The sequence below is a fragment of the Nuphar pumila genome, chromosome 12 (assembly GCF_984573655.1).
Source record: "Nuphar pumila chromosome 12, dmNupPumi1.hap1.1, whole genome shotgun sequence".
NCBI classification, from domain to species: domain Eukaryota; kingdom Viridiplantae; phylum Streptophyta; class Magnoliopsida; order Nymphaeales; family Nymphaeaceae; genus Nuphar; species Nuphar pumila.
Genome location: NC_143260.1, coordinates 16,604,373 through 16,725,859, shown reverse-complemented (window position 1 = coordinate 16,725,859; position 121,487 = coordinate 16,604,373). Strand labels below are relative to the sequence as shown.

Here is a 121,487-nt window from a genome sequence, read left to right as displayed (position 1 = left end):
TACACAAATTTTTTTTGGAAGTGAATGACGTCAAGACTAATCTATGGTCTTGTTCCAACCGTACCAAGCACTAGATGGCCCGCCTGAGCATAAGCGCGAATATGTCTTAGCCTTCTAGTACCAAGTCCAGTACTGAACTACCAAAGACGAGAACCCTTTGTCAAAAACAAGAATGTAATTTTTTTATTAAATGTAAAAATTATCCCACAGATCTAAGGTCTATCACAAATTAACATCTATCACACCAACCATACATTTCAAACCATAACTTTAAATAAAATGGTTCTAACCCATAATCAAACTTAACAAACTTTAAGTTCACAAGTTAAAAATTCAATCAATCTTAAACGTTTAAAACCTAGTCACTAATTCATAAACATCATCACTCCCAACATGCTAGTTCTACCATCACGCCGCTTGGCTAAACTTAAGCCTCATTATCTAAAAAATATTAAATATAGCGGGTGAGAACTCATAGTTCTTGTACGAAATCTCACATTACCCAACAGTAAAGGGTAAAACAAAAATCATCCAACATGTATTTCAGAAAACAGTTATGCATACATAACAATTCAGATATGACATAACAATCTAGATATGCTTACATATAAATACATTCAACATACTTGTATAAACACATGTTACAGAAATCAATGCATGTATCAAGGCATATGCGGGGTATGAACCAATGCATAACAGTTCCAGTACAATAGCAGCCTCACATGATACAAAACTCATACATATCAATTCAAATATGCATGTCACCTTAATATATACACCTATGCATACATGATACAAAAACCAATTTCACAGATACAACATGAACCAATGCATAATGCATACAATAACTTTTATCTCTGTTATTGACACTCATTTTTGCACGCATGAACATGTTACTCGCAATTTATTTAGATTTCCTCCTGACCCCACCGTGGGTACTGTCATAGTAAAATCTTGAAGAATAAGACATATCTTAATCACACATAATTGCAATTTATTAATTTGGTCCTACAAATATCTCTTGTCCAATGTCGAGCATCATCACCCTAGCCCAAACATCGAGCATTGTCACCTAATGTCGGTTACAACACGAGCATTGTCACCTCATGTAGGGACAACTTTGGGCATCATCATCCTAGGTCAACTCTTCTCTTGGTATACCAATACGCTATCAGCTGAAGCCAACCCTTATCGTCCCCAAGCCAAAATGATGAAAACATCCCCTACTACCGTGGTTAAGTACATGAACATCAATATCAGGTTCTTGGGAAAACAATATCATAGAGTTTAGTACCATGTTGTCCCCCACAACAACACCCATCTAAGGATCCTATGACACACTTAGGGCAACCCTGAAGAAATTAAGTATATTGTTTAGGCATTTTTACCTCTTAAATATTCACTATTCTCGTCACCTAGAACAAATCTAGATCCATAGTATTCTTAGCACATCAACATGCTACATGAGCTCTATATCGGCTCAAGCATGCATATCGTCATGCATCATTCGATTGGGCAATCTCCGCTCAATCGCAATAGAGTATCATCGTGTGCCAACAAGTATAATTAATCATATGCATCATAACACAACATAAACAATGCATTCACATGATTAATACATTCATACACACTAGCACACAACCATCAATAGGCCCATATGTAGCTTACTCACAAGTCACAGTACAATTTGTTTCATCTTTCGAACCGTCTCATGCATTCAAGTAAGCATTACCCATTAGACATATAATACTCATAAGTCATATACTATGGTTACATGTTGTACATGATTAACATAAACATTCATACAACATCATGTTGCATATACATGGTTCACATCTGGATCAATTATATTCCTGTAATTCAACATATCCCATACAGAGCAATCACATGCAAACACGCAACAAAAATTTACAAGAAAAACTATAAAAAAATATTTTTTATTATTAGTATAAATTTTATCATGCATCACAGTGAATGAAATAAATCCTAAAATTTTTATTGTAGATGCACATACGTGTTAGCTATTTACAGCCAAAACCTAGGTCCAATCTCATCCTAGATCGGAAAGAAATAAATCTTTTAATGGAATTGGTTTTCTGGTCACAGAACAGACATGTCCGGTTTGGTTTTACCGAAGAAGCATTAGTCAACGAATTTTCAGAATAAAATCAATAATTTTTATTGTAGTTAGCTTGATGTGCTTGACACAAGCTCTAAAAGAAATCAGGTCTAAACGTCATTCCAAATGATAATGAAAATTCATGCACTACAGTCTGTTTTGTTCTTAGACTATGTTCTAAAATTTTTAGGTTTTGGAATAAACTTTCATGATTTTTAATTCTCAAACCACAATGAATCAATGTGCAAGATTTTTATCGTCGGTTCTTTAATAAATAAACACATAAAATTTTTGACCATAAATATTGAGTAATTTGGAAAAAATAAAATCAAGAAAATTGTGCAGCCATTATAGAATTTCTGTCAAGATATAAATTATGTGCTGACTTGCATAGGTTGTATCTCCTCATTCGGACCTCAAACAAACCCAAATTGTTTTTTTGATACTGCTCATATATGTCTGAAACATCTCTATAAAATTTAAAGATTTTTGGATTAACTATTTTGGACAACCATAAATTTCTTTAAAACTAGTTGAAATAAAAATATAAGCCAAAACGTAGTTTTCAAGAAACACATCAAAAAATTCATGATTTCATAAAGAAATACCAAGAACATGTATCCAATGGTTTTGCATTCATCATAAGCACATCATACACATGCATATAAACATCTCAACATGATGTAAACATAGAAACAATATAATATCAACACAAGATCTGATGTTTTTATGCAAGAAAATATGTTTTTCTCAAAAATGATTCTCGAAAAAAGATATCGGGTTTATAAAATCTCCTAATAAATTATAATACATCAAACTATATTAAATCTATGCATGGTCATATCTAACATGCTACAAACATCAAATCTAACATGAATTTAAACATTAATCTACATCGTTCTTGCATCAAAAAATGGATTAAATGAAGCCTACGATAAAAAAGGAATATATAAAATTGAAACTAGGGTTTTAAAATTTAATATAACTTAAATTGAACTATAGGAACAGAGTTCCATGCTTGATCAACCTATACTAAACCCTAAACATGTTAAATAATAAGAAACTTTATACTTTTGATGTGTAAACGAAAGAAAATCATAATGAACACATGGACGGTTATCGAACCGTGACGAAAACACTTGAAACATAGTAGAAACCTGAAAAGAGACCATAGATCTCTCTCTCAACTCAAGTGATTGTTGTCCAAGGTCATGATACAGACCTTGTATCAAATCCTACACTCAAAACAAAAAAGAAAAGGGTGATTGGGTCCTATGGCCGGTCACCAAAAAAATAATGGAGCTCATCTAAGGTTTTGGGTCAGTCTTCTTCTTCTTAACTCTCCTTATCTCCCAAAACGTGTTTAGGGCTTCTCTCCTTTTTCTTTTTCTCTATCTCTCTAAAACAAGAAAAAACATGAATAGGGAAGAGGGTTAGGAGATTTACATGGAGGGAGAGTTGGGATGGGTTTCCTAACTAGGAAACCTAACTTACACCTACTAGGAAGTTCCTCTAGGAGACAAGGTGACCTTCCAAGATCCCTTCAGACAGAAAGACTTAACTGAACTCGATGTTTAAATAGTTGACTCGATAATTGTATAAACATATATCATCGTGATGTTCTTCAATTTAATCGTACAAACTTAGATCGGTCAAAAAAATATTTGATGCCGAAAAATATTGATTTCTAACCTACAATTAGGTATGAACTTCAACCAATGATAAAATGCTCAAATTACTACCAATTCAAGCGTGTAGATAATCGATCTTGATGCCCTCGAGAATAGGAACGTCAAGGTCAAATATGATTTAATCGATGATTCACCAATCGATCAGATTTTTTGTCAAAACAGTAATGATGTTGTTTAGGGCATCCCACCTTGGTTTTCTAATTGGGCGCCCTGATCCACTCGTGATACCCTACTCCATTTAATTAATTAAATACTATTAATTTATTATTTATTAAATAAATTAATATTAAAATTACCATTAATTAAATTCTAAAATTATCAAAAAATGCTAACCATTACAGGGAAAACATACCCATGCATACCAAATCCAAAAATGTTGGAGGGGGTCTTCTTGCTACTTTTTGAATGAGAAAAAATTTAAAAATAAAAATGGAGTGAAACTTATGTGTGAGAGTGAACTGAGTTGGAAGTGTGGGCTATACTTGAGAGTGATATTGAGAGGGACTGCGAGTAAAGAAGAGTGAAGGACGACCTTCATCTTCAACATCCCTGCATTAAACGTCAAATCAGTTGTGATTGATGTTTTGGAGCTGCTGGAACTACAACCAGTTGTTGTACATCAACGAGTGGAGCTGCCGTGCGTCCACTTCAGTTCATGATTTCGTCATTCTTGGAACTGGCGAACTGAACCATTCGGGCGTGTGTTGAGTCATTTGGGCATGAGCTGTATCGATCTTTATACTATGAGTCTAGAATCTGCTGAGCATACCTCGGAGCTGAACCAAAACACGTTGGTGTGGACAGAACTATCACGAGAGTTCAGCTGGGTGTTGGTTTCCTTCAATTGAATTTATGAATTGTGTTGAACTTGATATTTTTACGTGTCATTCTTAATCATTAAAACCTGAATTTTTCTGAGTAGCATTTCGTGAAGTTGTTGCAACGTGTTTGCTGAAATTATTTTCTGTTCTAAGTGTGGAGAATGAGATCTGATTGAACATGATTTGATGAAGTCTATGCTAGTAATTTGATAAAACTGTTTTTTAGCTTGTGTTTGTAAAATCTGTTGGATTGAAAGCCAAACAGTTGTTATTGTTCTCGAATTTAAACTCCATAGAGCCAACATCGATTGAGTGATTAAATCAGACTTATTTGCATCTGATTCAGTTCTGATTTATTTTCATGGTATTTTCTCGTTCAGTTGCATTGAATACTTATTGACGATATTTTGTTGCTCCCTGTTAATTTCTGTTTTCAGAAATCGGCTTGAGTTTGAACAGACTCATTGTCTGATTAATATTAGATCTGATTCTAATGTTGCTTGAACTTTCCTGCTGAAATCTAACTTGAAAATTGGTCTAGAGAAGTTGTTTACCTGTTTTGAAATCTTATGCGGTGTTAGAGAACTCGTTCTTTGTTTGATGTTGCATTATCTGATTATTCGAATCCCTGGTTGTCATTGATCATAACGGCATGGATGTTGCGAGAGAAAGTTAAATCAATGAAGTTCTATTCATGATGAGCCTAACTTGCGTTGAAGCAAGTTTGCCGGAAATAATTTTTTTCCTTGCACTAAATCTCGTCTGCGTTGAACTATATTTTCCTAAAATCTGGGATGAAAATATCTGTATTTTATTCCCCTGTTCGTGCTTGAATTACAGTTTGAACGAGGTTCAACCAACATTCTTTAGATGCATTTTCTGTTCTAATTTTATCCCTATTATTACCTGTCGCAATATGCTGATTCTAAATTATTTGATTACCTAAATTGAAGGTACCAACTTTTGGTCCCAGTTTTTTCTGACGATAAAAAAATCAATGGCTATGAAGGTACCAGTTTTTCCCAGTTCATAAAAACATTTTTCATTGAAAAAACATGATCCGAAAGTATTCTCATTAAATCAAGCATGCTAAAGACATCCAACAGTTCAGATCTATCATAAAACACTTTAAAACTATGGGGCAGAATGAGAAATGGGACCCAATATGTTCACTTCTTATATATATATATATACGAGTTCTTTTTTTCAGAAACCATTAAATCTGATTTTTCTTGCATATTGAATAAAAAATTGAAGTCATAATTGCTTCCGCATTCAAATTTTACATTAGAAGCACGTTCAGGAACCGATCCCCGTAATCAGTTGCACCACTTTCACAACAACCAACACAAAACTCTTGACGAAATTCGCAAGAGATTTTCACAATGTTGCAATATTCATACTATTGTGTGAAATTCATGGTTTCTGCAAAAAAAAAATATCATGCAAATTTCGTTTTTAGTGATCTAACCAGACAGGAGAGCGTTGCACCATAACACACAACAATCCAGAGAAATTCGCACATACTGAAGGTAAAAATATCCTAAAAAAGTATAAAATTTCAAAATTTATGGGACATTTGAGAAAACACATCAAATTTGTCTGTAAGAAATTTCAGCAGGTCTTGGGCAGAAGTTTAAAACCCGAGCCCAATTCATACTGGGCCTTTGGGCATTTGGTGGACCAAATGTTTATCGGGCTTATGGAGTGCTAACGGGTTGCAAATCGGGCTGGCCCAATGTCCACCCATTAGGGGCGACCTTAGTCATCCAGCTATGATATTCGATCCCTATTGTTGCCATATTTACAAACAAAATAATGAAAGAACGGAAATAGAAAGCATACCAATGTTGGAACTGTCATACAAATACCACATGATAGTCATCATTCCCCTTACTAAGATATTCAAAATTTATTACAATTGACCAGCTTTTAAACTGCAATTATAGTCAAAATAAAATAAACAAGCAAGAGATGATCGTTCAGGCTCTCCGAGTATGGACCCTACTACGAAGGATTTGCTCAATTTGTTTAGATAATCTTAAATGTTCTTTTCTTCTAAGGTGCGTTTAAATCCTTCGGATCTCAAATCTGAGGGAGATCCACGGTTTTCAAATCCGAAGACCTGAGAACCGATGCCTCCCCATCCCCTTCTCAGATACATATCCCCTCTTTTACATCCGGGATCTCAAATCCTTGACTTGAGATCTGTTTACAATGTCTCAGATCCCACATCAGCATGCCCTTGCCACTTCAGAACCTTAGACCTGAGATCCGTGGCTTTCAAACACAGCCCTAGTGAGATATTCAATGGATCACATCCAAAGTTCAAACTTTTCAACGTTAATAATACATTTCCTGCCTCGTAGAAATGAAATGGTAGGAAAGTCCGGTTGAAGGCACCATATTCATCTTCACATCATGTACACAATTAAAATTCAGAACTACGTTAAAGAAAGCTTGCATTTTTTCACCTATGCTGGAACCCAGCACCTTCTGCAGAATCGTTTCTTACTTTCCAGAGCAGATTCACTTACCAATTTGTCTAATGAAAAGATGTAAAGAGACTATTAAGAAAGAAAAAGAGATTATTCAAGCTAATAAAAATAATTTGCTCAAAATCAAAGACAGTGACACCAAAAACGTACAGCCACATTATCAAGTCAGCAGCATTTCCTACACTTTACATTCAACCAATGCGCATCCAAGACAGTAGCAAGTACCATCTGCCAGTTACATTTTTCTCTCTGCCCAAACAAATTAGACTTAGAACATGCTATAGCACTTCAACAAATGCAATTTGACAAAAAACGAAAAAGAAAAACATGATAATAATATGGGTGCATGCTTGTGTTTGTGGCTGTGTGCGCATGCACAGATTGATTACAGTTTGTCAACAAGGATATTATTAAAGAAAGGAGCATTTCTATAAAATTTATAATACCTGGTGTTAAAAATCATGGAAGAGCATGAGAGAGTCATCAATCTTAAGAAGAGAGGCTTCCATCACAAGCATGAGACGCTTTATTTTGCTCAGTTTCTTATCTTGTGCTGCCTTTGCCATATTGTTTCTAACAAGCATCATGGTCTGCATCATTTCCATCTTTAACATCAGATTAGAAGAAAAAGGTTTCTAGAATTAAAAAATCAAGATGGATTTTTATTATCATTGTTACAATCACTAAAGGAATTAAGAATGATAAAGTGATCAAATGTACTCATCCTCAAGTTTGAAAGGCAGTTTCTTTGTTTCCAACAAACAATACATACAAACAGTTGTAAAACAAGAAGCATTTAGTATCATTCAGACTTTTCACAAGAATAATCAAGTACAGCCCCTCGAGTTTTCAACTATTAAATGTGGGCTGTCACTATGGAGAACCATCTTAAGGGTGAATAATGGGGGTAGGTGAGTGGTACTACATGTGAACCACAACTCATACCCACCAAAAAATATGGTGATAAAATCAAAGCTCTTAGTGAAGAGAGAAAGCACTTAAAAAATATCACATCAAGTTGAAAGATTGAGCTGAAAATGCCCAAATCCTCTTTTGGTTCCTTAATAGCATGAAACTCAAGATTGCGGCAAACACTGTAAAACTCAAGAAGGCATGTGAGACTTGGATTTTTTTCAAGAATATGTTCGTGCAAAAAGATTTGGCACGATAATATTTTCGTCAAGAGAAAATTCGGATCACTAAACAAGAAGATAAGAGTGTGAGAGATTACTATGGTACTATCTCACATCTTTGAGATGAGTTGGAGTTGCTTGAACCTAAGTGAGAAGGTCTCACCATTGAAATGAGGCAAAAGCAATTTGAGAAGGAACAATTGTTCACATTCCTATTCGGGTTGAGACCCGAGTTTGAGCAAGATCCACCACCTTACATAAGACCGTCACCACCTCTCTTAATGATGCCCTTGCCAAGGTGTACCAAGGCAAAACCCAACTTAGAATGACTTAAGGAACTAAGAAAGTCCTTGTTGTGTCAAGGCCCGGTAACAATATTAAAGCATATAATCCTCTTCATTTTGGGAGGAACAACAATAGTGGAGGAAGGAGGGTGATATACCATTTTTGCAATGAACCAGGACATATCAAACCGGAATGTCAAACTCAAAAATAAGGTAGCAACCATTGAAGAGTCATCTAAAAAGGGTCAAGAAGCAATCAAGAATGAAGGATATCTTATAAACACAATCAAACAACTAACAAAAGCATTACAACAATTAATTAAGACATCCTCCACACATACCTATGGTGTCACCGTTTCCACCTCCTCTTATGCATGTACACTTTCTTGGATACTTGATTCCGGTGCCTCATTTCATATTCCTTAAGAATCCCTCTTATCCGAATGCACTAAACCCTTTTCTAGTACATGTTTTTCTACGGCCGATGGAACTAATTTGAAAATCAAAAGTATTGAAACTTTTAAAAATACTTCAAAGAATTTTCAAATTCTCAAAGTTAGAGTTGTCAAAAAACTCAATTTAAACATATTTTCAGTTTCGTAAATTTCAGTTTGTGGGTATGAGGTCTCCTCATCTAAGAAATGTTGGGTGCAGAATCGCGAGTCAGAAAAGCTGAATGGGGAAGGCCATAGGAAGGGAGATCTCTTCTACATGAATTTTCTTCATATTTTCAAAGAATCATTTTATAATTTTGTTAAGAAAAAAAATATTGATTTATGGCACCAAAGATTAGGCCACCCCAATGCATCTAAGTTACTCTTTTTACATTTTTGAAAGATTTATATTGAAAAAGAGTTCATATTCTTGAGAAAGTGAAATCTATTTCATTTGGCTGTAGAACCTTTGTTTCTTCAAAACCTTTTGAACTTGTGCATTTGGATGTATGGGGATCGACTTTCGTCATATCAAAAGAAAGGCTCTCTTATTATGTTGTATTTATTGATGATTACACTAGGTATACTTGGATTTATTTCCTTAGGCAAAAATCCGAAGTGTTCTCTTGTTTTAAAGAATTTCACAAACTTGTACAAAACCAATTTCAAACCAACATTGTTATTTTTTTATCTAGCTTAGGGAAAAAATATTTATCTAATGATTTCAAACACTACTTAAAAGAAAATGATATTTCACACCAAAGATTTTGTTCAAATATCCCTCAACAAAATGGTTTAGCCGAAAGAAAACATCATCATATCATTAAGACAACAAGAACTTTGCTTATTTAAAAAAATGTTCCAAAGAATTTTTGAGCTAAAGGTGCTCTAACTATTACATATCTTATCAACCGGATGCCCTTATCCTCTTTGCAAAACATATCTCCAATCGAAAATCTTTAACAAACTACTCTCGATTTAAGTAGATTAAGAGTTTTTGGTTGTAAATATTTTGTACTTATTGAAAAAAGAGATAAATTATCCCCTAAAGCTATCGAATATGTGTTTCTTGGTTATGCAAAAAACCAAAAAGGGTATAGATGCTATGATTTGAAAAAAGATAAGTTATATATTTCAATAAATGTGAATTTCTTTAAAAATGAAAAAGGTTTTAATATGGATAAGCCTAAGGATGACTTCGAGCATTCCTTTGTATTTGATTTGTTACCTAAGAAAGATTATGTTAGTGAAGAAAATGAGCATGATGAAATTATGCATGTTGATGATTCTAGTGTTTCCTTTGAGGATACTCAGAATCATAATGTTCAAACCTATTCTAGAAGAACGGTTGAAAATCCTCTATGTGCACTTGATAGGTATTCTCATAATCAAATTTGTGAAGACACTAGTGTTAGGAAGTCCAATAGGACCTCTAAGCCTCCTTATAGGTTTGTGTCCTATTGAGTCTTTTTCACCTAGATATAGAGTTTGTCTTATGTCCATCCACTCATTCCATGAACTTTCAACCTACAATGAATCCAAAGTCATTCTCGAATGGGTAGATGCCATGAATCTAGAATTAGGAGCCCTTGAAAAAGCCAAGACTTGGAAAATTCAATCTTTACCCATAAGGAAAAAGACTATAGGATGCAGGTAGATTTATAAAATCAAGACAAAGGGAGATGGAACCTTAGAAAGATATAAGGACAGATTAGCGGCCAAAGGTTATTCCTAAAAATACGAAATTGACTATAAAGAGACCTTTGCTCCAGTAACCCGTATAACGGGTGTGAGGGCATTCATGTCTTAGCGTCCATTAGGAAACGACATATCTACCAACTTGATGTCAAAAATGTTTTTTTTTGAATGGTGACCTAAATGAGAAAGTTTACATGGATCCTCCTAGTCGTGATATCAAGAGATAAAAAATTCTTCATTTGAGAAAAGCTTTATATGGGCTTAAGCAAGCCCTCAAAGCTTTGTATGATAGATTCAGCGAAGTAATGCTAAGTTTGGATTATAGATTGTGCTACACTGACATTGTTTTTGTGTCAAAGATACATATACTAACATTGTTATTCTTCCATTATACGTGGATGATATGATTATTACAAGAAGTGACAATAAGGGAGTGGGTGAAATTAAAACTATTCTTAAGAATCATTTTGACATGTTTGACTTTGGTTTTCTAAGGTATTTTCTAGGTATAGAAGTGGTTTACACACCTAGAGGATATATATGTCAACAATGAAGCTAGCTGCAAATATCATCACCAAATTAGGGATCTCTGATGATAAGAATGTTGACACGCCTGAGGTTGTTAATGCAAAACCAGAGTTACCAGTCGAGGAAGCGGGAGCGGGAAGCGATACGGGAAGCGGGAGCGGGAAGCGAGGCACTTTCAAAAATTTAGGAAGCGGGGAAGCGTGGGACCACTTAAAAGAAAATTCTGAACCGTCTCGGAAACGACCTAGGAAGCGAACCGTAAGCGAGGGGGAAGCGAAAAAAATGAAAAAAATGGTGAAGCGAGGGGGAAGCGTGGGGGAAGCGCGCTTCCCATTTATGGGAAGCGCATTTCCCATAAAAGGGGGACGTGCTTCCCATAAAAGGGAAGCGCGTTTCCCAAAAAAGGGGGACGCTTCCCCTCACGCTTCGGAAGCGCGACGTTTCGCGCTTCCGAAGCGCGCTTCCCCTTTTGCCTAGGCGCTTCCGGTAACTCTGTGCAAAACTCATATTGAAAGATGAAACTCTTCTTCAAGATCCAATTCTATACCAGAAACTGATTGGATCGCTGACCTGTTAAAATGTATTGTATATATATGTGTGTGTGTGTGTGTAAACTGAAATACCCATCAGGGGTATTTCAATAATTTCATCTTGTAACAGATGTCAGTCCACTAGTGATTGACAACCTCATGTTTTTTTATTTCTTTTTTTTTAATGGCAGTTGTACCTGCATTGGGTGCTGGTTCAACTAGCTGTTGAACCAGCAACAATGACTAGAAATCTAGTTGTTGAGGCTGGCCCAATAGCTAGTTGGGTCAGCCCCTTGTTGCATGGAGTGCTATTTAAAGGCACTCATTTCCCTTGTATATGTTATGTGTGTTGCCAAGCATATTTCAATAAAGACTCCTATTATTTTTAAGTGTTGCTCTCTTTTGAGAGATTGTGTGTTGGCCCTTAGTGTCTCTTTGTATTTGGCCCATTAGAGGCTTCTGTACTTGTGAGTGTGCACCATTGTAGCCACCTTGTGACATCGTATTTCTGCACTTGTTGTTTCATTACATGGTATGAGAGCCTTTGGTGCTCTTGGACAAAAGCTTGAAGAGGAGATTCGTGGAATTGGTGAAAAATGGGTTTGTTGCCTAGGGAAGCACACCATCAAACTTCTTCAACACTTCCTCATTGTTCTTTTCTCCTCTTTTTTCTCTTCATTCTTATCTCTACTATTTTCTCTACTATGATAGATAAAGAACTTGTAACAGTTGTTTCCATCAAATTTGATGGAAAAAACTACGTGTGGCCTACGACGGTGAAAAGAATCCTCATGAGTAAAGATTTGTGGCATTTTGTTGATGGATCTGCATTGGAATCACAACCAATTCTCACAAAATTGGTTATTGGAGTCAATGATGGATCCAAAGAAAAAAGCCTTGGGATTGAAAAGAAAAAGGCTATGATTGATTACTAAAAAGCCTATAAAGAGTGAGAAGTAGGCCATGCCAAGATTTTTTTCACTTTTTATGTGTAGAATGCATGAGCAGCCTTGCTCCGATATTCTTGAATTTAAAAGAGCCGATGAGGATCGGGAATATGTTAGACAAACCCAAAAAGATGTGACACACAAATGGGAGCTCAAAGACAAGGTACATAATTGCAAACAAGGTGAGAAAACCGTGAGGGAATACTATAGTACTCTCAAGAGACTTTGGAATCAATTGGTTAAACTTGAGCCTAGATGGGAGACTCCAAATGATGCTCAAGAATGAAAGAAATACAAGCATGAGAAACAACTGTTTCAATTTTTTAGAGGACTTAGACCCGAATTTGAATAAGTTCGGGTCAATATTATTCATAGAAAAAAATCCTCTTCCCTTATATGAAGTCTTGACTCAAGTACGCACGGAGAAGACAAGACTAAAATCTATGTCTTATTTTAAGGAGAAAGGATAATGTGTTGTCTGTCTCAAGACCAGGTGCCAATATAAATGTTTACAAGCCACCCTATTTTTCAAAGCCTTACAATGGAAAACCTAGAAATGATGACAAAAAAAAATAACTATGTTGACTTGTCATAATTGTGGAGAATCGGGTCATATTAGGCTATTTTGCCCTAAGTTCAAAGGAAGAAAAGACAAAAAGGTGGCATATGTGGGAGTGTCTCGCGAAGAAAGAAGTGGAACCAATAAATATTCTAAATCTATTGAAATCATGTCCTCTCAAATCATGTAATCCCTTCATCCACTAATCAAAAACTCCTCTCTCTGATGTCACGGTCTCTACATCATCACCTCTCGATAACGTTTCGTGGCTTTTGGATTCTAGAACCTCATTTCATATGACTCTATATTCCACTTTACTTTATGAATATTGCACTAATTCAACACGAAAAAATGATTTTACAACCGACGGATCCTCTCTTAGCATAAAAGACATTAAAATTTTTGAAAACGCTTCGAAATTCTTTATTTCAAAAGTTAGACTTGTCCTAAAACTAAATTTAAATCTTTTGTCTGGTTCACAAATTACCGAGCATGGGTGTAGTGTTTTCTTCTCATCCAAAAAGAGTTTTGTGCATGATCTCCAATTTGGGAAGCAAATTGAGAACAAACAATCAATTTGACACATGTACGCCTAGCCCATGCATGCTGTGTAGCATGACTTGATCGTTTTGGTCCACTTTAGTCTTATATTTGCTTTTATACTTGCTTATGTACTCTTTGGATCAGATCCATGTAGATAGAGGATACATCTCACCTGATCCAAGCCTCACCATGGCCATAAATAGGTGAACGCTCTTGTAACTCTCATAGTTCCTACTTCCAAATTGCTGCAATTTAAATTGAGAGTTCCCCTAAAGAGAGCTCGTGGGAGGATCCCTTCCTCTAATTAGGGAGAAATTGGCTCTTGATCCCTAGTTTCCCATCACTAGAGATTAGGAGAATAATCTTGAATTAGTCTCCACTCCATCTCCATTAACCATCCTAGCTAGCCGACTCCCATTTGCCACCATTTATCATCAAATAACATCCCAAATCTCATTGTCCAAGATCCTAGCAACTTTTTGAAGATGAAGCTCCAATTGAACATTTCACTCCATTATTCGTTCCGCTTGGTCACTCTTCCGTTTGAACAATAGACAACTCTTTTGAAGTGGCCGATTACTCTTTCTACTATGTCTTCATGACACCAACACCAGTACCTTAAGTGCCCAATATGTTACTCTAGGGCTGATCTTCAAAGATCTCACAAATCATACTCCTCAAACTAGGGCTACTTCCAACCCACTCTCACCTAAAAGAGTTATCAAACAAGAGCACCATGGAGAGCCTTTAGTCTCTTCAAATTCCCACACACTCTTGTGGCCTAACACTACCAACTTCAACCCTCATTTTAAGTCTTAAGCTTCTCATAGCATCATTGACACAACATACTCCCAATATGGGTGATGATAGTAAAAGGTTTGCAAAAATCAAAACACACACTTTCACCAAGAAGGCTAAAAAAACAAAAATCTACCAAAAACCTTCTTAACAGCAAACATGGCCAACCTAAAAATCATCTTACATTGGCCAGGCACGAGATACCACCATCACGTCAGCAAACTGTAAACTCCATCCTCTTTAATCTTCATCCCAGGCACTATGATGCTCTGATACCATCTTTTAAACTGAGCTTTTCACATTGTTCTTAGCCTGCAAGGGTAGTTGCAGCAAAAAATTAGGAGTATAGTGCATCGAGCAAGGAGAAGAGAAGAAGTTTGGGGGAAGGAGAAGATGAAATATGAAAGGGAAGTCTGATGAAACCTTGGCCCAACACCTCCATTTCACTATTAGGTTAGTAGGTTATTTTATAAAGGTGGACCAAAAGACACCTTAACTCTCATATTATGTACATTTATTAAAAGCCAAGGAGAGATACAAGGTAAAACTTAGGAGGACAAAAATGTCCCTCTAGGAACAGTAATGAATCCTAAAATCCCAACTTTTGCAAGGGTTTTAAAGAATTCCAGAATTTGATCCATCTAATTTGCAGAGAAAGATGATTATGGATGGCTATCATAAAACACTTGAATCCAGCTATTTCCAACAGGGTTGTCAAAGGGATGTATCAGGGTTAGGTGGGGGTCGACCCTAGTCGGCCAATATATTCAGTAAGCAGATCTGCGTTCATTCAGGTATTTGTTGGGACAGATATGAGACCTTGCACATCCAGCAATAAATTCTTTATGTAACCCGACATATATTTAGTATAAAAAATAATTTCAGGTAATATAACCAGATATTAACAAGTGCATGCTGCCAAAAAAATGCCTATGATGCTCTCATGCATTTGATTCGAGTTCAATTCATTACTGCTACCTTTTTCACATAAAACACATAATCATGTTGGTCACCTAATGCGACAATACCCTAAGCATCCCATACTTGAGCCCTTATTTGATCAAGAAAAACAACACATTCTCAAGCCTGGACACATGGACACTTCACTTAGCACGTGTGCCCTGTTTTGATCATGATATTTACATTACATTTCAAATTTTAACTTATATTTATTGTCAAAAAGTTCTTAACCATAATGATTTAGAATTGTTATTCAGAACACTTAAGATGACATATATGTTTTATTTACTTAGATTAGAATTTCTGAATTTATATGTATATGTATGTGTCTGTGTCATGTCCCTATCCATGCCCATGACTATGTGACATAGCAGGTCTTCCAAATACACATATACAGAATTGTGTCACACGATTATTGGATACTGGCAGTAACACATGCTCTCTCTCTCTCTCTCTCTCTCTCTCTCTCTCTCTCTCTCTCTCTCTCTCTCTCTCTCTCTCTCTCTCTCTCTCTCTCCTGTTTAATTCTTCATGAGTATGGCTGCTGAAAATAGATGTGGCAACATGAACAATTTTTCCGACTGCCTTCCAGAACTTTTTTACTTTCTGCTGCTTTTGAAATCAACAGCAAACCATTGTAAATTTCATTGGTTAGCATCAAGCATGGAATTCGATCATGCTGGCTTGCCTAGTTTTTGTGACCAAGGAAAAGAAGAAAAGGATTAAAAAATGAAATATTTTGAACACAATATGGTTCATAGTTTTGATGATTTTGTTTGTGAAAAGGGCCCATTTCCATTTGTTCAAACTTGATCTTTAAACAACACCCAACTCAATTCGTGGGTGCTAATTTTAATGGTTTATGATTTGTAAATTGGTTACATTTTAATTCACAGTCCCAGCTCTTCTTATGTGCTAAAATTATAACTAGAAAATAGTAAGTTTTTCACATATAACCCTCCAAAATCGTATAATTGTTATGGTATTAGGATCTAATGGATTAGCTATTCTGGAATTTCGAAGGTTGCAGCAAAAAAAACAACAGGGATTCTAAGGATCATCTTAAAGCTGCTTCTGCAATCACATGGGCTGAAAGGGATATCAGAAATGGTATACCTCACGCTCTTGTTCAAGCTCGTAAGCAAGCCGCTGGCTCAAATTTAAAGCAGCATGGTACATATCATTAAGAATGTGCTCCCAGACGATACTTTTGTTCACTTTCCACAAACATATCCACGGTGAAGATTGTGATTGAGGATGCTTAAGTGACTGCAAAATAAACAGAAAAAGGGGAGAAAACCATGATGATGCCCCGATAAGAGTGGTTTGACAATTTCATCAGGTAACATAAATGATTATAAGAATCTTTGAAAAGCATCTCTACTAGTCACACTTAAAAGGTAAATTATTGGGTTGAATATGATAGCCGAACATGTACACATGGGTCTCACAGAGAATTCCACTGTGCTATTCACCATCTTGTCTATAGATAAAGGGGAAAAGGGACATCACCAAATGATCCTTTGACTTTTGTTCAATCTTAAAAGCCCGTCACCATTTCTCTAAACAGTAGGAAGTAAACATACCTTTATACAATTCAAAAATTCTAAGTTACAGCAAAGACAGAAAAAAGGCATGACACACAATAGCTTTCTACATATAAAAATGCATATGATAACATTTCAAAGATGCCATGGCATAATTGAGAACAATAGATCTGCCAGCAAAAACTACTAGCCAAAAAATTATTTTAGGAGAATATTTCAAAAGAGGAAACTTTGTAGTCAACCAGAGAAATGCTTACTGTGACCAAAATCCTGCAAAAGACATGTATGTTCAACACTCTTCAATAACTAAAATCAGGTTCAATGTCACCCAAGGCAATTCTAATTTAATTAGTACCTACAGTCTTCACATCTTTGAATTCAATTATCTAAATATTATGCACAATTCCAATCATTGATTAACGGTACCACATAAACATGCAATAGTTTTTTATGGTCAGTTCAACATGAAGCATGTAATAGAACAAATTTAACAAAAAAGATCTGACAATGCTGCACAGTGCAGAGAACTTTTGAGATTTCCCGAATGATCTATTATAGCAAACAGCATAAACTTCTGAACTCATTCAAGGAAAAGATTGCAACACTCTCTTTCTGTTACTGTTGAAAAATGTGCACTATTTCACTCTAAGGTACCGTTTGAATGCTACTGAAAACCAGATTTATAACCTGGTTTTCAGTCAAAACCATGCTTTTGGGCCAACACTTAGCTTTTGTGTTTGGGTGACAACACCAGGTTTGTGAAATCAACCCACCCCAGTTTTTTCACTTGCCCAAGTTAGCAAAACTTGGTTTATCAGGGAGAGGGGTGGGGTCTCCAACCCACCACCGCCCCCTCTCTCCATAACCTTCCACCATTTCCGGCCGGCAGATGGTTGGACTGGAACTGCCCTCACTGGGCAGCACCATTCGGACCATCTTCCGACTGGTTATGGTCCGGACATGACCGGAATCTGGCCTGTCTTCTTTTAAAAACTTTGATGGTCGGCCATTTTCTGGCCACCATACAGTTGGAAAATGATTGGGATGGTTCCGTGGGTGAGACCATGGCCAGAAATGTTGTAATGTTTTTTTTAAAGAACTTTTATCCCAACCGTTTTTTGGCTACCCACCGGTCGAAAAATGTCCCAAATAGTTTTTTTTCTTTTTTTTGTATTTTTTAATTATTGAAAACATAAAACCTGAAAAACCAGTTTTTTTGTTCGCCAAACACCTTAATAATCAGGTTTGGCAAACTAGGTTTGCCAAAAACCTGGCTGAGGCAAAACCAGGTTTCTGGTTTTGCCCCCTGCTAGTTGTCAAAAGAGCTTGTCGGCAAGCCTAGGCGGACTATCCCAAAAAAGAATAGTCAGGGCCTAGGTGGGAACAAGAAAACAAAATATCAAGAAAAGCATAAACATTACAATAAATAGTTAATTTTAGTAAAAAAGTTTTTTTTAAAGAACTTTTATCCCAACCGTTTTTTGGCTACCCACCGGTCGAAAAATGTCCAAAATAGTTTTTTTTCTTTTTTTTGTATTTTTTAATTATTGAAAACATAAAACCTGAAAAACCAGTTTTTTTGTTCGCCAAACACCTTAATAATCAGGTTTGGCAAACTAGGTTTGCCAAAAACCTGGCTGAGGCAAAACCAGGTTTCTGGTTTTGCCCCCTGCTAGTTGTCAAAAGAGCTTGTCGGCAAGCCTAGGCGGACTATCCCAAAAAAGAATAGTCAGGGCCTAGGTGGGAACAAGAAAACAAAATATCAAGAAAAGCATAAACATTACAATAAATAGTTAATTTTAGTAAAAAAGTATGATTATAATTATGCATTAAGCATATCTGTGTAATTCAATGTAAAATATTGTAAAATTGCATAGCATTGAACATAAAGCATATATATATATATATATATATATATATATGTGTGTGTGTGTGTGTGTGTGTGTGTGTGTGAAAAACATGGGCACGCATGTAAAGAACAAAAATAAAACAGAAGGGAAAAAGGAAGAAAAGAAAGAAAAAAAAGAGTGAAGGGGCAAGAGGAGGAAGAAGAAAAAAAAAAGAAATTTCAAAAGAGAAAAAAGAAGGAAAAAAGGAAAAAGTGAAAGGGGAAAAGGGAAGAAAAAGACAAAGAAGATGAAGAATAGGAAGAGGAGGAGAAAGAGAAGGTGGAGTGGCAAAAAGAGGGAAAAAAAGTTAAAAAGAAAAAAAAAGTAAAAAGGAAAAAAGAAAGAAAAAAAAAAGAAAGAAAGAACAAGAAGAAAAAGAGAAAAGAAAAAAGAAAGGGTTTGGAGCAGGAGGAAGAGAAGGAAAAAAAAATAAAAAGAACAAAAAGATAATGACAAACATGTCCCCATAGCCTAGGTGGGAAAACAAGGCCTTACCGCCTAAACCATAAGCATGGGCCTGCCTTGTGCCCAACACGCCTAGCCGGCGCCTAGGCACACTTTTGACTACTAAGGCCCCCTTTCATCTAAACAGGAGCTAAGATTGTAATCCCTCTATACAGTAACCAAGAGACATGTCTTGCACTGCTTCTATTGTTTATTGGAACTACCACCCCAATTTCTGCACCATGGTTTGGTATCTAATAGAATGGTATTTTAGTAATTATGTGCAAAAGCAAAAATTATTAGCACAGACATGGGCAAGGAGAACCTTTCCCAAAAAAGCATTGATTGTACAGAACTAAAAATTCCTAGGTCATGCTAATAATGCAAAAGCTAGTAATGGATATGAAAGGTAAAACAATATAATTGTATCATCTAACAGCAGTGGATAGTAAGAAGTTTACCAAACTCTTACTTCCAACAAATCACAAAACATCGCGGTGGTTCCATATATAGGCATTATCAATTTCTTCAAGGGGGGCCTTCATTGTGGTGACAAAAAACAATGAGGAGTTTTTTCCTCCAAAATTGGGTGGAGCCCACAAATGCATTAAACACGAGATAACATCCCCTCGATTTTGAGAGGGGTTTTATCACAAAATGTAGGGTGGAAAATTTTTCAAGAGCACTAGTTTGCTTTTCATTCCCTCGTCTAGTATATCTCAAAATAGGAGGTTCAACATTATGGTTAGCATCATCGCTACCATCTTGGACATCATTTTGAGATTCCATATAAAAATATTTTCATCACAACCAATCAAACCAACTTGATTATGAACCATATCACCAACATTAGACAATGAGTCAAAAGAAAAGAATATTCAAAACTTTTATTAGGCATGTGAGAGTCAAAGGAGCTTTATTTTTCAATAAAAGATACATTTCTTGGTAGATAAAGTTTGTCATTTTTGGGATTTTAACATCTATCTCCTCTCCTCCTAGTATGTGTTCTTAGCTTTAAGATTTGGGAGCATCTTTTCATATAACCCCAAATATGGATCTTCTTGCCGATTGTTGCACCAATTCATATGATTCCATTGTTTCCATAGCCAATGGTACCTCTCTTAATATAAAAAGCACCAAATATGGAAGCTTTGAAAATTCTTTTTTTTTGTTCCAAAAGTTAAGCATATTCTAAAAGTTAATTTAAATATTCTTTCGATTTCTCAAATCTTCGACCATGGGTGTGATGTTTCCTTCTTATCTAATAGGTTGTTCGGTGTAAGATCACCAATTGGAAAGCTGATTAGGAAAGGCCATGAGAATGAAGCCTCTACATGGATTTTTTGGAACTTTTGCAATATTGCAAAACATAGTGGTGTTGATTTATGGCACAAAAGATTAGGTCATCCTAGTGCATCCAAATTAGCTTTTTTCTGAGTTTGAAAATTTTTTGTAATGATGATGACTTATATTGATTGCATAAAAATACAATTATTATCTTTTGGAAAAGTAATGTTGCTTCCTCTAGAGTCTTTGAATTGATGCACTCGGATTTTTTGGGTCCCGCTCCAATTGTCTCCAAAGGAGACTTCTATTATTATTGTAATGAAATATGCAGATATACAAACATAGGCCTCTAAGGACTTATATGATCATAAACACAAAGTGCACATGCACATGCACATACACAAGTCCAACTAAGGGACAATACAAGAGCACTAAGGCACTACACAACCACTAAGTGCATTTGAGACACTAAATTAAAAAGAACACAAGAATATAAAAAATATACATTTTATTGAGCATGAATACTTAAGAGAAACATTAGATAATTAAGGGGGACAAAGCCCCTATTTATACACAAGAGGTAGTCTCAATAGAGTTGTTAAACTGTTTCAACAACTATATTGACTAGTCAAACTTTAATGTTGACTAGTCAAAAAAGAACCCAATAACTTTATTTGGTATTTGACCAAATAGTCCTTAAAAAACTGAAAAGGAGAAAAAGAAAAGAATAAAGTAAAAGTACTATTGTGCCCCTAATGAGCACTTCCTATTACAATACTTCTGAAATGATGAAAATACCCCTAGAGAGAATTTCCTATTACATTATTATAAATAGAAGATATATATATGTACAGAGAAATGGGTATGTGTTAAATGAAATGTGCTAAATGAAATGTGCTAAATGGGTTTTTCTGCTCTTTCGGAGTTTTTTTGTAGTTCTGAAACATAAATGCGTTGAGCATGGTCGATTTACGAGGAATCCACATCTGGATCATGTATTTTCAATGAAAAAAATGAAATTTGGAGAGTTGAAAATTTAGAAAGATTTTAGACCGTTGATTTTTCGAAATTATAAAAGCCCACCCATGTGTCGGAATCGTACACTTCAAGAGCTGATCCCTATAAAATCAAGTACATAGATCACATTTGTACGGTCAGAATTTAAAAATAAAACAAAAAAAACCTTGAAAAACTCATTTAGCACATACCCATATATATATATATATATATATATATATATATATATATATATATATATATATATATATATATATATATATATATATATATATATATAAAACTTAACACTCCCCCTCAAAGTTACGATGTGATATACCGAACGTTTGAAAATAAAAAAAAAAAGAATCAATGGAAAAGATCCAAGTCTTCAAGTGTCTTCAATAGAAATCTCCATCTTTATAACGCACAAGAGAATTTTGCAAATACACATCTTCATTGGTGATCATCCCCAAACGCCTTCAGCAGTTATCTTCATCTTCATGGTACAATGCATTGAAGATATTCCTTTATCAATCTATCGCATCTTCAAGAACCTGTAGAGAGAACAAAACAAAGGTTCCAGCTATACAAAAGAATATACTATAACCAAGTAGTTATAAGGTTTTAAACAAGAATAACATACAATTAGAATTTTAAAACAAAGTAGCAATAATATTAAGATTTTTAGGAACATAGCAAAGTGCACACAACTCACTCATAGAACCAAAGATTAAACATTTGTTAATCAGAGTCAAAACAAGCGCCAATACTACACTCATAATCTAACGACCCCAACTCATACCCATTAAAAAGGATTTTTTTTTTACATAACAATTGTGGAAACATTCCCGGAGACCCGAGGCCTTTACAATCATAATCAATCCACAAACACAAGAGATCTTACACTACCATCATCTAAACTAAACCAACTTTATTAATCAAAATCATAGAGTCTGAGAACAAGATACAAATGAATAAAAAAGTAGAGTCACGATGTCCCTAAGCAAAGTTGTTAAGCAGTCGTGTAACCCTCGTAGCTTCTCGGTGTAGCAGGTCCCCTCACTAGGTCTCAGAGGCAGTGAAAAATATAAGAGTAAGTGTGTCAGAATCAAAGATCCTACGTATGAGTCTCTCTAATGAATCAAATAAGTAAAAAGAATATAAATAAGAATCATGCAATATTTTAAAATGATGCAAATATAACAAATTCATAATTCAATTAATCATTCATGCAATAAGGAATAATTATTAAGCAAGAGGGAATCATTATTAAACAATATGAATCATTATTAAGTAATAGGAAAATTTTATTATGCATTAGAGAGTAAATACCATGCAATCATTAATTTACTACGAGTAGGAAAACAAGTAAATATGCATGATCTAATGCATAACAGGAATATGCATGATTTCAATGCACATGCATCAATAACTTATTACTTTATATCAAAGTTTTCGTTTATATTCGTATCCTTATTTAATGCACACAAACTTTAGTTTCTCTTTTTATTATGATTGCCCACGGATACTCAAAACGGATAAACAATTCCTGATGCCAAGTTAGGTTCTCAATTGTAGCTTAGCATACAATTTATATTTTATTACTAGGTTTCATACTTAGCCCTCGACTGATATCAGGAATCAACACCATCCATCGGAATATTAGAAATCAACATCTAATGTCGGGACATTATAAAAATCAACATTCACTAATGTCACTTCTTGGTATACCAAAAAATAACAGTTGTGTCTACACACCGCCCCCAGACAAAGTGGCGAAAAACTCTTAAAACCGTGGCCAGGAGGTGAACCACCTACTTGGGTTCAGGGGCACAACAACGCACACAGAGTTTTAGTATCCTCACAGTCCTCCAAAACCGCAAGTCTATGATTTTCACACTAAAGAAGGGACATCCAGGAAGAATGAATTACACTGTTCTCTTCTTTTATCTTTTTATTATTTCAATTTCTTTATTTTGTAAATCCAACAACATATGTTTCGCAAATCAACATGTGAAACTCATCACGGGATCACAGCCCGTGGCAACATGTAACAGTGCAATTAGTTCAATAAATATTAAGTTGATTTTTATGATGCATAAGAAAAACTAAACAAGGAGCAATACATGCTTAAGGCTCAAACGACCTATGATAATCCACTTTTGATCATCGATGCATCCAAAGCAAAAATCATAAAGAACATGCCACTTATGCATTCATTTTACATGCTTTTCAATGCACATTCATATATGTTAATCAAGGATGTGCATGAATAACAATTCTCATATACGTGTTCACATAATCATGCTAAATGCATGCTTCCACTCATAAATCATCTTAAACTAAAACATGTGAACACTCATGCAATTATGTACCTGCCCAAACACATAAATTTTTCAAGTTTACACATTCACATGTAAGTAATTTTGTATGAAGACATTGATCAAGCATAAACAATCAATTCTAAGCATGTGAAAATCTCATTCTTAACATGCATAAAGCCAAATCTATTACAATAAGCAAATCTGAAAATTTGCATACCAAACTCGAATTTTTTTTTTCAGATTCTAATAAGCACAACTGAAAATTAACATATACAAGTCTGACCCTCATTTATGCACAAACTGAGCATGCAATGTAATTCACCGCATGTATGAATCACATATGAAATTTGGGTGTCTTTCACACAAGCATATCATGCATTAATTTTTTTTCTTTTCTATATAATTCATCCTTGAACACATGATAATGCATATCACAAGTTATTAAAAAAATTTGTTTCCAGCAGAAACATATAAACTGGGGCTGCCAGGCCTGCACCTGCCCAGCCGACTGGTTGGGGCTGACAAGGTGCTGGGCCTGCCCAGCCGAGCACCCATTGATTCCCTTTTTTTTTTTGTTCAAGTTCAGTTCTGGGCAAAATTGAACCTTATTTTTTTTTAAGTTACACAGAAAGCTTGCCCAGCCGACCCAGTCAGCTGGGCCTGGCAAGGCCTGCAGCTGCCCAGCTGAACCCAGTTCGGCTGGGCTGCCAGGCAATAGAGTTAAAAAAAAAGAAAACTTTTTTTTTGTGACACATGCCAACAAAAGAATTTTTCTTTTTCTTTTTGACAAAAAATGCCAGCCCCAGTCGACTGAATCTGCTGGATCTCACTATATATATATATATATATATATATATAAAGTTTTTTTTTTATGAACAGCAGTCCAGTCCAACACTGGACAGTTGTCTGGGACTGGATACTTGCCCGTTCTGTCCCGGGCCAAAAAACATAAGTACAATTTTTTCCCTTTAACTGAATATGCATATATTTCTTATTCCATGGATTAGGTTCGTTTTCAAGAACCACCGTCCTATGTCCATCTTATCCGGATGTACATACCTGTCTAACAGACAGAATGGACAAGGACTCAGATCTGCCCATCATCACGATGGCCAGATCTGTCTGCTAAACACATGGGACAGATCTATCCAAAGTGTCCATGGAGACACACACACACACACACACACACACACACACACACACATATATATATATATATATATATATATATATATATATATATATATATATATATATATATATATATATATACATGTTTCCTTCATGCATGCAGAAATAGCGTAGGAAATCAATCTCACATATTTTAGCCCTACCTACATCGATTTCCATAGATTAAATAGTGAAAAATCAAGATAGAATCCATGGCTCCCTTAAAAAACATTGCTTAAAGCCTATTTAGGCTCTTTTTCTCATCCGAGACAAGAGAGAACACCCGTATCTTTTGACGTTAGAAAAGAGAAATGGATGAAACGTCGGATGGTTGGAGAGGAAGAGGATCTCCTCTTCTTTCTCCTTCTCTTTCTTTTCCTTCTTCCCTTCTCTCTTTTTCTCTCTTTTCCTCTCTCTTTCTTTTTCTTTCTTTTTCTTTCTTCCTTTTTTTTGACTTTTTATAGCACCTTCTAATGTGGGCTGAAGAGAGAACTTTCCATTTGGGAGTCCTCCTCCACCCTACTTTCCAATTTTTTTGAACTATTATTATGTTGACATTTCCACTCCTTTCCTAATTCATGTAATCTTTCTTTTTTTTCTAGATTTCTCTACCTTTCTCAAACTAGTAAGGACTCTTCTAAGGTGTCCTAATTAGTTGGCAAATTCTGAAATTTGTAATCAATTATATTTTAATAATTAAATATCCAGAAACTTTCATAGGGTACCTTATCCCTCTGGGAGTCTTTTTTTTTAACTCTAATTAACTTTAATTCAAGCATAATTATCGAATTTAAAGTTGTATTTTCGTTGGACTGGATTCAGATCCGGATCCAAAATCCAATCGGATCCCAAGCTGGATCAGTTCCAATTTATTATGGGTCTTGGATTGAGCCCAGATCCATATTAATTTGGATCATGCACATTGGATCCAGTCTGATCCAAATCCGAACATGACCCGTTGAGGCAGTCCTTTTTTTAAAAATTGTGATTTTCGGGTCAACCGTAGCCCGAATTCAAAAAAGTAAAATACCGTTGAACTCATAATTTCAAGACGCATCTAATGATATATAACTCGAATTTCGCCTCTGAAATTCGCCTGAATTTCGCTTCAATTTAAAGGTTAAAAATAAAACTTTTTCTCACCTTTTCGTTGGCTCATTTAGGCCTTGTTGATGAGACCTGGGCCAAACCTAGACTCAAAGGATATATGCCTATCAAGGTTTTACCGATTTATTTTCTATACTTAGCCAAATTTTCGAAATCTCGAATTTGACTATGAAAATACACGTGATATTACACATAACTTGGCAATTTAAACTGACAAAAGAAACAAAGTGCGCACAACTCACCCCAACAAACATCACTCGCTCCACAACAGCGAGGTGTACACAGCTCACCTCAAAAAAGCCGAACAAAAAAATGGAAGCATCGAATAAAGAAAATGATTGGCTAAGCCAAAACAAATGACAATAGGTAAACCTTTATCAAATCAAGTCAAATAATAAGAGTTTGAATCCTTAAATAAGTTTAGTAAATCCATGCAATAAATGCAATCATATGACAATACAAGCAAATGTCCACCAAAGAATCCAAAGTAGACAAGCACAAAGGAGGGCCTTCGAATACAAACAAGAATGTCCACCAATAAATACAAAATGGACCAACACATAAGAGAGCCACAAAGGGCACACACAAGAGAGCTCTCACAATAAAATAAATATTTTTAATAATCTTTAAAAAACACATTGAAATGCACTCATAAACCTCACAAATTCCACAAGGATGAGTGCACAATTCCCATAAGGAACATGTCATGCATGAAGAAAACATGCTTAAAACCTTATATATGTAATGAAACAAGCAAAAATACAATAGAAAACCCACCAAGGGCTAACAAGAATACAATAAAGAGTGCACAAAGATCATATATCAATAGAGAAAAATCATGTATACAAACTCAAATTTACAAAAAAATAACAAGATACTTATGATCACTAAGAACCAACCACATATAATCTTAATATTTCTCAAATACATAAAGTATCTAGGTTTCCCATAAGAGCATGTCAAAAAAAAATTCAAGAACAAGTTAAGCAAGATCTCATAAGATCATGCTTGTGAATAACACACAAAATCATTATACAAAATTAAAAAAGACATTTCAAATCATTTTGAACTAAACAACACCAATATGAGTTCAACTAAGTCCAAGAACACAATAAATTTTGGAAAAACAAGAAAACATAAAGACATTCCAAAGAGCTCAATCATGTGCTTATGATCAACCAAAAAACAAAGAATATTTCAAAAAGATTTCAAAGGAACAACAAACAAACAATTCTTAATAAATTTATTTTAAAAACCATAAAAAAATGCTTTCTCATACAAAATGCATGAGATAGGAAACAAACGTAAAAAATAAACAAAGATTTTAAAATACTTACCAGAATAAGATTCCCTTATCTCTACGACCAAAGAATCTTGAATTCATCATTAAAAGTCAAATACCAAGATGGTCATTCTTGGCTCTGATACCATGTAATGAAAGCAAGAGGAATACAAAAGAACAATCAAAGGCATACAATTACCAACAGAGAGGGCACAAGCACAAGTACACAAAGGGACAATACACAAGCCAATCAATGACAAATACATAAGATCACAAGAGCCACCAATGGGTATACACAAAAGAACACAAAACATAAAAATAATAGATCTTTATTGAGTTTGAATGCTTAGAAAAGTATTAACAAAAATAGGGACAAGATGTCCCTTTATATACATCTCAAAAGGGGCCAAGGGAGCCCCAAATAGTCGTTAGGATAGGAGCTCCCAACGGCTTTAATGGTCATTTGACCATAAAGCCCTTACATTAAAAGGGAGTTACAAAAAAAGGAAAAAATAAAGAAAATACAAAAAAGACTGATGCACCCCTAATGGGCACAGCCTATTACATAAATGTGAAATGACAAAAATACCCCTAATGGGTATTACCTATTACAACCATTTAAAATATATATACATATTTATATGTATATATATGTATGTACATACACATATATAAGTATACATAGCTAAACATATATACTTATATCTACAACTTAACACATGCACCCTTCTACACGTCACCACAATAAACCCATGCAAGTGCAGCCAATTAGCTAGACCTGATGTGGCTTCAATTCCAATGAATGATTTCAGTCCACATCCTTGTGAAGGGTGCCTTGTGATTAGAGTGGGACTAGGTGCTGGAGTCTAGTAATCTCTAGTGATACCAGCCCAGCATCTACACCCCTGGGCTCTCCATTATGGAATCCCCAAAATATGAATTTTATTTTATGAAATAGGAAAAAAACTAGCACACATGATTCATGATGCTAGACAGCATGGTTGTCGTAAGCTATGTTTAGTCCAAGAGAGTTCAGTTTTCATCATTAAATCTTAAGTGCATTTTCGAATAAAACAATGAGACAGTTTAAAAGGACAAAGATGTATTAAACGAAAAGAACCACCTACATTATCAACTTAAGGTCCACTAACTCGGACTAAAGCAAGCATCAACATGCCAGAAGTGTAGCGATAATGGCAGCAACAGTAGAGGGTGTCTGATAAAGCTCATGCTTACAAGTGAAATTTTCATACTAAGACAATAATCTTTCCAGAGCTTATGAAGAAGTTTTGCTGCTTCATCACTTACTTCCATGTGGAGATAATCATCTTTACAGAGTTTATGAAGAAGTTTCACTGCTTCCTTTGTTTCCACAAGTGTATAGTCGGACACCTATAAAAAGCAAATGATCATGAAAAACACCATATTAATAATTGATCTGCATCTCATTCCAAATTATACTTTCCAGATAAACTGCAACAATACATCCTGATAGAGAGGTTTACACACTAGAATAAAGAAATCTTCTAAATATAAGAAACTGTATTTTTAAACAATGGGGCATCTTTCATTTAAAACGATGTCAAGCTTTTGCAAAGTGTTACATTGCCTTAAAAAGAGCTCTTTGACAGTAAATAAGTTCACATCAGATCCTTGAGGAAGACAAGAAAAAAACTTCTATGGTGTATGATCCAAGTATGATCACATCTCTTCGGGCACGTTTGGAAGAGAGAAAGATGTAGGAAAAGTGAAGGTAGGAAGGAAAATGTACGGATTTTCCGACCGTTCAAAACGACAGCAAATACATCTTGACTTTTGTTAGCTGGGCTAAATATATTTAGGCTAGTAAAAAATGAGGATCAAACTTACAGTTGTAAAGATCATGTCAGATAAGCTGATGTCTACCAATGTGAGCCACTTTTGCAAGTTAATTGGTTCAATTTAAAAACTAAAGTGGTTGCATGTGTATATAGACTCTTGTTAAGATACATGTATTTCAGGTATGTATACCGATGAATACTTAGGTGTACTCGGTATAACTTTTGTACTTCCTTCCATATATCCCTTCTCTTTTACTAATTTTGTATTTCTTTTTGTATTCTGAGTATATCTTTGGTGTACCTATTGGGTGTTTAGTCATTAGACTAGGTGTTTTATAGATTGAGTATACTTAATGTATACTGTTAGGGGGTAGAATAGGAATTTTAATTTGTTTATTTCTTAGTCATTATTTAAATGACTATTTTTTTGCATTGTCCTCTTTATTTTTATCTTTGTCTTGGTCAATTTATGTTGACCACAACTAGCCATTGGACTAGACCCAACGGCTAGTTGGAAGAGGTCCAACTAGCCCTTGGGCTAGTCCTCTTTCTCCTCTCATATATATTGGTGGGTGTCGGCATTTGTAAAGTGAGAGAGTGATGGGTATTAGGTGTGTGTGTGTGTATGACTGTGATTACGGTGAAGTTGTCTTGTAATTATTGTGTATATTTTTTATCAACATATTTAATAAATAGAATGACTTCTTCGGTTTTGCAAAATACATCTCCATTTGAAAAATTATTCAAAATGCCACCCGATTTCAAAAGATTACGTATTTTTTGTTGTAAATGCTTTGTACTTTCCCACGAGTGATAAATTGTCTCCAAAAGCAATTAAATATGTTTATGAGATATGGAGAAACGCAAAAAGGAAATAGATGTTTTGATTCTAAGAATAACAAACTTTATTTGTCCAAGGATGTTACTTTCTTAAAAAAAAGAAAATGGTTTTGATAAATAAAGTAACAAAGAAGAAGTAAAATATGCTTTCTTGTTTGATTTCTTGCCAAGAAATAAAATTGATTCTCATGAATCAAATGATTGTGAATTAAGTCAAATTATCTCTTTGAATGATAATGATACTTTGTATGATAAAAAACCCGATAGTGGTAATTTGGAATTATTCCACAATGATGATAATTTAGTTGAGAACCCCTCGCAAAATATTCAAGTTTATACCTAGTGTAGTCAAGAAAAACAAACAAATGCTTATGAGAGATACTCTCAAGACCTTTCGTTAAATGAAACCCCTAGTCAAGATTTGCCAAATAGAGACACCACTCTTTCGTTGCTTTTTGTACCTTCACGATATGAGAGAATCTCCTAAAAATACACAAAAAACAGTAGTTTAGATTTTGTAATTAAGATTACCTCCCCCAATCAGCATCAATTGTAAAACCCGGTCAAAATAAAAAAAAAATTATTTTAATTTCAGATCCAGGTAATACATATACATATACATGATATATGTATATGTATCTACTCTATTATATATATAAAATATATATCTTCTATTATTAGCCGTAGGGGTAGTTTAGTCAATTCACTAATTTACACATATTCATTTTCTTGAATATGTTTTGTATTTTCTTTTTGTAAATTCTTTTTTCTTTTCTTAATTTATTTTTTGTATTTAATGCATTGTACTTTGCCTTGGGGGTCAACACTAGTCATTGGACCCCTCCAATGGTCACATTTGTGACCGTTGGAGGGGCTCCAACGACTAGGTGTGGAGCCCCACCAAGGCCCATTCAATGCCCTATAAATATGGGCTGCTCCTCTTGTATTTGTTAAGGGTTTTGGGACTATAGTCCAACCTTTTTTTTATGCTTATGAATCTTATGAGTGCAAATGCACATTTGTGAGTTTGTGTATTGTGCATAAGTGTTTCAAGTGTTCTTGTTGTGCGTATGTGCACGTATTCGTTTCCAAGAATAGTGTACTTTTGATTGTAGTATCTTGTTGAAGATACTTTCACATGGTATCAGAGCCTCTCTCTCTTTGTTCTTCTTCTTCCCTATGTTTCTTGAACAATTGGGTATGTTAATCAGAAAATTACTTTGGTCTTGTTAATTAATTAATTAATCATATACATATATATATATATATATTGATGGAGCATAGGATCATGGGAAACTTTTATTGGAGTTTTTGGTTTTTTTAGTTTTGTTTCTCATATGATTATTCATGTATATCACCAGTAACTTAAACCTTGTAAATTTTATTGCACTTTCAATTTGTAAAAGTGCATTAACTCTAATGCTTAATAATTCCAGTTGTTGATATTTTATTAGTTGTTACTTCACAATTCACACATTCATTTCTTTATGTTGTATTAATATTAATTGTCCCTTGTTCCTCATTTAAATAATCACTTCTTTGTTAGATCAATTAAATTATTGCGTTGTAGTCATTGCTTGGAATTTGTTTTATAATTTAGTTTAGATTCTCCACTTAATATCCAATTATTCATTAATAGTACATAAATGATGCATCTTTATTTATTTATTTTTTGGCCAATTTTTTAATATTTTTGTGAAGCTTATGCCTCGCTTCATGAGAGTGTCTTACGCCTCGCTACGCCTCAACGTTATTCACAACATTGCATGCAATGAAAGAAATAAGCAAAAAATATAAAAGAAAGAAGAAAAACGTACTTAAGATATAGAAAACAAGTAAAAAGTAAAAATTAATTAATAATAATGTAATCTTATCGTGATATATATAAATTTCTGACATTTTCAAAATATCATGATATTTTGCCTTTAATAGCATTTTATGAATTTATAGTGATATTATCACTGTATTTTCAAACTATTGCCTATATCTGCGACTATGATTGACAGAGACCTTTCCTGAGAGACAAGATCAACACACTTGCACTTTTTTGCCTTCTAATGAAAACACACTTTATTGAATTAGCATAGGGTTTATCATGACTTGGACCAAGTAAATGAATAATACACATCCAAAAAACTTTGAGTGGTATAAGAAAGGTAGTAGTTTAAGGATCTCATAAGCAAAGGGAAGACTTTCCACCAAGAGCATCAAAAAAGGTTCTATGATCAAATAAGTTATAAATAGAAATATTTTTTATGCAAAAAATCTTCAGCACATTCCTTCCAAGCAACAAGGAACATATTATTGCTAAAAGATCCTACCTTTCTTATCTACTACTACATTTTGTTTTGGAGTATTTGGGCATGAAACTTGTGATCATATCATCATACCATGCTCATGAATGTACTTTTTGCACACCATAAGGGATGTTCTCTAACCCATTATCAAAGTGTAGCATTTCAATGAAAACATATGTCGAGTTTTCATTAACTTGTGGCAAATAAAAATATAGACTTCATTTAATCATTTGATTTGATCAGATAAAGTGCAATCGTGTGGGAAAATTCGTTAATAAAAGAGAGTATTTGAATACCATAATAGAGAAGACGAGAGGGCTCCATACAACTGAATGAAAGGAAAAGGCAATCTACAATGTTTGATCTATAATCTCTGGATAATCCATATCCATTTTGACAAAAGAATACAGCTTAGCCTAAGGTGTTGCAATAGGATAAACTCTTACTAGACATGCTTGCCTAATGGATGACATATTTACATCAGAACCTCCCAAGATATATAGCCCATGTTCTTTCCAAGCAAGTCTTATCCTTCCAATCCTCAAGTCCTGAAAAATACCATGATATAGGAAGACACTTATACCGTAACTATGATATTTGCTCAATGAACTAACAGTAACATAATGACTAGTAATCTAGGCATATGCAAAAGAGTCATGATAACCACTCTTTTACCTATGAAAATTCACAGAGCTATAAATGTTAATTTTCTATTTTTTCTATAGATAATTGTAATTACGTCATAAGAGGTCAAAAGCGTGGGTATTTTTCTTATTTTATCCATTGTAACACTAATAAAGAATATTCTCATGTATTTTTTCCATCACGAACATTAATGCTACAAGGAGACCCAATAGTTTTGGTCTCAACTCTTCCTCTCTCTAATATCATTTCACTTGAGATGGTACTAGAGTCATGAAGAAGATAGGGAAAAATTGGATTTGAGTTAGAAGGGCCAAAATGTGAGTATGGAAAGGGTCTATCACTAGCAAATTGACTTGAATGGAGATACCCTACATTGCTTGACCTTTTGACATGTATCATAGTGCAAGACCTCACAGATATCATTTTTCTTCGAGTCAAGATACAAAACTTGTACCCAAGACCAGTTTAACTGAAGAACTACATTCTAACATACAAAGCATAATATCGGAGCATCTTTCTTCATTAAATATAGGCAATTTATAGATGCATCTATAGATTCTATACCTACATAACTGACCTATCACCCATCTATCACAAAATCCACAGTTTTGCCAGTCCAAAACATAAAAGGACTGTTCTTGATGCATCTTGATGAATCTAGAATGTACCATTTCAATGCAGGTTATATCAGTCGATTCATGTTATCTCTAACAAGGCTAACCTCATCTGCTCAGTCTCCTTAAGGACATAGAATCTATAAATATCTCAAAACTTGAATTCAAATGAACATCTTCGACACAAAAAATATGAAAAATTCATCTGCATGAAAACTACACAATTCTCAAGCAAAGAAAATGTTCAAATGCCAACTTCCACTAGCATGTTTTGCCCTCCTGTGTGCATGCAAATGGAACACATGATCATATTTGCTGTACAAGTTCTGACCTCTTTTGCATCGCAGGAGCAGCCTTTCATAGATAACAATCGGAAAATCCTATAGCCATCTCTTCCATATCTTTTCAACACAATTGATTCAACCTGGCATATGAACAAAATTGAAACCATCCAGCTGGAGGCATAACCATTATGTGAACAATAAGTCACAGGAAAGGAAACAGTTGATCAATTCACACTACCTCATCATTTTGAGCAACTTCAATAATTTCCCTAGAGTCTATAACATAGTCAAGAGAAATATCCAATAAAGCAAACAATGATATTTGAAATTAATAATTTAAATAAACAATTCCAAGGCATGAACTGCTGGATACTAATGCTATAGGACTCTTCTATCCCTCCACTGCAAGAAACAGACCCAATTTGGTCAAGGGAAGCTCTAACGTTCTCACGCGTCATTGCAAGACCTTCTGGATGTTCCCTGACAGCTTGTAAAATGGCATCTATTGACAATGGAGCTGTGAATACGAGATACAACAAAAAGAAATCATTAAAAACTGGAATAGAAAACAAAGATGTAACTGAAAGCAACAAGAGAAAAAAAAAAGTTACAAAGTATCACCACCACAAGAGACGGAATTGAACATCCACAATGGTACATGATTTAAACAAATCATGAAGTCCAATGAGGTATCAAAATAGTTAAACAAATACATAGATTTGCCACAAATTAAAGTGACAGATCAAGCAATGGTACATGTGAAAAATACAACACCCCAGAACAAACAAGCATGGCCGATGATTTTTCATCCAATACCTGAATGAAGTGTTTAAAATGCATACAGCATACTAATACCATAAAGAAAGAACAGAGAAATGAATGGAATGGAACTCATAACTTAAGCTTCATACACAAAAACCTTAGAAATCCTCTACTTTGCTCCAAGTGGTTCACAATGTATTGTTCTTAGGCACCACTACTATATAAAAAAATTACTAAAATAAATTATATGGCGCTAGTCGGTCAAAGTGATCTGCAGAGACCCAGGACGACTCAAACCTAAGCTGCAAATCTTATACTTGTTAAGTTTGATGTAATATATGTATTACTATTTTGTGTGCTACCCCTCTTCAATGTATATGTACATTTCATTCTTTTCAGGGGTATTCTTGTATTCTTCATAGTGCTAATGTAGAGACAACTGTTTTTGTCTTCTAGTGAGGTAGAGGAGATGTCTCCCCTGTATTGTTGTATCTCTCTCATTTTAGAGCTAATGAAGTTTCCTTTATGCTTTTGCCTCTCACTTGTTTTCTTCTTCTTCTTTCCAAAATGGTATCAAAGTCATATTTGAGCTAAGAGCGAGTAGGGCTGTCATTTGGAAGGGAAGGAAGGAAACTCCATTCTCTGGCCTGTCTCAAGTTCGTGCCGAGCTGCTGATGTCAGCATTGTCAGTATGCATGAATGAGGCTGCTTTGGGTAAGGTAAGAATATGATAGTTCTTGATTTTAGGAGTCCACCAAATCAAGAATCGTGTCAGAGTTAAATTGGAATTTCAATGATTTTTTGAAGATTTTCTGAAAATCATGGTGAATAGTGACCAGATTTGGGAATTTTGTTTATTTCGTCCAAATCGGTGGGTTTCAATGGCAAATAATGCTTGGGTTTAGGTCATTTTTGAATTTTGAGTAAGGAAGACATTATTAGTGATTTGAGTGTTGATTTTGGTGTTTTGGGTGAGTTTTGATGAAGTCTTGAGGTTTCTGTTACGAGTGGTGATAGCATTTTTGAGATTTCAACCTAGTTGGTTTGTGATACTAGGCTCAACAGTGTGGTATCTTACTGTTTGTGACTGTATTGCATCAGTTTGAGACACCTATGGTTGTGTTTATCCTAATTTGAGATTTTTTGGTGTGTTGAGGCTCATAATGGTTTTGGTTAGTTGTCTTTGTGTTGTGCATAGCATATTGGCCTGATATAATCCGTTGAACTATTTTCGTATATAGTTCTTTTGGTGGTGTTCTGCTGTGATATTGTCTTTTGCAGCCTTGAAATTGTAGTTTGGGGCTTCGGTGTAATATGGAAGAGAGACCATTCAGGTTATTCAAGTCAAGCTTGATGGGACTAACTTTACATGTTTGCCTGAATGTATGAAGACGGCGGGATTTGGTTATGAAGGATACTTGGATGACATTAAAGTGAAACCAAAGAAGGGTGCTCCTAATTATGACATCAATGTAGAAGAATGGGAAAAGGAAAATGCGAAGATGAAATCATAGCTTTTAGGCTCTGTTGAGCAAAATATTGCCATGAATATTTGAAGTATGAAGCTGCTAAGGATGGATGGGTCCATTTGAAGCAAGTCTTTGAATAGTCAAATTGGGCTCAACAATATCACCTTTGTGAGGATTGTATGGCTTCAGACAGTTGGATGGACTGATGCACCTCGAGAAAGAAGTTTTGATGGGTTCAAGAGAGATATGAATCTTATTGATACATTTGCAAAAGGCTTAGTCACATGAAGAAATCATCTCCTACTCTGAAGAAAAAGAAGTATGGGGCCTTCATAGTTAAATGTGTTGGAGAGACTGGAAAGTCTAAAGATATTTTGCAGTGTGTATTGTATTCCATCTGCAGGAAGCTCTTCAGGTTCTTTGCCTACTGCCAAGTCAGATAGTTTTAAGCAAATTCAACAGCTTTCTATTAGTTCAGTTTCTTTTTCTTCCTCTTCTTCGTTGTGCATCTCCTTTGGTACTGTTTTTATTGGTTCTTTGAGTGCTTTCTCAGGTTGGCTAATAGATTCCATGTAATATGAGACTTACATTCTTCAACATCTTACTCCCACATCTTCTCTTTTGAGTAACTTGAATATCTCTCAAGTGTTTCATGTTCCTTCTTTAGCTATAAATCTTATTTCTATTGGTCAAATTACTAAACATAATTGTAATGTAATCTTTTGTGATGTGGATTGTATTGTGTAGGATCAACTTTCAGGTAGGAGGATTGGGATTGGCCAGGAGAGGGGACTGGTATTACTTGGATTCAATAGACTTAAGTTGACAGAGGAGACGGGGAGGTGGTTTAAGAGCAGTAGTTTTAGATGTCTATGTTGTGGCATCAACGACTTGGTCATATTTCTAATTTTAGACTGCAACATCTTGTATTTTTGGATAGTTTAGGTGGATCTAAAATTTCTGTGTCAAATCATGTAAAGGAATGTGAGAGTTACAGGCTAGCAAAGAGTCACGCCTTACCTTTTAGATCTAGGGAGATAAGGTCAAATAAAACTTTTGATCTTATTCACTCAGATGTCGGGGGTGCTTCACCAGTTTTATCAAAAGGTGGTTCTAGCTATTTTGTTAGTTTTATTGATGATTATACAAGATTTACTTGAATATACTTTATGAAGAACAAAAATGAGCTGTTTGAAAATCTTTAGGAAGTTTTGTGCTATGATTAAAACTCAGTTTTATGCTAAGATTAGAACTCTTCGCTCGGATTCAAGGGCAAAATATATTAATTATGTGCTTTAGAGTTTCCTGCAACTTTCCTCGCGAGTTGTAAAATGTTATTTTTTGGGTTTTCCTAGTGGACAAAGGGTCATAAATGTTATGATCCATCTGGAAAGTTTTGGATCTCTAGACATGTCTTTCATAGGCATACACCGTATTTTTCTCAGCTTAAGGATGAGAAGGAGAGTGGGGTTTACTTTTCATTTTTTATGTCATTTCCAGTAGATGAAAATGCTAACAGAAACACTAATGTTCAACTCGAGTCACAAATCCCATATAATAAGTTTGGCCAAACATATGACAAGAGACAGGAGGGTATCCCAGTATACCTTTTATGTATAAGATTGAGCAAAGGGAGACAGATTTTAGAGGCCATTTCTGATTCTCTTCTAGTTATTTTTTGAAACCATGGTGTTTCGAAAGTTTGTAAAATTTAATATTTTTGCCTTGATTTGTAGATCTTTTTCTTATCTTCTTGATGACATTAGTTTGATTTTATTACAAGCACTCTTCACTTCGTTGGTTTCTCCATTCATATCTCTTATTTGGGTGTTATTTTTGTTAGATAAGAGATTTTTATTTATCAGTTTTACAAACATGGTTGTGGTGAGTTATATGCATCCGTTGTAGTTGATAATATTGTTTGCAGTTTTACAATCATTTGTGAGGTGAGTTATGTGCACCTCTTATGATTGTAGCAGGTTTGTATTGCCCGGGAGCTTGTATTGCCTGTACATGGTCACTGGAATAATTATTGATGACATTTGTGTTTGATCTTGTATTGTCAGGGAGCCTGTATTGCATGTGCATGATCACAAGAATGATTATTGTTGACATTTGTGTTTGATCATATATTGACAGGGAGCCTGTATTGCATGTGCATGATCACAAGAATGATTATTGTTGACATTTGTGTTTGATCATATATTGACAGGGAGCCTGTATTGCATGTGCATGGTCATGGTCATGGTCATGGAAATGATTATTGCTGACTTAATCTCGTCCTATCCACTGATACACTTGAATTTTTGAGGTTTTTTAGGTTGAAGTGGTTGCTTGTGATAAGCAAATTGGTGTTCAGATTTGCATATATCATTCATTATGTTGTGGGATTTTTAAATCTCTCCATAAAAATTTTAAACTTTTACTACTCATTTTCCCTTGTATGGGAAATGGTTATTGAAATATTTTTATGCATTTTGCATTAAATATTCCTTAATTGCATGATTAAGGATATTTTAAATTTGTTCCATGTTGGTTATCTTGTGTGTTTCGCATAAATTTAATTAATGCTTTTCTAAGCATTTGTTAATGAAAGATCTCTTATATTTTTTACTTGTGACTCTCTTTGTGAGTTGTTGGTGTGTATCCCCATTGTGAGAGTTCTTGGTCTAAGCATTTCTTGATATTTGTGGGATTTTAAATCGCTTCATATTTTTTTAAAGTTGTTTTCCCTTGAAAGGTTTTCTTGTATTTGGTCCATAAGTGACTTTTTCATTGATTCTAAACTATAGCATGATTCATTTATATATGCATTAGTTGTATGGTTAATATTGCTTCTAAAATGTAATAGTTGATTGATCCATGGTTGTCATATTTGTCTTTTTTAATCTTTATTGAATGATTTGAATCATTTCTAGTATCTTCCGTTTTTAATCTTTATTGAATGATTTGAATCATTTTTAGTATCTTCCGCTCGATAAAAATGATTTGTTTTTACAAGAAAATCTATCTATGAGTAATTTACTCCCCTTTGTGAGATTTTATGATTTAAACTCATTTATGAGTTATTTATTCATGGTATTGATGTTGTTTGAAAATCTATATGTCATGCCTTTTATGCATTAATGTGCTTTTTGTGAAATGGGTATTGACTTTGAATAATGCATGTTTTCATAAATGTTTAAAGTAATTAATGATTTATGAGCTTATCTTTGAGATATTTTATAAATGCATCTTTCATTTTGATAATATGCAATTATGTTCTCTTATGAATTAAGAACTATGAGTTCTTAAAAATTATCTATTGAGGTGAATCTCGCTCTATGACTATTGTGTTTGAAAATTTAATGATTTTTCAAAAATTAATGTTGAAAATTTTTTCTTACTTTAAATGATTTTGAAAAATGTTAAATTATCTTATTAAATATTTTCCATATATTGTATTTTTGGCATGCTTGACCATCCTCTCTCCATAATATATATATATATATATAAGTATAGTTATTTAATTTTTTTTTATGTACAGTTGGATTGCTCTTTTAGCTCTATTTACAGGTTCTCAAAGTATTGACATTATTGAAGATTTTAGAGACCTTTTGTGTAATAGAGCATATCAAGGAAGATCTAGAAGCCCCTTAAAGAATTTGTATTATGGAAGAATACAATGATATCTTGTGTAATGGGATTCTTTTTGTAATTGCAAACTGAGGGGGTATTTTTATATATATATATTTATATTTATATATATATATATAATTTATTTATATATAATTTATTTATATTTATATTTTTATATATAATATTGTATATGTATATACGTATATATATGTATACATATTATATATTGTTTATATATGTGTATGTATATACATATGTTTAAGTCAACCTTGGTTGACTTGGACTATCTGCTAATACAATGGCTAGTATGGTCTCCTTTTTCCTTCTCTAATCTCTCCTTTCATCCCTCTTCTCCTATAAATATGTGAGTGTACGTGCATAGTGAAAGTACGAGAGTGATGGGTAGATTTAGGTTCTTTGTGAGTGTTATGAGTGTTTTGTAGTGAGGTTCTTTGTATTTTGAATTTCTTTTTTGTATTTTTTAATTTCATTGTTAATGAAACTATTCATTCATAATACTTGTGTTCCATTTTTATTTCTTATGGTGAGCTTGTATTCAAATACATTATATTACAGTTTTTTGTATTCATTTTGGAGTGCATCAGTATCCTTGCCATTTCGTGACATTTGTATCATCTTCTTCTTGAGGAAAGTGTATATCGCTTATATGTGTTGATGATATGACCATTAGGGGTGATAATCTGCATAAGGTAGATGATACCAAGAAGAGGTGGCCAACATTTTTGAAATGAAAGAACTAGAAAATCTTAAATATTTCCTTGGTTTGGAAATTACATACTCAAAGAGAGAATTTTACTTATCTTATCATAATGTATGCAATTGATCTTGTTGTAATGGCGAGAATAATAGATGATTCTAAAAAGGCTAGTTCTCCTATGGAAGCAAATGTAAAATTGGAAGCTTCAGATGGAGTGGATCTAGAAGATCCAGTGGTATATAGGCAGTTAGTTGGGAGCTTGACATACTTGACTATATTTAGATCAAATATTACTTATGTTGTCCATGTCCTGGACTGAACTTTCAGAATAGGGCAGTTGCAGTGCGCAGCTCTACTGAGTGGAAAATGCATCGACTGTAGGAATACACGGTGTGTGTTGGCTTGATCGGTGACGTGCGATTGTAGCATGGCACGTGATAGGCAACGATATCGTCATTAGTGCATCGTTGTATGGCAGCACAGATATGAAGCATTGTTTAGTTAAGCAGTGCCAGCGGATCAGAGGATGTTGCTTTTGGAGATTTGGTTAAGGACTTCTCGGTTTTCAAGAAGTTTCATGCGTAGCGGTTGGACGCACGGGGGTGCGCGTGGGTTAAGGCTAATTTTCCCAGAAATAACCTTAGGTGATTCCAACCGAGTATGGTGACTCGGGGCTAGCCGAGAGAATGCCTAGGCACCGGCGAATGAGTCTGGGTGGTGCTCTTCGCTATGGTGTTCAATCATCAATTGGTCTTCGGCTAGAGAGTTGCAAGGTCTTGTTCCTTCAATGATGAGGTTTTGTTGTGGCGTGTGCATGGAGTTGCAATACACTCCTTGGCACGCAAGGCTAAGACAAAGTTTGTGCCCTTTTCGGAAGTGATAGCTGGTATGGGACGGCTATGCACTAAGTGGCATGGACTAGATGAAATTCGTATTTAAAAATGCGCTTGATCAGCTTCCGCTAGGCAGCTGTGCAGGAGGTGGTGGACAAGGCTAATGAAAACGATTCAGCATATGAAAAAGTGTTGGTGCGCGGCCTTTGGCTATTAGGCTGGCCAGATTGGACAGTTTGGCGCGGCGCGGGTTTGCGAAGCATTCTATGCCCGTGACAAATTAGTTGCAAGTGAGCGACTGGAAGGCTTGTGGCAGTAAGGAAGGGCCGTCGCACCGCACTGGCTTATTGAAAAAGTAAGCCCGTGATAGTCCATATGGTTAGGCAATTTATGAGTTCCCCCAATTTGGTTTATCTTATTATGTTACTTCGGATCATTTGATATGTGAGACACTACGGGTTATGGGATATTCTTCTCTTCATCCTCCTCCACATATCTTAGAAGCTTTTGTGATGCCAACTTTAGAGGCTCTACCCGGAACCATCTCTATGCTACTGAATTTTGTATTTTTTATGGGAGATCCCTAATCTCATGGAAGAGTAAGAAATAGCATAGAGTCGCATTATCCGTCATTGAAGTAGAACGCAGGGCTATGACACAGATTACAGTGGCATTATCCTCTCAATGAAGTAGTTGTTGAAATTTGCTAAGAAGAAGCTCATCTTGACATGACTAGAGAGAAGAAATACTCGTATCAAGACCCAAAACTAATGTGAAAACTTATCGACCACCTCATTTTGAAAGACAACCTCCAAGTAGGTTTCTTTTTAATGAATCATTCTTACCTAGCTATAAAGCTTATCTCATATCAATACACTCTTTTCACAAACAACTCATAAAGAAGCTAAAGACATTCCTGAATGGGTAGAAGTCATTAACCTAAAACTAATGGATCTCCACAAAGCCAAAACTTGTAATATTAGTCTATTACTTATAGGAAAAAAGACCATAAGATGTAGTTGGGTTTTTAAGGTCAAGACCAAGGAAGGTGGAACTCTAGAAAGAGATGAAGTCATATTAGTAGCTGAAGGATATTTTCAAGAATATGAAATAGATTATGAAGAAAACTTTACCCCTGTAGCACATATAACCAGTGTTAGGACACTCGTTGCCATAACATTTTATTAAAAAAAGATCTATCTACCAATTAGATGTCAAGAATGTTTTTTTAAACTATGACCTAAATGAAAAAGTGTACATGGATTCTCCTCCTAGTCTTGAGATAAAGAAGAAGAAAGTTCTTTGACTACAAAAGGTTCTTTATGGTCTCAAACAAGCACTCAAACCATGGTATGATAGATTTAGTAAAGTAATGGTAGACTTGGGATATAAGTCATGTTATTCTGACATTGCTCTCTTTGTTAAGTACACAAGTGTTGATGTTGTTTTATTAGTCTATATAGATGATATGATCATTACCGATAGTGACAAAAAGGGAGTAAAGGAAATTAAAATCGTTTTTATATGGTTGACCTTGGATATTTGAGACATTTTTTAGAAATTGAGATGGCTTTTTCTCCGAGAGGATATCTTCTATCTCAAATGAAACTTATTGCTGAGATGATAGCCCGGTCAGGAATTTCTGATGATTAGCATGTAGATACTCCAAAAGTTGTAATGCAAAGATGACGAATTTCAGATGATTAGCATGTAGATACTCCAGAAGTTGTAACACGGATATGAGGTTGGAAGATGAGACTTCATTGGAAGATCCAACATGTCATAGACAACTGATTGGTTGCCCAGATTATTTGTCAATTACTCAACCCGATATTGCTTATATAGTGCACACGACAAGCCAATTTTAACATGCCCCCATAACTATTAATAAGAATGTTGTGTTAAGAATTGTTAGATACATTAAAAGCACTATTTCTAAAGGGCTCTTCTTAACTTCTTCTTCTTTAGATTTGCTCTTTTTTCATATTTTACCAAGGATAACCTCGTTTTGGATTCGAGAAAATGTCGCCATCTTGGCGGCGTATAATGTCAAGGTTAGCACCCTCAACCCCGGGGCCTATGTTGGGCTTCGGCTTATGAAAGGGGGAAGCACCCAGGGGAGTTGAACCCTGACGGACCATCTGATAGTCGAGGATCATTTCAACTATGCTAGCCATTTTCAGGTTTCTTCTTTAGATTTAATTATTTATACTGATTTTAATTGGGGAGAGAATCATAATTATAGAATCTCAACTACTAGGTATTGTGTGTTTTGAGGGGATTCCCTCATTTCATATAGGTCCAAGAAGCAAAAAGTCTCATTATCATCAATGGAAGCTAAATATTGTTTCAAGGCAACAACTACTAAAATTGTGTGGCTAAGTGTAATGCCCTAAAATCCTGAACTTTTAAACCTTTTGGTAAAAATTTAAATAGCTTTGCACTCAATCATTTTTCAGAGTTTAAAATGGTAGTTCAACGAAAAATGGTGTTTGAAATAACAAGTCAACGAACCTTGGGCGCATTACAGGCGAACTTTCCTTTACACAATAGATTTGTATCTCCATATAAGCATTAAAACCACAGATTCAAAACTAGGTTTTTGATAATTAAAATCTATACAAAACAGGAATTTCAAAAGAAACCCTTATGCAAAAATTCAAAACGTACTCAGGAGTGAAACATCAGAGAAAGAGTGGGATCTTGATATCATCACGTCATCACGCCATCATCTATCATACCAACATAATTATCACTTGTACCTCATAAAACGGTCAAACTTATAAAAATCTGGTAGGTGCATAGATATCAAAATTCAGAACAAGACTAACATATTCATTGTTCCTTTCGTGATGTCCAATTCTGTAACGACCCCAACTCCTACCTTTGAAAAATGCGGAATATTTTTTTTTTCTAAGAGTCGCGGAACACTTCCCAGAGACCTGGGGTCCCTACAGTTCCAATTTCAGTTGGATAACCACACACCACAAAGCAACTTACATTTATCAATCATAACTAATCCACTGAACTCTTTTATTAATGAATCAATAAGAGTAATATGTTCCATGTCAAAAGTGAAATATCAAATTGCAGGAAATCAGAAGAACTAAAAGAAAATAACAGTAGAGCCACTCTGTCCGTAAGTGAAGCCGTCTGAAACAAATGTGACCCTCGTATCTCTCAGAAGCTAGTCGACTTCACTGATTACTTGTGCCTGGGAAAAACCAATAAAATAAGAGGGTCAGAAATCCGAAGAATTCTGCGTACAGGTTTCCCTAATGAATCAAATAAGAAAAAGAGCATAAATAAGATCCATGTAATATTTTGAGGAATACGATTATAATCAATTACTAAGTCAATTAACCATTCATGCACAATTAAACATTTAACAGGAGGGAACACGAAATATGCAACATTGATCACAACTTAATCAATAAGGCAATTAAATGTAAAATAGATCAACATCATACAATGATCAACATAAACAACTAAGTGAACAGGTAAACATGCATGAACTAATGCAGAGCAAGAATATGCATGATTTATGTACAATGCATGAACCATTTATTATCTTCCATTTAAGTTTTTCTCTTTCCATATGCATGTCATATTAAATGCACACAATCCTTAAGTTCCTCTTTTTAATTTATCATTGCCCGCGGATACACCAAACGGATACAATCCCCGAGGTCAAGTAGGGTTCCCGGGATAGCTTCACACACAATTTGTATTTTCTTACCGGGTTCCAAACTTAGCCCTCGACCGATATCAGGAAACAGCACCATCCATCGGAACCTTGGAAAACAACATCTAAAGTCGGGGACACCAGGGAAAACAGCATCCACTGGCGCCACTTTCTTGGTATACCAAAACAAACTCGCAGCTGTGACTAACACACCACTCCCGGGTAAAGTGGCGGATTCTCCCTAAAAGCGTGGCCAGGAGAAGAACCTCAATATCGGGTTCAGGGGCAACAAAACGCACACGGAGTTTTTGTATCCTCACGGTTTCTCCTAAACCGCAATATCCAAGATTCCCACGCTAAAGCAGGGACGTCAAGGAGAAAGTGAATTACACTGTTCTTTATTTAATTTTATTTGGTTATTAATCAATTTCTTCTACATTTGCAAATTTACCTGCAGAACTAATAACATAAGCTTGCACATCAGCATGCTAAGCTTTTCACGGGACCACAGCCCGTGACAACATAGAACAGTGTGGTAAAACAACAATATCACATTTGATTTGTTGCAATGCATCAAAAACAATTAAAACGGAGAACAACTAGTCCTCGCGGCTCATCCAGCCACAAATGATCCAATTTGATCATTACCACATGCATAAGCAAAAATCATAAAGAGTATGCCACTTATGCATTCTTTTCACATGTTTTTCAATGCGCATTCATTTAGGACAATTTAAAGGTGTACATGAAACAATAACATACATATACATATGCATGAGTTCACAATTTCAATTTAAATTTCATGCTTTCATTCCATACACATGCTCATATCCCATGTATGATTTTATTTAGCCTGTCAATGTATGCTTTAACATACATGTTCATGTCACATATACACTTTGATGAAATTACACACTTAAATCAGCATGTGAACCTTCAAGTGGTGGTGCACGTGTCAATACATCAAGTTAGTGTACAATATGCATAAGATGTAGCTTTGCAGCAAATACTTTGATTTTGGCTTAATGTGTGCAATGCAGAAAAACAAAACATATCATGCTCTTACACCCATAGGTCTGAATATTAGGTAAACATAAATATGAAAATTTCAAGAAGAATTGAACCTTACACAAGCTAATTTAACTCAGCCTATAATATTTAGTTTAAGCCATGGAAAACAGCATGTACGATTACATGTTTAGCTAAATTATGAGAACATCCATGATGTTTGTGTCATACAGATTACATGGGTGTATGCCTAACAATCTTTACACGTCCATATGCCTCTTAATCACCTTGTAAATAGGTATGACAGAATGCATGACATAGATCAATCATACTACTAAGCAAACAAGCAATTGACCACTTACACATGAGTATATACAAATTTTATAACCATGCAAAGCTGGACTAACACAGGTATAATGTAGTCTTATTTGAGAAGCAATGACCCAGCCAATATATTGAAACCAAATTAACCACATAATCAACACGTAACTAAATTTGTATATTAAACATAAACTAAATCATTGCATGTATAGAAACATAGGCAACTTATGAATAATCAGATCACTAGAGAAATCAGATAACCAAAATCTTCATACGACATTAATTGAAATCCTGAATATATATAGATATATATATATACACTGCTTGTGATCTACCCATCCTAATGTAAAACAGGATTGAGGACAGGGCAGTAGACTCATTCAGGAGCCCCCTTCCACAGACCAACCCGAAATCCAAACCCATTTTCCTTTGAATTTCAGTCGTACCCTTGGTTCCGACATACCCAACAAGAGCTCGGTTCACACCGACTCTTGTGCTCAGCTGGACATGTACCATAAACAGATTTAGTAAGAGAACTTTAAATCGGTACAGATACAGAAACTACATAAGGGATTCTTTAAATCCATGTCCAACATGCTAAACCCAAAGAATTCAAGGTCTTTTATACTTAAATATGCTAAAAAGGAAATCTGCACATGTAAATAGGTCTGAGTTCGTTCACTAATTTAACCACCTAAATCTTTTAACATGCTGTCCACCATATCAGCAGCAACTGTACAGGCCATCAAATCTGGATTTCGTGGGGTTCTGTTTATGCCTCCAACAAAAATTCTACGTTTCTTAACAAGAGCACCACACAGTTTTACCTTTCTTTTACCATGATTCAAGACTGTGGCAGTTTCACCCAAACATAACTACCCACATACACCAGACCGTGTGACATATCAATTTGTAAATACCTACCGACTGATTTAGCAACAATCAACATAGGCTAATTTTTCAGGGCTGCTGGACCTGTCATCTACACACACACCCACACACATGACAATCCATATTTTTCATAGATAAAAGTTTTGTTTTACTACAAGAATGCATCCATACCTACAATGTTTCAAATAACCAAATAAAAAGACCATGAAACACATGGATTTCATCCACGGATTGTAGAGTAAATGCTTAGATTTACTCACCCACATGGTTCTACACTAAAATACTCCATGGAAATCGAATCCATGTTCGTTTTCCTCACTTAACCCAAAAGAAAAACCCGTACCTTTACAATCCGATGTTTTGGGGGTTGCGGCTGACGTGAGGAGGCGAGCTATTCCACCGGCCTCGACTGCTCCGGTGTCGTGATGGTCGCACGCAAGGGAAGAGACAACAAAAGGGGCTGTCGTGGCCTGCGGTGGCTGCAGCCTTCCGGCGATCTTCCACCTCCCCAATGCTCGCCCACACGAGAGAGAGAGAGAGAGAGAAAAAGAGACGGGGGAAGAGAGAAACGAGGGAGACGAGGGAAGAGGGTGAGACCCCCTCTTCCGCCTCCCTTTTATCGCTGAAACCCCCCCCTTCTTGCCGAGATGGGTGGGGTTTCGGTTACGCCTGCGTAACCCCCCCCCTTCTTGCCCCTTTCTGCTTCTGTTTAAAACCTATCGGGCAACCCTTATAGGGTTGCCCCTTTACTTTCTTTAAAAGGGCTGCTACAGGGTCACGGGTGGGGCTCGGGTCCGGACCCGAGACCCGTGACCCGACTCCAATCTGTATGGATCCACAAGTTGGATCCAAATGGATCCAACTGTGGATCCTCGGATAAGTTTTAAAATTTAAAATTTTATTTAATTTGCATTTCATAAAATTTTAACACCCAACAATATGGATCCGCAAGTTGGATCCAAGTGGATCCAACTGTGGATCCTCGAGTTTGCTATATATATATATATATACATATATATATATATATATATGTATATTTCTATTTTATTAATAATATTAATATTATTTATTTATGAGTATACACACATATATATATATATTTAGATATATATAAATATATACATATGTATATGGATCCCATACCCATCTACGCATCCCTATTGAATGATTATTCTCCGAATTATTAAATAAATTAAAAATTATTGTACTTATACGTATATATCAAATTTACGAGGTAAATGTATGCGGAAAACCCCTTTATGGGTTCTGGATCTGAAATTTGGATCCAGGCCCAATTTGCAAAATTTTATAAAATTTTCGGGTTTTACAAATTCAGAATAAGTAAAATGAGCATGATAATCTTATTTCGATAATTAACTGTCCTGAGGGTACGCACAGAAAAAACGTAGAAACTGTTAAATTATGTTGTTTTGATATGCATATGTATATATGTATACATATACATATACTGTAAACCGAAATACCCATCAAGGGTGTTTCGGTACTTTCACTGTAATAGGCGTCAGCCCAATAGGGGCTGACAACCCTTTTTTATCCACTTTTTATTTTCTTTCATTCTTTTTTGTATTTTTTAAAGTTACTTTTTGGGTCATTGGGAGCAACTCCAATATGACTGTTGGAGCTGCTCCCAACAGTCAGAATTTTGACCGTTGGAATTCTGACTGTTGGGAGCAGCCCAACAGTCACATTGGGCTGCCCCAACAGCCCCCTCTTCTGATAGTCGAGGATCATTTCAACTATGCTAGCCATTTTCAGGTTTCTTCTTTAGATTTAATTATATATACTAATTTTAATTGGGGAGAGAATCCTAATTATAGAATCTCAACTACTAGGTATTGTGTGTTTTGAGGGGATTCCCTCATTTCATATAGGTCCAAGAAGCAACAAGTCTCATTATCATCAACGGAAGCTAAATATTGTTTCAAGTTGTGTCACATGGGTGCGGGTGCGGGGATTCGGCACTTCCAAAAAACCCGGGTGCAGGGGTGCGGCAGGGGCAAAAATGTAAAATATATATATATAAAGGAGGTCGGGGGAACACGCAGGTTTTTTCAAATTTCGCAGCTGTCAGCATAATTTCTTTTTAAAAAAAATTGGCAGCCCATTTGGGCAAATTTTTAAAAAAAAAATCCAAAAAAATGGACCTAAATGATCTTGGGTGCGGTCAACGCACCCAAGATCGGGTTGACCGCACCCGGTGCCGCACCCGCGTCGACGCGGGTGCGGCACCCTGCTAGCCGAATCCCTGTGACATAGGTTTCAAGGCAACAACTACTAAAATTGTGTGGCTAAGTGTAATGCCCCAAAATCCTGAACTTGTAAACCTTTTGGAAAAACTTTAAATAGCTTTCACTCAATCATTTTTCAGAGTTTAAAATGGTAGTTCAACGAAAAATGGTGTTTGAAATAACAAGTCAACGAACCTTGGGCACATTACAGGCGAACTTTCCTTTACACAATAGATTTGTATCTCCATATAAGCATTAAAACCACAGATTCAAAACTATAGGTTTTTGATAATTAAAATTTATACAAAACAGGAATTTCAAAAGAAACCCTTATGCAAAAATTCAAAACGTACTCAGGAGTGAAACATCAGAGAAAGAGTGGGATCTTGATATCATCACGTCATCACGCCATCATCTATCATACCAACCTAATTAACACTTGTACCTCATAAAACGGTCAAACTTATAAAAATCTGATAGGTGCATAGATATCAAAATTCAGAACAAGACTAACATATTCATTGTTTCTTTCGTGATGTGCAATTCAGAATAAGTAAAATGAGCATGATAATCTTATTTCGATAATTAACTGTCTTGAGGGTACGCATAGAAAAAACGTAGAAACTGTTAAATTATGTTGTTTTGATATGCATATGTATATATGTATACATATACATATACATATACTGTAAACCGAAATACCCATCAAGGGTGTTTCAGTACTTTCACTATAATAGGCGTCAGCCCAATAGGGGCTGACAACCCTTTTTTATCCCCTTTTTTATTTTCTTTCATTCTTTTTTGTATTTTTTAAAGTTACTTTTTGGGTCATTGGGAGCAACTCCAATATGACTGTTGGAGCTGCTCCCAACAATCAGAATTTTGACATTTGGAATTCTGATTGTTGGGAGCAACCCAACAGTCACATTGGGTTGCCCCAACAGCCCCCCCTCTTGTTCTATAAATTGGCCTTGAAGGCCTTGTATTTTTGTATCACTCTTTTGAGAGATTATATGCAATATTAATTTTGCTAGACCCTTGTGTGGGTGGTTCGGTGATTCAATCAAGCATTCCACTTGATTGAAAGTGTGTTCTTACATGTGTATCGGATTCAATCCACTTCATTACATGGTATCAGAGCTTTGGTGTTCCAAAAGACGCTTGTTAGAAAGAAGGTTGTGATCTAAAGGAGGATCTTGGAATTGGGAAAATTTCGAGAGTCATATCGAGAAGCGGACCATCTCCAAAAAGGCCTTGTATCACTTTCTTCTTCTCTCTTCCACTCTTCCCCATCTTCTCTTGTTTTTTTATTCTCGCTTGTTGTATATGGAGAATGAAAGGGAAGTGATTGTCTCTGTTCCCATATGCCTAAATGACACCAACTATGTGATGTGAGCATCCATAGTTAAACACAAGATATGGGAAAAAGGGCTTTGGGGGTTAGTAGACGGCACCAACAAGGAGCCTAAACTCATCCTTACAAAGTTAGAGAATGGAAAAGAAATTGTGCTTCAAGGAGAGGAAATGGTTTCCGAATATGAGAAAAAATGGAAATAATGGAGGATGGGTCACTCCAAAATTATTGGATGGATCATCAATAGTGTGGACATTCACAAATGTTCTAGTTTGGCGAAGTTTGACTTCGCTAGTGATGCTTGGAAATACCTTAAAGACATGTATAGTCTTAAGGATATTGCGCATATATGTAATGTCCAAAATAAAGTAAGAACCATGATTAAAGGAGAGATGAGTATAAGAGAGTACTACAATGTTCTCTCTCTCCTTTGGGATGAATTGGCTCTTCTTGAGCCAAAGTGGCATTGCCCACAAGATGTTGATCTCCGTGAAAATCAAATCAAAGCAGAGCATTTTTATCAATTCATAAATGAGCTTAGGCCCGAATTTGAAGGAACTAAGTCCGCTCTTCTTCATAGAGGAGGGGTCCCTTCCATAGTTGAGACACTTGAAGAATTAACTATGGAAGAGAATTGGTTGAAAAGGCCATCCACTTTTAAGGATGAAGAATCTGTACTTGTTATGTCAAAGCCCGAAAACCATACGAAGAGTTATAAACCACCTCATTTTGTAAGAAATGATAATGGAAGAAACCCCAGCAACTATGAAAAGAGGGGTGATCATGAGTCAAAAAAAGGTGAAAAAATTATTTGCTATCATTGTTATGAACCGGGACACATCAAACCTTTTTGTCCCAAAAGAAAGAAGGAGGATTATAAAGAAGACAAAAGAGTGGAAAGGAGTGAAGTAGACGACTCTAAATGCATCGGTTCGCTATCCTTGGCTTAATTGATGGAAGCATTGCAACCTATGTTTAAAGCTCAATCTCCCTCTTATTCGGGAGAGGCCATATTGACAAGTGACAACCATGGTAAGACTTCTTGGATCTTAGATTCCGGTGTTTCATTTCATATGACCCCTAATGAGTCTATATTATCTTAATGCAAGTTTAACTCAAATGATTCTTGTGTTTCTACTGCCGATGGCACCTCTTTAAAAATCAAAAGTTTTGGCATTTATCAAAAAACACTTATATTTCACATACCAAATATTAGAGTAGTACCAAAATTAAATTTAAACCTCTTATCAGCTTCTCAAATTGTGGACTATGGTTGCAAAATTGTTTTCTCATCTAATGATTGCCTAATACAGGATCTCCAGTCCGGGAAGCCGATTGGGCAAGGCCATAGAAGAGGAGATCTCTATGTTATGGACAATCTTGAATTGTCAAAACAATCTTTTTGTAATTTTGTGGAAAAGAAAGATGTAGGAATTTGGCACAAAAGACTAAGACATCCTAGTGTGACCAAATTACAATTATTTTCATTTCTTTCAAATTGTAAAAGGGAAAATTTTGTATGTGAAGATTGCATTCTTGGCAAAATGAAGTCTTTACCTTTTGGAACAAGACATCTTATAACTAAGAATCCATTTGAACTTGTGTATTCGGATGTACGGGGACCTGCACCAGTCATATCCAAAGGAGGTGTTTCTTACTATGTTGTGTTTGTGGACGATTTTAGCAGACACTCTTGGATATTCTTTTTAAAACACAAATCAGAAGTATTTGATTATTTTAAAAAAATTCATAGTTATATACAAAATCAATTTAAAACCAATATCTAAATTTTTAGAACTGATTCTGGGAAAGAATTTGTGTCAAAAGAATTTAAAAATTATCTTGACACAAATGGGATTGTTCATCAAAAATCATGTCCTTATACCCCTCAACAAAATGGTCTTGCCGAAAGAAAGCATAGACAAAACTCTTCTAGTATCTAGAAATGTTTCAAAAAATTTTTGGGCTGAAGCTGTCCTTACGGTAGTCTACTTGATAAATAGAATGCCTTCAAAAAATATTGAAAATATTTCTCTTATTGAAAAACTTTGTAAAATGTCTCCCGATTATAAAAGATTGAAGGTTTTCGAGAGCAAATGCTTTGTTCTTAACAACAAAAATGATAAACTTTCTCTAAAATTCATCCCTTGTGTGTTTTAGGGCTATGCCAAAAACCAAAAAGGATATAGATGTTATGACATTGAAAGAAACAAATTATATGTTTCTAAAAATGTTACGGTTCTTGAAAATGAAAGCGGGTTTACCAAAGATAATATCCAAGAGAGTTGTGATTATTCGTTCTTATTTGACCTAGTCAATGACAAGAGTGAATGTATTCATGAGAGTCAAAACATTTATGAGGCAAATGAGAATATGAGTAGGAGTCTTGACAATGTGGACCCACCTCACGATAATTTACAAACCTATGCTCAGCGTACTGAAGATCACCCACAAAGTGCTTTAGAAAGATACTCCCAATGCCAAAAAGAAGATTCTTTCAACCTTAAAAAATCCATAAGAATTTCTAAAGCTCCTAGTAGATTTGTATCATATGATTCCTTTGAACCTAAGTTTAGATCTTGCCTAATGAACATTCACTCGTATTCTGAACCTCAATCATATCATGAAGCTAAACACTGGCATGAATGGATTAAGGTCATGAATGACGAGTTGGAAGCATTAGAAAAGGCAAAAACTTGGGAGATCCAAACATTACCCAAAGGAAGAAAACCTATAGGATGCCGATGGGTTTACAAGGTAAAAACCAAGTACGACGGAACATTAGAAAGATATAAGGCAAGGTTAGTAGCCAAGGGATATAGTCAAGAATATGGGATTGACTATGATGAGACATTTGCCCCAGTTGCTCGCATGACTATTGTTAGAACTCTCATTGCTATAGCATCAATTAAGAAATGACCCATATTTCAAATAGACGTTAAGAATGTTTTTTTAAATGGCAAATTAGATGAAGAAGTATACATGGATCCTCCTCCTGGTTTGTCTTTAGCACATGGAAAAACTCTCCGATTACGTAAGGCCTTGTATGGTCTAAAGCAAGCTCCAAAGGCTTGGTATGATAGGTTCAGTGATGTGATGACACAACTTCATTTTAAATCTTGTTTTACTAATATTTCATTGTTTGTTAAGTCTTCTAATGTAGGAAAGGTGATTCTACTACTGTGCGTAGACGATATGATAATCACTGGAAATGATAAGCAGGGAGTTAATCATATCAAAGATGTGCTTAAAGCCAACTTTGATATGACAGATCTTGGGTTTTTACGATATTTTCTTGGAATAGAAGTTGCTTACTCAAATCGTGGTTACTTTTTGTCAGAAACCAAATATGCAGCGGAGATCATTGAAAGATCAGGACTCTCGAATGAAAAATTGGTTGATACTCTGAAAGTCATAAATGTCAAAATGAAGATAGATGATGGAGAGCCCTTGCAAGATCCAACGCCTTACAGACAAATGATTGGGGTTTTGTCTTATATTTCCATTACCCATCCTGATATATCTCATGATATTCATTCTGCTAGTCAATTTCAGCATACTCCCACTACAGTACATATGAATGCTGTAATGAGAATTGTTAGATATATTAAAAATTTATTAACCTTGGCTTGTTTTTATCATCCGCTTCCTCAGTAGAAGTCATTGCATATTCTGACTCTGATTGGAGAGGGATGTCAATGATAGACGCTCAACCACTAGTCTGTGTTTTTGTAGGTGATTCTCTAATCTCATGGCGATGCAAAAAACAACAAAAGGTGTTGCTCTCCTCGACTGAAGCTGAGTATAGGGCCATGGCAACCACTACGTCGGAGTTAGTTTGGCTTAGACAACTTCTCAAAGATTTGGGGGTTTATAATGCAGAACCTTTAAAATTATTTTGTGACAACAAGAGCGTTGTTTACATTGCAAGCAATCATACATTTCATGAAAGAACGAAACACATTGAGATGGATTGTCACTACGTTCATGAAGAGTTCCTGCGAAAGATTATCACACTACCTTATGTTCCATCACAATTCCAACTCGCAGACTTCTTCACCAAAGCGCTACCATCTCCCAGATTCCACTTCCTACTTGGCAAACTCTTTGTGGTTGTACCATGAGTTTAAGGGGGGGTGTTAAATTATGTTGTTTTGATATGCATATGTATATATGTATACATATACTGTAAACCAAAATACTCATCAAGGGTATTTTGGTACTTTCAATGTAACATGTGTCAGCCCAATAGGGGCCGACAACCCTTTTTTATCCCCTTTTTATTTTCTTTCATTCTTTTTTTTTTAAAGTTACTTTTTGAGTCATTGGGAGCAGCTCCAATATGACTGTTGGAGCTGCTCCCAACAATCAGAATTCTGACCGTTGGAATTCTGACTGTTGGGAGCACCCAACAATCACATTGGGCTGCCCCCAACAGTCCTCTCTTGTTCTATAAATTGGCCTTGTATTTTTGTATCACTCTCTTGAGAGATTATATGCAATATTAATTTTGCTAGACCCTTGTATGGGTAGTTCGGTGATTCAATCAAGCATTCCACTTGATTGAAAGTGTGTTCTTACCTGTTCATGCATGTGTATCGGATTAAATCCACTTCATTACAGAAACAACTGAGACGGCCCAGGGGTTTGTTATTCTATGTATTTTGATACCTCGAACAACTAGCTGAGTCCGCTCCTAAGGAGACGGCTTGTGACCGAGAGAGAATTCCCCAGAAGCATAAATGGCAATGGATGCATCTGAACTTCTGTAGAAGCCAATGAGATCTACCACAGGATAATTTTTGGTAGCTCAGTCTCCTAACTCTGATGGTTGGGGACACCGAGTCATTGCTACTCGAGGAGCGTAGTTGTTAACAACTTGTCCATCGGAGTTTTTGTATCATCCCATTCTCTCTCTTGACTGAACCAAAGAGACAAATGGATATGTCAGGTTTTATTTTAACTGATGACCCATTCTATATGCTCTGATCTTTTAAACCAATTTGAGCATCTTATTTGTGAAGGCGATCATCACCATTTATGTGATTTTCTTTTAAATCATCGTGCATTTTCACACTACGAGGTTACTATAAACCTTCAAAACAATCATCGTAGTACTAACATGCCATGCATGTCTTATAGTACCACTAAGATGAGAAAGATATCAGTTTCTCAGAAAGAAACCCCAGCATTTATTTAGAAATTTCAATGTTCCGTGCTTTAGACCGAAGAATATCCAAGTAATTTTGGATACCGAAAAAAGAGGACTGAACGTACGTACCACCTAGGGCTACATAGTCGAAGCCTTTCTGTTATGCAGGTTTGAGGGGAAAATCTCAGTTACAAATATGAAAATGCCAAATACTTGTTTTGGTTTTCGAGATAGCGAACAATACGAGCTTGAAATCTTGCATCTGAAATCCTTTTAAAAATAGAGACTCGGTGAGGATGCGCAAATCTGTGTCTTTAAATACATGCACGTGTAATCCAAAGTAGGCAGAAGTACGCAAAATTGCATATTTTATAAAGTTATATATGTATATAGAATACATATATACTAAGGCATAAGCTTGTGCACATTAAAACGCGGTGGCAAAGTAAATGACATAAAAGCAAGGCCCGATGTGTGAAACCACACATCGAGCTAAATAAAAAATGTAAGTGATGCACGATATATGAAACCGTATATCAACTAAATAAATTGTGTAAGCAATGTACAGCGTAGGAAACCATACATTGACTAAATAAACTACGTAAGCGATGCACGATGTACAAAATCGTACATCGGCTAAATAAATTGCGTAAGCAGGAGCATGTGCACATTACAGTGCAGCGGCAAAGTAAATGACATAATTTAAATGGACAAAAATACGCAAAACTGCATCCTTTAGTTAAAAGCATATATATATATATATATATATATATATACACGTATAAGTTAGAAGTATTTCGTTATTTGTTCTCATATGCAACTTTTTCCTACCTCGGAGATGGTCCAAATCTATGACGATTCCAAGTGTAGGTTCTTTAAGGCGCGTCTTGTCCATTGCGTCGAAGTGGTACACTGCAAATGTTTTTTATTGTACTGTGTTAAGTTCTTAGATTTTAACAAAAACGGCAGCGATCGAACTTGAACCCAGTTCGAACGAACCGAATTGAGCAGGGCTTGGAGGAACCAAGTCAAACTTAGCACACCCGAGCTGGCTCGAGTGAGCAGGATCAAATCAGGCTAATCCAATATGGCTTGACTCAAGACGGCAGCAGCAGTGCTTGTTGTTGCTCGGGTACGGCAATGGGACAAGAGGTGGGATCGATGGTCAAGTCGAGCCCGACTTGGTCCCAACTTCGTGACAAGACCGAGAAAGAGGGGGGGGGGGGAGCTGACAGCCCCGCTAGCCTGGTAGGAGCAGCTAGCGCACGCTACCATGTGTGGCTGGCTATTGTCGTAGGTTGTGGCCAGCCCACAGCCTAACCAAGCTACAGTCGAGACAGGCTCAGTTGGAACCGAACCGAGCCAGGCTTGGTTCCTGTGTAAGTGAGGAAATAGGGCAGGTGCGGGGGAAAAGGGGCGACAGGGGAGTGACCTTAGCCACCCCGTGTCGGATGTCCCACCAAAGCAGCAACAACAACCTATGGATGCTACTGGAAACGAGAAGGAAGAGGGTGTTGGGCACCCTCTTTCCTGACGAGCCAGAGAGGAGAAACGAGAGGATGCTTGACACTCTCTCTCCTGGTTGGGTTGCCGATGAGAAAAGAACAGTAGGGGGGGTGGGCTGCCAAAGCCACCAGCAGTGGTGGCTCTGGTCTGCCGGCAGCAAATAGTGAAGAGAGGAGAGGAGAGGGTGCTCGGCACCCTCCCTCCTGACAATCCAGAGCCACCAGCAGTGGTGGCTCTGGTCTACCGGCGACAGATAAAGAAGAAGAGGGAGGAGAGGGTGGTCGGCACCCTCCCTCCTGGCGAGGTCTGGTCTGCCAGCAACGGACAGGGGAAAAGAGGGAGAGGGTGGTCGACACCCTCCCTCCCGAAGATGTCTAGTCTGGGGCGATAGACAGGGAAGAAGAGGGGGGAGACACAGATATTGAGAGAGGGGGGATCGTACCTGCTCCGGCGAGGGAGATGATGTCGGGATCGAGTGCGCCAGCGAGAGGAAGAGGAAAACAAAGAGGCGAGAGGTGTTGGGGGCTCGGAGGTGAGCAAAGGCTCCGGCAAGGGGTGTCGGGCTTCAGTGTGGTTCAGGGAAAGAGTCAGGGGTGACGCTGGTTTCGTAAAAAGAACCGGGGGGGGGGGGTTAAATAGACTACGAGAGGGGGTGGTTGCGACCCAAATCCGGGTTGGATCCGATCGGATCCAACCTAGATCCAAAACATTTTTTTAAGACACAAGTCTTACACTAAGGGGATTATTGAAGGACATGGAAGTCAACACTTCGAATCCATCAAAATCATATTGCGATAACAAAATTGTCATCTATATAACAAGCACTTATACCTTCCATGAGCGCATAAAGCACATAAAGATGGACTATCACTATGTCAGAGAGGAGTATCTAAAAGGGACTATAGAGTTGCCTTGTGTCTTCAAAATAACAACTTCTAAAAATTTTTACTAAAGTGTTGTCTTCACCTCATTTTTCCTTTCTCCTTAGCAAACTTTTGGTTATTACACCGTAAGTTTGAGGGGAAGTGTTAATATATATATATATATATATATATATATATATATATATATAATATTTTAGGAATATATGTAATCTTTCTTTTTAATTTTTATATATTTGTTCTTCCCTAAAAGAGCATTTAAATCTTTTGGATAGCTAGTCAATAGACTAGCCTAACAACTAGTTAACTAGCTGTTAGAGTAGACTAGTCGACCGACTAGCTGGACTAGCCGTTAGGACTAGTGTAACGGCTAGTCCTCCCTCAATTTTGTATATATTTTGGCATTGAACCACCTTCCTTGCATGCTTCTTCTTGAGCATTCATTATTAATAAAAATCTTATTTTTTATGCTCTTATTTTTGCCCTTAGTGGCTTGTGAGTGTGGAGAGAGGATCCAGAGAGCGGCTAAGTGTCGTGGCTATTTGACACAGCCAATCACACGACAGCATTTCATGTGGGACCTGCACTCTGTAGTTGTGGGCCCATGCAATGCTGTCACGTTATTGGCTAGTGTCACATAGCCATGGCACTTAGCCGCTCCTTTGATCTCAACTCTGTGAGTGCACTTTGTGCTATTGTATTTGTCTTTGGTGACTTGTGTGATTTTCCCTTAGCATTTTTGCATTTATCCTCTCTTGGAGACCACTTAATTACATCTTTAACATCAATATTAAACCCAAGCCAAATGTATCATGTTTTCTTGGTGCTATATTGTTTCCTTGATCGATGTCATGTTTGGGTTTATTTAATCTAATTTTATCTTATTTGTTCTGTTACGTCTGCCCTATATATTCAAATCTATCATAGATCTGTCGCCGGTTCTCTCTTGTTTGTCAATCTATTATTCATGTCACATCATACCCATACCATTATAAAAGTATATGGGTTGACAACTGAATATTGGAGTTCAAGTTTGATAGTGCATCTCGTGTTTGCTTCAAGTATAATATAGATCTGTGATAAGCAAAAAAAAAATAATAATAAATAAAGATCAATATCAATATTTGGTGGTGTTATTTTCATTGTGTTGATGGCATGGTTAAAGAATAATTCTTTCCACTCTTATTCTATTCTCGTGTCCTTTTATTCTCCTTTATTTTTAGATTCCAATACCCAACCATCTCCTCCACCTTTTTTGCCTCAACTAGTTTATGAAAAAATTAACTCAAATTTTTTAACTTGGAAGAGGTAGATAACTCCTTTTATTAGGAGTCAAGATCTCTGTGGCATCTTGATGGGTCCATCATCCCTCATTCAGGATAAATTGTGAAAGAAGAAAAATATGACAAAGGGGTTGTGAAAGCTTCTCTTCCTGTCAAGAATCCAAATTTTATTACCTAGATGAAGAGAGACCGGGCTTTGGTGGCATATATCACTTCCATATTGTCACAAGAGGTTCTCATTGGAATCCCAATGATTATATCGCGATGGAACTCTGGATTAAGCTATTCCAAACATATTTTCGAATATCGAGGTCCAAGGTTATGTTTCTAAAGAAGGAATTTCAAAACCTCATGAAAGAGTCAATGCCAATTATGGAGTATCTCAACAAGATGAAGGCAATCACATGCCAACTTGCCATGGTGGGTTATGAGGTGCCAGAAAAGGATCAGGTTCAACAGGCCCTTAATGGCCTCGACCCTGAGTATCATGTTCTCTCTACCACTCTGCAATGCCTTCTTGTGCTGCCTTCATTTGAGCAGTTGAGGGAAAATTTATTGCATTATGAGATGACGCCTAGTGGTTTTACTGTAAATAGTGATTCCTCCAATGATACTCAAGAAGTCTTGTTTACTAATACGTATCGTGGAAAAGGAAGAGGATCGTTCTCAGGTGGTAATGGATATATTCTTCCCATACCAAACACTCCTCCCAAAGTTGGTAATCAATGTCGATGTCCCATTTCTACTTGTTATATTTGCAAGAAACCAAGTCATGCTAAGGCTAACTGTTAGTTGAAGGATGACTTGATATAATTTGAGGGCAACCTTAGTTGTCAAAGGCGGCACCTAGGTGCTGCCCCACTGCCTAGGTGACCAGGTCTGGGTGGTGGGGCCCCTAGGCTTTTTTTAAATTTTTTTTTTTTGAAGTTTTTTTTTTTGTTTTGAAGAGATATCATTTGTTTTCTTCTTCGAGGAGAATAAGAAGGAAAAGAAAGAGAAGACATTTATTTGTCTATTGCTAGTATTATGCCTATTGTTGAGAAGAAGACATTATTTGTCTATTGCTTGTATTATGTCTATTGCTTGTATTATGTCTATTGTTGAGAAGAAGAAGAAGACATTATTTGTCTATTGTTTGTATTATGTCTATTGTTGTTATTTTTTTATACATGATTTTATTTTTTGTTCATTGTTCATTTACAATGTTAGTTGTATGGTTTGTTTATTCAATTGTTAATTTATCCTGAATTTTTTTTAGCAGGTTAAGGTTATGTAATATAATTGTTTTACAGTGTTCAATGACATATTATTTGTTTATTGCTTATTATTGATTGATTTTATGTTGTATACACGTTTCTTATTATGTTTTTTATAATTTTGGGTACCGACTAGGCCGCCTAGGCCCTGCCTAGGCCTTTTTAGGGGCTCACCACCTAGGCTCCGCCTAGTACCCATGACAACTAAGGGGGCAACCAATAACAAAAATCTAGGTGTGTCTCAGGCTAGTGGATACAGCAATGGCAAAAGGCAGTTGCCTGTAGACAAGCAATTGTTGTTGGCAGAACTTGCAAGGCTCAACATAAAGCAAAATGAACAAGAATCATGGTAATGTCAACTCTAGGGCTGCTTCTCATATCACTAGTGATGAATGTAATCTTCTAAAAGTGATCCCATATAATGGTAAAGATAGTGTTATTACTTGAGATGGTACCCACTGTTCCATCATCCATACCGAAAATGTGTCCATTCCTTTGTCCAAATCTAGTTCTATTGGTTTGTCTGGTGTTTTTCTTGTTCCCAATATTAAAAAGAATCTAGTGCTCGTCTCTAAGCTTGATGATGATACAAACTCATACATTTTTTTTACTTGCTTCTCTGTTTATGTCAAGGATCTTCGTACAAAGAAAATGTTTGTTGAGGGAAAGCGATTGGGTAATATGTACGTTTTTAAAGAGAATCCTTCCTCCAAAGTTGAAGGTTCTGTTTCGAAGCCTAAAGTTGACATGTCGAGTTAATGGCTTTTAAGTAGGTCGGAGTCAAATAAGCCAAGTGTTTGGCACAATCACCTTGCTCATTGTAATCATCAATTTGTCGACAGATTAGTATCTAGTAGTTTGATTCCTTGGTCTAGTTATATCATGAGTCTGATAGTATCTGTCCAAGTTGTCAATTGTCTAAAAGTCATGTACTTCGCTTTATTTCATAGAATAAGACCTTTGGGACATTTTGAGTTTATTCATTCTGATGTATAAGGACCAGCACCCATTTTCTCTTCTTCTGGAAGTCGTCATTATGTTCATTTATTGATGGTTATTCTCGTTACACTTGGATTTATTTTATGAAAAATAAACACGAAGTGTTTAGTATCTTCAAAAATTTCATGCTTGAGGCAAAATCAATTTTCTGTTTTTATCATAAATTTCCAGCATGACGCAACATGTATAGTTAATAACACAAATTGATCTACAAGTTGCAAATAAAAAGCGCCCACTACAAATCCAAGAATACTTAAAGCAAACATCAAATGGACACTAGTTTGGTTCTACAAAGTCAATAAAAAGTTTCTCTACGCCAAGAAAACATACAAACACATTCACAGATGAAACAGATAAGCAAGTGAAAAACAGAAGATAACTTGCTCACTAAAAGGCTGTAATGGAAGTCGCAAAAATCTCCTTCCAAGAAATTACTAAATCTTACCGGTCCTCCCAATTTTGAGATTTTCTTCTGAAAGACTTGTTGCCTCCAGGATGGCTTGAAAGACGGTGCTAGCACCAATATCCAACCTTCGTCTTACATTTCCAACACAAAACTGAAATTGAATGCAGAAATTTTTCATGGTTAGCTGCAGTTAATAACAAAGAAGCATGTATAACGAAAAGAAGAAAAATATGGAAAAAGATTATCATATTGAAGATGCAAAATAAAATGTTGAAACAAAATATTTAGCATTTTCTTGTCTATTGTTAATGGATAATTAGCTCATAGGATGCGGACTGTTGAGTTACGATAAAATCCTGGTTTACCAGATTCTAGGTGAATGGGGCCAACACAGAGTTACCGGAAGCGCATAGGGAAGCGCGCTTCCTTGAAGTGCGTTTCGGAAGCCCAAAACGTCGCGCTTCCGAAACGTGCAGGGAAGCGTGTTTTCCTTTTATGGGAAACGTGCTTCCCATTTATGGGAAGCACGCTTCCCCATTTTTTCATTTTTTTCATTTTTTTCATTTTTTTCATTTTTTATTTTTTTCGCTTCCCCCTCGCTTCCGATTCGCTTCCTAGGTCGCTTCCGAGACAGTTCGTAATTTTCTTCTAAGTCATCCCACGCTTCCCACTTCCTAAATTTTTTAAAGTGCCTCGCTTCCCGCTCCCCCGACTGGTAACTCTGGGCCAACACCTAATTTTACAAGGCATATTCTCACAAAGCTATGTTACAGGAACATGTAGTTTGTTAGCATGTCTCTTGTAAAAACCAAAAAAAAAATGATTCGGGCCGGACCCGACCCAAGGTCACCGCCTCTCGCTGTATTTAAGAGATAGCAAGGCAGGAGAAGGGTTACGAAACCCCTTCCCCCTCTCCTGCTCTCTCGTTCTCTATGCACTCTTCCCTCACCGCCTCTCACCCTCCGAGCGAGCACCGACGACCAAAGCCGCCAGCCACCACCTTCTCTGTCTCTCGCTCTCTCAGCCTCCCCCGACTCTCTCTCTCGTCGGCTCGCTGGAGACCCCCGCCGCTGCCAACGACTGCCTTTGTTCCCTCTGACGCCGCCGCCGTCGACTTCCATGTACGCTCCTTCTCTCTTCTTCTTCGTAAGGGGGTCGACAGACAGGGGGGCAGAGCCCCCTGTTGTCGCCTCTCATCGGCAGGGGGTTACCCTCTGCCTTTCTCTTGGGATCGACCGACAGGGGGGGGGGGGGCATGGGGGGGAGCCTCTATCGTCACTTCTCGTCGGCAGGGGGTTACCCCCCTTGCCTTCCTTTTGGAGTCGACCGACAGGGAGGCTGAGCCCCCTGTCATCGCCTCTCGTCGGCAGGGGGACTCCCCCCCCCCCCTGCCTCTCTCTTTGGGTCGACCGACAGAGGGGCGGAGCCCCCTGTCGATGCCTCTTATCGACAGGGGGACTCCCCCCCCTTGCCTCTCTCTCTGGGTCTACCAGGAGGGTGGTGCCGAGCACCCCTCCTCATCGTCGCCCTCTCTTTTTCTCGATTGGGTGGGCAGTGGTCGAGCCCCTGCATGTCGTATCTGGCGGGGGAGGGGTCGCTCCCCCTCCCTGCGTCTCCCTTTTGGCAAGGGGAGGGGCCGAGCCCTCCCTGTGCTCCCTGCGGTCAAATGAGGGGTTGAACCCCCTCCCTGCACCACCTTTAGCAGGGGAGGGGCCCAACCCCTCCCTGCTTCTTTTCCCGGCAGGGGAGGGGGATCGAGCTCCCCTCCCTGCTCCTTGCCTTCATAGTATGCAGGAGGGGCCGAGCTCCTCCCTACTCTCTTTTACGGTAGGGGGAGGGGGTCGAGCCCCTCCCTGCTCCCTATTACGGCAAGGGAGGGGGTTAAGCCCCTCCCTGCTACCCTTTTTTCGACAGGGGGGGGGGGGGGGTCGAGCCCCCTCCATGTTCCCTCTTCTCGAGTGTCAGGCAGGGGCGAAGCCCCTTGCCTCCCCCTTTTGATCGACCGGCAGGGGCCTCGCCCTTGCCTCCTTACATGCTCGACAGATAGGGGCGAAGCCCCCTGCCTCCCCTTCGTTGTTGACAGGCATGGGCTTGCCCCTGCCTCTCTTCTACTTTGTCAGGCAGGGGCGCAGCCCTACCTGTCCACGCTTTCTGAGGACAGGGGTGCAACCCCTTGCCTCCTCGTAGCTTTCTGACAGCAGGACAGTATAGGATCGCAGCCCCTGCCCCTTCTTCTTGCGTTGATAGCAGGTGCGCAAGGGCACAATGCCCCTGCCTCTGCTTCCTTCACGTCAAAACGATGGCAGTGCCCCTAACTTTCGATTTTTTGTGTTAGCTTGCTAAGATCGTCACATTTGCAGCTCGTATGACGGATCCCGCTCGCGCTCCGCAGCCCGAGCTGTCAATCGTTTACACTCGCAGACGCCAGAAACCTTGCAACTCTCCAAGGTAGGGGATGATTGCACAGAGGACTTGGATAATTGAATTGAGTTCAATAAACTAAAAAGGAGATTAAAATAAATATATATACAAATATATAATTATACGAGTACACATTTAACTCAAGGACGCAGTTTCGCGATCATTTTCCTTTACTTCTGTCATGTCTTTCCTTTGTCGTCCCGCTTTTCGCCCAGGCTCTTGCTTTTGCAAATGTTTTGTTACTGCCTTGTTGTTGCAGATAACGCTCAGGTTTTCGCTCATTCACGTGCTATAAAGGCATCCTCGTGGAGGGTGCAAAGGCATTTACCGCTCTCTCTCTCTCTTGCGACAAGAGTTGAGTCGAGAGCTTGGCGATACATCATCGTCTAAGGAGAGGGATACCTCACAAGGATCCTGGCTCTTCGAGTACATAGTCCTGCAAAGTAGACTTGAGATTTTAGCGAGTTGCGCAAAAGCATCAAAGATTGCCCAAATTGAAGTATTTGAAAGAACGTGTTTTGGCTGGTTATCTTCGTCTATTCGGCATATCTCGGGTAACCCCGAATTGGGGCTTGATCAAACTTCTTAATGGGGATTCTGCTGAGAAACTCATATCCCGTCTATCGAGGCCGGTATCGAGTCATGCGAGGCATGTAAATACCTCGATAGCGGATGAGATTCGAGAAAATCACATGTCAGATGTTGGCACAAGTTGTTGGTTGTTTCAAAAGATAAAGAATGTCAAAAATAAAGTTTGAGAAACATTATATCTTTGTGAAACACTTTTGTTGAGGTTCCTATTGAGGAACTAAACCCCCCTTTCATCCTAGAGTACTTGTAGTCGTACACTACACGCTAGTACTGCGATGATCGGATGAGATGATCGTGCGACCTCGAATAGTGCTAAATGCACAATGCTGTAATCACATAAAGTGGTGATTGATTCACCTTCACAGGCAAGATGCTCGAGTGGTTGAAAGACCACAACATAGAATGGGTCGTTAGTTAAGCAACCCCTAACACACTCATTCGCTTCTTGTTGTCTATCAAGGGAGAGAACAGAGCGGTACAAAACTCCAATGGACATGTTGTTAACAACCACCCCACGGACAAAGATCTGGCCTCCCCAGTCATCGGAGGTAGGGGAAGGGACTACCATACATAATCCTTGGTGGTAGGTCCTATGAACTTCTGCAGAAGTTGGATGCATCTGTGGCACTGCCTACCTTACCTTTGGGGAATTCTCTCTCGACTGAAAGTCGTCCCCCCTTAGGAACGGACTCAACTAGCTATTCGGGTTATTAAAAATATATAGAATAACAGATGCCCGAACTAGTCTCATTTGTTTCTAGGTTTTGGCTGCGCGTACCCGCAGGCCAGTAATTATCGAAACATAAAGTCTGTTCACACTAGTTGATGGGTCATAAGACTTGCTTATTGCGTAGTAGTTCACAGCTTACGATCAAATGAATCGTCATGTTGTGTTTGACAGTTTCACTGCTTACTTGCTTGAACGGCTTACCTGTTTGCACTGCTTACCTGTGTTGCATTATTTACTTGCTTGAACTGCTTACCTGTTTTGCACGGCTACCTGTTTAACTGCATATCTACTTTAAACTGCTTAGCATACTGAATTAAATGTACTTAATTCAGTTTCTTGTAGTCTCTCTTGTGCACCTACTAGTTTTTCACGAAACTAACCCATTTTATGGGTACAGGTGATGATTAGGTACACTACAGGCGATGGTGTGATTGCAAGATGGCTTCAAGACTTCTTCTTCCTGCTCTTAACTCGCATCCTGGATGTTTTTGGGTTTTATCACGGATTTTCTTTTGGATATCCGAATTTTGTGAGTTTTGGTTCTTTTAGCTAACGTGCCTTTCTGAATTTAACAAAAGAATAGTCTTCCGCTGATTTCATAAACAAACTCTGAAGGAAAGAGATTTTTTTAGTCTCTTGCCTGTTTTCTGAAAGGTTCGCAAGTTCGAAATTTTGGGGCGTTACATCTCTAGTGACAACACCCAACATGCTACACATGTTAACACATCATGCCACGTGTAAGATATTGAAAATGTATTTTCTAGTTTTTGTTACCGTATTTTCTAAATGTTTTTCTCTGTTTTCATAGTGATATATGGACCTTAATTTGTATGTGTATACTTGAGGAATTTGAGTCTTACCTAGTCATAGACATAGTTAACACATAAGAAGGCCTTATTGGCAGACAAGAGACCCTACAATCAGCTTTTTAAAATTGAGTGGAAGTGTTAAAGGTTGCCCAATATGGATGTTAATTTGTATGTTTATACTTGATGAGTTTTATGTCTCACCTAATCATAGATCAATGGATTATCAATTATGTAGGAAAGAATGCCCAAACAAAAGTAAGAAAAAGAAAGAATAAAGAAGAGATAAGGGGATGAATTTAAAGAACTTAGTAAGTAGGGAGATAAAGAAGATAAGATGGCAGAAATCTAACGTACTCCACTTCTCATACCACTGCATTGCTCATACCATGTGAAAAATGAGGAACTTCAAGATAGAGATGAAACATAGATTCAGACAGCAATAGGATGCAATGTTTTACCTTACATATTAAATAATGAATAGGGATCAGGCAACCTAGTATTGACTGTACAGTAATGTTTACATTAAGGAAAATAATGGGAAGAAAAGCCTATGCTAATGAATTTGCCATGTATCACAGAAATAGCCTAGCATTGACATGCAATTCTATTCAAAAGGAACATGACATGACAGCATAAAATTCCAGAATCTCCACATATGCATGCATGATATATCATGTGCCTAGAACATGATCAAAACTATCAATTCAAGAGTCATACAAATCCAGCAAAGAAAATCCAACATATTTGAGTGATAGCCTAATAATATTAAATTAGTTTATTTCCTTTCTTTGGAAGGAATTTTAAAAAAAGGAAAAAAGAAAAACCTTATTTCTAAGACATCGGACGAATTCTTCAAAGTTTGCACGCCAAAGAACTTCCTTCTCACAAACAGAAGCCAGAGTTTCTGCATCCATCTCAAATGCTCCATGTTTTCGCTATAAAAATAATAATGAAGCATTCAAGTCAGCATTTGAATCTCACAATAAACTTGTCATTCCTAAATTACCTATCACTCAATTGGAAACCAGATTGCAGTAACACCTAACTTGATAATTCAAGCGTCATGCTAGTTTCATGTAACCACTCTATTCTAACAAACGTTTCCACATGTTCCATAAATGAAACTGCCAATAAATAAAATACTTCATGTCTGCAATCATGAACTGGAATGTAAATTGACATATTTTTAAGCCACCTCTCATTAGGGTTGGTGTTGCTTCTCACAAGGTAAGACATTGCTTGCTCCCACAGTGTCATCTTATTGAGGAAGAAGGGAGAATTCAAGTTATTGGTTGTTTATGTCTGCATAGAAGCTGTTCTTGGGATGGGGTTAAAATGTTTTTCTTTTACTTCTCATGCTAATCCCCATTGATAAATTAACTTGTGAATCTGCCATACCATAAAAGGCATTTGATATCAAAAATGTATTACCTATTACTCACAAGAAGGATCCAAATGGAAGGACTGCTATTCTCCAGTTGCGTTCCAATAAAATGTAAGAATATGATAAAACTTACTGAGTCATGAGTGACCAACTTCTGATGAATCTTTTTCTTCTAATTAAATTCTCAAACACACAAATAAATATTGAAACGCAATGCACGTTCTCCAGAGAAAATTTTCATGAAATCATTGGAAGATAAATCATATTTTCCTGTCAAATACGATTAAATTATCTTAAAACAAGTGTAACAAGATGATAATCACAAGTGCACACATTGAAACCCCCATCCAGAAAACAAAAGCTAAAACATAATAATATGAACTGGCCAAAATGCAAAGGCATCCCTCATGATAACCAAAATAAAATATATGCTATTCATTAAATGGACCTGACCTACAACCGGAGACAAAATGATATGGACCTAGACCCAATTAACAACAAGATCCACAATAATAATAGCAATCAACTAGTCCAACACTAGGTGTGGATCCAATTATCCAACCAACACCAAGCCACTCGTAGATCAGATAATACTAGAGGAAGGATGTGCATAGCTCATAGTCCCTATCAATCCAAATTTCATCTTCGATTGATTCAACAGGGTCCAAGGACTTACCAAGAGAGAAGCTTAGTTCAATAGATCTTATTCAAATATCTAAGAACCAACATCAGAGACTTAGTTGATGCACAAAATTCCTCTTTTTAATAGTTCTTACTACAAAAATGTTTTTTTCATGAAGGGATTAAAATTAATACTTTGCTGCATAGATTAAAGTAGTATCAACATATCCCTTGATTATGTTCTCTCAAGGATTCTACACTTTATGTTTTGGCGTGTTATTCATTACACAGTTGTAAGTTAATTTATAAGAAGCAAATTAACTTGAACTCTCTAGGCCATTTTATGTTTCACTCATGCAAATACAGAGGAACATGCCTCTCTTAGATGGTGAGAATAAAATATAATAGAAACTACGCTGACAATTTTAAATAGAAGGTGCCTAAAGTTGTAGAGAGAGGCATGGTTTGTCCAATTATGAGGAAATCATGCTGCTAGACGCATGTAAGCAAAAGGTCTGAAAATATTATGAATGAATGAAATACTAAAGTTCAAAGAAATAGTACATTACCATTGAGATCTTCTATAAGTTTAGACTACAGCAACACTTCTTTCCTTCTCCAAGTGTAGCCTTTAGACACATCTACTAATCTAACAGATAATATGATAAATGCTCACAAAATTATTACATCCATAACATGCTGAATTTATGACTACATTTAGAAATAATAAACACTTTAATCAAGTCACCTAACCAGGTAGATTCTCCTTTTGTCAAAAACAACTTTTCATCATACACAGATTTCCAAAATTTCAAGACATCTTTTGCAGTATAAAGGATAACATAGAAGCAAGTTCAAAAGAAAAGGATGAGAAAGATCAGATGATGGAGATGTGGAGGCCCCAAAGGGAATGAAGAATTTCTTAGGGTTGAGTTGAAAGAACAATCTTTGAAGGAACCACTAAACCAGTTCGCTAATTGCTGAATATTAGTGGTTCACTAACCTTTTCCCCAACTATTGCACTTGGCAGCTGGCCTTCAGTCACTTCTTCTAATGCACTAACGGCTTGAATGGGGAAATAAAACCGTTGAGCATCTGGACAAGAAGCTGCTTCAACAGCCAACTGTTCATCAGCCACGATCTCCTTAGTAGCCTGGTGAAAACAGTTATGATTACAGAGACCATATCAAATTAAGCAACATAATAGTGTCTTCGAATTCCATTTTACTCAAAAGAAGATCACTGCACCATACCATCACCTAGTAGAAAAACAACACAACTGAGAAATGAAAAATCATTTGAATCATCATCAAAATGGCTCACCCTTAGAAGTCAATGAAGTCATACTAATGCAAGGACAGATTGAAAAAGTGTTAAGAATGAATGGACATTGCCAAAATTCAAACTGGGACTGATACATGTAATGGAATCACAAGAGAAAGTGCATAATCACAAGGACACTAATGGGCTAAACAAAAGATCCACTATGGGCAAATATAAGAGCACAAGAGTGTACACAAACACAAGCCACTAAGGGTTAAGAACTCAATATAAAAATATTAATTTACTAGAGCTCAAATGCTCAAGAAAAGCATAAGGAACAATAGGAAAAAACCCCTATATATACAAGAGAGAGGTGAGAGAATATGCAAGAAGAGAGAGAGAGAGAGAGAGCTGTTAGCTAGCTCTAACAGCTAGCTAACTAGTCATTGGCAAGGTCCAAAGGCTAGATACCCAAAGACAATAATGTCCTTGAAGGGCATAAAAATACAAAAAAAATAAAAAATAAAGAATAAAAATACATAAAATGATACCTAAATACAATCCAAAAAACATGTAAATATATATAACACCCTCCCTCAAACATAAAGTGTAATTGCCGAAAGTTTATCAAGAAGAAACATGATACGAGGTGATGGCAACGCCTTGGTGAAAAAATTGGCCAATTGATATTCCGATTTAACAAATGGTAACTCAATTGTTTCTCTAAGATATTCTTCACGAACGTAATGACAATCCATTTTTATACGTTTTTTGTGCTCATGGAAGGTGTGGTTGCTTGCAATATAGATAGCACTTTTATTGTCGCAACACAACTTTGATAGGGTGGAGACAGTGATGCCCATATCTTTTAAGAGACTTCGCAGCTATGTCACACGGACTCGGCTCCAAGGTCGACGCACCCGCGTCGACACGCACCGACAAGGGTGCGGCTCAGACTCGGTCAACCCGACCCTGGGTGTGGTCAACGCACCCAGGGTCATTTTGGTCCATTTTTTGGAAACTTTTTTTTTTAAAAAAAATCTGGGCTACAGAATTTAAAAAAAAATCCCTGAATCAGGCTTCACAACTCATCACCTGTCCCCTAATGCGCACAACTTTGACCGAGTCTTATATATATATATATATATATATATATATATATATATATATATATATATAGCCGAGTCCTCGTGTCCAAAATTTTTGAAATTGCGCCGCACCCATGTTGCACCCGCACCCGCATCCATGTGACATAGCTTCGCAGCCATATTATCTCCGAAGTTGTAGTCCCCACGACACAATACTCTGCCTCGGTAGAAGAAAGGGACACCTTTTATGGATTCTTTCACCTCCAAGAAATGAGGGAGTCACCTAGAAAAATACAAAAACCAATATTTGAGAAATGATCATTGGGATTCCCTCCCCAATCAAAGTCAATATAAGCAATTAAATCCAAAAATGATGAAGAGGATAGAAAAAAACCCTCTGGTTATGGTGCCTATCAGATATTTGATTATCCGCATTATGGCACTCATATGAACCATTGTAGGTGCATGTTGCAATTGTCTTGCACTGTGAGTTGCTGTAATAACCCGAGTAAAAAAATCGTTTGGATCCGGGTAGGATCCAGACCCGGATCCGACCCGGGTGATAAATCGGTTGCGTGCTTTTAAAATCACGCAGCGGCGAAGGAGGGAGGTTCTCGAAACCTCCTTCCCCCTCTCGTCTCTCAGTCTCTACATTCTTCCTCGCCTCTCGTTTCCTCTGACTCCCATCTCGCTCCTCTGCGTTGCCGAGCACAGCCACCGACGACAGCATCGCCGGCAGCCTGTTCGAGCCTCCTCTCTGCGACCTCGTCAGCGATGCCTCTCTACTCGACCTCCAATGTCGCCACCACCTGCGACCCTCCTCGTCGACCTCTGCGTTGCCGAGCAACCCCATCGAGGACCCCCTCCTTCCGGCAGCCTCAGGTACGCCTCTTTTCCCCTATTTTCCCCCTTTTCCCCTCTCGCTTCCTCACCTCTCATCGGCAGGGGGTTACCCCCCCTGCTTTTCTCTTGGGATCGACCAACAGGGGGACTGAGCCCCCTGTCGTCGACAGGGGGATTTCCCCCTTGCCTCTCTCTTTTTGGGGTCAACCGACAGGGGGCTGAGCCCCTGTCGTCGCCCCTCGTCGGCAGGGGGACCCCCCCCCTGCCTCTCTTTTTGGGTTGACCGATAGGGGGGCAGAGCCCCCTGTCGTCGCCAGGGGGACTCCCCCCTTGCCTCTCTCTGGGTCTACCAGGAGGGTGGTGCCGAGCACCGCTCCTCGTCGTCTCCTTCTCTTTTCTCGATTGGGTGGACAATGGTCGAGCCCTTGCCACCTCCCTGCACCCCCGTTGTTCAGGGGAGGGGCCAAGCCCCCTCCTTGCTCCCTCTTCTCGGGCGTCAGGCAGGGGCTTCGTCCCCTGCTTGTTTACGTGTTCGATAGGTAGGGGCCAAGCCCCTGCCTCTTTGCATATTACACATTTAAATAACTATATTGCCAATAAGCATTCACATTTATGGATGAAACCTAAGTCACAGGGACGCGGCAAAGCAGGTGCCGCACCCGCATCGACACGACGCGGGTGCGGGTAAGGCATCGGGTGTGGTCAACACGACCCTGGGTGTGGTCAATGCACCCAAGGACATTTTGGCCCAATTTTTCGAACGTTAAAAAAAACAATGAAAAAGGAGGATTAGGGCAAAAAAATTGCCCTAATCTCCTCTCCTCTCCTCTCCTCTCCTGCGCAGCTCATCTCGAGTCCTCCCGACGCCACCTCCTCCTCTACCTCGTCGCAGGTACCCTCTAGCTCCCTCTCTCTCTCTCTCTCTCTTTTTGTGTCGGCAATGGAGGAGTCGAGCCCCCTGCTCCCTCTCGCTCTCATGTTGGGTCGGCAGGGGAGGGGCTAAGCCCCCCTACTCCCTCTCGCTCTGTTGTTGGGTCGGCAAGGGAGGGGCTGAGCCCCCCTACTCCCTCTGATTTCGGCAGGGGAGGGGCTCGACCCCTCCCTGTTTTCGGCAAGGGAGGGGCCGAGCCCCCCACCCTGCTCCCTTTGATTTCAGGGGAGGGGGGCCGAGCCCCCCCCCCCCCCTTCTCCCTCTGTTTTCGGCAGGGGAGGGGGTCGAGCCCCCCACCCTGCTCCCTCTGTTTTCAGCAGGGGAGGGGTTGAGCCCCCCTTGCTCCCTTTGTTTTCGGCAGGGGAAGGGCCGAGCCCTCCCCCCCTCTCGCTCTCTTGTTGGGTCGGCAGGGGAGGGGCTGAGCCCCCCCTGCTCCCTCTATTTTAAGCAAGGGAGGGGGTCGAGCCCCCCCCCCCTCTCGCTCTCTTGTTGGGTCGGAAGGGGAGGGGTCGAGCCCCCTTCACTGCTCCCTCTTATTTTAGGGGGGGGGGGGGGGGGGGGCTGAGTCCCTCCCTGTTTTTGGCAGGGGATATATAATATATATATATATATATATATATATTTTATATCAAGATAATGTTTGTATAATTGATTTTAATTTTTTAATGTATTTTTTTGTGTTTTCAGGATAAAAATGATAGATAAAGGAAAAAGACTTGCGCCATCCTCATCCCAACATTTGAGTTTTGCTGCTAGTTTTGCCGATAGTTGTAGTGGAACTGATGAGGTGGGGCCACTAATGGGTACATATAGATAAACTTGCAAAAACTGGAGAAGGAGGTGGTGGAAACAAGAAATTTCGATGCAGGCTCTGTAAAAGAGATTTTGTTGGGTCTTACACAAGAGTAAAGGCTCATTTGTTGAAGATACCAGGACATGGCATTTCAGGATGTAGAAAAGTTGATGACGCAATGTGAAGACAATACAAGAAGAATATGAGAAGAGAAAGACAATGACCGATTCTTGTGCAGTTAGTTTGTCATTTGCATTCAATACATATGGAAGAGGAACGATACAAGCAGCATTCAATACATATGGAAGAGAAGAATTGGATAGAAAAGTTGGGAGGTATTTTTATTCTAGTTTACTCCCATTTAATGCGGCTAGAAATCCTTATTGGAAGGATTTAGTAACATCCTTGGCAAATTGTAATTTGAGTGGCTATGTGCCTCGAAGCTCAAAAAAAATACGAACCACACTTCTTGCAGAAGAGAGGGCAAATGTGGAGAGGTTGTTGGAGATTAAAAAATATTCATGGGAGCAAAATGGAGTTTTTATTGTGTCTAATGGATGGACAAATATTCAAAGGCGTCCACTGATCAATTTCATTGCTTTTTCGCTTAGTGACTCAGTATTCTTGAAAGCAATTGACGACAGCTGGAGAATATAAAATGCAGAGTATTTGAAGGAGTTGTTTATAGAAGTCATAAAAGAAGTGGGTGGTCAGAATGGTGTACAAATTATTACAGACAACGCTCTAGTTTGTAAAAGTATACCGTTGAGTTTGGAGAGTGACTACCCTCGTATTTTTTGGACTCCCTGTGTAGCACACAGCTTAAATCTGGCCCTAAAGAGCATATGCAACACGAAAGAAGAAGAAAATTCACAAGCATATGCTTTATGTTCATGGATTGAAGATTTAGAAAAAAATGTCAAAAGCATTAGAAATTTTGTTGTTAACCACCATCGTGCTAATGCTATATATAATAGGCATTCTGACTTGAAATTGTTGAAGGTCGCTGAAACACGTTTTGCGTTTATAATTGTGATGGTGAAGAGGATTAAAAAAGTGAAGAATGCTTTGGTTGGCATGGTAACTGATGAAAATTGGACATTCCATTGTGTTGATGATGATGTCAAAGCTCAAGAAATTAAGAAATACATTGTTGATGATGAGTTTTGAGATAAAGTAGTATACTTTCTTCAATTTACCCAACTTATTTGGAAAATGTTGAGAGTAGTTGATAAGGATGAGCCCATGCTTCACAGAGTTTATGAAATGTGGGATAATATGATTGAAAAAATTAAAGTTGTTGTTTTCAAGCATGAAGAAAAAAATCCTGCATTGGATGATTCAGAATTTTTTAATCATATTCAATCAATTTTAGTCAGAAGATGGGATAAGAGCAACACTCATTTGCATTGCATAGCACATTCTCTTAATCCAAAATATTATGCAAAAAAGTGGCAAGGAGGTGGTATTGGTCGTGTCCCTCCAAATCTAGACCCAGATCTATCAAGACATAGAAATATGTGTATGATAAGACTTTTTCCTGAAACATATCTTCTAAATTAAGTCACACAAGAGTTTGGAAAATTTTCATCTTCGAGATTATATGGACCAGCATTATTTGCGAGAAAGGAGGATAATATAGATCCTATCACATGGTGGTCAACATTTAGATCAGAAATACCTCTTCTCCAATGTCTTGCATTATGATTGCTATCGCAACCTGCTAGTTCATCCTGTTGTGAAAGAAACTGAAGCACATATTCACAAATCCACAACGTGAAGAGAAACAAACTCACAAGCAAGCGTGCAGAGGATTTAGTATATGTTCATTCAAATCTTCGACCACTTTCGCGAACTAATGATGAATAAGGTACTAATTTGCTCTCTTAGTTATTTGATTATTTAATTTTTCATTTTTCATTTAAATATACTTTTATTGTATTTAACATTTTCAAATTGGGTTTGTAACGCAGACAAGGAACATCCAAATTTTGGGATGTAAACCCTGAAGAGTGTGACTTCGAGAAAGACCATGATTTCAACATGGCAAACATGGATTTACCTGAGCTAAGTCTTCCTTCTAATGATGCATTTGATGATGATGAAGAAAATTATTAAGATCCATTACTTTTGATATGTAATTTAGTTTTTTTCTGCTTTACTTATTTGATCGATATTTAGGTTGATTTATGTAATTTGCTTTACTTATTTGATTGATATTTAGGTTGATATATTGTATGCATGATGAATGATATTATGACAATGTTAATTGTTAAATTATGATAATGTTAACCGTTAAAACTTCAAAATTATATATATATAGATATATATATTTTACATTTTTGCCTTGCCGCACCCCCGCACCCTAGGTTTTTGAAAGTGTCGCACCCCCGCACCAATGTGACTTAGGATGAAACAAATATCAATGAAATCTCATAGGTTTAACCACTATCTTGCCACAAGCTTCAATGCAGATGTGCACATTTATGGATGAAACAAACATGCATGAGTTGAAATTAGAAAAACCCAGTATTTCATTGTTAATAAAAAAGGTTTTGCTTTTCAAGTACAGTCAAGACATATTTGGGGAAATGCATCAAAAATCAAAATGTTACAATAACTCTAGAAATTTCCCATATAAAATCTTGGACCTGAAGGGGGTTAAAGTTTTTCCCATATAAAATGATCCTATATGTTCAAAAGCTGCCAAATATGGCCAAAGCGGGAAAAAATTAACCAGTAACTTCAAAATAGCACCAAAGCACATAATACAGTGTATATCATATGATTTAGTGTGATGATGTTCTATGATTCATCAAGAGTACAAGTACAACCCAACTAGAAATACAAAGGCCATATCATTCTATTCTTCTAGTAGTCTAACTTAACACACTAATACAACTTAATGGAATGAATATAAAAAGTTAAAAAATATCCAAATTCCAAATCCTCAGTTGTCTTTCTTGCAACACTTCAATGTTGTAGAAAGATAAGCTAAAGTTAGTTAACAATTACAATTGGATACAACAACAAAACCTCAGTGCAACCATACAATTGATTCATGATCATTCCCCACATCCATAGCAGATCCGTTTAATCAAATGCTAGATAAGATCGTTCTGAAACTATGCAACCGCTAACAACTATCATCTCAAATTGGAACTTCAAATAAATAGAACTAAAAGCAATCAAAAACTACAAAGCAAAAGAAAACATAGAATTTGCACATTGAACATAACTTTTTACCTTAACACCACGTGAAACCTTCCTTTTTGGATTACTATCTAAGCTTGAAACAAGTGATGGATTAGGGGCTGGGCACCGCTCCAAAAACCGAGCTTGAGCAAGCTTAGCAAGGTTGCTCCTAACAGTATCTTTAATATCTGAACTATCTACAAATTCTGCATTGTGCAACAAGAAGATTAATTAATCATTTTATCCAACTAATTATCCTAAAAAAGAACAGACGCAACCAAAAAGAAAGACACTGATGCACTGATAAGTGAACAAATCAAAACTTGGAATGATAATTGCAAATAAAATGGACTGAAAGATTATACAGGGGTAAGAGAAACGAGCATGCACATGCAGATGCAAAATAACTACCTGTAACCACATGGATTTAAATAAGACATTCATAAATATTGTTTACAACAATCAAACTTTGATTTCACGTGCAAGTGTAGCACTAAGCTTAAGCATGTAATTTATACCTTCATTTGAAATCCAATCTCCTCTCATCATTAGTTGATCAAATGTTAGTCTGCCATGCTCAAGTAAGACCTTTAAAAGATGTTCGCACTACAAACGCATAGGACTTATCAATATGTGCAGAAGTATTATACAAACTAAACAGTAGCAAAAATATGTCCAATTATCTGACAAGCTTCAAATTCATAAGAAATAAACCAATAAGACAAAGCACAGAACTAATGTGAAAAATCCACAACAGATGCAACATTTTGCTCGATAAAGGTGTCATGAAGTTCGGAAACTACAGAATCCCCATGTGCAGACATAAAAGTTAACAATGAAAGTGAATAGGAGAAGATGAACAACTAAAGTCAAGTGCCAAAATTGCCCATGCATTTGACATGATAAAGCTCATACACGCTTGCATAAAAGGAACATTAAAAACGCCATGTATAATACTCCTTAGGAATTTCAATAATAATGAGTACATGAGAGTCAAAGCAAGCATTCAATCAGCTAAAGAGGAATGACCACACTCGGCCAATCAACATAGGACTCATTAGAGCCACATGAATGGATGAAAAAAAGGAAGATATGATAAACCATATCAAGCATGAAAGAAAATAGATTAGACAGATATCATTGGGTAATAACACAGCCAAGACCGAAGTGGATCATGGCCTAAAAGATAACCATAGTCACAAATATCGTCGAATTTTTCAAAAATCTCGCGCTATTATCTCAAATTATTGATAAAATGTGATAATCCCAATATTATCACCTATTCCAACTGTTAAAGTTGTACATATATATATATATATATATATATATATATATATATATATATTGATATATACATATATATTATATTTATATATATATATATACATATTTATATAAATTAATATATTTTTTCTCTTTCTTTATTTTTCTTCTGTTAAGTAGGAATAGGAACTAGGGTTAGATTTTTACTTTTTTATTTGTAATTGAACTACTAGTCAAACATAAGAGTCACTGTAGTCCCAACGGCTCTATTTTGAGCCATCGGGACTCCAACGACTCTTTATGGAGTCCTCCTTTGTGTATAAATATGGAGCAAAGCCCAGACATAATGTATGCTTCTTACATGAAGGTCATCAATAAAATATTATTTATTTTTAGCCTCTTGTTCTTGCCCCTTGTGCGGGTTTTGTGAGTGAGCCCATTTGTGGTTTTTAGTGTGTATGCTTTGGCATTGTGGTAGATCTTATTGGAGGCTTCCATTTATTTACATGGTATCAGAGCCAAGTTCGCTCATGACTCTTGAGGATTGTGTATTGCCTCGTTTTTCATGCTTATGGAAGAAAGAAAGAATTTCTTGGTGATTCAAGTGCTTGTGTGACTTTGCAAGCGTGGTTCGTTGGCTCGTGTATTCGCGGTGGTGTGCTTGTGCTACTACTCTCTCCTTATTTATTATTTTTCTTCTTATCTCTTTTTCTCTACTTTGTAAGAATGGATGACAATGAGAAAGTCACCATCATACCCATGAAACTCAATGATACTAATTTTGTAATGTAGTCTTCAATAATAAAGCACCATATATGAGGAAAATGATTGTAGGATTAATTGATGGTTCTGATCCGGAGCATAAACTGGTCCTCACAAAAGTAGAGAACAAAAAAGAAGTGTCTCTTACGGATGGTGAGAAGACTAAGGCACTAGCCACTTACGAGAAAAAGTGGAAAGAGTGAAAAATGGGGCATGTCTTGGTTAATCAATAGCGCAGATATTAAAAAGTGTTCTAGTCTCGCAAAATTTGAGCATACCAACAAAGCTTGAGAATACCTTAAGAATATGTATTCCCGTATGGATATTGCAAATGTGTGCAATTTACAAAATAAAGTTCAGACAATGACTCAAAAAGGCAAAAGTATTAGGGAATACTATAATAAATTGTCTGAACTTTGAAAAGAATTATCTATTCTTGAGCCTAAGCGACATTGCTCGGCAGATATTGATTTCTGGCAAAAACAACTTCATGCGAAACATTTATATTAATTTATAAATGGCTTGAGACCATAATTTCAAAGTACCAAATCAGTTCTTCTCCAAAGAGGAAAAGTATCATCTATTGTTCACACTATCGAAGAATTGACTACGGAAGAGAATAGGTTAAAGGGCACTCTTTAAAAAATGAAGACGACTCTGTTTTGGTCGTCTCTAGACCGAAAAACTACAAGCGCCCCTACAAGCCACGTCATTGGAAACAAAGAAATGAGCATGATAACAAGCCCTATTGGAAACAAGGCAATGATTATGACAAAAAAAAGATTATTTGTTATAAGTGTCATGAACTCGGGCACACTAAATCTCAATGCCCAAAGTTTAGAAGAAGGGAGGAAAAGAAGGTGGCTTCAGTTGGCTCTTCACAAGAGACTAATGAAAACAAACTTCATGATGCACTCATATTGATGTCACAACTTATGAAAATTCTCCAACCTCTTCTGAAAGGAGTATCTTTTTCAAATTAATCCTCAACTGGAGCAGCAATTTCTTCCTTCTCTGATCCCGATAAAACTCCTTGGCTTCTTGATTATGGTGATTTCTTTCATATGACCCCTTAATAGTAAATCTTTATCTAAATGTCATACCAACTCAAGCATATCAAATGTTTTTACAGCTTATGGTACATCTCTTGAAATAAAATGAATAAGGAATTTCGATTATAAAACTCTAAAAAATTTACCATTCCAAAAGTTAGATATATTCCTAAGTTAAATTTAAATCTCTTATCAATTTCACAAATATTTTATCATGGATGTAATGTCTTCTTTTCTTCTGATGGTTGTTGAATACAAGATCGCTAGTCAAAGAAGTTAATTGGGGAAGGCTACAGAGAAAGTCTCTATTACATGGATTTTTTAGAAATACCCAAGGATACCTTTTGTTATAATGTTTAAAAATTAGAGTTGGATTTATGACACAAACAACTTGGTCATCCTAATGTATCCAAAATCCAACACTTTTCAAATTTGAAAAATTTCTGTAACTCCGAAAATTTTATGTGTAAAGACTGTATTCTTGGTAAAATGAAGAGATTATCATTTAATAAAAGAACTTTCTTTTCTTCTAGACCGCTTGAGCTAATACATTCGGATGTTTGGGGGACATCACCAGTTATATCAAAGGATGGATATGCATCCTATGTGATTTTTGTTGATAATTTTTCTAGGTATACTTGAATCTACTTCCTCAAACATAAATCTGAAGTCTTCTCACAATTTCAAATATTTCACAACTTGGTCAAAATAAGTTTGAAAAAGATATTTTTACTTTACGCACTTATTCAAGGGGAGAATTTTTATCAAAGAAATTTAAATATTATCAAAATTTGCATGGTATCACACATCAAAGATCTTGTTAAAATACACTATAACAAAATACTTTGGCTGAATGAAAACATAGACATACTATGGAAACAACCAAAACTTTACTAATAGCAAATCAAGTGCCAAAAGAATTTTGGGTTGAAGTAGCTCTAACTGCTATGCATCTCATCAACGGAACGACATCTTCTTCTTTGCAAAATATAACACCATTTCAAAAACTCTTTAAATTATCTCCTGATTATGTTAAACTAAGAGTTTTTTTGTGCAAATGTTTTATTTTTACTAACAGAAATGATAAACTCTCTTCTCATGTCATTCTGTGTGTCTTCTTAGTTTATGCAGATAACCAAAAAGGCTACAGGTGCTTTGATCCTAAAAATAAAAAATTATATGTTTCACGTAATGTGACTTTAGAAAAAGAAAGTTTCTTTGACTTTGAAAAGAGGAAGAAAGTAGATAAGCATTACTTTTTATTTGATTTAAGTTCAAGTCATGAATAATGTGATTATGCATGTCACCTGGATAGTGGTCTTGATATAATAGATGAATGTGATCTTGATAATGGTCATGATGACATCGTTAATGAATAGCAAACTCATAGTAACAAAAACTATTGACAATATTCTAGGCACAGGGACCTTAACCAACCATGTGCACCGAAAAAATATGCTAACAACCTAAGTTCATACTAGAAGGTCATCTAGGATTTCTAAACCACCTAAAAAGTTTGTGTCTTATGACTCTTTTTCCCCAAAATACAAGGCATTCATTGCACTAATTTATTCATATATGAAACCTTCAACCTATACTCAAACTAAAGAACATTTTCAATGGGTAGAAGCCATGAGAATAGAGTTAGAAGCTTTAGAAAGGCTAATACACGGACCATTCAAGATGTTCCAAAAAGAAAGAAACTTATAGGTTGTAGGTGGGTATACAAGATTAAAACAAAGAGTGATGGAACTCTTGAAAGAAATAAAACCATATTAGTTATCAAGGGATATTCCCAAGAATATGGCATAGATTACGAGGAAACCTTTGTTCCAGTAGCTAGCATGACCAATTTTAGAACCCTAGTAGGGTTAGCCTCTATTCGAAAATAACCTATATTTCAAATAGATAAAAATATTTTTTCTTAATGGAATCCTAGTTGAAGAAGTTTATATAGAGGCACCACCAGGTATAAGTACTCCTAAGGGTAAAGCTCTTTATCTAGAAAAGGCTTTTTATAGACTTAAACAAGCACCAAAGGCTTGGTATGATCAGTTTAGTCGAATTATACTTAATATTAGATTTAGAACTTGTTTTACTGACATTACACTGTTTGTTAAGATTTCTCATGCAGGTATTATTATTATTATTCTCTATGTGGATGACATGATCATCATTGGAGGAGATAAACAGAGAGTTGAAAATATTAAAAAACTCCTTAAAAAATATTTTGAAATGACTGATTTAGGTTTCTTAAAATATTTCTTAGGAATCAAAGTTGCTTACTCTCCTAAAGCATATTTATTATCTCGGTCTAAATTTGCTTTTGACATTATCTCCAGGTTTGGAATCACAGATGATAAGAGAGTTGATGCCCCTAAGATTGCCAATACCAAGATGTGAATTGATGATGGAGATCTTCTTGAAGATCCTACTCCTTCCAGACAGCTTATTGGAGCACTCTCTTATCTTTTAATTACTAGACCTGACATAACACACGTACACACAAACACACAACTAGTCAATTTCAGCATGCTCTCACTTCTGTTCACATGGAAAGAGTTTTGTGTATTATTAGATATATTAAGACTTCTCTTTCTCGATACCTCTTATTGTCTGCTTCATCTTCTTTAGATTTAATTGTTTATACTGATGTTGCCTGGGGAGGTGATCCCAATAACATGCACTTAACCACAGGTTTTTGAATTTTCTTAGGTGAATCTCTGATTTCATGGCGATGCAAGATGCAACAGAAAGTTTCACTTTCATCAACTGACGTTGCATATTGGGTCATAGCAACTACAACGATGGAGGTAGTCTGGCTGAGAAGGTTGTTGGTTGATATGGAAGTTCAAGTGACAGGAGCCTCCCGCATGTGTCATGACAACAAGAGTGCGATCTACATTGCCAACAATCATATTTTTCATGAACGTACTAAACATATCAAAATGGATTGTCACTATATTCGAGAGGAGTATCTACATGGGACCATTGATCTGCCTTATGTTACATCAGAATATCAGTTAGTAGATTTCTTCACCAAACCTGTCATTGCTCCCCGTTTTTACTTTCTATTAGACAAACTTTCGGTTATTGTACCGTAAGTTTGAGAGAGTGTTAAAATTGTCCATATATATATTCTCTTTCTTTATTTTTCTTTTATTTCTTGTTCTTTTATTAACTAGGAATAGGAACTAGGGTTAGATTTTTACTTTTTATTTGTAATTGAACTAGTCAACACATGTTGACTAGTCAAACATAAGAGTTGTTGGGGGTCCCAACAGCTTTATTTTGAATCTTTGGGACTCCAACAACTCTCTATGGAATCCTCCTCCTTTGTGTATAAATGTGGGGCAAAGCCCCCACATAATGTATGTTTCTAGCATGAAGGTCATCAATAAAATATGATTTATTTTTAGCCTCTTCTATTTGCCCCTTGTGTGGGTTTTGTGAGTGAACCCATTTGTGGGTACACTTTGGCATTGTGGTGGGTCTTGTTAGAGGCTTTTATTTCTTTACACCAACTAATCGATGTCAATGGGCCAAAAATCTCAGTATATAACACTATCACCAGATTTAAGAGAGCCGACAGAGGAAAACTTTGAAACCCTGGAACACTCAAAGAACAACCCTTATAAACCTTCAAAAAAATTCAAAAATCTGCAAAAAAACATACTACAAAAGCCCTAAGAAACCTGACTAGAATCTCACCCAGGTTGGCCAGGTGTTACACCATCAAATGACGTCAACATGGCTGATCCTTGGGTTCAGGCTCTAATACCATGTTCTGCACTTCCACTGGGTGAACAGTCCCTACAAACTCCAGAAAGAAGGTAGTAGTAGTAGTGGAGAAAGAAGGATATAGAATAAAGAAGAAGAAGAAGTGAAGAGAAGAACTGGTGAGAGAGAGAGAGAGCATCACTTTCTCATCCCCTCTATCATCTTTTATTAAGGATTAAGTCCTTTAAAGTGATAGAACAATAGTGCCCTTACAACATTCCAAAAAACACCAAAAAACATACAAAGGGTGATATAAATAGAAGCCAGTCAATGACTATGGACAAAAGCAGTCTCCTCTTCAACATGATGCACCCCAAAAACCACTACCTTGCTGCCCCACCATGGTTAATTAGCCATAGATTTGCTTGAGATAAGCCAAATAGTTGGAAATAGACTTAAGTGCATCACATTTGCAAGAGACATTGCCTCATGTAGGGCACTCCATACATCTTCCGCTGTGAGGAATCCAACTCGAGTTAAGACTTCTTCCAATAGGGTCGAGTATATCCACCCGATTAAGCCTTAGTCACGAAACAACACACTGTTCATATGCCAGATTTGGAATCGTGAGCACTTCTTTGGAGCCATCTTCCTTAACTTCCTCGCGAGAGATAATAGAGGGAAGAGCCCTAGAGCTTCCATCAATATGCCCCAACAACCTTATGAAATTGATGTGAGGTGTGAGTACACCCTTCCAAGTATAGCAGTTGTTATTCAACTTGATTGGAACCTTTGGAAATGAAATTTGGGTTGAATTGGGAGGAATGAGAATGGGGTTTGTGATTAGGATATTATTGAAGCTAGAATTCAAAGATGAAGAGCCAATAGGATTCATAGAGGGATTTTGAGGAATATCACGATCCCAAATGAAATAACTTATCAGAAAGACTATAGAGGGAAAGAAATTTGGACTGTTATATTGAAGACAAGCTAATAATCATCAATAGTAAGAGTTAAAGATAATGAGAACTAGGTAAAATAGGCATAATAGGGAACGAGGGGCAGAGATAACCAGAACAAGCAGGTTTACGCCACCTGGCTGAGGTTAGCTAACGTCAACTGAGGTGGATGTAACATCAATAATAGCTTTGGATGTTAATCCAGAGATAGAGAAGACACGGGAGTGAGAGATTGAGAAAATCAAAAGCTGGGTAGAAGAAGAGCAGTAACTTGATGAACAAGTATAGAAATGAACAAGGAGAAAAACAAGAGGAAATTACCTTTGATGACATGGGGTTTGATGAATACTTGGCTCTGATACCATAATAATTTTACGAGTGCAAGAAGAGGGAAAAAGAAAGCTTGAGAGAGGACAGTTTTAGTCACAATTCCTTCTTTCTTTTGTGGAGGCTGTTCACACCCTTCTTTTATTAGTAAAGAGAAGCCCTAATAGGGCAGCACAAAAAAATCAACAAAGATTAAAATCTATGTCACAGGGATTTGGCCAGACAGGTGCCGCACCCGTGTCGACGCGACGCGGGTACGGCACCCGGTGCGGTCAACCCATCCCTGGGTGCAGTCAACGCACCTAGGGTCATTTTGGTCCACTTTTGGATTTATTTTATATATATATATATATATATATATATATATTTTTTTTTATTTATTTATTTATTTATTTATTTTTATTTTTATTTATTTATTTATTTATTTTTGCCGCACCCCCGCACCCAAGGTTTTTGAAAGTGTCGCACCCACACCCATGTGACATAGATTAAAATACTACAAGAAAGCCACTCTAAAACATATTACAAAAGAACATATAATGAAGTGTAATACAAGGAGAATGAGAATACAATAGAAACAATATCTGAAATATGGGATTCATGAAATGCGGATAGCCAATGTACATCAGGTGGGACCTCTATAACGCAAATGATGAAAATGCCCCTGTTGTGATGAAATTTGTCTCTTAACAATAGATGTCTTTGTTTTTTCACATCAATAGGCCAAACCTCAGCCCGAATTGGACTTAGCACAAAGCATGTCTCAGTTGGAGACTTTGAGGGGTTTTTATAGGAGTACAAGGAGAAGTTTTCTCCATGCACCATTGATAGGGGACTATTTTTCATTGCCCCATTACCAACCCTACACGAAAATACTAAATGAGCAAGCTTACAATTTAGTCGCCACCCTTACACTGAAATTCAACGGCTGCAAGTCTGAACCCTGCAACTCATGGTGGATCTCTCTCTCTCTCTCTCTCTCTCTCTCTCTCTCTCTCTCTCTCTCTCTGGGATTAGGACCCTTCCTTTCTATAGAAAGGGCAGGAAAGGGGTAGCCAATCAGCAAAACCCCTCCTTTTTTTTTAGGATTTGAAAAAAGAAAGAGGGGGTGGGGTGGGGGTGGGGTGGGGGTGGGGGTGGGGAGTGTGAAATTGTCTATGAAGAGACAATACGCATACAAGCATAAATACTTTATAAAAGAAGTGCACGAAAGCACTCTCACAACACTTAAACAAAATACGCAAAAAACATGAAAATAATAAACATGCCATAATGCATGTGTTTTATAGAAGGAGCAAATGCTTGAGACTCTCAAGCTTGTTTTACAACAAGGGGGAACACCCCTATTTATACAAGAGGAAAAGGGTGCAAGAGGGGGCTCCCCAAAGGAGTCGTTGGGGAGCCCCCAACGACTCTATTGGGGGAACCCCCAATGCACCTTTTTGTTATGCAAAAAGGAAAAATAAAAAAGATAAAGAATTACAAAAAAAAATAAAAGAAGAAATACAGCATATTCCAAATGGAATATGCGCAAAATGTAAAAAGACAGAAATACCCTTTTGGGTAAAAGAGAAAAAGGGAAAAATATATAAATATATATACTTATATATAGAGATACGTATACGTATAATATATGTATATGTATCTCTATGTATATAAGTATATATATTTATACTTACAATAATATTTTTTGGTATACATTTTAACACCCCCCTCAAACTTACGGTGTGATAACCGCAAGTTTGTCAAGAAGGAAATGAAATCTAGGCGAACAAAGAGCTTTTGTGAAGAAGTCCGCAAGTTGATACTCAGACGTCACGTATGGTAAATCAATGACCTTCTTCAAGTATTTTTCCCTGACATAATGGCAGCCCATCTCTATATGCTTTGTTCGCTCGTGAAAGGTGTGGTTTTTGGCAATATAGATTGCACTTTTATTGTCACAGCACAGCTTTGTTGGTTTTCTGATAAGCGCTCCCATATCTTCCAAAAGGCGTCGAATCCATACAATTTCCATGGTAGTGGATGACATGGCTCTATATTCGGCTTCAGTGGATGACAGAGAGACCTTTTGTTGCTTCTTACATCGCCATGAGATCAAAGACTCACCTAAGAACACACAAAAGCCAGTGGTGGAGTGACGGTTACTAGGGTCACCTCCCCAATCTGAGTCAGTATAAGTAAGTAATCTCAATTCAGAAGAAGAAGATAGAAATACTCCCTTATTCACAGTTCCCTTCAAATATCTGATGATGTGAAGCACAGCACTCATATGAACGGTCGTAGGAGCATGCTGAAACTGACTGGCGATGTGTATAGCATGTGACAAATCAGGTCGAGTAATGCTAAGATACATTAAATAACCTACCAATTGCCTGTAAGGAGTAGGATCGGTTAGAGGAACACCGTCGTCAATCTTCATTTTTGCTCCCACAACTTCAGGAGTTTCGCAGACTTTGTCATCAGAAATTCTTCACCTGTCAATAATCTCGCAAGTAAGTTTAGACTGAGATAGAAAATAACCACGTTGCGAATAGGCAACCTCAATTCCAAGAAAATATGTCAGAAAACCCAAGTCTGACATCTCAAATTTTGAAGTCAAGACGGACTTAATACCCTTGACTCCTTGAACATCATCACCAGTAATTAACATGTCATCAACATATAGTAATAATATCACAATCTCTGTTTTAGATTTTCTAGTAAATAGAGCAGTGTCAGTATAACATGAGGAGAAACCATTTTCCAGCATTACACTGGTAAATCTGTCATACCAGGCTTTGGGAGCCTGTTTCAAACTATAAAGGGCCTTTCGAAGATGAAGAACTTTATCTTTAGGGATCTTCATGCCTGGTGGAGCATCCATATACACTTTTTCATTAAGATCACCATTTAAAAAGACATTTTTCACATCCATTTGAAAAATATTTCAATTTTTAATATATGCAATAGTGATAAGACATTTAACTGTAACCATTCGGGCTACAGGAGCAAAAGTTTCTTCATAATCAATTTCATACTCTTGCCCATACCCTTTTGCAACTAAGCGAGCTTTATACGTTTCAAGGGATCCGTCGTTCTTAGTTTTAACCTTAAAAACCCATCGACAACCTATAGTTTTCTTTCCTATGGGTAGAGTTTGGAAATCCCAAGTTTCAGCCATCTTAAGAGCATTAAGTTCATTTTGCATAGCTTCTTGCCATTCTATACATTTTTTAGCTTCTTCAAAATTTATTGGTTCAAAATAAGAATGAATGGCACTAAGACAAGCCCTATATCGGGGTGAAAAGGAATCAAAAGAGACAAAACGAGTTGGAGGTCACCTATTCCTCTCAGATCTTCGGTGATCGAGAGCAGAGACAAGTTCACTATATTGATCAATAGCACTTCTAAAGGTGTCTTGGTTTCTACATGAGTAGGTTATTGGGTCACTTGAAATTTTGTTTTCTTGTTCATTGAGGGGGTTATATTTTTCAACATCACCAACAATTTCCTCATCATGGTTTGATGATACATCATCATCACTAGATATATCATCATTACTAGACAATAAGTCAAAAAGGAAAGAGTAATCAAAATTTTCTTGTTGAGAAACATTTTTTCAAATCCACTTTCATTTTCCAAAAAAGTTACATTTCTAGAGACATATAACTTATCATCTCGAAGATCATAACAACGAAATCATTTTTGAGTTTCAGAATATCCAAGAAAAGCGCAGGGGATAGCTTTGAGAGAGAGCTTGTCATTTTTATTCGTAAGTATGAAACACTTACACCCAAAGACTCGTAACCTATTATAATCAGGTTCGAGCTTATATAAAATCTCAAAAGGGGATATTTTTCCTAATATCCTAGAAGGTAAGCGATTTATCAGATAAACAGAAGCAAGAGCTGCTTCAGCCCAAAAAAAATTTAGGGATGTTTTGGGAAATAAGAAGGGTTCTAGTGGTCTCAATGATATGCCTATGTTTTCTTTCGGCCAACCCATTCTCTTGAGGGGTTTTAGGACAAGATCTTTGGTGAATGATTCTGTGATCTTCAAGATATATTTTAAATTGGTTGGAGAGATACTATCCTCCAGAATCACTTCTAAAAATCTTTATATTACTGTTGAATTGATTCTTGATCATTGAATGGAAGGTTTTAAAGCACGAAAAAACTTCATGTTTGAACTTAAGAAAAAAGATCCATGAATATCTAGAAAAATCATCCACAAAAATAACATAATAAGAAAAGCCTCCTTTTGAGACAACAGGTGCGGGTCCCCAAACATCGGAATGAACAATTTCAAAGGTTTTAGATGAGAACATAGTTCTTTGCTCAAAAGGTAAACTTTGCATTTTTCCGAGAATACAATCATTACAAGAAAATGAACTTTTACATAGGTCCTTCGCAAAATGTAAATAAGATAACTTGGTGATATTAGGATGACCAAGTCTTTTGTGCCACATATTTATATTTTTGTTTCGTACAACATTACAAAAAGATTTTGGAATTTGAAGAGATTCCATATAGTATAAGTCTCCTTTTTTAAAGCCTTCCTCAATCAATTTCCTGGACCGGCGATCCTGTATTAAACATTTATCACACGAAAATTTAATATCGCAACCATGGTCCGAGAGTTGAGAAACAGAGAGAAGGTTTAAGTTTAGTTTCGGTATGAATCTAATTTTTGGAATGAAAAAATCTTGTGTTTCAAAATTACATATTCCTTTAATTTCGAGAGACATTCCATCTGCAGTGGAAACAAAGGATGGAGAAACATTTTTTTAATAGTCGGAAAGCGAAAACATGTTTGGGGACATATGAAAAGATGCACCTGAGTCCAAAAGCCAAGAGACTTTACCTGGAAAGGAAGAAGTGGACACGGCGGCACCGGAGGTAGCTCCCTTGAGGAGAGGTTGAAGGGCTTCCACTATTTGATTTAAAGAGAGTGACCCACTTGATGATGCCTCTTCCTTTTGTGGTACACCGGTGGTAGCCATGGCGAGAAGTTTCTTCCATTTGGGACATATGGGCTTGATATGCCCCAGTTCTTTACAAAAATGACAAATGATCTTGCTATAGTCTCTCTTTCCTCTTTGTCCACCATCATTTCCTTGATTTTGTGATTTGAAATGAGGACGATAGGTCTTTACATTATTTTTGGGCCTTAATACGGTATTGACCTCATTATTTTCTTCATAGTTACAAGGAATCGCAAGAACATTTGATTCTTGTTTACATAGACTCATACGAGTCTCCTCACCACTTAATTTGGTGAGAACATCTTCAAGAGAAGGAGGAGTAAATGAGGATAGAAGTGATGACCTTATTTGCTCAAATTCCGGTCTTAACCCATTCAAAAAATTGAAGAACCGATCTTCTTCAAGTTGCTTGTGGCGGAGTTCAATTGTCTCGTCACTCCATTTTGGTTCAAGCATAGAAAGCTCATCCCAAATGGAGGAAAGGTCGGCAAAATATTCCCTAATAGACATTTCACCTTGAGTAAGGGAGAGAGCCTTCTTTTGAAAGTAATACTTGTGGGATAGATCTCTTGATGTATACATTTTCTCAAGATAACGTCAAGCTTCCGATGCTCTTTTGAATTTGACAATATTGGCATTAATCTTTGTTTCAACGGATGCGAAGAACCAAGAAAGAATCTTGAAGTTCTTTATTTCCCATTCGTCGTGCTTTTTGGAGTATTCTTCAAGAGCTTTGATCCTTTCTTCTCCCTCAAGAATTTTGATTTCACTTTCGTCCATTATGGTTATTTTGGGTTCCGGTTCCGGAATTGTGCCTTGCACATAACCCCATAATCCTTTACCTTTTATGTGAGCCTCCATGTTCCCAGCCCAAATATGATAGTTGGACCCATTCAACTTGAAGCCAAGAGCGAAGCGAGACTCTTTTTCACCCATTAAGGAGTAAAGAAAATGAAAGAAGGGCGTATCAACACAATGCTTCAACTTCTTAGCTTGCACAAGATCCTTCTAAAATATTTGAGAAGCAAGATCCACCGCTTCAACTTCCACGAATCCGAAGGCACGGTTTTCGAGGTACTCGAAAAAAAGGAGAATCCCACGATCCTCAATTATCAATCGAGCTTTGATACCATGTGAAATTGTCTATTAAGAGACAATACGCATACAAGCATAAATACTTTATAAAAGAAGTGCACAAGAGCACTCTCACAACACTTGAACAAAATACGCAAAAAGCATGAAAATAATAAACATGCAATAATGCATGTGTTTTATAGAAGGAGCAAAGACTCTCAAGCTTGTTTTACAACAAGGACCCCTATTTATACAAGAGGGAAGGGGTGCAAGAGGGGGCTCCCCAAAGGAGTCAATGGGGAGCCCCCAACGGTCACAATTGTGACCGTTGGGGGGCCCCCAACGACTCTATTGGGGGGACCCCCAATGCACCTTTTTGTTATGCAAAAAGGAAAAATAAAAAAGATAAAGAATTACAAAAAAAAAAGAAGAAATACAGCATATTCCAAATGGAATATGCGCAAAATGTAAAAAGACAGAAATTCCCTTTTGGGTAAAAGAGAAAAAGGAAAAATATATAAATATATATATACTTATATATAGAGATACATATACATATAATATATGTATACGTATCTCTATGTATATAAGTATATATATTTATACTTACAATAATGTTTTTGAGTATACATTTTAACAGGGAGAGGGCGTCACCAGCCAACAACCTCCTCCCTTTGTATCTCAAAAGAGGGAGGCGCATTATGGGCAAAGCCCTCCTTTTTCCTTTCTTTTGGAAAAAAAAAGGGAGTAGCGGCTGCCAACCGAAGATCCCCTCCCTCTATCTCTCAAGTCTCGAAAACAAGAGGGATGACCCTATCATTTTTTAGTGATAGGGGGAGGGGGGTTGCCAGATAGTGACCCATCCCCTCATGTTCCTTTTTTTTTTTTGGTTATATATGGTGATGATGCAGAAACTAGTAAGGAACACTTGAATGGTATGAGACTAGTTGTTCATGATCAGATTTGTGATCTTAATGGCAGTTGTAACTAGCGGAGAGGTGAAATTCCCAATTCTCAATATAAAATAGTTAAGAGCTCCAATGATATTGAAACTATTTCAAGAAAGCACACCTGTATGGTTTCAAGCAAGTCCTATGGGAATCATATGTGATAAGATTTTTCAAGTATTTGATTTTTTTTTGGTTTTAAAGTTTCAAATTCATCGTAAAATGTTTGTGAAAGTGAATTTCAGTATGCACCTGATTGTGTTGCTATATGTGGATGGTATGATCATCATGAGTCATAATGATGATAAGATATCTTGTTTGCATGATACATTGTCCATCCAGCTTGATGAGTAATTTGGCCAAAGTTAATTGTTTTTTCAGTTTTGAAGTTGAGAAGGCAAAATTAGTATTTTTTGCAATTAAGAAGTGTAAAATAATGTTTTTTTATTTTCCCCAGAAAAACAACTTTTTCAAAATCTCATGAGATTTACCCTTGCCGAGAAATTACCAAGAATAATATTTTTTACTATGATTTCACCAACCATGGTTTGAACATGTTGCAGAATTATCCATTGTTCCAATTGCAATCATGGGAAACAATACATCTTTCAGCCACTCAAACATTATGACAATTATATGGGTGCTCATAGAACCAGAGTTTCCTAGTAATGCTATCTTGAGATATCGGTATCACATGATGCAAATCATAATCAATTTCTTCTTAGCTCATGTCCTAAAGCATGTTGATTTGAACATTCTGTAAAGGTCGTTTACTCCTTGCCTGGGGTTGTATCTAAGAGGCCACACATACACACACATGTGCACCCACGCAGACTCACACACAAACACATAGAAATATGTGTGACCAAGCGTGCGCACACACTATCTCCTGTGGCATTTAATAGGTGTGAAGATGTACACAGAGATAATCCACTAAATGAAGCCCATATCATAGTTTTTCCAGCGTGATAAAGTTGCAATGTCTATTTTTCTTTCATGAGGGGATATTCCAGTGAAATAATAGGTTGGTTGTTCCTAGGGATAGTCAGTATTTTCTTATTAGTTGTAGTGTTGTATACCATATTGCAAATATGTTTAGTGATAATTTGGTTATTCCTTGTAGGATTAGAGGTACTTTTGTCATTCTTGATTATTTGTTGTAAACAGCCCCTAATATAGAAGGTCAAATCCTTGTATTACTCTCTTATTCAATGACATTGAACTTGGCCCTCCACTCTTTTCTTGTATCTATGTGCATGCCTCTAATCTGGTAATCTCACAGATAGTATCAGAGCTACTTTGATAGGCATTTTAAGAGTGAAGAACAGCAAAATCTTGGCTAGAGGTGTAGCTTCATAGCTCACAGTGTAGGATTGATTGAAATCAGCCATAGACCTAACGAGTGGGCTGGTTGTGTATTAGTTCCAATCCCTTCTGCAATGAAGATCTGTGGCACAATCCACACTCAATTTGGGAACCTATTGAGTGAGAGGTGATTTTTTTTCTTTGTTTTCTGTTTATTTTCTGAAAACTAGGGGCACATTTGAAGATTGTTGATTTCTGGCCTGCTTTCATCATATTGCTTGCGTATTTGGAATTGTTAGGGCTGTTTCTGAGATAAAAATGTTGCGGAAGTGGTCGAGAAGTGTTCTGAAATGTATTTATAAAGTTATGAAGATCCGTTGAGGTGGAAGGGGCGGCTCATCTAGCTTGTCATCATTGGTCTGCAAAGTGGGCGATGAAATTGCTATTACATCCGTTCACCCATTGCTTATTTTCAGTGCCCTATTCACATTGGATGGCCAGGAAAAGGTTTATCCACCCACTTCTCTCGTTAACAATTAGGAACTTAATAATGCAAATTAGGTGAAGCTTAAAACAAAGAACAGTACATGATTTGGCATTGATGGCTTCTCCATGCACAGTGAACACTTCACAGGGAAAAAATTTTATAATCTTATATATATGTATGCACTAATTCAATGGGCACTGAGACATGGACAGTTATTAGCTTGGTAAAACATCGACCTCCCTTGGATCAGCTCCTGTAGAGCATCCTTCAACCTCTTTTGCTACATTTGTTGTGTTTGATGCATTTCATGTACCATCTTCATGCTTATTGGAGGATGACATCTCACCGATATCTTCTATATTTTTCGACATCATCTTTTTTTACTCAAAAAATCTGCTCCATGGAAGCTAGAAAAGTTTCCTAATTTTTCTCTGCACGGCCATCTATCTTCTCCAGGTACATAATTTCTACAACTTAGATGCAGAGGTACATGATTCCAAGATCTTTTGTGATATTTCATAACATTTCTTAATGGTGCCCTGCTATGGAAAAGTGAGAAATATTTAGGGTACTATTTTGCATATAACAAATATAATAACCTATATAAATAAATTCTAACTATCGTATGCACAAAATTACTTCTTGAGCTTCCAATTTCTACACAATTTAATATCTATTATCTATATGATTATGAGCTCAAGCCCCATTTTTTTTACTGTGTCCAACTTGCATCATTCTTGCATCTTTGTGCACCTTGAATTTTCTTTAGAACCAAATGTCTCTCAATTGCAAGATTTAAGTTGGACACAGCAGCAATTTATCTTACAAGCCAAAATGAAGAACAATACAGTAAAGTAGTGAGGTCAATTAACGAGATAAAAGACTGTAACTCTTACAAGTGAAGATATGATACCTGGGAATCAAACTTTTCCCTAATGAGTGCCAAAAACTTAGAAAAGCGCAAACGATGAAGAATATTATCAAAGACTGCAACATACTCTGTCAAGGCCTTTTGAGTGGCAGGACCATCATCTATTGAAATCACAATAGAAAAAGAAAAAGATGATGAAATGTCAGCTATAATCAAAACCACCACCACAAAGTAAAAAAAAGATAACTGAAACTACAATCTCATACAATAAATGTTTTCAACAAGCAGATCCAGAAAAAATAAGCAAGCACAATAAACTGTTGATAAGAATCTTAGGCTTTTAAACTCTTTTTGCATTTCTCTGCCTAATCCTGTCACACTACTGAGAGAAGAAAAGTGTCATTTACTGGTTTCCAAGAGAAACTGCCATTTCATGAAAAATGAAAATTCTAGTAGAAACCAATTGCCATTTTGCTCAAACTTTTGCTCCAACTATGCACCTTTTCATACACCTTAAGGTCAGCACCAGAAACTTCCAATGTTTTATCCTTCTCTTATGAACTTCAGCTAACAATTTTACTTCCACTGAGTTTGACAGGTTCAGGTTGTGAAGTACATAATTCATTTTCTGTACTATGAGTTTGACAGGTCCGAAATAGGTGTTGTACTTTACAATACCACAACACATTGTCAAAGATGATACTGCACATAATTCTTGAAATTAAAAAAATTGAACATTAAAATTAGGAAACTTTCTTAGAAATAGAGATCTAGGAAAAATAAACAATTTCAGATATGATTTTTTGAACATAACCATAATGTATCCTTAATTTTCATTTTCAGTCTCCATCTAGATTAAAAATTAACATGAGAAGATGAATAGTTCATTAGAATGGTGAATCCATGAAAATAAGGTCATAACTTCCAAAACACACAAAATGGCATGACTTTTACTAGTAGTGGCGAGTTAGAAGAATATTTAAGGAAACCACCTTCGCCCTAGATGTTTTGGAAAGGAAAGAGAAATCAAAACCTTCCTCACAAATTACAATGAGATAATAATAATGTCTTTATCTTTGCAAAAGAACTGCCAGATTTAAGTAATGAAATATCTTGAAAATGGGAAAAGATTAACGAATAGATCCAAGAAAATATTCTGCCAAAATGCAATTGAAGAAGCACTTCGCAGATGTGAGAAAGTTTAGCTGATATACCCAAGAATATCTTTTCTGCCAAACTACAATTGAGGAAGCACTTTGCAGGCATCATGGTCATCAATGGAGAGACAAGAGGGTCTTTAGACAAAACCAAAAACCACACGATAATATTTCTAAAAACTTTGACCCAATGAAAATGATGAAAATAAACCCAAGGGTTACAAAATGTCAAAATCATGCTATTATGACAATAGTATAGTGAAAGCTGTGTGTGTGTGTGTGAGAGAGAGAGAGAGACTGGAACTTAAGTTTGGATGGTGTACCATATGTCACCCATATTTTAAGATACAGAAGATAGGGTACTAGATGGATTTACATACAGTTGCATGGCTCTAAAGTATTGCTTTCCTACAATTTAATGCATTTATGAGATCATACAAGGCAAAGAAAGGGTCAAAAGCGCTAAGCGGTGCCTAGTCGATAGACCCCTAAAAAGACTAGTCGAGGACTAGGCGGGACTAGTCAGACTAATTGGTACCCCAATTAAAATACAAAAAAGTACACAAAATATACATAAAAATGTGTTTAATTTTTTTACTAATAAGATGTTTTCATTACACAAGTACAAAATTACACATGCTTTCACAAAATATATTAATATACATATATATATAATTGTACACATGCACAAATATATATATATATATATCAAATTATTCATAACATATTCAGTATAATAACCTACAAAATATGCTTTCAATCTTTCACAGAAGCACAATAACACATACATATACAAATAACATATTACATAATTCATAATACTAAACATGCTTTCAGCATTTTATAGAAAATTTCATCCGAAACAAACACACATATATAAAAAATATAATCAATTAAAATTAATTGTGCATACTTTCAATATTTCACAGAAAAAATCCCAAAAGCAAAGTAGCACACACACACACACACACACACACACACACACACACATATAATAACCAAGCATGTTTTCATGATTTCACATAACAAATCACGCAAACACACACACGTATATATAATTATATATATACAATAAAAAATAACAATATATACAAGAATAATAAATGGCTAAACTACCCTCGTGCCTAGGTGGAGGTAGCTTAGTCGCCGACTAAGCGCCTTAGTCAATGCCTAGTGGGCAAAATTGGTACCTTTTAAGGTACCAACCTAGGAATTGCAAAGCCTAGGCATTTTACTTATGTCTCGCCGACTAGGTGGACTAGTCAGTGCCTAGTGGGGGCTTTTGACTATATAGGTCAAAAGGATAGAAAATTTCCAACAGCATAGATCTTCTGTAGATCTTCTAAGGAAGCATGGGATAATAGATAGAGATAGTACCTCATGGCCTTCATATGTGATATAAATAAAATATCACAATTTTTATAATAGATTTGATGAATCTTTTTACATTTGAACCATATTGTGTGTTCCTTATCATATGCTTTATTACTTTGTTAACTATATCCTCTTTTTGGAGCTAAGTGGTGAATGTCATTAAAAAAGTGACACACAAACCATCAAAAAATAGTGCTAGACTTCTGGGCGCTAACATGCAATGCATTTAGTTGTGATGGCAACTAAAACATACTTGAATATGTCTATATATATGAGAACAAACTATTTTGTGGATGTCACAGTTAGATGTTAAAATGCCTTCCAGAATGGTGACTTAGAAGAGGAAGTGTATATGGAGTTGCCTTAGAAGATTATTGATAAAGAAGGAAGAGTATGCAAATTAAATAGGGCTTTGTATGGCTTGAAGCAAACACCGAGAGCTTGGTTCAATAAATTCAACTTTGCAATTATGAGACTGGGCTTCAGGTAAAGCTTTCATGATCCTGCACTATTTGTGGCATCCTCTGCATAAGGTCAGTGTATCCTTTTGTTGTATGTGGATGACATGATAATTGTGGGAGATGACAAGATTATGTTTACAACTGTGAAGTTCAGTTGGCAGAAGCTTTTAAGATGAAAGACATGGGCAAGCTTAAATACTTTTTGGGACTTGAAGTGGCATGTTCAGAGAAAGGATATTTGGTAGCCTAACATAAATATGCAGCAGACCTGATTGGCAAGACCAGACTAGCAAATGATAAGAAGCAGGTAGATACTCTCATGGAAGCAAATTAGAAGTTAAAGAATTCAGATGGTGAACTTTTAGATGATCCTACAGTATCCAGGTAGTTGGTAAATTTACTTAATTTTTTTGAGGCCAGATATCACTTTTGCAGTGCATGTGGTGAGTCAGTTTATGAATGCACCTAGATCTTCTCACTTGGCGGCAGTGTTAAGGATCATTAAATATATTAGAAGCACTATGCATTATGCTCTATTCTTTTTTTGTTTCATCTACCTTAGAGTTGAAAGTTCATTGTCATGCGATTTTGGAGGAATAACACAGGACAGGCATTCCGCTACTGGGTTTTGTATATTTTTTGAAGATTTTTTGATATCGTGGAAGAGTAAGAAGCAACAAAGAGTTGCACTCTCCACAGCAGAGGCAGAATATAATGTCATGGCTCAAGTTATAGCTAAGATGGTTGTTAAGGGACATGGGTGTTGTCATTGAGAATGCACCACCTTTGCATTTTGACAATTAGAGTGCTATTCACATAGCCAAAAAACCAGAATTCAACGAGAGAACCAAGGACATTGAGATAGATTGTCATTTCACTTGGAAAGCTTACTTGGACGGAACCATCTCCTTGTCATATATTGGGACAACAAGTCAGACTGTGGATTGTTTTACCAAAAGTTTGCTCTTAAAGACATTTCAACCATTTTTCTTCAAACTTAGAATGATTGTGTTCAAATCATCCCAAGTTTGAGGAGTAGTACTGTGAAATGTAATACATGTATTATAGTTATTTTGTGCTACTCTTATCCCATGTACATATGTTTATTCTTGAGGGGCACTTTTTTATTTTAGCCATAGGACTCAAGTCAATCATTTTTGTCCTCTAGTGTAACCAAGAGGGGATGCCCTTTATGATCCACTATTCCTTTTTCTGAATGAAGTTTCTTCTATTGAGTTTTCTCCCTCATCTCTCTTCTTGTGCGTCATTGGCTTTAACAGTTAGCAGTGTTACCAGTTTCATTTCAAATGTTTTACTAGTGCAAGTGTATGTTTAATTATTCATAATGTTTATATTTGATTTCTTTTCTTTGTCTATTGCATTGTATGGTTTTTCTTGAATTTTTCTGATTTTTTGGATATTTTTCTCAATTTTTGTGTATTTTTTCATTTTTTGTAATTTTCAAAATGAACTTTTTCCCATCTATGGCCCACACGGTAAGGGTTCTGATACGATAATTGCAACATTGCTCTACTCATTAAAACATTTAAGTCATAACAATTGTCCTTCGAAATATATGCAAGAGACACACTCATAGTTGGCAAACTCGTGACTTAGGCTCGGATCGCCCAATCCTTGACTCGCGAGTCAGAAAGTTGACTCGGTGACTCGGACGAGTCAGGACTCTATATTTTATAGTGTAAGCACATGAATAAGACATGGAAATAACTAAACTTCAAGCTAATATGTCAATAGTTAAGTTACAAAAATATATAATTATACATGATTATTAACATTTTTCATTGAACAATATTAGATTCTTCATAACAAGTGACCTTATATAAGAATTGTGCATTAAAATCATAAAATATGTGATAAAAAATTTATAATTGGCATTAGAACGGTGACCCAGTAGGGGTCCGATCCGAGTCGACTCAGGCGATTCCCGAGTCGACTCGCCAGGTTTGCCAACTATGGACACACTGAACTTCAAGCCATATTGACATACTTCGTGAAAAAGGCTGGTAATAATTTGTTTAACCCATAGAACAATATAAAATGCTACATGTGAAACACAAAAATCTATATGCAAAAGACAATATCTCAAACCATTTCATGGTTTGGAATTTTGGACCTTCAATGAAGATAAAGTAGGGCACCATATAGATGAATTTGATATGATGTCTTTGGTATTAATCATGTATTGCATATAATAATAATTTTGATGTGAAGATTCTTTTTTTTTGGATGATGCATTTTGATGCAATTTAGACCTCTCATTTTACCACTCTGAAATATATTTCAACATTTTAAAATATAACTTAAAATATCTCATATTTTCTCTCAAAATATTATTTTAATATTCAAATTTATTGATCTAGGGCATGCTACATGGTAAATGAACCATGACAAGCCCATCCACTGATATATATCAAATGCATTGCTAGGTGCATGTCTACAGAGTTGAACAAGATTTGTGTTACACACATCTGCATCGAGGACTTTATAAACAAACACAAGCATTGATATGTATATCCTTGCGCACCTGTTTGTATGCTCACTTGGTACAAGGAAAACATTGCTATCTCAAAAATGAAAAAGCATACAATGGTATTTTTTTATCTTTACAAACTCAAAACTTTACCTTCAATGGAACGTGTGAACGCTTGCACACAGTTATGCTGAATCAAGACTAAGAGACAGTTTTTCAGTTGACTAGGTTTCAGCTTGGTAAAACGAGCCAAATCTTGCATTGTGAGTGCCCCTTTTTCTAGAAGACAATTGCATACTTTCTGCAAATGCCAAATGTGAGAGAAGGTTGAGAGAGAGAGAGAGAGCACTAAAGTAAATTGTATGGGACAAAGGATTAAAGTTTCTGATAGATACACCAACAAGTTCGCCGAAACTGGTGGTGATGATATCAACAGCAAGCAAAATGCCATAACGAGGCACCATCTCTGGAATGAACAAATATTATGTCATCAATAACAGGAAATCTAGCCATTATGTAACTCAGATTGACCTTTATTCAAAAGATACTGACAAGAGTGAACAATACAATTGCATTAATCCCATATTTTACCCATTCAAACAGGGCATAGCATACGATAGAACCCTCAATCAAAGATGAAATGTCACCAAAATTAAACAGAGATCAGAAAACAATGAGGGATTTAGACAAAGCGGGAAAAAACATTAAAAGGAAACGGGAGACACGGCCGGAAAAACAGAGGGACGGGAGAGAGAGATGGGAGAGAGAACTTACAGGCGAGCTCCGGCGAGGTGCAGGGAGACGGGGAAGAAACTGGCGTCGGGTGTGCCAGAGTGAGAGGGAGATGGGAGAGAGAGTCGGGGTCGGGGAACTCCGGCGTGACAGGAGAGAGAGAACGGGAGGGCTCGGATGTGAGAAGGGGGGATCCGGCGAGGGGGGGGGGGGTGCTTAGGCGTGAGAGAGAGGGAGTCGAGGGGAGAGAGGCGGGGCAGGAGTCAGGGGCGTCGGGTGTGGCTTACACTGAGAGGGTCGGGGTTTAAATAGGCTGGTCGACATTCAACCCGGATCCGGGTTGGATCCTGATTCAATCTGGATTAAAACATTTTTTTTAAAACACGAGTCTTTACATTTTATTCTTCTTAAAAGAATTTCGTCATCAAATTTTTTTAAAAAATGTTATCTCCAAAGATCGCAATTTAAGTTAATTGGTGTTAACAATGATACACACTGTGTATATAAAAGCCCTTAAAGTGATTAAGACAAATCACAATGAATTTTTGAAAAAAACTTTGGGCAGACCATTTGATTGAACAAAATTTATACACGATTTCATTGATTTGATTTTGTTTGACAAAATTCATAATTTTATTGTATCACAAAAAGTCTTAACTTACGACTATTATTTTCTACTTGTTCGATCATGGTGGCATAGACACGACCTGTCACTACATTTTATAGTTATTGCTGAGTTTGTTGTTGTTACTGTTGACCTTCACCTGCGGTTTGTCTCTGCCAAACTGCTGCCTTTGTGCGACATTCTCAGACATAATGCCCTATCCTTTTGCAATATAGATAGCCCCCATTGTCTTGGGGTCATGGATGTCTAAGATGAATATAGTCACATTTTAGGCATATCTATTTTGGCTGTTGTTGTGGCTCTCTAACTTGATTTTGCTTCTTGAATGGGAGTCTCTGCAATTTGCCATTAGCAAGTTAGCGTTTGTTGCCCCCACCATTCTCAACATACTTTTTATCTTGTTCACCCTTAGCTCACTCTCAACCATCATTTAAAATGGTGGTTATCGCAACAAGTGCACAAAAAGTTGAGGGCACATTGGTCAGGACCCGATGACGGAATACTTTCTTTAGTTTTCGAATGAATTTTTTGGCTTGCTTGCGATCATCTTCGAATAGGCTGGAGTAGTATCATTTTAAGATCTGAAATCTCGTGGTGTAATCCACCAGACTTGAGTCACCTTGGCGTAAGTCCAAAAATGCTATCTTATTTTTGTCTCTATTATGTGGGGAAAAATAGTTTGTCAGAAAAGCATTAGGAAAAGCTTTCCAAGGTATAATTGTTGCTCTCGAAAAATGGATGCCTAGGGTTGCATTCCACCATTTTCGTGTGTTATCCTTAAGCTGATATATACCGAAAATCATCTTCTTTCTCTTGGATACCTACAGTACCTGAAAAGCTCACTCGGACTCTTCAATACAGTTTTCGAAGAGCTCCGGATCGGTCATGCCAGTGAAGGCCGGGGGATCTAGTTTTAAAAAAAAATCATAAGTGATTATGCCTTGATAATGGTTTGCCTCATTAGTTGCAGCTTGATCCCTCTGAGAATGAACTTGACTTTCAATTGCGTTGGCCAGGGTGTTAAGGAAGTCTATGATGAATCCTCATTGTTCAGATCATTCGACAGGCAATTCATCATTCGTACTTCGCATCATCCTTTAATCACAGCAAAGGACAGGTAAGACGGTATTTAAAATAATCATGGAAAACAAGTAAAACAATATTTTTATATACTATAAAAACACTTTAAAAAAAACCCAACACCGTTGGTTGATTTTAAAGAAGGTTAAAACCTATCGGATAAGAGCTCGCTGACTCTACAAAAAACATCAAAATCTTAACATTATCTACTCTCCCCTTAAGAATGGTTCGAGTATTGCTTGACATTGTTCCTCACAATACTCGTGCGCCTAACCTTACGTGGAAGAGCGAGGGGGTAAGGTTGAATCAAGAAAACCTCTTACGGAGGAAGCTTCATCCTCAAGGCCTTGTGCGGCCAACTGTCTCTTCTCGTGACCTTATTTAAGATGGCATTCTTTCCCAGAATGACCCACCTCACCACAAAAGATACAATTAACAGGATCCGAGGGCACATTTGACTTGTGTGAACTTGATGGCATTCAATCTTGTTATCTGGTCGACCTAGGTTAGTGCTTTTATAAACCAACCCATCTAACTTATAATTCATGTTTTGGACAATTGATTGAAGTTACTTACCTACGTTGGTCAAGGCATTTATTGCCTCGACCATCTCATTATATGACATCAAAACCAAAACATATTTCTTTAATCAAAATAGACATAAAAATAATTTAATCAAGAATGCTTACAGTGCGATGCAGATCTCACATGATCAAGAATCACTATATTCTCTATCGCTCTGATACTAATTCTAATACCTCAAAATCCTAAACTTGTAAACTTTTTAGGAAAAATTTAAATAGCTTTGCACTCAATCCTTTTTCATAATTTAGAATGGTAGTTCAACGGAGAATGGTGTTTGAAATAATAAGTCAACGGACATTGGGCGCATTACAGGCAGACTTTTCTTTACATAATAGATTTGTATCTCCATATAAGCATTGAAACCACATAGATTCAAAATGAGGTTTTTTATAATTAAAGTTTATACAAAAGAGGAATTCCAAAAGAAATCCTTATACAAAATTACAAAATATGCTCAGGAGCGAAACAATAGAGAAAGAGTGAGATCTTATTATCATCACATCATCGGGCCATCACGTCATTATACCATCTTGTGGTGTACCAACCTAATCATTACCTGTACCCTATAAAATGAGTCAGACTTATAAAAATCTGGTAGGTGAATAGATATCAAATTTCAGAACAAGACTAATATATGCATTGTTCCTTTCATGATATACAGTTCAGAATAAGTAAAATGAGTATGATAATCTATTTTCGATAAATAACTGTCTTGAGAGTACGCATAGAAAAAATATAGAAACAATTGAGATTGCTCGAGAGTTTGTTATTTTATGTATTTTGATACCCTGGATAACTAGCTGAGTCTGCTCCTAAAGGGACGGCCAATGACCAAGAGAGAATTCTCCAGAGGCCACTTGTTCAAGGGGATGCATCCGAACATCTGCAAAAGTCATTGAGATCTACCACCTAGGATAAATTTTGGTAGCTCAGTCCCCTAACACTGATAACTGAGGACACTGAGTCATTGTTACTCGAGGAGCATCATTATTAACAACATGTACATCGGAGTTTTTATACCATCTCATCCTCTCTCTTGACGGAACTAAAGAGGCAAATGAATATGTCAGGTTCTATTTTAACTGATGACCTATTCTATATGCTCTGGTCTTTTAAACCAAATCGAGCATCTTTCCTGTGAAAATGATCATCACCATTTATGTGATTTTTATTTAATCATCATGCATTTTTACACTACGAGGTTACCATAAACCTCCAGTTCAATAATCGTAGTACTAACATGTCGTGCATGTCTGATAGTACTAGTACGATGAGAAAGATATATATTTCTCAGGAAGAAACACAAGTATTTATTTAAAAATGTTAATGTTTCATGCTTTAAACCAGAGAATATCTGAGTCATTTCAGATACCAAAGAGAAAGACTGGACATACGTACCACCTAGGGCTACATAGTTGAAGTCTTTCTGTTATGCATATTTGAGAGAAAAACTCAGTTGTGAAAATGCAAATGCCAAATACTTGTTTTGCTTTTTGAGACTACGAATAATACGAGCTTCAAATCTCACATGTGAAATCCTTTTAAAAATAGAGAATTGGCGAGGATGCGCAAATCTACATCTTTAAATACATGCATGCGTAATCTAAAATAGACAAAAGTACGTAAAACTACATACCTTATAAAGTTATGTATGTATATAGAATACATATATATTAAAGCATAAGTCTCTGCACATTACAACACATTGGCAAAGTAAATGATATAAAGCAAGGTCTGATGTGTGAAACCACACATCGAGCTAAATCAATTGTTAAGCGACACACGATGTACGAAATCGTACATTGGCCAAGTAATATACGTAAGTGATGCACGGTATAGGAAACCGTACACCGGCTAAATAATTTGCGTAAGTGATGCACTATGTATAAAACCGTACATCAGCTAAATAAATCATGTAAGCAGGAGCCTGTGAACATTACAACAATGCGAAAAAGTAAATTGCGCAATTTAAATGAACAAGAATACATAAAACCGCATCATTGAGTTAAAAGCATATATATATAATACGTATAAGTTAGAAATATTTCATCATTTGTTCTCATATGCAACTTTTCCCTACCTAGAAGATAGTCTGAATCTCTGACGATTCCGAGCATAGGTTCTTAAAGGCTCGTGCCTTGGCAAGCGTATCCGTCCATTGTGTCGGTATGGAGCGCTAAAAGGATTATATTATGCTACATAAAGGATGATATTAAAACCTTACCGAGACGACGATTGCATCATACGGGTCAAACCTGAACCTAATTCGAGCCAGGCTCAGTACAAGTAATCAAGTTGATATTTGATATGCACGAATCGGCCCAGGGTACTAGACCAACCCAGGCTGCGCTCGGTCATAGCCGAGTTTTGCTCACCTTGAATATGCTTGAAACAACAACGATACTACGAGTTGTTGTTGTTCGAGCATAGCTAGAAAAGAGAAGATGGTTGTTGTTGTCCTCTAAGAAAACAGAAGGAGAAGAGGAGAGGGTGCTCAACACCCTCCCTTCTAGCAAGCCAGAGCCACCACCACTGGTGGCTCTGGTCTGCCGATGACAAACAAGGAAGAAAAGGAAAAGGAGAGGGTGTTCGACACCCTCCCTCTTGGTGAGCCGGAGCCACCACCTCTGGTGGCTCTGGTTTGTTGGCAAAAGTAGGAAAGAAAAAGAAGAGAGGGTACTTGGCACCCTCCCTCCTGACGAGCCAGAGCCACCACCTCTGGTGGCTCTGGTTTGCCAACAAAAACAAGGAAGAAAAAGAGGGGCAGGAGGTTGATAGCCTCATGCTGGAAAAAATAGAGGGATGGGAGAGAAAACTTACCGACGAGGTGCAGGGAGACAGGGAAGAAACTGACATTGGGTGTGCTTGCATGAGAGAGCGATGGGAGCGAGAGTCAAGGTCAAGGAGCTCTGGCGTGACAGGAGAGAGAGAATGGGAGGGCTCGGATGTGAGAAGGGGCTCTGACGAGGAGAGATCCCGGTGAGGGGGGAGGGGGCTTCGGCATGAGAAAGAGGGAGTCAAGGGGAGAGAGGCAGGGCAGGAGCGTCAGGTGTGGCTTACGAAGAGAGGGTCGCAGTCGGATGTTAAAAAGAAACCCCTCCAACCCAAATCTGGGTTGGATCTGATCGGATCAATATAGATCCAAACAAATTTTTTTCAAAAACAAGAGCCTTTACAGTAATTGAATCTCAAAATACCACATTCAAATTACAAAGCAATTAAAATGCTCAAGGTAAGCGCAAAACAATACAAACTAGTCAGTAGAGAACCATAGACTCATGCATCCTGACACAATCCGTGAGAAATCTCGATCGTTTAATGTTTCACAATGGGGTTTTTCACGTAGGTGCGCTCACAGACCCTCAAACCATGGGTGATGTTGGAGGATTGTAAATTGGGTAGTCCCTCGTATAGATGAACAAGCAAAATTTGTTTCTCAAATTACTGTTTTTCTTCTTTTCTTTTTAACCCATCACCCCGTTAGCCAATCTTTTTTTTTCTTTTCATGCATATCTGTTTGGCTTTAAAATCCAGTGAACATGAATTCTTCACACCAACTTCCCAGTTCCAACTACAATATCTTTGTTCTGTTCCTTACTTCCTTTAAGCGATCAAATTCATCCAAAGATGAACTTAACAAAGAGAAGGGTCATGCCCACCTATGATTGTAATCCACTACAACAAAGTTTTCCCTATCAACAAATTAAAATTCATAAAAAGGGGAAAACAAGGTGACCAGTCATGAATCTGACTACGTTAAACTACCTCTAATTAGTGGCATATCATATATCAATATCATACCCACAAATTTCATATAAGAGAGAGAATGTGTGTTACCAACAATAGCATGGTTTATTGCCTAAAAGCAGCTCTGAAGGTTCTTGGTGATTCTGATGTAAAGAGGAGAGAGAGAGAGAGAGAGAGAGAGAGAGGGTTAACTTGACAAGCTAACCGCTAACCACATAAGGGTAGAGATTAGAGGAACCCAAGTTAGGGAACCCGAGGAAGAGAGCAAGGAAGAAGGCCAACGAGGGCACTGAAGCGAGGAGCCCGCGCCCTCCGGCCACCTTACATATGATGGAATTGCGATTAACTGCCTAATCTTTTTTTGAAAGTCGCCTATCATTTTTTGAAATATCTCAGATAGCTTATTCTGTTTTAGCCATCTAACTATACTTGATTCTTAACTCATACTAGTTAATTAATTAACCTTTTTCTTTCTTTAAATTGTTGGTCGCTCAAAACAGGGAGGGTGGTGTATGTTCGCCCCCGATGATTCTCTGAATCCCACGTCTGTGTTTGGGGGTCCCAAAAAGCACCACGTATATAAGCACATGGGGCTCGTATTCTCGTGTATGTTGACATCACTCAGCATTGGAGTCTGGTGCGGCTACAAAGACTTAAGTACCCTTTCTTGCTATTCTTGCCATAAAACAATAGTTTGAGAAAATGACAAAAATGTCCTTCATTCAAAAAAGGAAAACAAATGGTTCAAAAAAATGATAAACATGTCCTTCATCCAGAAAGTCGAGGATGATGTTGACTCTTTAAAGTCTACACAGCGAAACGAACCTTAGCCGACAATCCGATGGTGATCCGGCGAAACGATGGTGAGCCGACGAATCCGATGGTCATCCGGTGAAACAAACATGAGCCATCAAAAATGTATGTTTGAACTTTTCATCGTCATCTTCTTCTTCTTCCTTCTCCGTAAAACACTGTAAAACTCTTTCTTTTTCTCTAGAGAAGAAATCAATGGAGGCAAAGAGTTCCCCTAGAGAAAGCCATGAACATCAACCCTCTCACTCTCTCTCCCTTCTCTTTCTACTTCTTTGCACATCCAGCAAACGATCCTACATTGCTCCATCAAACACCAACTGACCTGCACACTGGCTGTAGCATCGTTCAACTTGATGAGTTGTGGAGCCTGATTCATAGTTTTTGCCCTTACAGGATGGGGGTAGCATAATTCAACTTGATGAGTTGTGGAGCCTGATTTAGAGTTTTTGCCCTTACAGGAGGGGGGTTCGGGGGCTCCCCCCCTCCCCTCGGCGTGGGTCCCGCTGCACGGTCAGCGGGCAGGTGTAAGATCCACGATTTTCATTTTCATGTATATTGTGTAATTATATAGAAATCGATGAATTTTTATGTTTTGGCAATTTATGAAGATTTGCTTATTTTGAGAACTGGGTTAAATCACGTGATTTTATGTAAATGGGGCAATTTCGGAAAATCTAGAGCGGATCAACCTCCGAAACTTTCAGGGTAAGTTTGGAATAGGGTTGTAGTGATACACCTCGAATTTGAGATCCGAACGACGAGAGGACCTCGTCAGTGCATGTGAATTACGAGTCTTGACTTAATTTTGGAGCCGAATCTTAGAACGCTTAATTTTAACTAACGAGAGAATATTTTCTCAAGAGGCATCAACCATTCTACGTTAATAAAGGTTATAAAGAGAATAAAATAATTTTTTGGAATTAAATTATTATTTTAATGCATTAAATAAGCATTGTTTTGAAATGTATACAATAGATGATTTTAGATTTCGATCCGGAGCGACTAGAGGACCCAAACCCATTGGGCGACCCCTTTAGTGGACATCCATGGCTATGGTTGACCAGCTGGTCAAGGGTGGACAAGCTGAGTGGTATTTTTGAAATAAATTTGCATGGTTTTGAAATGAAGGCCTCTATTGGTCATTGATCATTTCCAAAACCTCATGATGGAGCCCAAACGCCATCATGAGGGGCGTCTTTTCCAAAAGGAGAGCATGGGGCTGGCGCCCCATGGCAATTTTGAAACTATTTTGAATATTTTCAAATACTCAAAACCGATTGGATGAGTAGGGTGGCAGCCAAGAGCGCCCCCTTGTAAATTTTTGAAGTTTTAATGGCTTTTCAAAATGGCATTTTTGAAAGTCTTTCTAAAAAGTTTAAAAGCATGACATGCATTGGCTATGGGGGGCGTGGAGCACCCCAACCCTCCATCTTGGATGGGTAAATCATAGCCGTCCATTCCCACTCAACCCCCTATAAGACCCTTTAGAAAAAATGGGCTCTCTTGTTGGGCGATTTTTCACAAGACCCTCTCTCTCTCTTCTCTCTCCCAAACCTCCTCTCTCCTCTCTTGTCTCCTACTTCCAGACGTGGGTGTCTCTTGAAGGAGAGAGCTGCAACTAACACTTCCTTCCCTCTTCAACCAAGGTGAAGTTTCAACCTTTCTTTTTTTTAGTGATTCAAGGATTTCGATATATATGAAACCCACGAAGCAATGCACTCCATGCGTGCATGCTTCAAAGAGGTGGATTAGCTCTAGAAAAAAATATTTTCTCTATGGGTGTTCATGTTGTTTTTTATTTCCCTAATGGCTGCATGTTTTGAAATAGGCTTCCTCTATTTCTTTTTTTTTTCTTCTAAGTGTGTTTTCAACCTTTCTTTGCCAAAGCATGTAATTTATGATTAGTATGTTGTAATGAATGTTTCACTCTTTCTTCTTTCGGATTTGGCTTGTTCTTGAACATTGCAGTCAAGGCTGGGTGAGCTGGACTGAGCTGGGCCCGTCCAGCACGCACCCAGCTCTTTTAGAGCTTGTTTGGGGTGCATGCAGGCCCAATCGTGCGTTGTAGCCGACGCCCTTACCTTGGACTCCCGTGCTTGGGCATGATGGGCTCAGCCCAGTCCCAAGTCGATGGGACTGGTGCTTCAACCATGGGGGGTGACTTGGGTCATAGAGCGACCCAGCTCTGTTTGCTGAGGGAAGCCGTGGCTCCAGCAATTTTGCTTTCTTTTTTTGGGATTTCACGGTTGGCGCATGACCAACCGGGTTCTACTTGTGGGTTGGGGCCGGCCCATGGCAAGCGCCCAACTCCTTCCATCCGTTTGGATGTGAGCCATGGGCTCTGGTCCTTGGCCCTAGTGATGGCACGGCCTGGTCCAGCGGACCAAACACTTTGTCCAACCAACTACACTTTGGTTTGAGCTGGGTGCCATGCGGGTGGCCCGCGCGCCCAGCAAAAGCTTTTAAAAAAAAAATTATGTATAATATATGTATATTTTGGTGTCATATATATATTTTAAGGCCTCATTTATTGTTGGTTTTTTGGCTTGGGCTAGGGTGCCGGTCTGAACCAGGGGTTCAGACTTGCAATATAGCTGGTTTGACAATTTTTTTGGGCGCAAACCTGGCCCAGCCCATTTTCTCCTTGGATGGAGTTGGGTGCACACCACTTGGGTGTTGTGCACCCATGGCATTCGGTTAGAACCTAGTGGGTGCAGGTCTGAACCAAGGTTCATACCTGAACCCTTTGGCAGCCCAGCTAGCACCTAGTGCTAGCCGCGGCTCCACCTTGTTGGAGCCGGGTGCCAGCCACTTAGTGTTGGACACCCCCGGATCTCTCTTTCGGCTGAGCCACCTTAGGCTCGGGTCTGAACTGAAAAGGTTCAGACCCTAATTCATTTTAGCAGTTGTCTGGTCCTAGGGACCAGACACCTTGATCCGCTCTTGGCACCCCTTGCACTATGTTAGCCGATTGACCCTTGTCAAAGGCTTGAACCAGCCCCAACCGAACCCTTTGGCAATCTGGTCCGAACCATAGTCGGACCAGACCCTGTTTAGTGTGCACGACAGTCTGGTCCAAAGGAACAAACCAATGTTGAGTTGGAGCTCTTTTGGCAGCAAGTGTGCAGATCCTTGTGTTGGCACACTTGCAGCCCCGTAATGCCACTATTGTGGCTGTCAACATGTTTTTATCAAAAACCAGCTCGAACCTACTTCGAGCCGAACCCTATTAGGTTCAAGCTAGCCTTTGTATTGCCCTGCACCCTCCTCGCACTTCGGTTAGGTTTGGCATGAATGCATGCCTTGGGATGCACCGGGTTCGAGTAAGCTTTTCATATATATATATATATATATATATATATATATGTGAATGTGTGTGTATATATATATATGTATATACATATGCATATATGTATGTGCCTCGTCGAGTATGTTTGAAAGTGTTGATATATATATGTACATATGAATATATGTAAGTGTATTAAAACACCTGTCTCTCTTGTCCCGTCCAAGTATTTTCTCAGATGATTCCATACTCCGAGCTAAGTATGAATTTCATAGTGTTGTCCTACGTTCGTTTTGGACAAACGGTTTGTTTAGGGTCCGCGGGCGCGGCACCCCAAACCGTGGTAATGCCAATGTTATACCCATTAGATGGGTTAAGTTCAGAAATCATCTTCGACACGTAAGTGTGTCGTACTGCGTAAGGAAAATCCTTATGCCTTGATTTACGTGCAACGACCTAGTTAAGTATACAGATGAACACTATTGCAAATCCACATACTTGGAAACTACGTTGAGTTACAAGTGTTGTTTAATTATCTTTGTTTCGGGTCCGCAGACGCGGCACCCCATACCCTGGAAATAGCTAATGTTGTTCCCATAAGACAGGAATATCCCAAATTTCACCATAAACATGTAAGTATGTTGAACCACGTATGAAAGCATAGTTAAATGCAATCTTCACACTGAAGTATGCAAGTTAGTGCTTTTTAATTATCGCATATTATGCAACTGCCTCTGTTATTTATACTTGTGCAAAAGATAGAAACATGTGATACTCTTACACTTTGCACTTGGTACATCCTGACACTGTTACTGAGTAGTGTGTACCCTGAGGAGGTATATTGCTTGAGGCATCGGTAAGCATATTAGGTGCACTTACCTTATGAAACGAAAGGAAAGAAAATTGAACACCATAGGGTATGAATATTGAAATGTTTTGTTGTGGGCTCAGTTGGAGTCTCCGGGCAGTGGCCTTTGTGTTGTGTGGACTCTTGTGTGATATACCCTAAACAGAAATAAAATAATATGGTGTTTTGACTGCTTTCACGAGCAGTGTGCTCCGTTGGCCGTGTGAGGCTGAGCACGTGGATGGGCAGGCCAAGTCCTCGTTTTTACGTACCCTGCGGGGACCACGAGGCAAATTCCTCGTTGTGAGGTATGATTGAACATGAGCCTTAAGAAAGATAAACCTGCTTCGCCCCATTCACAAAATGGTTCACCTTGGGAGATGGTGAATGGTACAACCCTAAGTGACTTGTCGTTACTACGACACATGTTTGACAGGAGCTGTAGCATCCTTTGGCCTCCAGTCACTCAGAGTCAGTGAGGTCGAGGCTGCCTTCTTAGGACCTCACTACTGCAGTAGTATGGATTGCAATTCTTGCCTATGCGAGTGTTTTCTCCTAGTCATGTATTGCTCGCATGAGGTTGACTCGGTTTGTAGCTTTCCCGGTTACCACTCTAGACAATTAATAACAGACGCCGAGTGCATGTCTCACAGAATGCGAGGTTTCCTTCGCATACCCGAAGGAGTAATCAAAAGAACTTAAAGACTAACCAATCAGCTGACTTACTATAGTTGCTTGTGATATGGACTTTACTCCAGTTGCTTTTTCTTGTTCAATTGTTACTTGGTTACTTTGTTGCTCAACACTTGTTACAGTTGTTACTACCTTGAGCACTTGACTTACAGTTACTGTTGCTTCTTTAGTTACTTGTTGCTCAGTTCGTTGTTTTAGCTACTTGTTTACCCAGCTACTTGTCACTCACCTGACACAGGCACTTACACTTGTTAGCTTTTTCTGTTTTTTCTGTGTAAAGGGTATATCTATACATGCTTATGGTTGTTTCTTCACCACCTCACAAGAGGACTGACCCCATTTTATGGGGATGTAGGTGACGAACATGTGTAGTGCGGATGCGGTGATACACGGTGGAGGCTCTGAGGACCCACACACACACTTGACCTGCAGATCCTGTACCCGGTGGGTTTTTTTGGGTTCTGGTTGTTGTCGGGATATATATTCCTTGTTTTGTACTTTAGTACCTACCTTTTATAAACTCTTTAAACTGTAGGGGTGTCTCCCCTTCTTACTTCCCACTTACACTTTTGTACACATCGTTGGTTACACTGTTTCCACTTGTTGCACTTATCTGTGGCGTCCGCCCAGACTCGCGGCTTTGTTGTTTTCCCACGCTTGCTTTCCGCTGGTTTTCTACTTAAACCTTTTAATTTTTTTTTCCACAGAAATCCCAAGCTCTATTTTTTTTTCAAGGTCAGGGTTTGGGGCGCCACAACGGGGGTCTAGGGGGGGGCGCCCCTGGCGGGGGGCAGCGCCCCCGGACCAATTTTTTTTGGAGCCTTGTATAATTTTTTTTATTTTCTTTCCCTCTTTTAACCATCGAAAAAGTGCAATAAAACGTTTTGTTTAATCGTGTGGCTCATGTTTCCTTCGGTTGTTTTTTGCTCGAGGTTTTCGTAACACCCCTTCCCACAATTTTTCTATTTTTCTTTTTCTATTTCTTTTCCATGATTTTTTTAATGACTCCTCTACAACGATTTTTAGTGTTGTCAGGTCTCCAACGAGCCCCACAACGATTTATAGTATTGTTCGGTCTTTCAAGAACGATTTGTAGTAGTGTCAGGCCTTCTTACAGCAATTTGTAGTGTTTTTGGGTCTCCAACGAGCCCCACAACGATTTATAGTGTTATCCGACCTTTCAACAACGATTTGTAGTATTGTCGGGCCTTCCTACAACGATTTGTAGTGTTTTCGGACTCCTCTCCTATAAGGGCAAAAACTCTAAATCAGGCTCCACAACTCATCAAGTTGAATGATGCTACCTACGCTAAGAGGAACCCTCAAACCCCCTCCTGTAAGAGCAAAAACTACGAATCAGGCTCCATAACTCATCAAGTTAAACAATGCTACCCACGCTGGGAGGAGCCCCCAAACCCTCCTTCTGTAAGGGCAAAAACTCTAAATCAGGCTCCACAACTCATCAAGTTGAATGATGCTATCCACGCTAGGAGGAGCCCCCAAACCCTCCTCCTGTAAGGGCAAAAACTCTAAATCAAGCTCCACAACTCATCAAGTTGAATGATGCTACCCATGTTGGGAGGAGCCCTCAGACCTCCCTTCTGTAAGAGTAAAAACTCTGAATCAGACTCCACAACTCCTCAAGTTGAATGATGCTACCCACGTTGGGAGGAGCCCCCAGACCCCTCTCATGTAAGGGTAAAAACTCTGAATCGGGATCCACAACTCATTTAGTTGAACGATGCTACCCACGCTGGGAGGAGCCCCCAAACCCTCATCTTGTAAGGGTAAAAACTCTGAATCAGGTTTTACAACAGTCAATGTGCAGGTCAGTCGGTGCTTGATGGAGCAATGTAAGATCTTCTGCTGGATGTGCACATAAGCAGAAAGAGAAGAGAGGGAGTGAGTGAGAGGATTGATGTTCATGGCCTCCTCCAGAGGAGATTTCTTTCTCGGATAATCCTGCAATGCAGAGACTGGGTCTTAAATAATTATCTTCGGGGCAATTAAGTCTTTACAACCACTCCTTTTCTAGAATCATCATTTTTTTTACACCAATGGAGGATAGGGTACTTAAGTCTTTGCAATCACATCAAACTCCAACGCTAATTAATGTTGACAAACATGGGGATACGAGACACACATGCTTAAATACGTGGTGCTTTTTGGAACCCCTGAGCATGAGATGCCCTGTTTGGGGGGGGGGGGAACATATAACCTGCTTCGCTCAAAACAAGACTCGTTGTTATATTGTAAAGCTTTTAATTTAAACAAAAATAAAAAGAATGATAAATGTGATATTTCATATCTGGCCAAACGGTTTTCGGCTACTCTAACAGGAAGGACCCTAGCCGCCTGTTTGAGTAGTTTCTTGAAATCTCAGACAATGTTTGTTAAAATCAATTCACTAGGTGAATCAGTTTCTTAAAAAAACCAAAAAAGCCAAATTGAATCTTTTGTGAATCAGTGTATTTAAATTTTGATTTTTTGAAAATAAATAAAGTTTTTTTTTTAAATAATGAAAAGATAAAAATCATATATATATATAGTAATGACGTACCATGATACCATAATATAAGAGATAAAGAGAGAAGCGGGTGGCTGAAAAATGTCCACCGATGGCTCTTTTCCAGCCAAACGGAGGGAAAATATGAGGACCCATTCAGGCCAGAAAAGGGCCACGGTTATTTATTTATTTCCAGAGAGATGGTCATATACCCGCTAAAATGGTCCATTCCTTGTTCTTCACCTGTATGTTACATATGTTTTCTTGGTAAATCTGATCATATGAATGTGACCTCTATGATTGAACACATGAATCAACTCTTGGATCAAAGTTTTTTTATTTAGAAGTAAGATTGTATAATATAGAAAATTTCATAAATTTTAGAATCATTGATTTTTGGATCCTTGTAAAATCTTACTTATACATTAAAAAAGTTAGATCTAAGAATGTATTTATATGTTTTCAACCATGAAGATGACATCTATATGGTCAGATTTGTTAAAAAAACATGTCTAATACAAGAGGTGGACCATTTAGTAGGTGGATCATCTATCTCTCTCTCTCTCTATATATATATATATATATATGAAACATGCTATTAGATTTTTGATGTTTTTTTTTTAAATTCTGATTGTACTAATGTGATTTATATGCTTGTTTTTATTGAATCACTTTATGGAGCATTTGATTATGGTGCATGAATAGGTTTTTACAAGGCTTCAAAAATCAAGTCTATAATTTTCATAATGTTTTTATGCTTCAAATACCATTTTTTCATTCAAAATGCATGACTCAAGTGTTGATTTCTAGTAAATCAATCATGATGAACACATCTATGAGATTAGAATTTAGAAACAAACACCAGAAATCCATTAGCATGTTTCATTTGGCATAGTGCCTATATATATATATATATATATATATATATATATATATATATATAGAGAGAGAGAGAGAGAGAGAGAGAGAGAGAGAGGGAGAGAGAGAGAGAGAGTTATCGGACCGGCTCCTTTCTAGCGATGGGGGTGAGCCAGAGGGGCTATGGTCACTGTTCCGCACAGCAGGGGCACCGAAGGGGAGGGGAAGCATGGTTAGTCAACGAGAGTGGGAGACCTGGTGAAACAAATAGAAAAGAGGTTTGTCATTTTTTTAAAACCTTTTTTCTGTTTTTTTAATTGTTGAACCGATTCGACTGAATTGCAACGGTTCTACTGATTCGACCCAAAACAAAACTAGTCAATTTTGGTGAGGGGGTCGAATAAGGAATTGTTGCAAATCGACAGAGGATCGATTCAATCTGAATCGACCGTCCGATTCAAAGAATTAAACGTAACTTGGATGAAAGACATTTCCAATTTGTTAACCCATTCGTTTTAGAAAGTTCCAACTTTACAACCCATTCGTTTTCTTGTGAAACAAGTAACAAAATTTTTGCAGTTTCATGTGACGTAAATGGATCAGCTTTCACTATACCCGAGTTGGTCCAAACCCTAATCCAACTCTAAGTTGTTGGTACTACCGTACTAGCGGTGGGCAACAAGCCATGCAGCCCGATGGGCCAAGGTTTTAGGTCTGAGGCCATTAAGTACCACGCCCAAACCCCACCCATTATATATGTGGGTCTGCCCAATGGGCCTGATTTATTTATTATTTTTAGTAATATAAAAATAAAAAATTAACTATTGCATAGTAACTTGATAATTATTACTATTTACCTAATTACTTACATTAATTTTATGAAAACTAAAAAGATAATTATTTGGATGCATGGAAAGTTGGGAACTTGTTAATTATTTCTATTTACAAATGGATTTAGGCCAGGCTGGGCTGGATCTAGCCCGCTTCACATTGGCTCGTTGGGCCAATGGGCCGAGCCATGGGCTGCTCTTCAAACCTGACCTGTTAGTAAACGAGTCGGGCTATCTTCGGGCTGGCCCGATGCCCACCCCTAGCTGGTACCCCCCAGCCAGACCTACTAAAGGCAAAACCACACCCGAATCTTATAGAGTAGCATAAACCAGACCCAGAAGTTGTTTATACATTTTACATAAAAAAAATACAGATTTTTGGACTCAGGTAGAACTTAGTGCTCTTGTGAACTTGGTGCATGAATTGTGCTTGTGTGTTTGCCCCTTGTGAGTGTGAGTGCCCTTGTGCAATAGGAGGACTACAAGTTCTCCAAGGCTCCCTCGTGATCGTTCATCGTCAAGATGAATGGCACCCATCACCTACCCATTTGAATCTTTTCATATGAATGGGCCCCATAAATTTTTGTTGTCATTCACCGGTTAGCATATTGTATTTTGAAAATATCGTGATATAGTACCCAAAAAAGCATGAAAAAATTGATGCGACATTAAGTACGTGTTTGCAATGCCATGTGATGAGCTCTGTGTTAGCTGTTCCGAGATCTGTCATGGAGGTAGTGAACTCTCAGAATTGGGATCCATACAAGGAAGATTGTTTAAGCTGGCTTCCAACTCAGAATTTTTTTATCAAAGCCATATGGAATGTGATTCAATCTTTCCATCAGAAGCGCTCGATTATGTAGCTTATATGGACCAAACTCTATCACCCCCGTGTTGTTTTGACTCTGAGATGGGCTATTGACAACAGACTGATGATACAAAATGGTTTGCAAAAGCTGGGGCATCATCTTTCCAATAGATGCTCCCTATGTGCTACGGATAGTGAAGATGTCGACCATCTATTCCTAAGGTGTAGGTTCAGTAGAGAAATGTGGTCTCAAGTCCTATTGGGAATATCAGAGATTGTTTCATGTCATGGTGTAGTGTCAAAATAGTTGACAAACACAAAAAGTGGTGCTGGGAAAGGATTTTTCATATCTTGTTCTGGTTCACATGGACTGGTCCCCTTTGAGGGACACAGTGTAGTCTTTTTTGTAATTAGCTCATTTTGTGATTAATATAGCTGTAAAACGTGAGATTTTTTTTGGTAATTAAAATGAATAAATAATGACTTATTGATGCATTTATGACTATAGTGGGAATTCTTGATTTCAATTAATTATGAAGTTATAAAGAATATTGCAAGAATAATTATAAAATTTAAAAGTAAGGGGTTTTAGATTTTGGACTTTGGTTTTGGAGCTAAATTCAACATTTGGATCCAATATGGATATAAGGTGACATTTGGAATGGATCCAATTTAAAATATTAATTAGATCTGATGGTAATAGATTGGACCCTCATAGGGGACATCCTATGTGTAAGATCCGTGTCTTTAAAAACAAAAAATTGGATCTAGGTTGAATCTGACCAAATCTAGGACGCAGAACCCCCACCGTGTTCTATTTAAACCCCCCACAAGGGGATTTTCTTTTCAAAACACCCAAAACCCCCAACGTCGTCCCTATTCACCCCGAGGCACCCTACATCCCTTGCCGGAGACCCCGACCCTCCCGATTCTTTCCTAAACTACCTCGGATCACGACCCGACCTCGACCCCCCCTCGTCGGGAATACTTTCATGCCAGCTCACACAAACCTCCCACTCCTCGACTCTCTCTTTCCCTGACTCTCAATCCCCCCCCCCCCTCGTCTTATTCTTCCTCTCATCAGCACACCCAACTCAGACATCGTCTCTCTCCCTCATCGAAGCAGGTATGTTTCCTCCCTCTCACAACATCGAGCAACTCTCTCCCTCTCTTCTTTTTGACAATAGCAACATTGCTCTGATGCTACTACCCTGCTTGAGCAGCGACACCACTCAAGTGCTGCCCTCTCTCTAATCTTCCTCCATTTTTTATCGACAAACCAGAGCCACCTACAATGGTGGCTCTAGCTCGCCAGGAGGAAGGGTGTCAAGCACCCTCTCCTCTCCTCTCTTTCCCTGTCTCTGCTTTTTTTCTTTTTGTGTTGTCGGTAGACCAGAGCCACCTTCAATGGTGGCTCTGACTCTCTAGGACAGAGGGTGCCCAACACCCTCTTCCTTTTTTATTCCAACAATAGTCATAGGTTGTTGCTGCTATTCTGTAGGACAACAAATAGAGGGTGGTTGCGGCCACTCCCTTGTCGCCTCCTCTGTAAGCCCCCCCCCCCCCCCCCCCCCCTCCCCTTGTTGAAGGACCGAGCAAGGCTCAGTCTTATCATAAGGTTGAGACCAAACTGGGCTCAGCTTGACCACCAAGCCCACCCCCTCTCTTTTGGTTGCTTAGCCTGCCGAGCTAAGCTCTGCTGAAATCGAGCTCAACTCGATCCCCGCTTTCAGACTGAGCCAACTCAGTTAGTAAACTAAGCTTGGCTAAGTCATGCTTTACCCCCCTCTCTCACTGTGTTGGCCGGGTGGAAGGACTGAGACAACACCACTCAACACCCACCTCTCTCATCGTTATCCTAGGGTGCGACAACAAGACTGCCGTTGTGTCAGCCTGGGTTCAGTTTCTGCCAGAGTGCCCCAAGTTGGGGTGCATCCTGAGGCTCGGGATGGGCTCAACTTGGCTCAGTCAAGCCACCAAACTGCCCTCCCTTTGGCCTGCCTGGTCAGGTGCCACCAGAATGAACTCGGCAAGCACTGTTCTCGGTTTGGTCCAGTCGACTCAAATTGGGTTCGGGTTTGTCCCCTGCGACACAATCGTCTTCTCAATAAGGTTTTAATATCATCCTTATGCAACACAATATTATCCTTTTAGTGCTCCACACCGACACAACAGATATGACATGTTTACCAAGGTACGAGCCCTTAAGAACCTATGCTCAGAATCATCAATGAGTTAGACAATCTCCGAGGTAGGGGAAAGTTGCATATGAGAACAAATGATAGAATACTTCTAACTTATATGTATTATATACATATATATATATATATATACTTTTAACTCAAGGACGTAGTTTTGTGTATTCTTGTCTATTTAAATTACATCATTTACTTCACCGCGGCGCTGTAATGTGCATAGGCTCTCGCTTACGTAATTTATTTAGCTGATGTATGGTTTCGTACATCGTGCATCGCTTATGCAATTTATTCAGCCGATGTACAGTTTCATACATCGTGCATAGCTTACACAATTTATTTAAACGATGTACCATTTCGTACACCATGCATCACTTACATAATTTATTTAGCTCAATGTGTGATTTCACACCTCAGACCTTGCTTTATGTCATTTACTTTGTCGTTGTGCTGTAATATGCACAAGCTTATGCTTTAATATATATGTATTCTACGTACATATATAACTTTATAAGGTATGCAATTTTGCGTACTCCTGCCTACTTTAGATTGTGCGTGCATGTATTTAAAGATGCACATTTGTGCATCCTCGCCAAGTCTATTTTTAAAAGGATTTCACATGCGAGATTTCAAGCTTGTATTATTCATTGTCTCAAAAAGCAAAATAAGTATTTGGCATTTGTATTTTTGAATTTGAGTTTTTTCTTCAAAACTATGTAACGAAAAGGCTTCAATTACGTAGCCCTAGGTGGTACGTATGTTCGGTCCTTCTCTTTGGTATTCGAAATGAGTCAGATATTCTCTAGTCTAAAGCATGAAACATTGAAATTTCTAAATAAATATTGGGGTTTCTTTCTAAAAAACCGATATCTTTCTCATCATAGTGGTACTATCAGACATGCATGGCATGCTAGTGCTACGTTGATTAGACTAAAGGTTTATGGTAAACTTGTAGTGTTAAAATGCATGATGATTAAAAGAAAATCACATAAATAATGATGATCGCCTTCATTGGCAATATGCTCAATTTGATTTAAAAGACCAGAGTATGTAGAATGGATTGTTAGTTAAAATAGAACCTGACATACCCATTCATCTCTTTGGTTCTGTCAAGAGAGAGGATGAGATATTACAAAAATTCTGATGGACAAGTTATTAACAACTACACTCCGCGAGTAGCAATGACTCAGTTTTCTCAATCATCGGAGTTAGGGGACTGGGCTACAAAAAATTATCCTAGGTGGTAGATGTCAATAGCTTTTGCAGAAGTTTGGATGCATTCCCTTGAACAAGTCGCCTCTGAAGAATTTTTTAACGGTCATTGGTCACCTCCTTAAGAGTGGACTCATCTAGTTGTCCGGGGTATCAAAATACATAGAATAACAAACCCTGGGTAGTCTCAATTATTTTTACATTTTTCCTATGTGTACCCTCAAGATAGTTGATATTAAAATAAGATTATCATGCTCATTTTACTTATTCTGAGCTGCACATCATGAAAGAAACAACGCATA

General features: G+C 37.4%; 1 protein-coding gene across 2 annotated transcripts; it reads right to left on the bottom strand.

The window, feature by feature from the left end:
* Positions 1–7,219: 7,219 nt before the first annotated feature.
* Positions 7,220–101,280, bottom strand: LOC149820140 (RNA polymerase III subunit RPC82 family protein). Of its 2 annotated transcripts, XM_089982625.1 has the most exons (16): positions 101,143–101,280; positions 100,764–100,834; positions 100,522–100,669; positions 94,928–95,046; positions 77,671–77,758; positions 77,204–77,358; positions 70,043–70,192; positions 67,859–67,969; positions 62,523–62,634; positions 34,466–34,609; positions 34,331–34,368; positions 34,140–34,232; positions 28,901–28,984; positions 16,660–16,812; positions 7,576–7,719; positions 7,220–7,378 (listed from the first exon to the last, which is right to left on the bottom strand). In XM_089982625.1, exons 2-15 carry the CDS (start codon positions 100,830–100,832, stop codon positions 7,582–7,584), a joined length of 1,602 nt encoding a protein of 533 aa, XP_089838751.1. In that variant the 5' UTR covers positions 100,833–100,834; positions 101,143–101,280; the 3' UTR covers positions 7,220–7,378; positions 7,576–7,581. The 2 variants fall into 2 exon arrangements, with proteins under 2 accessions (XP_089838751.1, XP_089838752.1); XM_089982626.1 differs by lacking the exon at positions 67,859–67,969.
* Positions 101,281–121,487: the final 20,207 nt, after the last annotated feature.

Excerpts from the sequence above, each read along its gene's own strand:
- LOC149820140 (XM_089982625.1), bottom strand. The coding sequence starts at position 100,832 with ATGGTGCCTCGTTATGGCATTTTGCTTGCTGTTGATATCATCACCACC. Across the intron at positions 77,359-77,670 it reads AGATTGGATTTCAAATGAAG|AATTTGTAGATAGTTCAGAT; the intron begins GTATAAATTACA and ends TGCACAATGCAG. Across the intron at positions 28,985-34,139 it reads GCTCCTGCGATGCAAAAGAG|GTGTCCGACTATACACTTGT; the intron begins GTCAGAACTTGT and ends TGCTTTTTATAG.